Source organism: Lagenorhynchus albirostris, chromosome X (assembly GCF_949774975.1).
Source record: "Lagenorhynchus albirostris chromosome X, mLagAlb1.1, whole genome shotgun sequence".
NCBI lineage: Eukaryota > Metazoa > Chordata > Mammalia > Artiodactyla > Delphinidae > Lagenorhynchus > Lagenorhynchus albirostris.
This window is the reverse complement of record NC_083116.1, coordinates 111,834,797-111,978,975: the sequence shown is the minus strand read 5'-3', so window position 1 is coordinate 111,978,975 and position 144,179 is coordinate 111,834,797. Positions and strand designations below refer to the sequence as shown.

The window sequence follows — 144,179 nt, the reverse complement described above, 5'->3', positions numbered from 1 at the left end:
GCCACAATATAAGAAGTGTGGTATTGATGCAGAAGTAGATCAATCATTGGAACAAACTTTACAACCAGATATAAAATTTTAATAATACATGCTATAGGCAGCATTTTATGTCAGTGAGAAAAAGAATAGACTTTTTTAGTCAAAATCGTGAGCCATTTGGGGATAAAAGATCTTTTATTTAAAACCTTATTTAAGATATTTTATTGAGACAAAATTATGAACAAAGAAATCTTAGGGGATTATTTTAATAGTTTGGATGAGGAAGGCAAAACAAACCCAAAAGCCTAAAGGAAAAGTTGGTAGATCTGATGATACATAAAAAGTTCAAAACTTACAGCCATGGAGATTACAGATTTAAAAGATGATAGGTTGAGAGAAAATAATTAAAACTTACATGAAATGTGAAAGATTAATATTCCTAGTACAAATCAGTAAGATAGAATAGAAATGGGACAAAATACATATTGCATCAGTTTAGATGGGCTAAAGATTAGCAGGAAGAGGACTCATGTAGACTCGTGAGCACACTGAGTGCCACTGATTTGATTTGGGCAAAGATGGAAGTTAGTGGCAGTGAAGTCCCACAGGCAGGAGCAGACATGGCATCTCATCTCCATAGAGTTTTCTTTGTGCCTCAGGCTCCACAACAGGGAAGGGCTGTGCTGCTGCCAGTGACTCTTATAAGGTAGGGTCTTGCCAGAGCAGAGAAAATTAGTTCTGTGCTGAGCCATTGACTTTCATACTCAGGGATCATATCACTGTTCAGGAAGAACTTAGACAAATACTCCTCTTAATTCTTGCATTTAAGGGAATGTTTACAAACATTGAGCAGCAGGGTAATCACACTATTCTGGAGGATAAAGCACCATTACTGAACAATATGTCTGACTTCAGCTCTTTGGCAACAGGGAAAATCCAGCTCGCAAATATGTATAGACTGTTTATAAAAGAAATGCAAGTACCCAATACACATTTATGAAGTGTTCAGCCTGTCTAGTAATAAGAAACGTGAACAATGTGATTCACTCATTAAAATTGGCGAAAATTAAAAGGACTTATAGCAGCCAGTGTTGGTGAGGATATATTGTTGGTGAGAAGTATAAACTGGTACATTCTCTAAAGAGGACAATTTGATTACATCTATCGAGATTTAAAATATCTCACCCTTTGACCCAGAATTCCGCATCTGGGAATGTATCATAACGAAATATTTGCTCATGTTCACAAAGACCTATGTAGAAGGATGTTTATTCCAGCATTGTTTAGTATGGCAGCAATTGTAGGACACTGAAATGTTAGTTAAAAGGGGATCATGAAGTAGCTTTTGTGGTACATTTATTCTGTTACGAAATAAAACTCTAAGCCACCTTTGATTCAGCCCTGGTTAAAATGAAAGGTGAAAATATTGGCCCCAAAGGTATTTTATGAAAATCCTGAGAGGGAATAATCTCTTTGACTTAAAGTGCTTTGAGAATTCATAATACAGTATTGGTTGTTGCCCACCTTAGCAAAAAGAATCGAGAGGAGTGTCAAAGGAACACACTCCTTGTCGGTGTTAGCACTGAATCTGTTAGAATCACAAGTTTATTTTCTCAAACAAGTTTTTTTGGGGAAAGCCAAGACCAGCAAGTGAATTCATGCCACTTACATAATAGTGAAATTATACATTAAAGTTTATCACTATCAGGCTGGTATATCCGTTGTAATCTATATTCCTACAATAAATACATTCTATAAAATATAATTTGCTATTACAAGCATACAGTGACTAATATATTTCCTACAACAAACATATAAAAAGACTAAGCAGAAATCATAGTTTTAAGTAGTATACTCCAAAAGAGTTAAAAATCAGCCCTTTATAAATGATAGGTATGTCAAGAATATCGCAGTAGGAGCTTCAATTAACCAGGAATGCATTTAATGATGGCAAGATGCAGATTATAGCTCAAACTTAAAGAAAATCTTTATCCCTTTCAAATTCTCATAAGTCTTAGGGACTTTATGGTTTGTAAATCATCTTCAAACTTCTCCAAAGGGTTGTATAAAATACAACAAAACCCGGGCCTCCCTGGTGGCGCAGTGGTTGAGAGTCCGCCTGCCGATGCAGGGGACACGGGTTCGTGCCCCGGTCCGGGAAGATCCCACATGCCAAGAAGCCGCTGGGCCTGTGAGCCATGGCCGCTGAGCCTGCGCTCCGCAACGGGAGAAGCCACAACAGTGAGAGACCCGCATAACACAAATAATAATAATAATACTACAACAAAATCCATTAGTCCAGTGGTTTTTATTCTCAAAAGCACTATCCCAACAATCTTTTGTCTCAAAAGTTTCTCATCAACTACTATTATGCCTCATGGACTATTTTTTCAAAAATTGTATTGGCCTTTTCAAAGGACCAGTTTTTGGCTTTGTTGAGTCTCTTGTGCGTTTTTCTTTTTTTTTTTTTTGTGGTACGCAGGCCTCTCACTGTTGTGGCCTCTCCTGTCGCGGAGCACAGGCTCCGGACGTACAGGCTCAGCGGCCATGGCTCACGGGCCCAGCCGCTCCGCGGCATGTGGGATCCTCCCGGACCACGGCACGAACCCGTGTCACCTGCATCGACAGGTGGACTCTCAACCACTGCGCCACCAGGGAAGCCCTCCTGTGCTTTTTATTTCATTGATTTCTTACCTTTATTATTTCCTTTCTTCTACTTTCTTTGGATTTATTTCACTATTTAATTTTCTTTTAGCTTTTCTTCTTTCTAATATAAACACTGAAGGCCAAGCATTTTCCACTTGGGACTTTCATAGCAGAATCAAACAAATCTTTATTTATTTAGGTATAATCTACATTTAATAAAATGCACAAATCTCAAGTGCTCAGTTTGATGAATTTTGATTATTTTATACACCCATGTATCCATCAGCCCAAACAAAATATAAACCATTTCCATCACCTCAGAAAATTCTCTCATGCTCCTACAATACATAGTCTTTTGGCATCTGAATTCTAATTAGGATGTTTTTGAGATTCAGTAGTTTGTTTCTTTTTACTGCTGGATAGTATTACACTGTAAAGATAAAACCATGTTTTGTTTATCCATTCACCAGTTGATGTACATTTGGATTATTTCCACTTTTTGGCTGTTAAGAATAAACCTGCTATGAACATTAGCATTCAAGTCTGTGTAGATATATGTTTTCATTTCTCTATTTATTTGTTTGTTTTTATTTTTGGCTGTGTTGGGTCTTCATTGCTGTGTGCGGGTTTTCTCTAGTTGCAGTGAGTGGGGGCTACTCTTTGTTGCAGTGCGTGGACTTCTCATTGTCACGGCTTGTTGCAGAGCACAGGCTCTAGGCGCACGGGCTTCAGTAGTTGTGGCACATCGGCTCAGTAGTTGTGGCTCGTGGGCTCTAGAGCATAGGCTCAGTGGTTGTGGCACATGGGCTTAGTTGCTCCGCAGCATGTGGGATCTTCCCGGGCCAGGGCTCGAACCCGTGTCCCCTGCATTGGCAGGCGGATCCTTAACCACTGCGCCACCAGGGAAGCCCTGTTTTCATTTCTCTTGAGTAGATTCCGAGGAATAGAGTGTTAGGTTGTATGGTAAGTCTGTGTTCCACTTTTTAAGAAACTCCTAAACTGTTTTCCAAAGTGGCTGTACCATTTTATATTCCCCTCAACAATGTATGGGGGCTTCTGGTTTCTCCACATCTTTTCCAACAGTTGGTATTATCTGTTTTTTATTATAGCAATTTTAGTGGATATGCAGTGGTATCTCAATGTTTTAATTTGCATTTTCCTAATGACAATGTTGAGCATCTTTTCATGTGCTTACTAGCCATTCATATTTCTTTGGTGAAATGTGTATTCAAATCTTTTGCCTACTTTTTGATTGGATTGTTTTATTACGGAGCTGTAAGAGTTCTTTGTATATTCTCCATACAAATCTGGTATCACATATATGATTTGCAGATATTTTCTCTGTTTCTGTGGCTTGTCTTTTGATTTTATCATTGGTATCTTTTGAAGTGAAGTTTTTGATTTTGATGAAGTCCAATTTATTTCTTTTTTCTTTTATGGATTATGCTTTTGGCATCATATCTAAGAACTCTTTGCCTACCCCAAGCTCACAAAGATTTTTTTTCTCCTATGTTTTCTTCTAGAAGTTTTACAGTTTTAGCTCTTACGTTTAAATCTGATCTGTTTTGAGTTAATATTTTTATGGTATGAGGTAAAGATTTAAGTTCATTTTTTTCTATATGGGTATCCAGTTGTCCCAAGCCCTTTGTTGAAAAGACTATCCTTTCTCCAGTGGATTGTCTTGGTACCTTTACTGAAAAGCAGTTGACATAGGTGTAAAGGTTGATTTCTTGAATTCTTTTCTATTGATCTGTATGACACACTGTCTTGATTACTGTGACTTTACAGTTAAGTTTTTATATTGGGTAAGAGAAATCCTCCAACTTTGTTCTTTTTTTCAAAATGGATTTGACTATTCTAAGTTCTTTGAATTTCCATATAAATTAGCTTGTCAATTTCTCCCAAAAAGCCTGCTGGAATTTTGATAGGGGTCACATTAAATTTGTAGATCTCGTTTGGAGGGAATTACTATCCTGATAATATTGATTCTTCCATTTCATTAATATTGAATTCTCTCCATTTAAATTTTCTTTAATTTCTCTCAGTAATGTTTTGTTAGTTTTCACTGTACAAGTCATGCACTTCTTTTGTTAAATTTATATTTAGTTATTTTTGATGCTTGTGAATAGAATTATTTTCTTAATTTCAATTTTGGATTGTTTGTTGCTCATATGTAAAAATTTTTTTTTTCTTTTGCAGTTGATATGATCTTTTTTTTTTTTTTTTTTGGCTGCGCCATGCAGCATGTGGGAGGTTTCCCTGACCAGGGATCGAATCCAGGCCTCCGCAGTGAAAGCACCAAATCCTAACACTAGGCCACCAGGAAACTCCTGATTTTACTTTTTTTTTCAGTTTTATTGAGATATAATTGACATGTTTAAGGTGTACAGCATAATAATTTGACTTACATACATCTTGAAGTGATTACCACAATAAATTCATTGAATATCCATCATCTCCTATAGATACAAAATTAAAGAAATAGAAAAAAATATTTTTCCTTGTAATGAGAACTCTTAGGATTTGCTCTCTTAACAACTTTCATATATAATGTACAGTAATGTTAATTATATTTATCATGCTTTACATTACATCCCTAGTACTTATTCATCTTATAACTGGAAGTTTCTGCCTTTTGACTGCTTTCATCCAATTCCCCCTCCCCGCAACACCCACCTCTTGTAGCCACGAATCTGATTTCTTTTTTTTTTAAGAGTTTGTTTCTGAAGTATAATTGACCTATAGTGCTATGTTAGTTCTGGTTACACAACATAATTTGATTTGATGTTTCTATGCATTTCAAAATGATCACCACAATAAGTCTAGTTAGGCTACATCACTGTATGGAGATGTTACATGGTTATTGACTGTATTCCCCTCATTGTACATTCCATACCTGCGAGTCATTTTTTTTGCAACTGGAAGTTTGTACCTCTTAATCTCCATCACCTATTTGTCTCCTCCACCTACCCCTCTCCCCTCTGGCAACCACATATTTGTGCTCTGTATCTATAACTCTGTTTCTGTTTTATTATGTTTGTTTGTTTTGTTTTTTAGATTCCACATGTAAGGCATACAGTATTTGTCTTTCTCTGTCTGACTTATTTTACTTCATGTAATACCCTCTAGGTTCACCCATGTTTTCTCAAATGGCAAGATTTCATTCTTTTTTATGGCTGAGTAATATTCCATTTTAAAAATATACCACATTGTCTTTATCCATTATCTATTGATGGGCACTTAGGTCATTTCCGTATCTTGGCTATTGTAAATAATGCTGCAACGAACATAGGGATGCATGTTATCTTTTCTAATTAGTGTTTTCATTTTCCTCAGATAAATACTCAGGAGAAGAATTGCTGGATTGTCTGGTAGTTCATTTTTAGTTTTTTGAGGAATCTCCATACTGTTTTCCATAGTGGCTGTGCCAATTTACATTTGCACCAACAGTGCACAAAGGTTCCCTTTTCTCCACATCCTTGCCACCTCTTGTTATTTGTTGTCTTTTTGATAATAGCCATTCTGACAGTTGTGAGGTGATATCTCATTGTGGGTTTTTGTTTTTTTTTTTTTTTTTTGCAGTACACGGGCCTCTCACTGCTGTGGCCTCTCCCGCTGCGGAGCACAGGCTCCGGATGCGCAGGCTCAGCGGCCATGGCTCACGGGCCCAGCCGCTCCGCGGCATGTGGGATCTTCCCAGACTGGGGAACAAACCCGTGTCCCCTGCATCGGCAGGCAGACTTTCAACCACTGCGCCACCAGGGAAGCCCCCTCATTGTGGTTTTGATTTGTATTTCCCTGATGTTGCGTGATGTTGAGCATCTTTTCACGTGCCTGTTGGACATCGATGTGTCTTCTTTGGAAAAATGTCTATTCAGCTCCTCGGCCCATTTTTTTAATTGGGTTATTTGATTTTTGATTTTCATATTTTGACCTTATATCCTGTGACCTTGATAAACTCGTTTATCGTTTCTAATCTTTTTTGGGGAATTCCTTGGGATTTTCTACTAATAGGATCATATGATTTGCAAATAAAGACAGTTTTACATCTTCCTTTCCAGTTTGGTTACCTTTAACTTTTTTTCTTCTTCTTTATTATACTGGATAGAATGACCAGATCAATGTTGAATAGAAGTGGCAATAGCAGACATCTTTGTTTTGTTCCTGATCTTAAGAGAGAAAGCATTCAGTCTATCACCATTAAGTATGATGTTAGCTGTGGGTTTTTTAGGTTGAGGAAGCTCCTTTTGATTTCTTGTTTGTTGATAGTTTTTATCATGGATTGGTGATGGATTTTGTGAAATACTTTTTTCTGCATCTATTGAGATGAATATGTGTTGTCATTTATTCTTTTTAAACACAGTGTATTACATTAATTAATTTTTGGATGTTACATCAACCTTGTATTCCCAGGATAAATCCCATTTGGTCATAGTGTGTGATCCTTTTTATGTTGCTTAATTCACTTGGTTCATATTTTGTTAAGGATTCTTGGCATTTATGTTGTGAGGGATATTGATTTTTTTTTTTTTGGCTGCATCAAGGGGCTTGCAGGGTCTTAGTTCCCCGACCAGGGATTGAACCTGCCCCTCAGCAGTGAAAGTGCGGAGTCCTAACCACTGGACCACCAGGGAATTCCTGGGGTACTGATTTTTAGTTTTCTTTTCTTGTGATGGCTTTGTTTGGTCCATACCAGGCAATGATAATGTTAGGCTCATAGAGTTAATTGGTCAGTGTTCTAACCTCCTCTGTTTCCTGAAAGAGTTTGTGAAGGATTGGTAATATTTCTTCTTTAAATATTAGATAGAATATTGATTTGATATCTTTTTTCTCATATAGGCATTTGAAACTATAAATTTCCCTGTAAGCACTGTTTTCTCTGTATACCATCCTTTTTTTAATTATAAATTTATTTATTTTATTTTTGGCTGCGTTGGGTCTTCGTTGCTGCACGCAGGCTTTTCCCTAGTTGTGGTGCGCGAGCTTCTCATTGTGGCGGCGGCTTCTCTTGTTGCAGAGCATGGGCTCTAGGTGCGTGGTCTTCAGTAGTTGTGGCACGCAGGCTCAGTAGTTGTGGCTCGCAGGCTCTAGAGCGCAGGCTCAGTAATTGTGGCACACGGGCTTAGTTGCTCCGCGGCATGTGGAATCTTCCTGGCCCAGGGCTCGAACCCGTGTCCCTTGCATTGGTAGGTGGATTCTTAACCACTGCGCCACCAGGGAAGCCCCATAGCATCCTGTTTTTAAGGTTAAACTTTTTACTATGAGATAATTGTGAATTCACATGCTTTTCTAAGAAATCATACAGAGAGATAACCATATACTCTTTATGCAGTGTCCCCTGGTGGTAATATCTTACAAAACTATAATACCATTTCGCAACCAAGATATTGACATTGACATAGACAAGATACTGGGCTTTGCCATCACCAAAGGTCTCTTATGTTGCCCTCTTGCAGCCATACCTGCTTTCCTCCTGCTCTCCCTCCCCCTCAGTCCTTAAGCCCTGGTGACCACTAATATGTTCTCCGTTTTCATAATTTTGTCATTTCAAGTATGTTTATATAAATAGAATCATACCTTTGGGTATGGGCTTCTTTTTTTTTTTTTAACTCTGCATAGTTCTCTGGAGATTCATCTAAGTTGTTGTGTGTATCAGTAGTTCAGTAGGTCAGGCTTCTGGGAAGATGGCGGAAAAGTAAGACATGGAGATCACTTTCCTCCCCACAGATACACCAGAAATACATCTACACATAGAGCAACTCCTACAGAACACCTACTGAACGCTGGCAGAAGACCTCAGACCTCCCAAAAGGCAAGAAACCCCCCACGTACCTTGGTATGGAAAAAGAAAAAAGAATAAACAGAGACAAAAGGATAGGGACGGGACCTGCACCAGTGGGAGGGAGCTGTGAAGGAGGAAAGGTTTCCACATGCTAGAAGCCCCTTCGCGGGCGGACACTGCGGGTGGCGGAGGGGGAGAGCTTCGGTGCCACGAAGGAGAGCACAGGTGCGGAGGGCAAAGCGGCGAGATTCCCTCACAGAGGATCAGTGCGGACTGGCACTCACCAGCCCGAGAGGCTTGTCTGCTCCCCCGCCGTGGTGGGCGGGGCTGGGGGCTGAGGCTCGGGCTTCAGTCTGAGCGCAGGGAGAGGACTGGGGTTGGTGGAATGAACACAGCCTGAAGGGGCTAATGCGCCACGGCTAGCCGGGAGGGAGTCCGGGGAGAAGTCTGGACCTGCTGAAGAGACAAGAGACTTTTTCTTCCCTCTTTGTTTCCTGGTGCGCGAGGAGAGGGGATTAAGAGCGCTGCTTAAAGGAGCTCCAGGGACGGGTGTGAGCCGCGGCTAAAAGCACGGACCCCAGAGACGGGCATGAGACGCTAAGGCTGCTGTTGCTGCCACCAGGAAGCCTGTGTGCGAGCACAGGTCACTATCCACACCTCCCTTCCAGGGAGGCTGTGCAGCCCGCCACTGCCAGGGTCCCGTGATCCAGGGACAGTTCCCCCGGGAGAACGCACAGCATGCCTCAGGCTGGTGCCACGTCACACCGGCCTCTGCCGCCACAGGTTCGCCCCGCACTCTGTGCCCCTCCATCCGCCCGGCCTGAGTGAGCCAGAGCCCCCGAATCAGCGGCTCCTTTAACCCCGTCCTGTCTGAGCAAAGAACAGGCGCCCTCCCGCGACCTACACACAGAGGCGGGGCCAAATCCAAAGCTGAGCCACTGGGAGCTGTAAGAACAAAGAAGAGAAAGGGAAATCTCTCCCAGCAGCCTCAGAAGCAGCGGACTAAAGCTCCACGATCAACTTTACATACCCTGCATCTGTGGAATACATGAATAGACAACAAATCATCCCAAATTAAGGAGGTGGACTTTGAGAGCAAGATTTATGATTTTTTCCCCTTTTCCTCTTTTTCTGAGCGTGTATGTGTATGCTTCTGTGTGAGATTTTGTCTGTATAGCTTTGCTTCCACCATTTGTCCTAGGGTTCTATCCGTCCGTTTCTTTTTTCTCTTAATAATTATTTTTTTATTTTAATAACTTTATTATATTTTATCTTACTTTATTTTACTTTATCTTCTTTCTGTTTTTCCTTCCTTCCCTCCTTCCTTACTTCCTCCCTCCCTCCCTTCTTTCTTTCTTTCTTTCTTTCTACTTTTTCTCCCTTTTATTCTGAGCCGTGTGCATGAAAGGCTCTTGGTGCTGCAGCCAGGAGTCAGTGCTGTGCCTCTGAGGTGGGAGAGCCAACTTCAGGACACTGGTCCGCAAGAGACCTCCCAGCTCCACGTAATATCAAATGGAAAAAATCTCCCAGAGATCTCCATCTCAACACTAGCACCCAGCTTCACTCAACGACCAGCAAGCTACAGTGCTGGTCATCCTATGCCAAACAACTAGCAAGACAGGAACACAACCCCATCCATTAGCAGAGAGGCTGTCTAAAATCATAATAAGGCTACAGACACCCCAAAACACACCACCAGACGTGGACCTGCCCACTAGAGAGACAAGATCCAGCCTCATCCACCACAACACAGGCACTAGTCCCCTCCACCAGGAAGCCTACACAACCCACTGAACCAACTTTAGCCACTGGGGGCAGACACCGAAAACAACAGGAACTACGAACCTGCAGACTGCAAAAAGGAGACCCCAAACACAGTAAGATAAGCAAAATGAGAAGACAGAAAAACACACAGCAGATGAAGGAGCAAGATAAAAACCCACCAGACCTAACAAATGAAGAGGAAATAGGCAGTCTACCTATGGCTGCACCATTATGCCTTCCAATCAGCAATGAATCAAAGTTCCTGTTGATCCAAAATCTTGGAAATAGAATAGACAAAATGCAAGAAACATTTAACAAGGAGCTAGAAGAACTAAAGACGAAAGAAACAACGATGAACAACACAATAAATGAAATGAAAAATACTCTAGATGGGATCAATAGCAGAATAACTGAGGCAGAAGAACGGATAAGTGCCCTGGAAGATAAAATAGTGGAAATAACTACTGCAGAGCAGAATAAAAAAAAAAAGAATGAAAAGAACTGAGGACAGTCTCAGAGACCTCTGGGACAACATTAAATGCACCAACATTCGAATTATAGGGATACCAGAAGAAGAAGAGAAAAAGAAAGGGACTGAGAAAATATTTGAAGAGATTATAGTTGAAAACTTCCCTAATATGGGAAAGGAAATAGTTAATCAAGTCCAGGAAGCACAGAGAGTCCCATACAGGATAAATCCAAGGAGAAATATGCCAAGACATATTAATCAAACTGTCAAAAATGAAATACAAATAAAACATTAAAAGCAGCAACTGAAAAACAACAAATAACACACAAGGGAATCCCCATAAGGTTAACAGCTGATCTCTCAGCAGAAACTCTGCAAGCCGGAAGGGACTTGCAGGACATATTTAAAGTGATGAAGGAGAAAAACCTGCAACCAAGATTACTCTACCCAGCAAGGATCTCATTCAGATTTGATGGAGAAATTAAAACCTTCACAGACAAGCAAAAGCTGAGAGAGTTCAGCACCACCAAACCAGCTGTACAACAACTGCTAAAGGAACTTCTCTAGGCAAGAAACACAAGAGAAGGAAAAGACCTACAATAACGAACCCAAAACAATTAAGAAAATGGGAATAGGAACATACATATCGATAATTACCTTAAATGTAAATGGACTAAATGCTCCCGCCAAAAGACACAGATTGGCTGAATGGATACAAAAACAAGACCCATATATATGCTGTCTACAAGAGACCCACTTCAGACCTAGAGACACATACAGACTGAAAGTAAGGGGATGGAAAAAGATATTTCATGCAAATGGAAGCCAAAAGAAAGCTGGAGTAGCAATTCTCATATCAGACAAAATAGACCTTAAAATAAAGACTATTAGAAGAGACCAAGAAGGACACTACATAATGATCAAGGATCGATCCGAGAAGAAGATATAACAATTGTAAATATTTATGCACCCAACATAGGAGCACCTCAATACATAAGGCAAATACTAACAGCCGTAAAAGGGGAAATCGACAGTAACACATTCATAGTAGGGGACTTTAACACCCCCACTTTCACCAATGGACAGATCATCCAAAATGAAAATAAATAAGGAAACACAAGCTTTAAATGATACATTAAAAAAGATGCACTTAATTGATATTTATAGGACATTCCATCCAAAAACAACAGAATACACATTTTTCTCTAGTGCTCATGGAACATTCTCCAGGATAGATCATATCTTGGGTCACAAATCAAGCCTTGGTAAATTTAAGAAAATTGAAATCGTATCAAGTATCTTTTCTGACCACAACGCCATGAGACTAGATATCAATTACAGGAAAAGATCTGTAAAAAATATAAACACATGGAGGCTAAACGATACACTACTTAATAACGAAGTGATCACTGATGAAATAAAAAAATACCTAGAAACAAATGACAATGGAGACATGACAACCCAAAATCTATGAGATGCAGCAAAAGCAGTTCTAAGAGGGAATTTTATAGCAATACAATCCTACCTTAAGAAACAGGAAACATCTCGAATGAACAACCTAACCTTGCACCTAAAGCAATTAGAGAAAGAAGAACAAAAAACCCCAAAGTTAGCAGAATGAAAGAAATCATAAAAATCAGATCAGAAATAAATGAAAAAGAAATGAAGGAAATGATAGCAAAGATCAATAAAACTAAAAGCTGGTTCTTTGAGAAGATAAACAAAATTGATAAACCATTAGCCAAACTCATCAAGAAAATAAGGGAGAAGACTCAAATCAATAGAATTAGAAATGAAAAAGGAGAAGTAACAACTGACACTGCAGAAATACAAAAGATCATGAAAGATTACTACAAGCAACTCTATGCCAATAAAATGGACAACCTGGAAGAAATGCACAAATTCTTAGAAATGCACAACCTGCCAAGACTGAATCAGGAAGAAATAGAAAATATGAACAGACCAATCACAAGCACTGAAATTGAGACTGTGATTAAAAATCTTCCAACAAACAAAAGCCCAGGACCAGATGGCTTCACAGGCGAATTCTATCAAACATTTAGAGAAGAGCTAACACCTATCCTTCTCAAACTCTTCCAAAATATAGCAGAGGGAGGAACACTCCCAAACTCATTCTACGAGGCCACCATCACTCTGATACCAAAACCAGACAAGGATGTCACAAAGAAAGAAAACTACAGGCCAATGTCACTGATGAATATAGATGCAAAAATCCTCAACAAAATACTAGCAAACAGAATCCAACAGTGCATTAAATGGATCATACACCATGATCAAGTGGGGCTTATTCCAGGAATGCAAGGATTCTTCAATATATGCAAAGCAATCAACGTGATACACCATATTAACAAATTGAAGGAGAAAAACCATATGATCATCTCAATAGAGGCAGAGAAAGCTTTTGACAAAATTCAACACCCATTTATGATAAAAACTCTGCAGAAAGTAGGCATAGAGGGAACTTTTCTCAACATAATAAAAGCCATATATGACAAGCCCACAGCCAACATCATCCTCAATGGTGAAAAACTGAAAGCATTTCCACTAAGATCAGGAACAAGACAAGGTTGCACACTCTCACCACTCTTATTCAACATAGTTTTGGAAGTTTTAGCCACAGCAATCAGAGAAGAAAAGGAAATAAAAGGAATCCAAGTCGGAAAAGAAGAAGTAAAGCTGTCACTGTTTGCAGATGACATGATACTATACATAGAGGATCCTAAAGATGCTACCACAAAACTCCTAGAGCTAATCAATGAATTTGGTAAAGTAGCAGGTTACGAAATTAATGCACAGAAATCTCTGGCATTCCTATACACTAATGATGAAAAATCTGAAAGTGAAATCAGGAAAACACTCCCATTTGCGATTGCAACAAAAAGAATAAAATATCTAGGAATAAACCTACCCAAGGAGACAAAAGATCTGTATGCAGAAAATTATAAGACACTGATGAAAGAAATTAAAGATGATACAAATAGATGGAGAGATATACCATGTTCTTGGATTGGAAGAATCAACATTGTGAAAATGACTCTACTACCCAAAGCAATCTACAGATTCAATGCAATCCCTATCAAACTACCAATGGCATTTTTCACAGAACAAAAATTTCACAATTTGTATGGAAACACAAAAGACCCCGAATAGCCAAAGCAATCTTGAGAACGAAAAACGGAGCTGGAGGAATCAGGCTCCCTGACTTCAGGCTATACTACAAAGCTACAGTAATCAAGACAGTATGGTACTGGCACAAAAACAGAAAGATCAATAGAACAGGATAGAAAGCCCAGAGATAAACGCATGCACATATGGTCACCTTATCTTTGATAAAGGAGGCAGGAATGTACAATGGAGAAAGGACAGCCTCTTCAATAAGTGGTGCTGGAAAAACTGGACAGGTATATGTAAAAGTATGAGATTAGATCTCTCCCTAACACCATACACAAAAATAAGCTCAAAATGGATTAAAGACCTAAATGTAAGGCCAGAAACTATCAAACTCTTAGAGGAAAACATAGACAGGACACTCTATGACATAAATCACAGCAAGATCCTTTTTGACCCACCTCCTAGAGAATTGGAAATAAAAACAAAAATAAACAAATGGGACCTAATGAAACTTCAAAGCTGTTGCACAGCAAAGGACACCATAAACAAGACCAAAAGACAACCCTCAGAATGGGAGAAAATATTTGTAAATGAAGCAACTGACAAAGGATTAATCTCCAAAATTTACAAGCAGCTCATGCAGCTTAATAACAAAAGAACAAACAGCCCAATCCAAAAATGGGCAGAAGACCTAAATAGACATTTCTCCAAAGAAGATATACAGACTGCCAACAAACACATGAAAGAATGCTCAACATCACTATCATTAGAGAAATGCAAATCAAAACTACAATGAGATATCATCTCACACCAATCAGAATGGCCAACTTCAAAAAATCTAGAAACAATAAATGCTGGAGAGGGTGTGGAGAAAAGGGAACCGTCTTGCACTGTTTGTGGGAATGCAAATTGATACAGCCACTGTGGAGAACAGTATGGAGGTTCCTTAAAAAACTACAAATAGAACTACCATATGACCCAGTAATCCCACTACTGGGCATATACCCTGAGAAAACCATAATTCAAAAAGAGTCATGTACCAAAATGTTCATTGCAGCTCTATTTACAATAGCCAGGAGATGGAAGCAACCTAAGTGTCCATCATTGGATGAATGGATAAAGAAGATGTGGCAAATATATACAATGGAATATTACTCAGCCATAAAAGGAAACGAAATTGAGCTATTTGTAATGAGGTGGATAGACCTAGATTCTGTCATACAGAGTGAAGTAAGTCAGAAAGAGAGAGACAAATACCGTATGCTAACACATACATATGGAATTTAAGGAAAAAAATGTCATGAAGAACCTAGGGGTAAAACAGGAATAAAGACACAGACCTACTAGAGAATGGACTTGAGGATATGGGGAGGGGGAAGGGTAAGCTGTGATAAAGGGAGAGAGAGGCTTGGACATATATACACTACCAAACGTAAGGTAGATAGCTAGTGGGAAGCAGCCGCATAGCACAGGGAGGTCAGCTGGGTGCTTTGTGACTGCCTGGAGGGGTGGGATAGGGAGGGTGGGAGGGAGGGAGACGCAAGAGGGAAGAGATATGGGAACATATGTATATATATATATATATATATATATATATATATATAACTGATTCATTGTGTTGTAAAGCAGAAACTAACACACCATTGTAAAGCAATTATAAAAAAATAGTTTAGTAGTTCATTTCTTTTTATTACTGAATAATTCGTGGTATGGATATATCATAGTTTAACCATTCACCCATTGAAGGACATTGGTTTTTTCCAGTTATTGCCTATTCCAGTTAAAGCTGGTATAAACGTTCATGTACTGGTCTTTGTGTGAACTTAAATTTTTAGTTCTCCAGAATAAATGCTTAGGAGTGCAATTGCTGAGTTATGTGGTAGTTGCATGTTTAGTTTTTCAAGAAACTGCCAAACTGTTTTCTGGAATGGTTGTACTATTATACTTTCCCACCAGGAAGGTAGCCAGTCTTTCTATATCCTCACCAGCATTTGATGTTGTCACTTTTTTTTTTTTTTTTTTTTTTTTTACGGTATGCGGGCCTCTCGCTGTTGTGGCCTCTCCCGTCGCGGAGCACAGGCTCCGGACGCGCAGGCTCAGCGGCCATGGCTCACGGGCCCAGCCACTCCGCGGCATGTGGGATCTTCCCGGACCGGGGCACGAACCCGTGTCCCCTGCATCAGCAGGTGGACTCTCAACCGCTGCGCCACCAGGGAAACCCCTGTCACTGTTTTTTATTTTAGCCATTCTGGTAAGTGTGTAGTGATATCTCACTGTTGTCTTAATTTGCATCTCTTACGGTAATGATATTGAACATCTTTTTATGGCCTTATCTGCCATCTGTATATCCTCTTTGGTGAAATGTCTGTTCATGTTTTTTCCTCATTTTGTAATTGGATTATTTACTTTTCTACAGTTGAGTTTGAAATACTATCCTTTGTCAGATGTGTGCTTTGCAAATATTTTCTCCCAGTCTGTAGCTTGACTTTTCATCTTCTAGTTAAAGTTGTTCACAAAGGAAAATTTTACATTTTAATGAAATTCAGCTAATCCATTTTTCCTTATATGGTGCTTTTGGTGTTAAGTGTATGAACACTTTGTCTCAGGTCCTGAAGATTTTCTTCTATTTTTTTTCCTGAAAGTTTTATAGTTTTATGTTTTACATTTAAGTCCATGATCCATTTTGAGTTAATTTTTGTGTAAGGTATAAGGTTTAGGTTGAGGTTCATATTTTTGCCTATCAGTGTTCAGTTGATCGAGCACCATTTGATGAAAAGGTTCTCCTACCTCCACTGAATTACTTTTTGCACCTTTGTCAGAAATCATTTGAGCATATTTGTGTGGGTCTGTTTCTGGGTTCTCTATTTTGTCCATTGATCTATGTCTATCTGCAAATATCACACAATCTGGATTGCTGTAGCTATTTAATAAGACTGATTCATTCCACTGTATTCCTCTTTTCCAAAATTAATTTAGCTATTGTAGTTCCTTTTTCTTTCCGTATGAATTTTAGAATAAACTTATCTACATCTATAAAAAATATTGCTAGGATTTTGATGGGAATTATGTTAATCCTGTATCTGAATTTGGGGAGAATGGGCATCTTTTCTTTGTTAAGTCTTCCAATCCATGAACACAGAATGTCTCTCCATTTATTTGTCTTTTATTTCTTTCATCAGTGCTGTGTAGTTTCCGGCATACAAGTCCTATATATGTTTTGTTAGGTTTACACCTAAGCATTTCATTTTTTTGGACTGATTGTAAATGGTATTGTCTTTTAAGTTTTGGTATCCATGAGTTCATTGTTAATATGTAGAAATACAGTTGATTTTATACGTTTATTTTTTCTCTTACATCCTTGCTGGACTCACTTATAAGTTCTAGGAGTTCTTTTATAGATTGTTTTTACATAGACATGCATGTCATCTGCAAATAGGGACAGTTTTATTTTTCTGTGTACAAACAAGTTGCCTTTTTTTTTTTTTTGTCTTGTTGCACTGACTAGGACTTCTAGTACTATGTTGAGTAAGGTGATGAGAGCAGACGTCCTTGCCTTGTTCCTGTTCTTAGGGGGAAAGCAGTCAGTCTTTCACCAATAAGTATAATGTTAGCTATAAGTTTTTTTGTAGATTTTCTTTATCGAGTTGAAGAAGTTACCTCCTATCCCTAGTTTTCTGAGATTTTTTTAATGAGGAATGGGTGTTGACTTTTTTCAAATGCTTTTTCTGCATCAATTGATATGGTTATGTGATTTTTCATCTTTAGCTTGTTGATGTGATTTTTGAATATTAAACTAGATTTGCATCCAGAGAATAAACCTCTTGGTCATGGTGTATGATTCTTTTTTAAAAAATTATTATGGTAAAATATTCAATACACATAGCATACAATTTACCATTTTAGCCATTTAAAAGTGTACAATTAGTTGGGTTTTTTAATGTTTTTTCTTATGCATTTTTAAAAAAATGTATTTATTTTATTTATTTATTTTTGGCTGCATTGGGTCTTCGTTGCTGCACGTGGGCATTCTCTAGTTTCGGCGAGCGGGAGCTACTTTTCGTTGCGGTGCCCGCAGCCTTCTCATTGCGGTGGTTTCTCTTGTTGCAGAGCATGGGCTCTAGGCTCGCGGGCTTCAGTAGTTGTGGCTCGCGGGCTCTAGAGCACAGGCTCAGTAGTTGTGGTGCACGGGCTTAGCTGCTCCGCGGCATGTGGGATCTTCCCGGACCAGGGCTCGAACCTGTGTCCCCTGCACTGGCAGGCCGATTCTTAGCCACTGTGCCACCAGGGAAGCCCGATTAGTTGTTGCTAAGTACATTCCCAGTGTTGTGCAGCCATCACCACTGTCTAATTCCAGAACGTTTTCATCACTCAAAAGGAAACCTCATACTCATTAAACAATCTCTTCCCATTCCCATTTCCCCCAGCCCCTGGCAACCACTAATCTGCTTTTTGTTTCTATGGATTTGCCAGCTCTGCATATTTCATATAAATGGAATTATACAGTATGTGGCCTTTCGTGTCTGGTTTCTTTCACTTAGCATAATGTTTTCAAGGTTCATCCATGTCATAGCATGTCAGTACTTCATTCCTTTCTATGACTGAATAATATGCCATATTTTGTTTATCCATTCATCTGTTGATGGACATTTGGGTTGTTTCCATCTTTTGGCTATTGTGAATAGTGGTACTGTGAACTTTCACGTACAAGTTTTTGTTTGGACACCTGTTTTCAGTGCTTTTGGGTATATACCTAGATGTGGAATTACTGGGTCATATGGTAATTCAACGTTTTAACTTTTTGAGGGACTGCCAAACTCTTTTCCAAAGTGGCTACACCATTTTACATTCCCACCAGGAATCTATGAGGGAGGGTCCAAGTTTCTTCACATCCTCATCAATACCTGTTATTTTATGTTTTGCTATTGTTGTTGTTATGGCCACCCTAGTAGGTGTGAAGTGGTGTCTCATTGTGGTTTTGATTTGCATTTCCTAATCATTAATGATGTTGAGCATTTTGTCATATGCTTGTTAGCCATGTGTATATCTTTTTTAAATTACTTTATTTATTTTAATTTTGGCAGCGTTGGGTCTTCGTTGCTGCGCGCAGGCTTTCTCTAGTTGTGGCGAGCGGTGGCTACTCTTCGTTGTGGTGCACAGGCTTCTCATTGCGGTGGCTTCTCTTGTTGCAGAGCACAGGCTCTAGGCGTGGGGGCTTCAGTAGTTGTGACACGTGGGGTCAGTAGCTGTGGCTCACGGGCTTAAGAGCGCAGGCTCAGTAGTTGTGATGCACGGGCTTAGTTGCTCTGCGGCATGTGGGATCTTCCTGGACCAGGGCTCGAACCCACGTCTCCTGCATTGGCAGGCAGATTCCTAACCACTGCACCACCAGGGAAGTCCCCATGTGTATATCTTCTTTGGAGAAATGTCTATTCAAGTCCTTTGTTCATTTTTTAAGTGGGTCTTTTTGTTGTTGAGTTGTAGAAGGTTTTTAAATATACTCTGATACTAGAACCTATGTAATTCTTTTTATATATTGCTAAATATCATTAATGACTTTACATCTGTATTCATGAGAGATATTGGCAGTAGTTTTCATTTTTTGTAGTGTTTTAGTCAGGGAAATACTAGCTTCATAACATGAATTGGGAAGTGTTCCCTGTTCTGTTTTCTGGAAGAGATTGTATGTAGTTGATATTAAGTCTTCTTTAAAAAAGTTTGGTACAAGGGCTTCCCTGGTGGCGCAGTGGTTGAGAGTCTGCCTGCCAATGCAGGGGACACAGGTTCGTGCCCCGGTCCGGGAAGATCCCACATGCCGAGGAGCGGCTGGGCCCGTGAGCCATGGCCGCTGAGCCTGCGCGTCCAGAGCCTGTGCTCCGCGACGGGAGAGGCTACACCAGTGAGAGGCTCGCATACCGCAAAAAAAAAAAAAAAAAAAAAAGTTTGGTATAATTCTCTAATCAAGGCATCTGGTCCTCAAGATTTCTTTTGGGGGGATTTTTAAGATTAAAATTTCAATTTCTTTCAGAGTTACAGGACTATTAAAATTATATATTTCATATTAGGTGCATTATGGTAGGTTTTTTTTTTTTTTGAGGAATTGGTGCATTTCCTCTTAGTTGTCAAGTTTTTGTGTGTAGAATTGTTTGTAGTATCCCTTATCATCCTTTCTGTGTCTCCAAGGTCTGTAATCATATCCCATTTCATTCCTGATACTGGTAGTTTGTGTCCTCCCTCCCTTTCCCCTCTTCGGTCGATTTCTAGAACACTGAAATGGCTTTTGTCAATTTTATCCAACTTTATGGTTGCTTTTCTGGGAAAGGATTTGTCTTCCACCTTCCCTTCTCTACTGTAGTCTTTTTTTAAAACATAACTTTCTTTTCCTAGGTTAAAGAAGTTTCCTTTTAATTCTAATTCTCTTAAGGGTTTTTATTTTGTTTTATTTTATATTATTATTATTTTTCTGACTGCGCCACACAGCTTGCAGGATCTTAGTTCCCCGACTAGGGATTGAACCCGGGCCACGGCAGTGAAAGCACCGAATCCTAACCACTGGACTGCCAGGGAATTTCCTATTTTGTTTTATTTTAAGTAGGGAATAATTGTTCATCGTCTCTTCTCTATCTCATGAAATGACTATATTTTTGCCTTTAACCTATAAAATATCATATTACTAGATTTTCTGATGTTGAACTCTTCTTGATGCGTTCCTCAAAAACTTTTACTTGGTCAGAGCACATTACTTTTTTTAATGCGCTGCTGAAATTTGGTTTGTTACTATTTTATTCAGAAGATTTGCATGCATATTAATCAGCAAGATTGATCTAAAATGTTATTTTCTTTTACTATTTTGTTGGTTTGATATCAAGTTATGTTAGCTCATAAAATGGGCTGAGTAACTTTTCCACTTCTTCTGTTTTATGAAATATGTTGTTTAATATAGAAAGATTATTTTTCCTTTGAAGATTTGGTAAAACATTTTAGTGAAACTGTGGGCTTGGTATTTCTTATCATGGAAGACATTTGATTGTCAGTTCCAGTTTTGGTAATTTATATTTTTCTTGAAATCTCTCCATGTCTTCCTAGTTTTCAAATGTACTGGAATAAAGTTATTCATAGTATTCTCATATGTTATTTAAAATATCTGCCGTTACTGTTTGTTATACTTCCTTTTCTGTTCCTAATATTGTTTATTTTCTCACTCTCTCCTGTCTTTCTGATAAGGAGACTTCCCGGAGTTTTTTCTAGTTTAGTAGTTTTGTCAGAGAACAGGATTTTGGTTTTATTGATTACTGTTTTGTTTTCTGTTATTAATTTGTGCTCTTACATACATTTTTTCCTATTTTTTCTTTTCTTTCTTTTTTTTTTTTTCTAGTTCCCTGACCAGGGATCGAACCCGTGCCCTTGGCAGTGAAAGCACAGAGTCCTAACCACTGGACCGCCAGGGAACTCCCCTGCTCTTTTATTTTTATACTCATTTTTCGACTTCTTTTGGGTTTACTTTCTTCACCCCAGGGTCCTGAACTGAATATGGAACTCATTTATTCTCAGGCTTTCCTATCTTCGATTTTTCAACTTTTTTTTCTTAAATCAAGCCTCTTCCCCAGGAGCAGCCACTGGAACTGTCCTGTCCCTTGAGGCTCAGGGTGTTTATTTTATTTTTTATTGAAATATAATTCACATATTGTTAAACTCATCCACTTAAAGTGTGCGATTCAGTGGGTCTTAGTATATTCACGAAATTGTACAACCAGTATCACTATGTCATTCCCAAACCTGAAGCCCCCCCATACCGTATACCCAGTAGGCCGTCATTCCCAGCTCCAGCCCCTGGTAACCACAATCTCCTTTCTGTTTCTATGCATTTGCCTGTTCTAGACATTTAATATATATTGAATCATATAATATATGGCCTTTTACACTTGATTTCTTTTATTTAGCATAATGTTTTCAAGATTCACCCATGTTATAGCCTGTATCAGTACTTGTTAGTTTCCTAGGGCTGATATAACAAATTACCACAAAACGGATGACTTAAACAACAGAAATTTATTGTCTCACTGTTCTGGAGGCTAAAGGTCTGAGATTAGGGTGTTAGCGGGAATGGTTCCTCCAGAAGGCTGTGAGGGAGAATCTGTTCCAGGCCTCTTGCCTAGCTTCTGGTAGTTGGCTGGCAATCTTTGATGTTTCTTGGCTTGTAGGGGGAAAACATTTAATCTTTGTGCGTCAAGTATGTGTTTACCTAGGTGTTCTCAGTGTGATCTCTCCATTATAAAATTTCCCTTTCACCTCTCATCTAGCGGTTTTAGCCTCCACTGATAATTGTAACGTAAATCCATAACTTCATTAGGGGTGGCAAACTGTTGATTTTCTAATTCTCTTATTCTTTTTGGCCAGTGGGGCCCCTTCAACGTGACTCCTGTGCCATCCTGGTAGCATCCTTGCAAGTTGTCCCAGGTTTGCCTTGTACATTTCCTTCCCAGGTTTGGAATCAGCCATTTTGGAGCTTTCCTTTTTTTTTTTTATTAATCCATTTTAGGATCAAAAAGTTATCTCAAAATACTGATTTTGCCACACCCCATACATTTTAGTATGTAGTACTTAAATTCTAAATCAGCTATAAATATTTTGTAATTTTAAAATTTACTCTTATTTTTATTTATTTTATTTTATAAATTTATTTTATTTATTTACTTTTGGCTTCCTTGGGTCTTCGTTGCGGTGCGTGGGCTTCTCATTGCGGTGGCTTCTCTTCTTGCAGAGCAAGGGCTCTAGGCGTGCAGGCTTCAGTAGTTGTGACACGCGGGCTCAGTAGTTGTGGCTCATGGGCTGTAGAGCACAGGCTCAGTAGTTGTGGTGCACAGGCTTAGTTGTTCCGCGGCATGTGGGATCTTCCTGGACCAGGGCTCAAGCCTGTGTCCCCTGCATTGGCAGGTGGATTCTTAACTACTGCGCCATCAGGGAAGTCCCTATTTACTCTTGTAAAAAAAAAAAACAGCTATATGTGAGATATAGTTCACATACTCTACAATTCACCCATTTAAAATGTAATTCAGTGGTTTTTTAGTATATTCATAGAAATGTGCAACCATCATCATGGTAAATTTTAGAACGTTTAAATCATCTCAGAAAGAAGCCCCATACTCTTTAGCTATCACCCACCCACTCTCATTCCCTTGTTCTTCAACTCTCTAGCCCTAATAACTGCTAATCTACTTTCTGTTGCTATAGATTTTTCTATTCTGGACTCTCACGTGAATGGAGTTAGGTGTGGTCTTTTGTGTCTGGCTTCTTTCACTTAGCATAATGTTTTTGAGATTCATCCATGTTGTAGCATGTATCAGTACTTCATTACTCTTTTAAAAACTGCTTTATCGAGATGTAATTCACGTACCATACAATTCACCCATTTAGAGTGTACAATTCAGTGGTTTTTTAATATATTCATAGATATATGCAGTCATCACCACAGTAAATTTTAGAACCATTTCTTCACTTCGGAAAGAAACCCTGTACCCTCTAGCTATCATTCCCTCCCTCTGAAAGCCAGCCACCCCCCCACGGCACTAAACAACCACTAATCTACTTTCTGTTCTATAGATTTCCACAATCTAAACTTTCATATGACGAGAGTCATAATATGTGGACTTTTGTGACTGACTGCTTTCATTTAGCATGCTTTCAAGGTTCCTCCATGTTGTAGCATCCATCAGTAAGTACTTCATTACTCTTTATTGCTGAATAATATTCTGTCGTATGGATATACCACATTTTGTTTATTCATTCATCCGTTGATGGTCATTTGGTTTTCCATCTTTTGACTATCATGAATAATGTTGCTATAAACATTTGTATGCAAGTTTTTGTGTAGACATACGTTTTTGTTTCTCTTCAGTATATAGCTAGGTATGGAATTACCGAGTCAAATGATAACTATATTGAATCATTTGAAGAGCTGCCAGGCTTTATTCTAAAGTGGTTGCACCATTTTGTATTCCTATCAGCAATGTGTGAGGGTTCTTATTTCACCACATCTTACCAAACTTGTTATTATGACCTTTTTTCTCCTTTGGCTATATTCTTTTTATTTTACATTATTTACTCTGCAACAGTTTTTGTTTTAAACTAAAGTCCATGGTTTATGTTACGATTCATTCTTTGTGTTATACATTCTATGGGTTTTGACAATTGTAAAATTACATATATCTGCCATTACGCAATCATACAGAATAGTTTTACTGCCCTAAAAATCCCCTTGCTCCGCTACTCATATCCTTTCCGTCCCCTCCATCCCTTGGCAACCACTGATGTTTATACACTCTCCATAGTTTGCCTTTTCCAGAATGTCATAGTTGGAATTCTACAGTATGTAGCCTCTTCAGGTTAGCATCTTTCACTTCAGCAATCTGCATTGAAAGTTCCTCCACGTCATCTTGGCTTGATAGCTTATTTCTTTTTATCACTGAATAATGTTCCATTATGTGAATGAACCACTGTTTGTTTATCCATTCATCTACTGAAGGACATCTTGATTGCTTCCACATTTTGGCAATTGTGAATAAAGCTGCTATAAACATTCATGTGCAAATTTTTTGTGTGGACATAAGTTTTCAGTTCATTTGGGTAAATACCAAGGAGAGTGATTGCTGGATCACTGTTTAGTTTTGTATGAAACTGCCAAACTATCTTCCAAAGCGACTGTACGTTTTGCTTTCTCACCTGCAATGATGAGTTCCTTTTGCTTCTTGTGGCTTTTTGATTCTAGCCATCCTAGTGGGTATGAAGTGGTATCCCTTTATCATTTTGATTTGCATTCCCTGATGGCTAATGCTGTTGAACTTTTTTTTTCATTTTATTCTTTATTGAGGTAACATTGGTTTATAACATTGTATGAGTTTCATGTGTACATTATATTTTGACTTCTGTATACACTATGATGTGCTCATCACCAAAAATTTCGTTTCCTTTCATCACCATACAGTTGACCCCCTTTACCCATTTCGCCCTTACCCCCTTCCCCTCTGGTAACCACTCTTCTGTTCTCTGTATCTTTGTGTTTGTTTTTGTTTGGTTTATTCATTTTTTAGGGGTTTTTTTTGTTTTTTATATTCCACATATGAGTGAAATCATACAGTATTTGTCTTTCTCCATCTGACTTATTTCAGTTTACATAATACCCTCAAGGTCCATCCATGCTGTTGCACATAGCAAGATTTCATCTTTTTTTATGGCTCAGTAGTATTCCGTTGTATTTATATGGGTGTATACATGTATATATCACATCTTATTTATCCATTTGTCCATTGATGAGCACTTAGGTTGTTTCCATATCTTGGCTCTTGTAAATAATGCTGTGATGAACATAGGGGTTCATATATCTTTTCAAATTAGTGTTTTTGTATTCTTTGGATAAATACCCAGAAGTGGGACAGATAGATCATGTGATAGTTCTACTCTTAATTCTTTGAGCAATCTCCATACTGTTCTCCATAGTGGCGGCACCAATTTACATTCTTACCAACAGTATATGAGGGCTCCCTTTTCTCCACATCTTTGCCAACACTTGTTGTTTCTGGCCTTTTTGATAGTTGCCGTTCTGACAGGTGTGAGGTGATATCTCACTGTAGTTTTAATTTGCATTTGTCTAATAATTAGCGATGTTGAACATCTTTTCATGTGCCTGTTGGCCATCTGTATGTGTTCTTTGGAAAAATGTCTATTCAGCTCCTCCGCCCATTTTTTTTTTTTTTTTTTTTTGTGGTACGCGGGCCTCTCACTGTTGTGGCCTCTCCCGTTGCGGAGCACAGGCTCCGGACGCGCAGACTCAGAAGCCATGGCTCACGGGCCCAGCCGCTCCACGGCATGTGGGATCTTCCCGGACTGGGGCATGAACCCGTGTCCCCTGCATCAGCAGGCGGACTCTCAACCACTGCGCCACCAGCGAAGCCCTGCCCATTTTTTAATGGGGTCGTTTGTTGTTGAGTTGTATGTGTTCTTTCTATAGTTTGAATATTAACTCCTTATTGGATATATGAATTGAAACTATCTGCTCTCATTGGTAGGTTGTCTTTTCATTTTGCTGATGGTTTCCTTTGTTACTCAGAAGCTTTTGAGTTTCCTATAGTCCCATTTGTTTATTTTGAACATCCTTTCATTTGTTTATTGGTCATTTGTATATCTTCCTTGGAGAAATGTCTATTCAAATCCTTTGCTCATTTAAAAATTGGATTGTCTTTAGAACAACCGTATGGACACCAAGCGGGGAAACTGGCGGGGGTGGGGGTGGGGGTGTGATGAATTGGGAGATTGGGATTGACATGTATACACTAATATGTATAAAATAGATAACTAATAAGAACCTGCTGTATAAAAAATAAATAAATAAGATAAAAAAACAAATTGGATTGTCTTTATTGTGTTGTAATAGTTCTTTATGTAGTCTGGATACAAATCTCTTAACAGATTTATGATTTGCAGATATGTTCTCCAATTCTTTGGGTTTTCTTTGCATTTTCTTTTTCTTTTTTATTTATTTTTTCTTTTCTATTTATTTATTTCTGTGGGGGGCCACGCTGCGCAGCATGCAGGATCTTAGTTCCCCGACCAGGGATTGAACCCGTGCCCCCTGCAGTGGAAGCACGAAGTCTTAACCACTGGATTGCCAGGGAAGTCCCCTTTCTTTGCATTTTCTTGGTGGTGTCCTTTGAAACACAAAAGTTTTTCATTTTGATGAAGTCCAATTTATCTATATTTTCTTTTGTGGCTCATGGTTTTGGTGTCATATCTAAGAATCCTTTGCCAAACCATGATTTATTGTTAAACCCATGAGTTCTTTTCTTTTTTTTAATATTTATTTATTTAGGCTGTGCTGGGTCTTAGTTGCGGCACGCAGGATCTTCATTGTGGCATGCGGACTCTTACTTGTGGCATGCATGGGGGATCTAGTTCCCTGACCAGGGATCGAACCTGGGCCCCCTGCATTGGGAGCTCAGAGTCTTACCCACTGGACCACCAGGGAAGTCCCCCATGAGTTCTGTAGTAGCATTTTAGTGTTCTAAACAATTTTTTCAGCTTTATTGTGGTATAATTGGCTAAACGTTTTTTAAATTTCTTTTTATAGTTCTTCTCCACCAGAGAGTAAGGTCTGTTTAATTTTTTAAAATAAATTATTTATATTTTTTGCTGCGTTGGGCCTTCGTTGCTGCGCACAGGCTTTCTCTAGTTGGCAGCGAGTGGGGGCTACTCTTCGTTGCAGTGCATGGGCTTCTCACCATGGTGGCCTCTCGTTGCAGAGCATGGGCTCTAGGTGCATGGGCTTCAGTAGTTGTGGCATGCGGGCTCAGTAGTTGTGGCTCGCAAGCTCTAGAGCACAGGCTCAGTAGTTGTGGCGCACAGGCTTAGTTGTTCCGCAGCATGTGGGATCTTCCCGGATCAGGGCTTAAACCCATGTCCCCAGCATTGGCAGGCAGATTCTTAACCACTGCTCCACCAGGGAAGTCTGAGGTCTGTTTAATATTGATTCTTTGAAATTTGTTGAGACCTTAATTGTCACTTATATCTGGTCATTTTTTATAAATGCTCTATATGTAATAGAGAAGAATGAACAAAACTTTTTTGTTGGTGAGTTTATCTTGTGGGTTTGCTGATCTTTATATATTTGTCTTCAAATTTGGGGAATTTTCAGCCATTATTTCTTCAAATATTTTTCCTGTGCTAATCTCTTTCTGCTCTCCTGGGACTCCAGTGGTACAAATGGTAGACCTTTTGATATTTTTTTCACAGACCTGAAGTTCTGCTAAATTTCTTCCATTTTTTTCTTTCCATTTTTTAGATTGGATAATTTCTATTGATCTATCTTCAAGCTCACTAACTCCTCTGTCATCTGTAATGGTTAATTTTGTGTGTCAACTTGGCTAGGTTATGGTACCCAGTGTTTGGTCAAAAACTGGTTTAGATATTCCTGTGAAGATATTTTAAAATATGTGATTAACATTTAATAAGAAGACTTTGAATAAAGCAGATTTTCTCTATAATTGTGGGTGAGTCTTATCTAATCAGTTGAAGGCCTCAAGAGAAAAGACGGACCTTTCTTGAGGAAGAATTCTGCTTCCAGACTGCTTTTGGACTCAAGACTGCAACATCAATTTTTCCCTGGGTCTCCCCCCTGCTCTCCTGCCCTGAAGATTTTGGATTTGTCAGCCCCCACTATTGCCTTAAGCCAGTTCCTTAAAATCAGTCAATCAAACCCTCTCTCTGTCTCACTCTCCATATATATATTCTCTTTATCACTGATGTTTTGCAGTTTGACTCCAATGTATCAAAAAAATGTACCCACAAGCTTCCAAAATGATCCCTAGAGGGCAGTGTTGTCCCCGTTGAGCCCATAGCACTTTTGAGACAATTGTCTCTTTTGACTGAGGTTGCTTTTTGACCAGAGACTGGCTGGGTTGTAAGATCTGGGCTGTAGATCTCCAGTTTCTCATGGTCTCAAAGGCTAGACTAATCCCCTTTTTATAGACAAAATGACATGGATTCCAAAATTTTAAAGTAGGGGATGTACCTGCAATCCACATAATCCTCATTTTATATAAACATAATTCACTAGATGAGCTCAGTAGAAGTAGATATGTGATATATATATATATACATATATATAATGAGGATTTTATACATATATATTTTATATATATGTATTACACATTTACTTCTATTGAGCTCATCCAGTGAATTTTTAATTTTGTATATTGTATTTTTATCATCTAAAATTTCCATTTGGTTAGTTTTTATAGTTTCTTTTTACTCTGCTGAGAACTACCTTTTCATTTATTTGAACAGTGTGTTTACCTCACAGAGCATACTTATAACAGCTTTAAAGTCTTTGTTAATTTCAACATCTGCATCATTTTGGATTTGGCATCTGTTGAACGTGTTTTCCCTTGAGAATTAGTCACATTTTCTTAATTCTTTGTATGTCAAGTAATTTTGGATTGTATACTGGATATTTTGAACCTAAAATAAGAATCTGGGTCCTGTTAAAGTCCTCTGATGGATGAGATTTTTTTTTAAAGCAGGCAATCAACCTAGTTAGGTTCAGTCTACAAGTTCTTGCTTACCTTCTGTGTGTAGTGGTCCCTGTGTCAGTTCAGTTTTCAAAGCCATTGAGCTAATACTTGGGGCTTATCCTACATATGCGCTCCTCAAGGGTTAGTTTGAGTGGTGTTTCATGTAATAGCTCAGTTCTCAAAGTCTTTGCTATGTTGCTTTAGGTCTGCCCCATGCATGCTCAGCTCAGAGGTGAGCCTGGAATTTCTGCTGGTTCATACACAGAATTAATGGATTCCCTTCTCCAGCTGACTCTGTGATTCTTTCTACACTTTCCAGCTTTCGGGGGCACATTTTCTCAGACCTCTGGCCAGAAGTATGGGGTTCCTTGGAGTTTTTCTCCTTGTACTGCCTACAGCAGCTCTGCTAGAGACTCCTCTGATCAGTGCTGGGATAGAATGTAGATAAAAATTCGGTAAATCACCCCTGTATGAGTCACTTCTTCCAAGTTTTGACTTCCCTTCTCAATTCACCTCCTTTGCTTACTTTTCAGGATTCTCAAGTAGTTGCTTTTGGTGTTCTGTTTTTTTCCCAGAGATTTTAGTTGTTTGAAGTGGGAGAGATAGACTGTAGTGGGCTTACTCTATCTTGACTGCCAGCAGAAATCAGTACATCCACAGTATTTCTTTTAGTGAGAGTCTGTGAGTGGTAAATTACTTCTTTGTATGTCTGTAAATATCTCTATTTTGCCTTTACTCTACAATGGTAATTTACCTAGGTATAAAATCCTATGTTGCGGGCTTCCCTGGTGGCGCAGTGGTTGAGAGTCCGCCTGCCGATGCAGGGACACGGGTTCGTGCCTCGGTCCGGGAAAATCCCACATGCTGCCGAGTGGCTGGGCCCGTGAGCCATGGCCGCTGAGCCTGCGCGTCCGGAGCCTGTGCTCCGCAACGGGAGAGGCCACAGCAGTGAGAGGCCCGCGTACCGCAAAAAAAAAAAAAAAATCCTATGTTGCTAATAATTTCCATTTTCACTTTGAAAATATCATTCCACTGTCTTCTGGTATCAGTTGATGGTTGATGCAAAGTCTGCTGATATTCTGATTTTCATTTCTTAGTGGTAATGCCTTTTTTCTCTTGTGGCTTTCAAGATTCCCTTTATCAAAGAAAAAGTACCCACAAACTTCTAAAATTCTCCCTAGAGGGCAGTATTGTCCCTGTTGAGCCCATAGCACTTTTGAGAAAATTGTCTCTTGACTGAGGTTGTTTGACCATAGACTGGCTGGGTTGTGAGATCTGGGCTGTAGATCTCCAGTTTCTCATGATCTCAAAGGCTAGACTAATTCCCTTTTTATAGACAATATAACATGGATTCCAAAATTTCAAAGTAGGGGTTGTATCTGCAGACCACATAATCCTCATTTCTGTGTTTATAGCCTATTAATCCCTATTTCTTTCACTGATTCATGGAAATCTGCAGCTTTCACTTAAGATTTTGGCTAGCTTCCTTCAGTCCTTAATTGCTTTGTATTTCTTTATTCCATTTAAGGTATTTAAATATATTTCAGAGTAACTTAAAGCCACCTAAGGCCATCTCATTGTATCATTTGCCTCCCTTCCCCCAATTATCCATTCATTTATTTAACATTAATTGAGTTAATATGCCAGTTTCTATACTAGACCAAGGGACAGAGCTAAATAAAACCCAGACCCTTTTCTCAGGGTTCCCTGAGCCTCTTCAATGCATTATTAATCCAGAGAGAAATTTCATGACGTAGAGCAGTGTTTTAAGGATGTGAAGCTGTGCCAGAAAAGTTTTTGATTTAAATAACTTAGGGACTTCCCTGGTGGTGCCGTGGTTAAGAATCCTCCTGCCAAGGCAGGGAACACAGGTTCAAGCCCTGGTCCGGGAAGATGCCACATGCCGCAGAGCAACTGAGCCTGTGCGCCGCAACTACTAAGCTGGCGCTCTAGAGCTTGCGAGCCACAACTACTGAGCCCACATGCCACAGTTGCTGAAGTCTGTGCGCCTAGAGCCCGTGCTCCCCAACAAGAGAAGCCACTGCAGAGAGAAACCTGCGCACCGCAACTAGAGAAAACCCGCGTGCAGCAATGAAGACCCAACACAACCATAAATTAATTTTTAAAAATAAAAGTGTATTAAATAACTTAATCTCTCTCTCTCTTTTTTTTTTTTTTTTTTGGCGGTACGCGGGCTTCTCACTGTTGCAGCCTCTCCCGTTGCGGAGCACAGGCTCCGGACGCGCAGGCCCAGCGGCCATGGCTCACGGGCCCAGCTGCTCCACAGCATGTGGGATCTTCCCGGACCGGGGTACGAACCTGTGTCCCCTGCATCGGCAGGCGGACTCCCAACCACTGCACCACCAGGGAAGCCTAACTTAATCTCTTTCTTAGTGGGTGTGATAATTTTGGTCAGGAGAAACTTGTTCCTCAAGCTTCTATAAAGCCAGTCTTGCTACTTTGTATAAAATACATTACAGTAGGACTTCCCTGGTGGCGCAGTGGTTGAGAATCTGCCTGCCAATACAGGGGACACGAGTTCGAGCCCTGGTCTGGGAAGATCCCACACGCCGCGGAGCAACTAGGCCCATGAGCCACAACTACTGAGCCTGGGCGTCTGGAGCTTGTGCTCCACAAAAAGAGAGGCCGCGACAGTGAGAGGCCCACGCACCGCGATGAAGAGTGGCCCCCGCTCGCCGTGACTAGAGAAGGCCCTCGCACAGAAACTAAGACCCAACACAGCCAAAAATAAATAAATAAATAAATAAAAATACATTACAGTAATATTTATTGATCCATGTGCAGGGTGGTTGTGAGATATTTTACAATATTTACTGTCAAGTCTCATTCAGCAGAGAAATTGTTACTGGAAATAGTACTTGTTGGAAATGTTGTTTTGTCAGGCTGAATTATTTGTTCTATAACATCTTGTGTTGAACCTGAAAGTATTAATAGACAAGTATTCAAAATGAATCTGAGTTTTTTCTTTCATCAGTATTAATAATACCATTTCAAGTGGACATTTGACAACATTTAATTGTTGAGCAGAAATAATAGAAATATAAATGTACTTGTATAATTTTGAAAATTAAATATTTGTTACCAAATATTCAAAAAAAAGGTTGTGGGGACTGCTCTGGCCGTCCAGTGGTTAAGACTCCGTGCTTCCACTGCAGGGGGCACGGGTTCAATCCCTGGTGGGGTAACTAAGATTCCTGCATGCCACGCGGCACAGCCAAAAAAAAAAATCAAAAAACAAAACAAAACAAAAACAAAGAAGTTGATGGTTTAGGTTAGGGACATCTTTATTCATCATAAGTGGTTGTTCAGAGCTTGGACTTTGAATTTCTGTTTAATATGCTAATTAAAAATATGAAGAATGAAAGTGTATTTAACTGTTAAAAATTTTTTTTGAAGCATAGATGTGCCTTGTTTGGGGAAATAGATACTGTTAGTGAGAGGCAAATAATTTGTATGATAATTTTGCCTAAATCAAATTTCCGTTAATTGAATGCTATTCCAAAAATTTATTAGAGAAACTTATACATGAACAAATTTGTTTTAAACCATGAAGTACTATATTAACAGGAAATATTACAGTTTGTAATAACAATTTAAAGGAATCCTAGGGCTAAAAGTATTATGAAGTGATTTCATAGACTTAGTTTACTTAAATGAGCAAGGCCATAGAGAAAAAAATATGAATGAATAAATGTTCCCATTCAAAGAGAGGAAGAATGGAAAAATAGAAAGGAGAGGAGATCCCTCATTTTCAGTTTTTCATTCACAATTTGGTGTGCAGTCCTCCAGGGGATAGAACCAGTAGTTCCATTATTGGTAAAAATATTAGGATAAAATCCAAGAAATTGAAAACATTGTAATATTAAAATGGAACTGAAAATATTCATGTAAATCCATCATTAAATAGCATACTAGTTATCTATTGCTACATAGTAATATTTCCACACACTTAGAGGCTTAATACAAGACATTTATTATATCACACTTTCTGTGGGTCAGATGTCTGGGCATAGCTTAACTAGACGCTCTGCTTCAGGGACTAACAAAGCTTCAGTCGAGGTGTCAGTCGAGGTGTCAGCCGAGGCTGGTCACATCTGCTTCCAAGCTCACATGGTTGTTGGCAGGTTTATTCATTCCTTGCAGGCTGCTGAACTGAAGGCCTCAGTTTCTTGCTGGCTGTCAGCCAGAGGCTGCTCTTAGTTCCTTGCCAAGTGGCCTTCTCCATAGGCAGCTTACAACATGGAAGTTGTCTTCTTTAAAACCAGCAAGGGAGATAGTCTCCTTGTAAGGCTGGCATTAATCATACATACTATAATCATATATATTTGTGTGTGTGTGTGTGTGTGTGGAATCATATGCATCCTGTCACCTTTGGCATATACTACTGACTAGAAGAAAGTCATAGTTCTTCCCACTTTCAGGAGGAGGGGAACACACAAAAGTATGAACACCAGAAGACAGGGCTTATGGGGGCCACCCTAAAGTCTGTCTGCCACAATATGTGTGTTTTTTTTAGCTCTGTCCATTGAAGTGACCTAAAAGCAACGCCACCTCAGTAATAACGAACACCCCCTCGTGCTCAGGTTGTGGCCTCTGAAAAGCCATTCTGCCTTAAAGGGAAGCTGGGTGCTTTTGGAGAAATAGTTTATTCCAGGGCTGGGACATGGAAAGTACAAGGAAAGCTAGGGACATTTTGTTGTGCTAGAAATCCATAAAGTTCTTGAAGATCAATGGGGTTATGTTCCACTGGCCACAGCCATGACATTTAGAACATTATAAAGACTAATGGTGGCAATTAATTGAAATAAACAGATTCTATGAAAACCCGTGATTTGATAATGATGTTCAAAATAGAGAAAGTCTGAAAAATTTTATTTGTCACCATTTGAGGCAGCTATTAAATCAACTACTTACTATGAAAATTGGTAGTTAATAGTGAACAAGTAAGCATTTTATCCTGCCTTTTCAGTGGAATCTGTGTTTCAGGTAACCAAATATCCGCAGTTGGTGAGGGAAGGTCTACTTCACAGAAGAATGCCAATTAGTAAGTGTAGACAAGATGATAGATTTTGAAAAACATCACAAACTTTAAAGAAATTATCAGGATCACTATCATCATCATCATGGTTATCAGCTGGTGTTAAAATGAATGGATGGCACTGGATGTTTTTAAAATGCAAAAGGAAAATGGTCACTTCCTAGTTTCAGGGCAAAAATATAATTGTAAAATGGAGGGATTAAGCAGTCATCACTTTAACTGAGTAATCAATCTTAAGATTATTAATGGATTAACTATATATTATGTGTTTCCCCTAATGCAATTCAATATGAATACCCATCGCCTATAAAATATTCTAGCCAAAAATGTTTAATAAGACTGTTACAGAAAATAACAAATAGAAGAAGAAACTAAATAGCACCAAGAGGTAGCAACTAAACAAACCCAGAAGGTGGTATGTCCTCAGAACAACTGTAGGACCATCTCTCTAATAGTCAACACTATAACGAAAGGTACCTAATAATTATATGCTATGGGTGGTCCTTGAACAGATCATGATTGGAGCAAACAACTGATAAGGACATTTTTGTGTTATTTGGGAAATTTTTAATATAGTCTAGGTATTTGATGAAATGGAAAGACGGAGTTTGTTGACTTAAAAAAAGCAGGTTATAAAATAGCATGGACACTGTGATCCATTCTTGTAAAAAATACATACACACACACATAATAGTATAGGAAAAGATCTCGAAGTACAGGTACTAAGGTGTTAACAATGGTGGACCTCTGTTTTGGTTGGCGGGGGAGGGGGTTGTTTATGAACATCCTATTGTTGCTGAAACAAATTACCACAGATTAGTAGCTTAAAACAATACAAATTTATTCTCTCACAGGTTTGGAGGCCAGAAGTATAAAATGAGTCTTATGGGACTAAAATCAAGGTGTCTGCGAGGCTGGTTCCTTTTGGAGTCTCAAGGGGAGAATCCATTCCTTGCCTCTTCCAGCTTCTGGAGGCTCCTAGCATTCCTTGGCTCTGACTGCACATCACTCAGTATCTGTTTCGATCACCACATCACCTTCTCTGCCTTCTGATCCTCCTGCTTCCCTTTTATAAGAACCCCTGTGATTACATTGGGCCCACATGGATCATCCAGGATCATCTCTCCATCAAGATCCTTCACTTAGGGACTTCCCTGGTGGCACTCAGTGCAGGGGACCCGGGTTTGATCCCTGGTCAGGGAAATAGATCCCACATGCATGCTGCAACTAAGAGTTTGCATGCCACAACTAAGGAGCCCACGAGCCACAACTAAGGAGCCCATCTGCTGCAACTAAGATCTGGTGCAACCAAATAATAAATAAATACATAAATAATAATAAAAGATCGGGACTTCCCTGGTGGTGCAGTGGTTAAGAATCCGTCTGCCAATGCAGGGGACACAGGTTCAATCCCTGGACCGGGAAGATCCCACATGCCACGGAACAACTAAGCCCGTGTGCCACAACTACTGAACCTGTGCTCTAGAGCACGCAAGCCACAACTACTGAGCCTGCGTGCCACAACTACTGAAACCCGTGCACCCTAGAGCCCACGCACTGCAACTACTGAGCCAGCATGTTGCAACTACTGCAGCCTGCATGTCTAGAGCCCATGTTCTGCAACAAGAGAAGCCACCACAATGAGAAGCCCGCACACTGGGCTGCACACAACACAGCCAAAAAGAAATAAATAAAATAAATTTATTTTTAAAAATTTTATAAGAAGATCCTTCACTTAATCACATCTTTAAAGATTTATTGGAGGTATGAACCAAGATGGCAGAGTACAAGGACATGCTCTCACTCCCTCTTGTGAGAACACCAGAATCACAGCTAGCTGCTGGACAATCATCAACAGGAAGACACTGGAACTCACCAAAAATGTACCCCACATCCAAAGACAAAGGAGAAGCCACAATGAGACAGTAGGAGGGGCGCAATCACAGTAAAACCAAATCCCATAACTGCTGGGTGCGTGACTCACAGACTGGAGAACACTTATAGAAGTCCACCCACTGGAGTCCACCCACTGGAGTGGACACAATAGAAGTCCACCCACTGGAGTGAAGGTTCTGAGCCCCACATCAGGCTTCCCAACCTGGGGGTCCAGCAACGGGAGGAGGAATTCCTAGACAATCAGACTTTGAAGGCTAGTGGGATTTGATTGCAGGACTTGGACAGGACTGGGGAAAACAGAGACTCCACTCTCGGAGGGCACACACAAAGTAGTGTGCGCACTGGGACCCAGGGGAAGGAGGAGTGACCCCAGGGGAGACTGAACTAGACCTACCTGCTAGTGTTGAAGGGTCTCCTGCAGAGGTGGGGGGTGGCTGTGGCTCACCGTGGGGACAAGGACACTGGCAGCAGAAGTTCTGGGAAATACTCTGGGGCGTGAGCCCTCCCAGAGTCTGCCACTAGCCCCACCAAAGAGCGCGGGTAGGCTCCAGTGTTGGGTCGCCTCAGGCCAAACAACCAACAGGGAGGGAACCCAGCCTCACCCATCAGCAGACAAGCGGATTAAAGTTTTACTGAGCTCTGCCCACCAGAGAAACCATCAGCTCTACCCACCACCAGTCCCTCCCATCAGGAAATTTACACAAGCCTCTTAGATAGCCTCATCCACCAGAGGGCAGACAGCAGAAGCAAGAAGAACTACAGTCTTGCAGCCTGTGGAACAAAAACCACATTCACAGAAAGATAGACAAGATGAAAAGGCAGAGAGCTATGTACCAGATGAAGGAACAAGATAAAACCCCAGAAAAACTAAGTGAGGTGGAGATAGGCGATCTTCCAGAAAAAGAATTCAGAATAATGATAGTGAAGATGATCCAGGACCTCGGAGAAAGAATGGAGGCAAAGATCGAGAAGATGCAAGAAATGTTTAACAAAGACCTAGAAGGATTAAAGAACAAACAAACAGAGATGAACAATACAATAACTGATATGAAAACTACACTAGAAGGAAGCAATAGCAAAATAACTGAGGCAGAAGAACGGATAAGTGACCTGGAAGACAGAATGGTGGAATTCACTGCTGCAGAACAGAAAAAAGAAAAAAGAATGAAAATAAATGAAGACAGCCTAAGAGGCCTCTGGGACAACATTAAATAGAACAACATTCGCATTATAGGGGTCCCAGAAGGAGAAGAGAGAGAGAAAGGATCAGAGAAAATATTTGAGGAGATTATAGTCGAAAACTTCCCTAACATGGGAAAGGAAATAGCCACCCAAGTCCAGGAAGCTCAGCAAGTCCCATACAGGATAAACCCAAGGAGAAACACACCGAGACACGTAGTAATCAAATTGGCAAAAATTAAAGACAAAGAAAAATTATTGAAAGCAGCAAGGGAAAAACGACAAATAACATACAAGGGAACTCCCATAAGGTTAACAGCTGATTTCTCAGCAGAAACACTACAAGCCAGAAGGGAGTGGCATGATATACTTAAAGTGATGAAAGGGAAGAACCTACAACCAAGATTACTCTACCCAGCAAGGATCTCATTCAGATTCGATGGAGAAATCAAAAGCTTTAGAGACAAGCAAAAGCTAAGAGAATTCAGCACCACCAAACTAGCTCTACAACAAATGCTAAAGGAACTGCTCTAAGTGGTAAACACAAGAGAAGAAAAGGACCTACAAAAACAAACCCAAAACAATTAAGAAAATGGTCATAGGAACATACATTTCGATAATTACCTTAAACGTGAATGGATTAAATGCTCCGACCAAAAGACACAGGCTTGCTGAATGGATACAAAAGCAAGACCCATATATATGCTGTCTACAAGAGACCCACTTCAGACCTAGGAACACATACAGACTGAAAGTGAGGGGATGGAAAAAGATATTCCGTGCAAATGGAAATCAGAAGAAAGCTGGAGTAGCAATACTCATATCAGATAAAATAAACCTTAAAATAAAGAATGTTACAAGAACAAGGAAGGACACTACATAATGATCGAGGAATCAATCCAAGAAGAAGATATAACAATTATAAATATATATGCACCCAACATAGGAACACCTCAATACATAAGACAACTGCTAACAGCTATAAAAGAGAAAATTGACAGTAACACAATAATAGTGGGGGACTTTAACACCTCACACCAATGGACAGATCATACAAAATGAAAATAAATAAGGAAACAGAAGCTTTAAATGACACAGTAGACCAGATAGATTTAATTGATATTTATAGGACATTCCATCCAAATACAGCAGATTACACTTTCTTCTCAAATATGCACGGAACATTGTCCAGGACAGATCACATCTTGGGTCACAGATCAAGCCTCAGTAAATTTAAGAAAACTGAAATCATATCAAGCATCTTTTCTGACCACAGTGCTATGAGATTAGAAATGAATTACAGGGGAAAAAAACGTAAAAAACACAAGCACATGGAGGTTAAACAATATGTTACTAAATCACCAAGACATCACTGAGAAATCAAAGAGGAAACCAAAAAATACCAAGAGACCAATGACAATGAAAACACGATAATCCAAAACCTAGGAGATGCAGCAAAAGCAGTTCTAAGAAGGAAGTTTATAGCTTTACAAGCCTACCTCAAGAAACTAGAAAAATCTCAAATAAACAATCTAACCTTACACCTAAAGGAATTAGAGAAAGAAGAACAAACAAAACCCAAAGTTAGCAGAAGGAAAGAAATCATAACGATCAGAGCAGAAATAAATGAAATAGAAACAAAACAATACCAAAGATCAATAAAACTAAAAGCTGGTTCTTTAAGAAGATAAGCAAAATTGATAAACCATTAGCTAGACTCATCAAGAAAACGAGGGAGAGGACTCAAATCAATAAAATTAGAAATGAAAAAGGAGAAGTTACAACAGACACCGCAGAAATACAAAGCATCCTAAGAGACTACTACAAGCAACTCTATGCCAATAAAATGGACAACCTGGAGGAAATGGACAAATTCTTAGAAAGGTATAATCTTCTAAGACTGAACCAGGAAGAAATAGAAAATATGAACAGACCAATCACAAGTAATGAAATTGAAACCGTGATTAAAAATCTTCCAACAAACAAAAGTCCAGGACCAGATGGCTTCACAGGTGAATTCTATCAAACATTTAGAGAAGAGCTAACACTCATCCTTCTCAAACTCTTCCAAAAAATTGCAGAGGAAGGAACACTCCCAAACTCTTTCTATGAGGCCACCATCACCCTGACACCAAAACCAGACAAATATACAAAAAAAGAAAATTATAGACCAATATCATTGATGAATATAGATGCAAAAATCCTCAACAAAATAATAGCAAACAGAATCCAACAACACATTAAAAGGATCATACACCATGATCAAGTGGGATTTATCCCAGGGATGCAAGGATTCTTCAATATACGCAAATCAATCAATGTGATATACCATATTAACAAATTGAAAAGGAAAAACCATATGATCATCTCAATAGATGCAGAAAAAGCTTGTGACAAAATTCAACACCCATTTATGACAAAAACTCTCCAGAAAATGGGCATAGAGGGAACCTACTTCAACATAATAAAGGCCATATACGACAAACCCACAGCAAACATCATTCTCAATGGTGAAAAACTGAAAACATTTCCTCTAACATCAGGAGCAAGACAAGGATGTCCACTCTCACCACTATTATTCAACATAGTTTTGGAAGTCCTAGCCACGGCAATTACAGAAGAAAAAGAAATAAAAGGAATACAAGTTGGAAAAGAAGAAGTAAAACTGTCACTTTTTGCAGATGACATGATACTATACATAGAGAATCCTAAAGATGCCACCAGAAAACTACTAGAGCTAATCAGTGAATTTGGTAAAGTTGCAGGATACAAAATTAATGCCCAGAAATCTCTTGCATTCCTATACACTAATGATGAAAAATCTGAAAGAGAAATTAAGGAAATACTCCCTTTTACCATTGCAACAAAAAGAATAAAATACCTAGGAATAAACCTACCTAGGGAGACAAAAGACCTGTATGCAGAAAACTATAAGACGCTGATGAAAGAAATCAAAGATGACACAGATGGAGAGATATACCATGTCCTTGGATTGGAAGAATCAATATTGTGAAAATGACTATACTACCCAAAGCAATCTACAGATTCAATACAATCCCTATCAAATTACTAATGGCACTTTTTATGGAACTAGAACAAAGAATCGTAAAATTTGTATGGAGACAAAAAAGGCCCCGAATAGCCAAAGCAGTCTTGAGGGAAAAAAATGGAGCTGGAGGAGTCAGACTCGTGACTTCAGACTATACTACAAAGCTACAGTAATCAAGACAGTATGGTACAGGCACAAAAACGGAAATATAGATCAATGGAATAGGATAGAAAGCCCAGAGATAAACCCATGCACCTATGGTCAACTAATCTATGACAAAGGAGGCAAGGGTATACAATGGAGGAAAGACAGTCTCTTCAATAGGTGGTGCTGGGAAAACTGGACAGCTACGTGTAAAAGAATGAAATTAGAACATCTCCTAACACCATACACAAAAATAAGCTCAAAATGGATTCAAGACCTAAATGTAAGACCGGACACTATGAAACTCTTAGAGGAAAACATAGGAAGAACCCTCTATGACATAAATCACAGCAAGATCTTTTTTGATCCACCTCCTAGAGTAATGGAAATAAAAACAAAAATAAACAAATGGGACCTAATGAAACTTAAAATCTTTTGCAAAGCAAAGGAAACCATAAACAAGATGAAAAGACAACCCTCAGAATGGGAGAAAATATTTGCAAACGAATCAACAGACAAAGGATTAATCTCCAAAATATATAAACAGCTCATGCAGCTCAATATTAAATAAACAAACAACCCAATCCAAAAATGGGCAGAAAACCTAAATAGACATTTCTCCAAAGAAGACCTACAGATGGCTAAGAAGCACATGAAAAGCTGCTCAACATCACTAATTATTAGAGAAATGCAAATCAAAACTACAAATGAGGTATCACCTCACACCAGTTAGAATGGGCATCATCAGAAAATCTACAAACAATAAATGCTGGAGAGGGTGTGGAAAAAAGGGAACCCTCTTGCACTGTTGGTGGGAATCTAAATTGATACAGCCACTATGGAGAACAGTATGGAGGTTCCTTAAAAAACTGAAAATAGAATTACCATATGATCCAGCAATCCCACTACTGGCCATATACCCAGAGAAAACCATAATTCAAAAAGACACATGCACCCCAATGTTCAGTGCAGCACTATTTACAATAGCCAGGTCATGGAAGCAACCTAAATGCCCATCGACAGACGAATGGGTAAAGAAGATGTGGTACATTTATACAGTGGAATATTAATCAGCCATAAAAAGGAACGAAATTGGGTCATTTGTTGAGACGTGGATGGATCTAGGGACTGTCATATAGAGTGAAGTAAGTCAGAAAGAGAGAAACAAATATCGTATATTAATGCATGTATGTGGAACCTAGAAAAACGGTGCAGATGAACCGGTTTGCAGGGCAGAATTTGAGACACAGATGTAGAGAACAAACATATGGACACCAGTGGGGAAAGCCACAGGGGGGTGGGGATGGTGGTGTGATGAATTGGGAGGTTTGGATTGAGATGTATACACTGATGTGTATAAAATTGATGACTAATAAGAACCTGCTGTATGAAAAATAAAATAAAATAAAAAGATAATTAATTAATTAATTATTTTATTTCTTTTTGGCTGTGTTGGGTCTTTGTTGTGGCACCCGAGATCTTCGTTGAGGCACGTGAGATCTTTCACTGTGGCTCGTGGGCTGTTCATTGTGGTGTGCGGGCTTCTCTCTAGTTGTGGCGTGTGGGCTCTGTAGTTGTGGTGCGTGGGTTCCAGAGCACATGGGCTCTGTAGTTTGCAGCACGTATGCTCTAGATGAGGCACAAGAGCTCAGTAGTTGTGGCGCGCGGGCTTAGTTGCCCTGCTGCATGTGGGAACTTAGTTCCCTGACCAGGGATAGAGCACACGTCCCCTGCGTTGGGAGGTGGATTTTCTACCACTGGACCACCTGGGGATTCCCTAGTCACATCTTTAGAATCCCTTTTGCCATGTAAATGGTTCCAGGGATTAGGTCATGGACATCTTTGAGGGGGGCCATTATTCTGTCTACCACAGAATATTATGTTTTTACTTTTTATTTTTGTGTCTATTTTATAATTTTATATAATGTGTATGTGTTACCTAAAATGTGTAAGTTAAAACTAGAAAAATGTTATAGTTTAATTTCAAGTGACATGAAATGTGGTTATTTATAAACTTTACCTGGCTCCATGTGAAGCTTGAGCTTCGCGTCCAGTTATTTTCTTACTTTTTTTTTTTCTTTTCCGGTACGCGGGCCTCTCACTGTTGTGGCCTCTCCCATTGCGGAGCACAGGCTCCAGACGCGCAGGCCCAGCGGCCATGGTTCACGGGCCCAGCCGCTCCGCGGCATGTGGGATCTTCCCGGACCGGGGCACGAACCCGTGTCCCCTGCATCGGCAGGCGGACTCTCAACCACTGCGCCACCAGGGAAGCCCTTCTTACTTTTTATTTATATTAAATCATAAAATTCAAATTCACAGTATGTTGCTAGAAATGGCAGCAAGTGTTTGGTAGCTGGGTCAGAGACTTGTATATTGGATTGAACAAGGACCCATGAATTGAAAAGTCATTTCTTCCATTTATTGTCTCCCCCAGCCGCTAAGGGGATGAAGTGTCAGACTCAAATTCTGTAAGGATGAATGTTTCACCTTAGGAGAGGGTCTCACTGAGGGCAGTACCACCAAGGGTATGCTTTGAAAATACATGGGGCTATTTTGGTTGTTACAGTGATTGACAGGAATCCCCTGGCAGGAATCCCCTGGCAGGAATCTCCTGGCAGTTAGAGGGCAGGGGCCAAGAATATCATATGTCCTTCAATGCATGTGACATTCACAGGGATGAATTTTTCTACACCTTACATAATTTTTAAATGTTCCCCTAGCCAGTCGTGTGTATGAGAAACCTATCTGTGATTGTCTCAGCCTAAGCCTAACCTCATTCTACATATAAAGTCAAAGTACTTTTTTCTTTTTCTAAAATTTACTTTTAAAAATATGGGATGCTTCCACAAATGCGCATGTCATTCTGGTTCAGGGGCCATGCTAATCTTCTCTGTATAATTCCAATTTTAGTATATCGCTGCTGAAGCGAGCATAACTCAAAAGTATTTTCTGAACAGTTTTAGTATCCTGGAATTTTCCAGGAACGGAACTACTGTGTAAATTGAAAGCAGTGTGTGTTGTTTTGTTTGGAACGTTACCAAGAGTGGTTTAATGTTTTAGAAAATCACACCAATGACATCAATGCCATTTATGGGCTGTGCTGGATATCTTCCATTTGCCCTTCGAGATTCACTCCACCCCTCTCTACCTCCCCTGGCCCTGGGAAGGGACTGTATCAACAGATTTCCTAGCCCTCTAGCTTCTGGGTGGGTTCACTCATTGGAAAGCATGGGCAGGAGATCTGGAAGGTAAAAGGAGAGTGAGGTATGCTACTTGAAATGACCGTCAAGAACTAGGTGTTATCTGATCCATGGAAACATAAAGTTGGATGTGACAGTGGTATTCTGTTTGAAAATAATAACGTTATATATACGATTGAGTCCAAGCTAGTCAGAAGGCACAAGTAAACTGCCTGAAGAGGTGTTTTAAACTCCTCCAGTACTTGTTCCTACTGATTAACTTCTCACTTAATCCGCATTTATGGCTTCCTAGAGAGTTCTCTATGACTGGTTAACAGAGAAAAAGCACAGGCCTGGTTTTTGCACAGTTTGCTGGAACCAGATAAAGGCAGAATGTAGCTGCATTCTAGCCTCTATTTTACCACTGAAAAATAGTGGTAAAAGAAAATATTCTAGGGACAAAACTTTGGGCAGTACGTCTTATTGTTCACTTCATGTGGAAGGAGAGATGGCCTCTCTTCTCTCTGGGCATAATATTATTGGGAGATACAATCTGACACAGCCCAGAGTGGCCCTGCTTGTTCTTGTTTTATATGGCAAGAATGCAAGGCCCCGACCACTTTACCTGGCTCATTTCTCAGGGCTGTGTTTGCAGGGAGCTGTCTTGAGGGATGAGGTGATATTTCCCTCTGGGATAAAGAGCAGACTTGCTGTAAAAGATGTGAATTTCCCAAGGCCAATATCCTGCGGCTGTGATGCAGACATGCACTGTGTCCACCTGGCCCCTCTGCATGGCCCCCTGTTGGACCTGGGGATGTGGGGAACCCACAGAAATATGCTGACGGTGCTCATACTGCCTACTGTGCTGCTGACACCCAGGAAATAGTAACAGGCCAACTTGTTAGCTTGTAAGTAGGAGAAAATCCCATACCCTGAGAAATATTTGTTACCCACTTTGAGGTTGGTTTTACAAGCCTTTTGCTTATTACATGACTTGAACCTGATTTCACATTGAGGGGTGCAACTCAGAGTTCTTCCTCTGTAGTTTTGGTCCCTTAAGGAAAAATATTGCCACTTTTATGTTTGAATGCCTTATTTTTTTCTCTATTCAGGCAAAACTCCCCTGGCAGAAGTGTCACTGCATATCTGTTGGAAAAAACAGGTAAATTGTAATGGTTTCATGAAACTATTTGACGAAGTTTCATAGCAAACAATACTAAGGACTAGGGGTGGGTAACATTACACGCTCCTATTCCAATTGTCTGTAATTCTGTTTTGCCCCTTTCCTTTCCATAGTAAGTTTTAATCTTCTTAGAACTGTCCTTATTTCTCACACTTTTAAATAATGGAATTTCATCATTTAGTCTGAAAAACCACAGGCCCTTCCTAACTGCTGGTGTAAGAAATCCCAGCAACAGAATAAGAAGATGATATTCTGGTTTCTTAAAATGTCCTTGAAAATGTTATTTCTGACAAAGGGGACTTGTAAGCCATCTGGAACTGAGAACTTATGGCTTGTTCTGTGAATGTAACCTTGGCCTTAAAAAGCCTGTTAACTCTTTTTGTTTGTATTATTTAGTAATATGTTTCCCTGGTAATGATATTTAAATCGACATCTCCATGGCGTAAAAGCTATGAATCCCTATGATTTGTCTTTTTAATATTTATTTTGTTTATTTATTTTCCTTATGTTTTTGGCTGCGTCGGGTCTTAGTTGTTGCACACTGGATCTTTTTGTTACCGCACAGTCTCTTCGTTGCAGTGCGCGGTCCTCTCTCTAGTTGTGGCGTGCAGGTTTTCTCTCTCTAGTGGCGAACGGGCTCCAGGGCGCATGGGCTCTATAGTTTGCGACACGCGGGCTCTCCCATTGAGGCGTGCGACCTCAATAGTTGTGGCGTGCGGGCTTAGTTGCCCCGCGGCATGTGGGATCTTAGTTCTCCGGCCAGGGATCGAACCCACGTCCCTTGCGTTGGAAGGCGGATTCTTTACCACTGAACTACCAGGGAAGTCCCTTATGAGTTGTCTTTCATAGCCAAGTGAAATAAAAATTTATGTACACACAAAAACTTGTATGCAAATGTTTATAGCATCTTTATCAAAAACTGGAAACAACCAGATGTCCTTCAACAGGTGATTGGATAAACAAACTGGTACATGCATACGGTGGAACACTAGTCAGTCATAAGAAGGAAAGATCTATTGATTCACTCAATAACATGAATGAATCATTTTTGTAAGCAGTAAAATATGCATAACTTAAGCATGGACGAATCTTAAGTGCATTTTGCCAAGCGAAAGGAGCCAGACCCCAAAGACCCAGAAGTATTGTATGATTCTATTCATGTGGCATTTTGAAAAAGACAAGACTAAAGATATGTGTATTCATTTCCTATTGCTGCTATAAAAAATTACCACAAGTTTATCCTCTTACAATTCTGGAGGCCAGAAATCTGAAATCAGTTTAACTAGGCTAAATAAAGTCAAGGTTGGGCTGGTTTCTTCTTGAACCTCTAGGGGAGAATTTATTTTCCATGCCTTTTCTAGCTTCTGGAGGCCACCTGTATTCCTTAGCTTGTGACTCCTTCCTCACATCACTCCAACCTCTTGCTTCCATCCTCATGTCTCGTACTACCTCCTTTGACTTTCTTGCTGCCCTCTTTAAGGACCCTTGTGATTACATTTAGGACCCACCTGGATAATCACATCTGCAAAATCCCCTTTGCCATATGATATAATATTCAACCCTTGTGGGGATTAGGACATGGCTAGCTTTCCATATCACTATTTAGTTTACAACAGGACTAGGAAAGCAGGTCAGTGGTTGCCAGGGATTGGGGGAGAGGGAAGGATTGAGTATGTAATGGGCTGCACAAGGGGTAGTGGATACATGACTCTACAATTGTCAAAACCTGTAGAATGGTACACCACCAAGCATGAACTTTACTGTATGCAAAGTTTTAAAAGTCACTTTGGTCGTTAATGGTCTCAGAGTGTGACAAAATAATTTAATTGTGTTCAAAATGTATGACAACTTCACCAAAGAGGGTAGGGGGAAAAGTTGCTAAGAAACTGAAAAACAGTGTTTTCAAGCTCATAGGTACAGAGAACAGACTGGTGGCTCCCAGAGGCGAGGGGTGAGGAGTGGGTGAAATGGGTGAAGGGGGTCAAAAGGTATAAACTTCCAGTTACAAATAAACAAGTCACGGAGATATAATGTACAGCATGGTGACATTTTTTAAAATTTCAAATTCTAGTAGTGTATTTTCATCTTTGATTTCTCTTAATTTGCATTTGTTTTATATATTTCCACTTCATTTACATGAATCTTTTTGTTTCATTTTGTGCTTCATTTAATAATAGTTAATACTACTTTATTGCATATTTGAAAGTTGCTAAGAGAGTAGATCTTAAAAGTTCTCATAACAAGAAAAAAATCTGTAACTTTGTATGGTGATGGATGTTAACTAGACTTATTGTGGGAATCATCTTGTAATATATACATATATCGAGTCATTATGTTATAAACCTGAAACTAGTATAATGCTCTTTGTCTATTATACCCCAGTACATTAAAAAAAGAAAGAAAGAAAAGAAAGCCTGTGTTTTGGCTAGGTAATGTAAGGCTACCAACAAAAAGAACTGTACATAAATACTGTACTCTAGTTGGTAAATAGGTACAGAAATGTAGGTATGTCTGTATATGTAGGGTGGTATACTTAGATATAGTTCCTGGCTCTGACTGTTGAAATGGCCTAGAAACAGTGGCACCCCAGCAGCAGTAAGCACACCTAACATCCAAATCTTTGTTTCTAAGTACCTTTCTCCCATAAATGGAATCAGGGCTCCTTGAAGAAATGGCTAATTCTAGCACTGGGGCAGGAAGATACAAGATGAGTACAGAATATCTTGTGGGAAAAGAGGAAAAAAAAACAATAGGAGCCTACACTTGGGCTTTCTAGACCCCTGCTATGAATCATATGCTGTGATGTATATTCTGACTTTCATACTCTTGCTATAGTGTGTCCTTTCCCTGTAATAAACTGTACATTTGTAAGTTTTGTCATTTTGGGTCCTGTGAGTCTTCTTTAGTAATTGAACCCTGTTTAAGTGCCACTGTTGGTGCAGTTGTATCCATGTATTCAATTTTTGTAAAGGTTGCATGGGCACTGAGGGGGGAAAATGGTATATTGTCTAGTATACATGTTTCTTTCCAGGGAGCTATTAAATAGCAAGACTTATTAATGATATTATTTTTTACTGAAGTATAATTGATTTATAATATTGTGTTAGTTTTAGGTGTATAACAAAGTGATTCAGTTATTTTTTTTCTGATTGTATTCTGTTTTAAGTTATTGCAAGGTATGGAATATGATTCCCTGTGCTATACAGTAAATCCTTGTTGCTTAGCTATTTTATGTATAGTAGTTTGTATCTGTTAATCTCATACTCCTATTTTGTCCCTCCCTCCCTCCCTCCCCCCTTTGGTAACCATAAGTTTGTTTTCTATGTCTGTGAGTCTGTTTCTGTTTTGTATATAGATTCATTTGTATTATTTTTAGATTCCACATATAAGTGATATCATATAGTATTTGTCTTTTTCTGTCTGACTTACTTCACTGAATACAATATTCTCTAGGTACATCCATGTTGCTGCAAGTGACAATATTTCATTCTTTTTAAGGCTGAGTTATATTCCATTGTCTATAAATACCACATCTTCTTAAGCCAGTTGTCTGTTGGTGGGCACTTGTGTTGTTTCCATGTCTTGTATATTATAAATTGTGCTGCTGTGAACATTGGGGTGCATGTATCTTTTTGACTTAGAGTTTTCATTTTTTCCGGATATATACTCAGGAGTGGGATTGCTGGATCGTATGGTAGCTCTATTTTTAGTTTTTTAAGGAAACTCCATACTGTTTTCTGTAGTGACTGCACCAGTTTACATTCCCACCAACAGTGTAGGAGGGTTCCTTTCTCTCTACACCCTCTCCAGCATTTATTATTTGTAGACTTTTTGATGATGGCCATTCTGACCAGTGTGAGGTGGTACCTCATTGTAGTTTTGATTTGCATTCTCTAATGATTAGCGATGTTGAGCATCTTTTCATGTGCCCATTGGCCATCTCTATGTCTTTTTTGGAGAAACGTCTATTTAGGTCTTCTGCCCATTTTTTGATTGGGTTGTTTTCTTTTTTGATATTGAGATGTATGAGCTGTTTGTATATTTTAGATAGTTACCCCTTGTCAGATGCATCGTTTGCAAATATTTTCTCCCATTCCACAGGTTGCCTTTTCATTTTGTTGATGGTTTCCTTTGCTGTGCTAAAGCTTTTAAGTTTGATGAGGTCCCATTTGTTTATTTTTGCTTTTATTTCTTTTGCCTTGGGAGACAGATTTAAAAAAATACTGCTGTGATTTATGTCAGAGAATGTTTCGCCTATTTTCTCTTCTAGGAGTTTTATGGAGTCATGTCTTATAGGTAGGTCTTTTTTTAAAAAATAAATTTATTTTATTTATTTATTTTTGGCTGTGTTGGGTCTTTGTTGCTGCACGCGGGCTTTCTCTACTTGCAGCGAGTGGGGGCTACTCTTCGTTGTGGTGTGGTATCTTCATAGAATGAATTTGGGAGTGTTCCCTCCTCTGCAATTTTTTGGACTAGTTTAAGAAGGATAGGCATAAGTCATTCTTTGTATGTTTGGTAGAATTCTTCAATGAAGCTGTCTGGTCCTGGACTTTTATTTGCAGGGTATTAATCATATTGTTAAGCGTTCTTCTATCCTTCTACGTATAAATTTCTTTATAAATTTCCATGTCTTTTTTTAACGTCAAACTCTACTAATGTAAGTATTTTCATATCTGATTTCTCTTAATTTGTATTTGTTTTATATGTTTCCCCTCCCTTTACATTAATCTTTTTGTTTCATTTTGTGCTTCATTTAAATAATATAAAATTGAATTTTAATCCAATTTGTGAATCTTAATTTTTAATAAGGGAGTAGATTCCATTTTTATTTATCATGATCACTAATACATTTGTTTTATTATTCATGTCATATTTTTCTATGCTATTTTAATGTTTCCTTATTTTTTATTTGCTTTATGATTTTTAAATTTATTTTTCTCTTTTGAGTGTTTGATTTTATCTTTGTTTCTTTGGAAGGCCTACATATTCCTTTTGATGCTGGTAACTATGACTTTTTTTTTTAGCCGCACTGTGCAGCTGTGGGATCTTAGTTCCCCGACCAGGGAGTGAACCCCAGCCCTTGGCAGTGAGAGCATGGAGTTCTAACCACTGGACCACCAGGGAGTTCCCTGGTAACTATGACTTTTAAGTTTTTCAAAAGCATTTTGTGGGTCTGTGGAAGGTCATGTACATAGTATTTTATTTTATTTTTATTTATTTTTGGCTGTGTTGGGTCTTTGTGGCTGTGCATGGGGCTTTCTCTAGTTGCGGTGAGTGGGGGCTACTCTTTGTTGTGGTGCACGGGCTACTCATTGTGGTGGCTTCTCTTGTTGCAGAGCATGGGCTCTAGGTCTGCGGGCTTCAGTAGTTGTGGCTCGCGGGGTCTAGAGCGTAAGCTCAGTAGTTGTGACGCACGGGCTTAGATGCTCCGCGGCTTGTGGGATCTTCCCAGACCAGGGCTCGAACCCGTGTCCCCTGCATTGGCAGGTGGATTCTTAACCACTGAGCCACCAGGGAAGCCCCATGGTATTTTAGTAGCAAGAAAGTTGTCCGTTACTGTTAGGGTCACTTCAGAAGGACTCTGGAGGCAACTTAAAGAAGTTCCCACTAGCCACAGTTGGGATAATTTTAACATCAATAAAAATAACTGCATTGGGGAATTCCCTGGCGGTCCAGTGATTAGGACTGCACGCTTTCACTGCTGGGCCCAGGTTCAATCCCTGGTCAGGGAACTAAGATCCTGCAAGCCGCACAACGCAGCCCCCCCAAAAAAAAAAATTGCAGTGGGTCGAAACACATTGAATATGTTTCAATCATGAGGTTATAATATTACCAAACAAACTTATTTTTTGCCTAAAAAAAAAAAACCTGATTACGGTAGCAGACTTTCAAAATGGTGGGGCAAGGAGGTTGGGAGCTACTCTCCCCAGTGAAATAACCATTTAACTAGTGAAAATTATTCTAAAAACCCAATCATTTATAGTCTCTGGAATTTGTTCTAAGGACATACAGTGAATAGAGAAACATGTATTCAAGAAAATCTACTACAAACCTTATTAGGAACAATGGGAGTCTGTGGCATTTGAGCCAAGAACTGCTTTCCATCCCCAGCTCAGTGTGTTGGAAGCTCTATTCTTGGAAAATACAGTCAGAAAGGTGCGGCCCCGTTTCCTCACAGCTCCCGGTGTAGCGCTATGGTTTCACTCCAGGAAGGGCAGGCCATTACCATCTCTCATCACAGCCAGCTGTGTGTTGCAGAAGGTATATCCAGGCAGGTGCAGGGCAGAGGGGTGGAGCTCTCTCCCCCTGCCCAGCATCCGCTGTAGGACAGAAGTTCTACTACACGTGCGGGAGGCTGTGTAGTACTGGGCCGTGATCACTCCAGCTGGCTCACAGGGCAAAGGTTCCATAGCAGGAGAAGCAAGATGAGAAGAGCACGGGCTACTATCCCTGCCCACTTACCCTCTTATAGAGCAGATGTGTCACTCTGGGAGAAGTGGGCCACCATCCTCCCCTCCCCCCAGCTCAGGTATACTAGTGCACAGGTCCCCTTAGAACTTAGACCTGTGCCTGCCACACAGGGTGTGTTTAATATCTGTTCCGTATTATTGTGAAAGACAATTTGGCAGAGCACGCAAATCTTCAGTTACAATCTTTTTCTCCACAAAGTCTAGCTGTTGCTCCATTTTCTTCTGAAAGCTGAGGTTGCAGAGAAGCCTGAAACCAAACTGGTCTTGTTGCCTTATAGCAGAGTGGTTAAGAGCCCTGGTCAGACTGCCTCGGTTTGTGTCCTGGCTCTTCAACTCACCCTGGATGTGCGACCTTGGGCAAGTTACTCGACCTCTCTAATCCTTACTGTCGTCATCTGTAAAGTGGGGCAGCTCCTAGACCTCCCTGTCGTGGACCCTTTGCATTTGTTAGCCAAACCATCCTTCCTCTCTTTTATTTGTCTATTTTTTTTTCACTCTAATCTGTTAGTTCTGGGACTTCTAATCACAGTGTCCTCAGCCCCTGGCCAAGTATCTTCCTCCCTCCTCTTGGCCACCGCGGTGGATCCAAGGGCAAGCCCAGAACATAAAGACAACCGGTGTCCTTCCGTGGTGAAATCAGAAGAGGGACCCTGCCTTTCTTCCGGGGTAACTGAGCTGGGATAACGTGAGCCCGGAGCTGCGTGTGCCGCTCTGGGGGAAGCCTGCCTGCTCCCACGCGGAGTGAGAGAGCTGAGGCAGCTGGAGAGCACAGGGATCCTGACAAGATCGTCCGAGTTTCTGAATCCAGTCCACTTAAAGGCCAGCACCGCCACTTTACTGGAATGCTCTGAGGGTTAAGTGAGAGCGTTCACGGAAAGCACCAAGTGGCGTGTGGAACTCAAGGTAAGCCCTCAATTAATGATGACTTGTTTTCTCCTGCCGTAAGGATCACAGGGTGTCTTCCCCTTGTTAAAAGTTGTTGCCAAATGTGTCTGTGTGTAGGTAGTTCATCTTCCCTGAAGTGTGGCAAGTTCTTGCGGTCTGCAGATACAGGTCTTCCTCAAGCTTAGGAAGACCATTTCCTCGAAGATCTTTCATTGCGTGTCTTGGCTGGGAACAGCGAGTACCTGGGTGCTGGCGCTCCCTCTCTGTTCTCCGTATCGATCGATCTCTCTCTCGTCGTTCTCTCCTCCACCTCTGCCTGATGAGTTCCTGGGGGCGTGCACGTGGGTGACAGTGTTAATCCCAAGAGCGCTTGACTCCTTCCTTGTTCTACCCCCAACCCTCCTGGGCCACAGAAGGCCTGGGAGGACGAAGCCCCTGGCTGCCATGAGGCAGCCCCTTTATCCGGAGGGGTCCCCGGGGAGATGGGCTTCGGCCATTTCCCGGGCCAGGGCTTCTCTGTCTTTCTAGCAGCAGTGCTGGCAGGTACCTGCCATACACGACTTCTCAGTGACAGACTTCAGGCAGAGTCGGCGGAGGAGCGGCAGCTCTGCAGGATCCCACAGACCACTGCTGCACAGGCCTAGCCTGGGCGCTCAGAGGAAATGCAGAATCTCAGGCCCCATTCAGGACCCACTGCATCACAAGGAGCGTTTTTCACAACATCCCCAGGCGATTTGGTGCCCATTAACCTTTGAGAAGCTCTGCTCCAGAGCACAGGCCACTTTAACCCTTTTGTTCATGATCCTTTTGTTTTTGTTTTTTTGGTCTACTCACAAAGTCATTCTTTACAGCAAGAACCTTCCCGGACTTTATCACCAGACCAGATCACATCATGTTCTCTTTATTGCTTACTTCATCTTCATGTGAATTTTCCCTTAATGTAATGTTATTATCATAAAGTGGGGGCTCCAGTGCCAGGGACTAGGAGTCTTATATGCACGGTCCACACTTCACTGAAACTTTAACTTTACTAGGTCAGATTCCTGCTGTGTCCTTGGCTCGCCTCACCTTTTGGAGAATTACGAAACTTTCCACATTTCTGCCAGATGCTTCTTCCTGTTTTGTTCTCAATTTGGGCTGTTTGTTTCTATTTGCTTGATGTCTGTATGCAAAAACAATCAAAAAACATTTGTGGTTCATGTAAACACAGAGCACAATTCAAATTTGTTCCATATGAGATTCTCTGAAGAAGAATTCTTATGTCCGTAGTTGGTGAGAATATTTTTGCTTTAAACTTAAGGTTGAATGATCGTTTCTTTTAGCATATTTATTTAATGTATTTTGGGGTGAAAAGTAATTATGTCATTAAAAAGGAGTCTTTGTTCAAAATGTGGAAGGTTTTTCAAGAGCTGCTTTAACAAATGTTGCTAGCTGAAAGGTCATTCTGTAAGATAGTTATGTTCTTGGCAAAAATTTAAAAGCATGAGCACATCAACAGTTGGCGAAGGAATGGGGAACTGGGAATTCTCTTCTGCTGGAGGGAATGTATATTAGTACAGTCATTTTGGAAAGTAATATTGAAAATGTACCATATCCAGCAATTTTACTTCTTTATACTCCAAGAGAAACTCTTATAAATGTGGGCAAAGAGGCACTTACCAGGATATACTAGTATTTCTTAAAGTACTGTTGGTGTGTGGGCTTGGTTAAATTGCAGATTCCTCAGCCCTATACTGTACCTACTAAAACCCAGAATTTCTAGGAATTGAGGCCCAGGAATTTTCACCTTTAGCAAGGTGTTGTTCCCTTCCAAAATTGAAAAACATTGCTGTTTTCATAATGTTGTTCTAATTTTATTTATTTTATTGCTTAATTATGCTGTTTTGAAAATAAGTGGTGTTATATGGTCCACAGAAAAGTGAGAAAGGAAGCAACTAATATCTGTAATGCTTGCCTTACTCCAAAGATTCTTTGAAATTTGAAGATAATTTTTGCTTTATATGTTTATTTGTGTTTGTGTTTTAAACTTACTATGGAAAATTTCAAATATATACACAAAGAGAAGAATGCATCAAGCCCCCATGTGCCCATCCTACAGCGTCAACAACTGTCTGCTCAAGGGCAATCTTCTTTCATTCATATCCCCCACCCACTTAACCCTCAACCTCTTTCCCGCCCCCAGCCTCCCACATTAGCTTGAAGGCCATCTATCGTAGTGTATCATTTTATCTGTAAATATTTTGATAATATATCTCTAAAAGATAAGGGCTCAAAGATATAATCACACCATCTTCACACTTATACCAGATTAACAATAATTTGTTTATATCAGCGTTTATCCAGTTAGTGTTGATAGCAATCCAGTCAGTGTTCACATTTTTCTGATTGTCTCATTTTTTTTATACTTATTTGTTTGACTCAAGTTTAAAATAGAGTTCATATACTTCAATTGATTGATATATTTTTTATGTCTTTTCTCATCTGTTGGTTTTCCCTCCAATGTTTTTTTCCTTATAATTTATTTGTTGAAGAAAGAAGATCCCATAGTGTTTCCCACCATCTAGATTTTGTCGATTACATTTCCTGTTGTTTCATTGGTAAGTTTCTCTGTCCTTACATTTCCTGTAAATTGGCAAAAAGCTAGGGGGTTGATCAGGTTCAGGTTTGATTTTTTTGGCCAGTACATTGTGTACTTCAATTATGAGGCATATGTCTGGTTGTCACTCTGGTTAGCAGCTATTGATGATTGTTGCTTAGATCCGTTGATTTATTAGCGGTTGCAAAATGGTGATATTCTAATTCTATCAAACCTTCTTCATGTATTAGTAGGAATACTTCTATTAAAAGAATATTCCTTTCATCAACTATTTGTTTAACCTGAGGTATAGTTCATACAGGATAAGTACTACTTGATCTTTCCCTTTACTAGTTTTCAAAATAATGGTTGGTTCTCTAGTATTCTCCAAAGGTGATCATTTTTTAGATATCAAGATATAATGCAGGGAGGTAGGGAGGTGGGAGGGGGGACAAAAAAAAGATATAAGGCACATGCTATAAAAGTCACCCTTTTAAAGTATATGATTCACTAGTTTCTTATATACTCACAAAGCCGTGCAACCATCACCACTAGTTGATCATTTTTATTTACTTATTTTTAAATTTTTATTATAGTTTTAAAATATTTATTTATTTAGGCTGCTCCAGGTCTTAGTTGTGGCACGCGGGATCTTTGTTGCCGCAGGAAGGATCTTTAGTTGCAGCCTTGCATGCGGGATCTAGTTCCCCAACCAGGAATCAAACCTGGGCCCCCTGCACTGGGAGCGCAGAGTCTTATCCACTGCGCCAGCAGGGAAGTCCCTAGTTGATCATTTTTATTTGTTTTTTTCTTTGTTTGTTTGTTTTGTTGTTGTTTTTTTTGCGGTACGCGGGTCTCTCAGTGTTGTGGCCTCTCCCGTTGCGGAGCACAGGCTCCGGACGCGCAGGCTCCGGACGCGCAGGCTCAGCGGCCATGGCTCACGGGCCCAGCCGCTCCGCGGCATGTGGGATCTTCCTGGACCGGGGCATGAACCCATGTCCCCTGCATCGGCAGGCCGACTCTCAACCACTGCGCCACCAGGGAAGCCCCCTAGTTGATCATTTTTAAAAGCCTCATTATAAACTCAGGAGCAATTATTCTTATAACATTCAAATTTTTTCATCTTTAGCCAACTGGAGCCTCTTTAAACTGGCTCCTGAGACCTTTTGACACTTTTTATTTTCTTTCTGTTATGAGGAGATATTCCTGGTTCATCTTGTACTTTTCTGCTCCAGCCCAGGAATCACAGGAACCCTGATTCCTTTAGTGGAAAATTGTATATAGAGGTCCCAATCTGGGTGCCTGGGGTGCTCATTATTACTGGTTATTCTAGACCTCATATATTGATTTTCACCTCTTTAGTGGAGCTAATTTGTTTGCTGTGTCCTGTGATTTATAATCCATGAAGTAGAATTTAGCTATTGGTGATTTTCAGGAATTAAACAATGTCTTATTCAACTGATGATTCGTGTGAAAAGTACTGTTCAAAAACCACCTAATTGTCAGTCATTGTTTATTTTAAAATTATTTCCCTTGGGGAGTGTGTGTGTGGTTTAAAGACTCAGAGTAAAAATTCTTACTTGGCATTAATTATAGTCAGCTGAATTCCAACATGATGCAACTCGCTCATGTTAAGATAAGTATCAAGTACCAGATAAATGGTAAATTTTTATAGGGCATGCTTAGTTCAATAAAACTATGGTCTCTCTAGGGGAAAGTAAATATTTTTTTAACCTTTGGGATATAATGTAATGAATTACCACAACTTTATTCAAGAAGGTCTATATTTCTCATAAGCTAATAATTTATTGTTTCTTATTTGGATTTCCATCACTCAGTGATGAGGAATGAAAAGCAACAGCTTCTTTTATTCTTTTTTTAACAGCTTCTTTTCTGAATAATCTTTTTCTGGAAAAATGATTGAAAGGCCTTGTATTATTCCTGGCTCAAGGACCTATAAACATGTCAGGGATTTTTAGTTAAGTTATTAAAACACTGTCAAAACCTTGAGTAGTTGCTTTTAACTATCTAATATACATTAACAGCTCTGAAGGAACAAATAAATTTTAGCACATAACCAAAATCCCTTTCGCTGCTTTGAAACCATCTATTTTGTATTCACAGCATATGCCTTTGAAATGTTCTGCTCTCAATCTCCCTAAATAAAATTTCACTTTATTGTGTGTTTATTTAGGTGAGAAAATGAAAGCACTTAAGAATGTTTGTATTCAGCCATACACAGCCTCCTTATCCTGAGTTCCCCAAGGGCAAGCACCACATCTTTTTACTCCCTCTGCTCAGAATTCTCTAGGTCCCTAATACTAAAACAAGAGAAGTATCAATGCAAGAGAGGCTGCAGTAGGTCCTTTAAGTGCAAGGTGTCAGGGGCTTAATCACTTAGTGCTTGATTACCAAATGCTTTCAGTGATTTTAGGTCTCTTCAAGGTCCTACTGTGAATATTTTCACAACCTATATTGTGTTTTATTACATCGAACAATTCCTGATCTCTGCTGTTCACACTTCCTTTGAGCCTTCTATCACACAAGAATTTTATATTAAATGTAATTCCAGTAAAATGATTTTTATCATACACTGTTTTTTACAGCCTTCCATAAATGGATTTGAAGTACAAATTATTTTCCCTTTTATAAAACGCAAAAAAAAAGTATAGCTGACCTCATCTGTACAGTCATCTATAGAATAATCTTTGTTGGACTCCAGTAATGGTTTATTTAATATAATTAATAGAACTAGGCCATCCTTTCCTTTTTTCCCATCAAAGTTAAGTCTCTTTATGGATGAAAAGTAATGGCAAAAGGCTCTTCAAAAGTATCGATACCTAAACTACTTCTGGTTTTGTAAATTGAGCAAACATCTTTTTTGTTTATGTTCCTTGACACTTTTTTCTTAAGTGCTAGTGGACTTAGAAGTATTTGATGGTAATTATGGAAGAACTAACAAGAATGCAGAAGTATTTGATGGTAATTATGGAAGACCTAACAAGAATGCTGACATTAGGTTGTGTTCATGTTGCTTACAGTTACATGGTTGATGAGACCCCGTCCTTGACATGCCATAGCATTAAAAGGAAGCCCTTGGAAAGTACTTAAACGCTGGTTATCAATATTTTGAAATCACATTAGTGTAGGTATACAAGCTATTTCTTTTTTTTTACTTGAAAAAATATTAGTTTTATTTACCTTTCTGTGAATAGTCTATATCACAGCCCAGTGGAATTTTCTATAAATGATGAAGACATGTTATTTATCATTTAATTGCTTGAAAAAAATCAAGGTTAAAGCCTTGAGAGGAAATTTACCATCAAGTACTTTCTCAGAGATTACTTCTTTTTTACTACATTTAAAAATTTATTTATTTATTTATTTATGGCTGCATTGGGTCTTCGTTGTTGTGCGCGGGCTTCTTCTAGTTGCGGCGAGCGGGGGCTACTCTTCATTGCGGTGCGCGGGCTTCTCGTTGCGGAGCACGGGCTCTAGGCGCGCGGGCTTCAGTAGTTGTGCCTCGCGGGCTTTAGAGCGAAGGCTCAGTAGTGGTGGCGCACGGGCTTAGTTGCTTCGAGGCATGTGTGATCTTCCCGGACCAGTGTTCAAACCCGTGTCCCCTGCATTGGCAGGCGGATTCTTAACCACTGGACCACCAGGGAAGTCCCTCAGAGATAATTTCTTACTGTACCTTTGCTTTTCCTTTTTGAAAGCAATTTTATAATTGTAAGAGGTCTGAGGGAAAGGACAACTCGCATTCTGGGAGTTTTAAAAAAGTTATGACAGGAAACTAAAATACAAGGCCTCTGTATTTGAAGAGATTTCACACCAATATGCTATTTGCCTTATAACTTTTGTTTTATTTACTCTTTAGAAGTATACTTACCGGACTCCCCTGGTGGTCCAGTGGTTAAGACTCCGAGCTTCCAATGCAGGGGGTGTGGGTTTGATCCCTGATGGGGGAACTAAGATCCCACATGCCGCGCAGTGCGGCCAAAGAATTAAAAAAAAAAGAAATATCTTTATCTAACATTTAGTGAATTAAACGAAGAAATAAAGCATATCAGATTCGGATTAATGTAAAGGCTACATCATTTAACGTTTAACTAGTAAGTTTTAAACATAATTTGGGTTCCAAGTTCAGTATGGAAAGAGCATAAAAATTTCAGTAACGAAAATGCAAAATACACATTTTTGGGGTTGATAAATGTTTTATTTACTCAAATACATGTTTTTCTTTCTCTCCTAAGTCTTTTTAAACTTTGAAAGACTTAAGTAGTTTGTAAAAAACACCCAAATCCCAATTCTGCTCCTCCCTCTGTATTTATTAAAGAATGTAAAAATTTCATTATTTATGAAACAATCACACAAGACATATTTCATAGACTCTCCTACTTTGAAACACGGTTATAGAGAAAATATACACTAAAAATTCGTGTTCATTGCAATGTGCGAAACCAGTTTCAAAACGTAACCCTTATTTTTTCCGCCGTAAACTAATAAAATCAATTAGGTTCTCTGATTGAACGCTTATTTAGAAAAAAAATTAAACGGTTTGGTAGGTGCTCTAGGATAACCCTTCTCCCCCTCCTTTTGCCCACGCACCCATTTAGACTGGCAAGCCTATTTTCATTTTATTTCAAAGATTTTTTTTTTTTTAAGCGAAGGCAGGGGACGGCGGGGGTTGCTAAATTTATCTTCTTCTCCAGCCACGGGGATGAAGAAAACACATTTACTGCGGGCGGGGGTCTGAGGGCCTGCAAACAACTCGAGCAGGCGCCTCGGCCAGGACTGGCGCGGAGAGGCGGTAGGTCTCCGGGGAGGGCCCGGGGGGCGGCCGCGGCCCACGGGAGATGGTGGGGGGCGGCCGGGCCGGGTGCGGGCCGCCTGCCTCTCTGCGGGGTCGGCGGACCACGGCCCCGCGCGGGCTTTACGGCCGAGGCGGCGGCAGCGGCGCGTGTGTAGCGGCGGCGGCGGCGGCGGCGGGCGGGAGCGCGGAGGAGGTGGAAAGAAGGGGGGCGCTGTCACGGAAACTCCGGCCGCCGGAGACCCCGCCGCAGCGAGGCCACTGGGCTCCCCGGTTGTAGGGCGTGAGCACGCCGACCGGAGCACCAGGGAGACACACCGGGCGAAGGAGGGGGCCTGTGTACCCTTCCGCATTTTCCTGGGTCTCTCTCCCGGGCGGTGACGTGACGTGCTGACGGCGGGCCCGTGCCGGGGAGCTGGGCCGCTTTTTGTCAGCTCCGAGCTCGGCCCCTCCTCCCTCCCTCCGCCCGCCCCACCAGCCGGAGCCCGGCCCAGTGCTCCAGAGAAAGGCCGGCCTGCAGCACCCGCCACCGTCGCCGACCGCCCGCACGCCCGTCCGGTGAGTTCCGGGCGCCGCCGCGGCCGCGGGGCCTAGCGCGCGCGCAGGGGCCTGGTCCCGGCCTGGTCGGCGGCCCGCGTGGCGCCCTTCCGCGCTAGGCCGGGCGGTGTGGCGCGCGGCGCCGAGCAGGCCCCAAGGAGGCCGCAGTTAGGCCCGGGGAGGAGCCCGGCTGCCCCGAGCGGCGGCGAAGCCGCGCTCCGCAAACGGGCGGGGGTTGGGGGAGGGTCGGCCGGTGGCCCGGGACGCGGCCGAGGGGCCCCGGGTCGGCGCCGCGGCCGGCCCGGGGCACTGCGCGGGGACGAGGCCTGGCAAGGAGGCGAAGGCTGCAGGCGTGAGGTGAAGGCCGCAGGCCGGCCGGGCCGATTTTCGCTATGTAAATATCGGTGAGGGGGGGAGGGACGGGGGACAAGATGGCGGCGGCTCGGCGCCTGCTGCAGGGGACGATTGAGGGGGTTGCTGGGAGGGGGAGCCGCCATCTTGAAGGCGGCGTCTGAAGAGAAAATTCCGCTACAGCCCGTAAGGGGGGGTCGGAGAGCGGGCGGCGGCGGTGGCGGCGGCTCCGGTGACGGGTCCCGGAGGCCCGGCACGGCAGCGTGTGCGCGCGGAGGGGCGTGCTCGCTCCCCACAGCGGCCATTGCCCTCGCCGCCATGAAGTGCGCTCGGGCTGTAGGCGCTCGGCGGCAGCGCCACCTTCCTGCCCTGCCTACCGCAGCACCCGTGACTAGCTGCTGCTTCCGCTGCATTTTAGTCGAGCTGCCGCAGGCGGCCTTCGTCGGCTCTCAGGCGCTGGGGCAATCTCGTTACTCAGCGTCCCCGGCCCCGCGCCTTTCCCCCGTGCTTGTTACAGGTCACTTGAGGGTCCGCCGAGGCATGTGGACTCACCACGGCAAGTGGGACCCCAAGACATTTTATTTTTACCTCAGCAAAGTCACACGTGAATTAGAGTGCTTTAGATGCGGTTGTTTTGCAACAGCCACTGCCTTTTCGAGTAAAGAAAGAAAGAAAAATTTTTTAATGGATAGGAAAGAAGTTCTCTTTCACGTACTAAGGGGAAAAGTGCAAATTGCACAGCACGGAAACGGAGAAGTAAAAATTTTACGGAGTCGTTTGAATTTCATTAATTTGGAAACAACTTTCTAGAAAAGGTGCATTTAAGCTATTAGCGATCTGTTGGTAGTATTTACTTTTTTTCAGGAGTAAGAAAAGGGCAGAAGGTTTTATTTTCTTATTGAAGGACAACGTAATGTGATGCAGTATTTATTGTTCCTGTACCTGGTATGGTATTTAGTTTCTCTATTTGATTTGAAAAATTCTAAGGTGGAATTCCACTCCTTAAAGTAGTTTTGATTGCATACTACACTACTCTGAGCTCGGTGCTAGGTGCTACGAAAGATCAAAAGGTTCTTGTAATGCAGACGGTGGCTCCAAGAAGTTCGTTGTTCAGAGGCAGATGAGATGAGGTGAAATGCACTGAAGTGCTGCCGGGAAGGTACAGCCAATTATTGGGGTTTCAGAGGAAAACGAGGTTAGGTGACATTTCGAGAAGGTTACTGAAGGATGGGTAGGACTTCATTAGACTGAGGTGGAGGTGGGGAAAGGGCATTTCAAGGGTGAAGCTTCTTCAGAAAACAGCAAGTATGTGTACTTTGGCTGGAGTAGACGGTGTAGGTAGGGGAGTGGTGGCTAAATAAGGTGGACGGAGCTTGCTTTCCAGGTGGAGGGGCTTATACTCAATGGGGGAGGCCAGGGAGCCCTCAAGTAGTAGAGTGATGACACACCTGAGCCCGGCTTTATAGTCACTTAGCCCTTCCATTGGCCTAGGAAGTTTCAAAGTTGAGAGAGAGAGTAACAACCAGTGTTTCACTGCAGGAATGATTATCAAGAATGTGCAGAAGTTCAGACAATTTTGCTACTTTTTCAACAATCCATATCTAGTAGGCAGCTGCTCCTTTTTTCTGTCCTAATTTCTCACTCCAAGTAACTTTTTGCTCAAGAGTTATTATAATCTCTGTAGTCAACAAATGGGGAGGGGTTTCTAGCTTTTCATTTACCGTGGTTGAAAATTACAGGACGAGTGCTGTGGGTTACTTCACGAAAATGAGGAATGAGCCTGTAAGTATCTCCATGGTAATTTTTAAACAAGTCAGTTTTGAAAAGTAGAAGAGCGATGATTAAGAAGGCAGCAGCCTTCAGGTGGTCTTTTTGGAATCCCTGTTTTTCCATGTGGTAAGAGGAACCACCTTTTTGATTAAGAGGGTAATAACTAAGGCTGTTTACTAAGCTAAGCCTTCTCATGTTTTGATTAATATTTGAACTATTCTCGATGCACATTTTGGGAATGTGTTTCCTAGAATTTTATGATACGTAAGTTTATAGGTAGCATAAGTATTCACCAGAAAGTTGTTTCAGTTTTTCTATTTTTCCTAAACTGCAACAGGTCAGAGCAGTGATTGCTCCGTGAGGGGAAGGGAATGAACTGAATATTCTCATGTTTATCTTAAAGGGCTATGGTTTAGAAAAGTTTGAGACACAGTGCGTTCTAGGAGGCTGACTAGAAGCAAGTTGCTAAAGCACTCTGTGGTCCTTGAGATGGTAAAGGTAAACGTAAACTTGAAAGAACCAGTTGCTTTATGTCTTGACAGGTGGGAAAGACATAGAATTCTACAAGAGAATCGTATTGCTGCACACGCAGTGCAGCGGCAGTACATGTTCCAGTACAGCAAGAGTGGATGATTAAGATTAAGAGTTGGACTTCAGTCGTATAGTTAAGACAGGAGTGTATGGTTTGGAAGGATTTCTGTCGGAAACAGTTAAAGTGCTTTTTGCCTGAAAGGGTGGTCTGGAAAACTGGTGGAACAACAACTGTCTTGGATAAATGAGGTGTTGGTTTTTAACTTGTGTATCTTTCAGATAGATGCAAGTTTCCTTTTTTAAAAACATGCTCACAATGCATTGAAGAAAAACTTTTTTCCATATTACTTTTTGTAAATGCTTCCTCTCTCAACCTACCTGGACTTGTATCGCCACTTATGACCTTGTTTGTACTATTTGTGTTTATGCACACTGGCAATTCCAAACTTTTTCTTTTTTACTCTTAAACTCCTCAACCTGTCCTTGAAACCCCTCAGCCTCAGCAGAGATTACCTAATCTTTTACTTAGTCAGAAAGATAGACAGCCATCTGATCTAAGCAATTGAATTTCCTTCCTTCCACTTCATATTCTTCCTTTGTCTCTCCCTAGGCTGTCCTCCTGTTCTTCACTTGTGGGAAGAATTGGCCTCCTTCAGGCCCAGATGCTCTGCCTGTGGGATCCACTGGTCCCAAAGGATGGAGCTCTGTCAGTGTGATTCTGCCACTTGCATCATTGCCCTCTAACTCTGCTGATGCCTTTTCCTCTCCTTATAAACATTCCTAGGTTTGCTCATCTTACAAAAACCTCAGCTGTCTTATCTCTCCTTTCACCAGCGTTTTCATTTCTTTTCATTCCACTTTTCCTAGATCCGCTGTTTCCCAAATTGGGAGACTGCTACAGCATGTCAGCAGGTGTGTTATATAAAAGTGTTCTTTGTTTCAGAAACTCTATACTTTCTCTGCCTTCTGTTATGGGATTTTCCTCAAGGTCAGTTGTCTATCCTGTTCTCTTGAATCTTCTTGCATGGTTTTGGTGCCCTTTACCATGCCCATCCTCTCTAGTTTCTCTAGCATTGCCTACTGACCACCTCCTTTCAGGTGTCTTACTGTCTCAACATGGCTGAAACCAAATTTATCTGGAACATAGTAGATGCCCAGTACTATTTATTGGGAAAAAAACTTTTTTTTTAAACGCAGAGCCCCTAAAACAGCTCCTGCTTCTAGCTTTCTTTCTGTTTATGGCACCATCATTTTTCCAGGCTCATTCTTCTGTCTCATATAACAATGTAGGTATGTTTTAATATAGCATTTAACCTTTTATATTTTAGCTGTGTATTTGTATTTTTGTTATCTTTTCTAAACTCTGGATGTAGAGACAGGTTCTCATCCTTGTCCCAGAGCATTACCTGGTACATGGTAATGACAGTAATCTAAAAGCAATTCTCTCAATTTTGGGGTGCAGAGAATTTTGTGTAGTTGAATCGTTTTCAACTATTCAAGCATCTGTCTAGTCACTGTATCCTTTGAGCAAGGGGTGTGTGTAGTAAGGCATATGCCACATAAGCTGAGTAGACCCTGCCCCCAGCGCTTAAGCTTGGGGTTAATATGGCCAGTGTATACTTAGTCCTGTCAAATTAGTTTTCCAAAGCACTTTTTATAAAATCCAGGAATCTTGTAACTATATTTTACTCAAAGGGAGGTGACATTTTAAGGAAGCTACGTGGCCTTGAAGAATACAGCCATTAGGATTGAAAAAATATTTAAAATTATGAAATATTTCAGAATTACTGAAAAGCAGGTATCGCCCAGATTTAACAGATATTAATATTTTATTACATATTTGCTTCATAACTTTTTGTGTATTTAAAGAAAGAAAACCTCACAGATTGAAGAGTGCCTCCCTATCCCATTCCTGTCTTTTCTTTGCCAGAAATGACCACTGTCCTAATATGTATGTACCACAAACAATGTCAAGTACTGCTTTATGTGTTTTAACTTTACATAAATGGTATCATACTGTGTTTATCATTTTATATATATATTTTTTCACTTAGCAATGTGTTTTTGAGATTATGTTGTATGTAGATCTAGTTTAGCGGTTCTCAAGAGTGTGCTCCAGGAATTCCCAGGGATCCCTGATATTCTTCCAGCCTCATTCTTTTGTACACTGCACAAGTACTGTACAGAGCCTCCACGAAATGTGATGTCATGATAGATTGAACACAGACGCAGTTACAGGAATCCAGCTGTCCTCTATTAAGCCTGTCCTTGAAGAGATTTGCAGAAATGTAAAACAGTGCTACTCCTTTCACAATTTTTTGTTTTGAAAAATAGTTATTTTAAAATGTTCATGTTTATATACAGTGGGTTTATTTTTTATGAATACTTTTAAGGTGTCTCAGATTTAATTTCTAATATAAACATCTCTAGATAGAACCCACATAAACAAAAACTCTTTGAGGTCCTCAATTTTTGAGTGTAAAGAGGTCCTAAGTCCAAGAAGTTTGAAAACTACTGATCTGGTTCATTCATTTTACTTGTATTTTAATGTATAAATATACTGTGGTTTATTTATCTATTCTTAGGGAGGGGCCATTAGGTTGTTAGCAGTTTTCTGCAATTTCAGACAGTGTTGTTGTGAGCATCCTTATATGGGGTTCTTCTCTTGGGATTATAGAAGTAGAGTCGCTACATTCAAGAGTCTGTGCATTTGTCAACTTTACTGGGAATTGCCAAATGTCAAATTGTGTTCCATTCGACACGCCCATCAGCTGTGTATGAGCCTCTGTTTCTCCAGACCACTGCCAAAAGATTAGACTTTGCAGTTTTTTCCAATCTTTTAGGTATAAATGGTATCTCATTGCTGTTTTCCTTTTGCATTTCTTAGATTACTCGTGTTGTTGAGCCTTTTTTCCCACGTATTATTAGCCATTTGAGTTTTCTATGACTTGCTTGTGCCTATCCTTGGTCCATTTTTTATTGGACTGTTGCCTTTTTCTCATTGGTTTATGGTTATTTTTATATTCTGAATTCTAATGGCCTGTAGTTTTATACACTGAAAATACCATTTCCTAGTCTGTGGCTTATTCTTTAGCTTTGTTTATGGAATATTTTTTTGTGTAGGACTTTTTAATGTGAAAGTAGTCAGTTTCCTCAGTTCTTTTTCATTTATGGTTTATGGTTTCTTGTATCTGCAAGAAATTATTCTCCTGCCCCAAGGTCATAATGATACTGTGCTTTTTCATATTTAGGTCATTAATTCATCTGGAATTTTTTTCTCTATTGTGTGATATACAGATCTGATTTTATCTTTATTTATTTATTTATTTTTAAAAGAAGATGTTGGGAGCCTCCCTGGTGGCTCAGTGGTTGAGAGTCCGCCTGCGGATGCAGGGGATACGGGTTCGTGCCCCAGTCTGGGAAGATCCCACATGCCGTGGAGCGGCTGAGCCCATGAGCCATGGCCGCTGAGCCTGCGCGTCCGGAGCCTGTGCTCCGCAACGGGAGAGGCCACAACAGTGAGAGACTCGCGTACCACAAAAAAAATAAAAAATAAAAAAATAATGAAGATGTTGGGGGTAGTTTATTAATTTATTAATTTTTTTTTTTGCTGCGTTGGGTCTTCGTTTCTCTGCAAGGGCTTTCTCTAGTTGTGGCAAGCGGGGGCCACTCTTCATCGCAGTGCGCGGGCGTCTCACTGTCGTGGCCTCTCTTGTTGCAGAGCACAGGCTCCAGACGCGCAGGCTTAGTAGTTGTGGCTCATGGGCCTAGTTGCTCTGCGGCATGTGGGATCCTCAGAGACCAGGGCTCGAACCCGTGTCCCCTGCATTAGCAGAGAGATTCTCAACCACTGTGCCACCAGGAAAGCCCCCTGATTTTATCTTTTTAATATGAATTTGCCAAGTAGTTCAGCCTTTCTCCTCACTAATTTGTAATGCAACTTGTGAAGTTTATCGTATTCTCACATATATACATCTGTTTCTACTTTCTTCTGATTTCATGGGTCTGTTTGACTATATACCTATACCACTCTGATTTAACAGTGATAGCTTTATAGTTAAATCTTAATAAGTGTTTTGTTTCTTTGGAGTTTTAAAGCTATTTTCCTTCCTTTGTTTATTTTTGGGTCAGTTTGTTGGTTTCTATGAAAAACTGTTGGATTTTTATTGTATTTGCATCATATTTATAGAATAATATGTAGATACTTATAGATGTATGCTAAGTAGTGGAGCTGGGGTCTGAATCTGGGCATATTCTACTGCTTTTCATAAAGCTCTTGCACAACTTTTGTTAGATTTTTTGCTAGAAAAAAATTTGTATAATTTTTGTTATTGTGAATAGGATTTTCTTTTAGATACTGTTTCTGTATTCATCATGTAAGCTTGCTGAACTTCCGTATTACCATATTTCATAGATTCTGAAGTACATCCCGCCCCCATTTTAATATGACAGAGGTTCATACAGATCTTTGTTTGATGGTGTCCTATAATCAGTGTTGTCCAGGTAGCAGTCATGATGTAGTTATTGTTTTTACATGCACATACTTGGTCAAGACTCTTCATTTTGTCATCACTCAAATGAGTATGTGCATTGTTGTGTTTTAATTTCACACCCAACAATACAACTGGAGGCAGAAGGAATTGTGAGGTGGGTGTCTTACTGGAAAGAAAATCACATAGATAATTATGGAGCATTTTAAGAAATGTTGCATCAGCAGCACTCTTGTTGGTAGAGAACAATATTGTTAGGAAAGATTGAATAGCTTTGAGTAGAAAAGCATTCCATAGTAGGACCCTGAATGTGAAGTTTTAGGAATACTCTACCAATTTCTTTCTTTTTTTTTTGCATTTCATCATTTATTTAATGTTTAAGCTCTCACACTAGATTTTTACAAGCTGGTGAACAGTGACAAATTATTTCCCCCGCAGAACTATAACCACATGTTCGCAGACAGTATAAATGTATGGTTGAGCTAATGTTAATACACATCACCATTTTATCAATTACATAATAAAACAAATTGTCAATTATCCAAATATTAAGTTACACAGCTCAAAAGGCATATAAAATATTAAATGTCTGCTCAATTCATTAGCAGAAACCCTTTTTTTTTTTTCCAAGAGAGGTTGGGAATCACACTTCAAACAAAAATAAAATGGTAAACAACTTCAGATAAGTTTGAAAAAAATTACAAGAATTTCAGAAATTTTATGATTAAGAATTGTTCTAGCTACAATAACAAAGTATTTCCACCTTTTAAAAAATATTTACTAAGTTAAAGCACATATTCTACATGTTCTGCACAAGACAAAGGCAACATTTTACTAAAAATATTTAATAGCCCCCTCCCATTCTTTTTTCAGGCCCTCCCTGTAGATTGTACCCCAAAGTGCAAACACTGAAATTAACTGTAAGGCTTTTTTGTCTGGAGACATTAAAGACATGTGCTTCTTTTACAATGTAGATTTTCAAAATGGAGGTCTTCTATAACAGCACAAAATGAGATTTATAGAAAGACATTAAATAATCACTGTAAGACTTGGTTAATTACAAAAAACCAAAATGAGCAAATCTGATGTATACTGGTATGAATGTGGAAGACCTAAACATATTGTGAGCAAATAACATTATAGGCCCTACTTTCTATGTTTGAAATGATGGAAGGAATAAACCACATAAGGTCCAGAGTTTTCTTAGTTCCTGGGATTTTAGTTCTATGTGATACTAAAAATATATAAGTATTGTGCTGGGTATTTCGGCACCTAGTCTTTCTAAATTTCTTATATATTGATAAGATTCTGGCATGGAAACAGATTTAAAGACATGACTCAATACTGCATGATTTCAGAAAAGGTCAATTGGTACAAACGATAATAAGCACATTTTAAATGCTGAACAGCAAGAATCCTTTGCTGTGTGTCCAAGGAGGTTGATCATAACCCAGACACAGAAGTTGCAATTCTGCCAGGCTTGTGGCCTGGTAAAACTGCTTTTCGACACTCCTGTGGAAGCTTCATCAGACTTCATGAAGCCATGTGCTGGCTAACATGTACAACAAATTCCGTCCTGTCTAGGTTCCACTTCCAAGCAATGGCATCAGGCACCCCAGTTGTATTGAAAGCAACAGTTGTTCCTATGACCATTGGAGTTTTTGAAGCGCAGCCGCATTTTAGGACGATACTTCTCCAAATGCAAAAGTTACTTGCTGTTGAAAGCTCCACGCTGCTTTTGTCTTATCAACTGTACTGCATCTTCATATTTCATTCCACCTTCAATTAATGCTAGGGCGACAAGCACTGGACCTCTCCCAAGGCCTGCAACACAATGAACGGCAATACAACAACCAGGGTCTTCGTGGAAGTTAATTGTCACGAGACTTAACCAATCATCAACAGTCTGGTTAAATGGTGGTGCGCCATCATGAAAAGGCCAATCGAGAACATGGATGCCTTCTTTCTCCGCAAGAGTAGTGTCATAAGTTGCTTCACATATTCTTGCTGTTGTGGTAACTCCATACTTCTTAAGTTCCTCTATAAATTTGTTTAAGGTCGCATTGGTTGGATTAAGAAATCTCATGTTCTTATAAGTGACTTCCACAGGAGCTGGGTGGTTCATTCGAGCCATGTTAATTTAGTTAAAAAAAAACTCAATAGGTTTATGAAAGAATTTAAAAACTTGAATACAGGAATGATGCAAAGAAACTGAGTACTTCAATATACTCCACTTGAAATTCTCAGTGCTTTTGAGTATGAAGTTGAGAGTAATGGGAAATGAAATGAACCTCCTAACAAGAAGCAGCAATTCTTCAATTCAGTGATACTGAGGCAATAGAAAGGAAGTGCACTGAGCTTTACCCCATGCAGGTCAGAACTCTTGTAAAAAATGCTCTGTGGATTTCAGTTCAACACTTCTGTGTCCAGGTTAACCACTCTTATGGGGGCTTCTTGGTAGAGTAGTAATGAATTTCTACAGTTCATTTGTCTGCACGGAAGTTGTGCTGTGCCTGGCAGTAATCTCCACTGCCCTTCAGAAACTCCATAAATGTATGACCAAGAACACCACAGAACTGAGGAATATGTCTACTCATCGAAGATTGTGGCCTAATCATACAGCCGGTCCTGAGGTGGCGGTGGTGGCAGGGCCAGGGCGGCAGCTTCACGGGCAGCCGTGGGGTCACCGGACTCCCAATTTCTTTTGCTTCTATATTTTCTTCTATATATCCATAGGATATGATGAAAATATGTCTAAATAAGTCTAAAAGAATTGTCTTGATAAATCTAAAATGAAATTTCTAGATAATAAAGTATAGCATCGGTTTAACTGGCAGGATATTTTTCTTAGATGTAGGTAAAACAAGGATGCTTCTTAAAATTGGCAGTATTTTTAGATTCAATGAAATGTGGGAGTAATAGATTATTACAGTTTATAATTCTTGTATTTTCTAAATAGGTGTGTGTGAGTAAAGATGTTTTATTTCTTCTTTTCCATTCCTTTTTGCCTCCTTTTTCTTTTTTGTTTGTTTTCTTTTCTTCTACTTCATTGACTAATGCCTCTAGCACAGAGTTGCATGAAAGCATTGATAACAGGCATCACTGTCCACGTGCTTTAATGGAGTGCTTCTAATATTTTACCATTAAGGATGATATTTTCGTGTTTTTTTTTTTGAGGGAGGAGATATTTATTAGTTTATGTTCTCTTTTACTTAGCATTTTAGAGTTTTCGTTGATTTTTTTAATGTTTTTGCAGCATCTATTCGTGTGATGAATTGTATTCATAGATTTTGTATTTTAAACTGTCTTTGGAGTCCCTGGATATTTGCATCCTTTTGCTATTGCCATGTACTTTTTCTTTTTATGCTAACTTCTTAAGATGTGTTGCGGAATAATTCTTCTCCTTTGAAACAAGTTGTATTTCATAGATATGATCTGTTTCTGGAAATTTATAAGTCATCTGTGAAACTGTCTTTGGTGTCTTTTTTAGTGAGTTTGTTTTTTGATTAATAGTTTGTTTCATGGTGATAAGTATTTTTGGCTTTTCTCAAGTTGTTATTTATACAAAATGAACAGAAAAATATAAAAATTCAGATATATTGGTATAAAATATAGGCTTCTCTAATGACTTTAAAATGTCTAATTCCATTAATTTGTTCCTTTTTTTTCTGATGAGTACTGCCAATAACTTGCCTATATTAAGGCTTTTCAAATAGTTCTTTTTATTGACCATTTCTATTTCTGCTCCATATGGTTAATATTTCTTTCTATTTTATTTGCATTTTTTCTGACATTTAAAAAATTTAAGTTGGAAGTTTAGCTCATTAGTTTTAACATGTTTATTGGAGTATAATTGCTTTACAGTGGTGTGTTAGTTTCTGCTGTATAACAAAGTGAATCAGCTATACATATACATATATCCCCATATCTCTTCCCTCTTGCATCTCCCTCCCTCCCTATCCCACCCTCCCTATCCCACCCCTCTAGGTGGTCACAAAGCACCGAGCTGATCTCCCTGTGCTTTGTGGCTGCTTCCCACTAGCTATCGGTTTTACATTTGGTAGTGTATATATGTCCATGCCACTCTCACTTCGTCCCAGCTTACCCTTCCCCCTCCCTGTGTCCTCAAGTCCATTCTCTACGTCTGCGTCTTTATTCCTGTCCTGCCCCTAGGTTCTTCAGAACCAATTTTTTTCTTTTTAGATTCCATATATATGTGTTAGCATGCGGTATTTGTTTTTCTCTTTCTGACTTCACTCTGTATGACAGACTCTAGGTCCATCCACCTCACTACAAATAACTCAATTTCATTTCTTTTTATGGCTGGGTGATATTCCATTGTATATATGTGCCACATCTTCTTTATCCATTCATCTGTCAGTGGACACTTAGGTTGCTTCTGTGTCCTGGCTATTGTAAATAGTTTAGCTCATTAGTTTTTAATCTCTACTCTTACATGCTTTTAAAACTATAAAATTTCCTCTGAACTGTAACTGGTACTATGAATTTCATGTGAATTGATTTTTTATTGTTTAGTTCTAAATATATTGTGGTTTTTATAATTTTCCTATTGCCCATTGAATTATTGAGACTTTTCCAATTCAAGGAAATTTTTTGGGGGGGTGTTATTACCTCAGTGACATTTATTTCTAATTTTACTACATTATAGTTGGGGGACATTGATTAATAATTTGTATTTCTCTATATTAACAACAAACAACGTGAAAATAAAATTTAAAAGCCAGTACAGTTGATTGATTGTTTTATATTTTGTTTTAAAAGCTAGTAGTACAATTTATAGTAAGATCAGTGAACATCCAGTACCTTGAAATAAACCCAACAAAGCTTACTAAGACCTTTAGTGAAAGCATTACTGAGAGAAATGAAAGAACTCATAAATGGGGAGAGATACGATGTTCATGGATAAGAAGTATCAGTGTTATAAACATGTCAGTTTTCAACAAAGTCCCAATCAAAACCCCAACAGGCTTTGCTTTTTTTTTTTTTTTTTTAAAGAAGAGCACCTTTATTTATTGGATACTTATTCTGTGCCAGTCCTGATGCTATATTCTTGACATATCTAACTCGTTTCTTGCTCCTCACTGCCTTAAGTGGGAAGTACTATTCTTTTTTTTTTTTTAATAAACCAGTTCTCAGATTTATATGGAAATGCAAAGGGCCTGGAATAGCAAAGGCAGTCTTGAAAAAAAAAGTTGGAAAACTTACACTACCATATATTAAAGCTTATTATAAAGATGCAGTGATTAAAATAGTGGGTGCAAGGCCAGATTGATCAATGCAACAGAATAGTGTCTGAGAGTAGACCTACATATATAAGGTCAATTGATTTACAACAAAAGTGTGTTGGGATTTTGATTGAATGTAGAGGCTAATTAAGAGAGAATTAATACTACTGATCCAATATATTCAAGAGCAAGATTGATTTCTGTGTATATTTGTATTAAAAAAATCCCACTTAAGAGTTTTCAGTTACTCTTACTAATGGTATTTTACATTTTTAAGTGTTACATAAGAAAGCTTTTGTCTTTAAAATAAAAAGCTTTTGCCATCAAGTATATTAATTTTAAACCAGCACATTTTATGAATTCATTCTGATATTAAGATTTTAGTTGATTCTCTTGAATTTCCTGGATAAGTCATATATAAATAAATATAATTTCTTTCAAATAATAATTATATCTTGCATTTCATTATCTTATCTAATTGCATTGCCTATCAGTTCAGTTCCCATACAGTCTTAAATAATAATAGTGTTAGTGTGCATCCTTGTCTTAAGTTTGGCTTTAAAAGAAATACTTTCAGTGTTTCACCTTAGTTTTAATACATGTCTTTTTGTTATAAAGTGATACTGATATCATTCTCCTATCTAAAAATACATGTTGTAACATGAACTAGTTTAAGATTTGCATGTGTAGTTTTAAACCAGCTTTACTGAGAGGAAGTTGTTACAAAATTCACCCTTCAAAAGTGTACAATTCAGTGGGATTATTTTTGGTAGATTCAGAGTTGTGCTACCATCACCAGTAATTTTAGAACATTTTTATCCCCCCAGAAGGAAACCCTGTACCCAATTAGCAATCACCTCCCACCCCCAGCCCCTGACAGTCTACCTTCTGTCTGTATGGATTTGCCTATTCTTCATGTTTCATATTAATGGAATCCTGTAATATGTGGCTTTTTGCATCTGGCTTCTTAGCATAAGGTTTTCAAGGGTCATCTATGTGATAGCATGTACTAAGGTTTCATTCCTATTTATTGTACTTTTTCTAACTGTTAAAAAACATGTCTTTCTCTTCCAATTTGACTAGTTTAAGTAAAAAAAATAGATGTTGAATCTCAACTTTTCAGCATCTGTTGAGGCACATCAGGATTTTCCTTTTTTGACCTGTTAATTCGGGCCATTATTTGGTTCCATCCTTGAATTCTAGAATAACCATACTTTGTCAAGGTGTCTGTGTGTGTATGCACATGCACGTGTGCGCGCGCGTGTGTGTCTATATATATATTATATGATGGATCACATTTGCAAAAACTTCACTTTGGATTCATAATTAACCATGTTTGTAGTTTGGTTACATTATTTTTGTTAGGTTTTTTTAAAAACGGTAAATTAGTTTTTTTATTTTAAGTTTTGAATTTTATTTTGTTTTTCTACAGCACGTTCTTATTACTTATCTGTTTTATACATATTAGTGTATATATGTCAATCCCAATCTCCCAATTCATCCCACCAGTACTACCACCCCCCTGCCACTTTCCCCGCTCGGTGTCCATACGTTTGTTTTCTACATCTGTGTGTCTGTTTCTGCCCTGCAAACCGGTTCATCTGTACCATTTTTCTAGGTTCCACATATATGCGTTAATATACGATATTTATTTTTCTCTTTCTGACTTGCTTCACTCTGTATGACAGTCTCTAGATCCATCCACGTTTCTACAAATGACCCAATTTCGTTTCTTTTTATGGCTGGGTAATTTTCCATTGTATATATGTACCACATCTTTGTCCATTCGTCTGTCGATGGGCATTTAGGTTGCTTCCATGACCTGGCTATTGTAAATAGTGCTGCAGTGAACATTGGGCTGCATGTGTCTTTTTGAATTATGGTTTTCTCTGGGTATATGCCCAGTAGTGGGATTGCTGGGTCATATGGTAATTCTATTTTTAGTTTTTTAAGGAACCTCCATACTGTTCTCCATAGTGGCTGTATCAATTTACATTCCCACCAACAGTGCAAGAGGGTTCCCTTTTCTCCACACCCTCTCCAGCATTTGTTGTTTGTAGATTTTCTGATGATGCCCATTCTACTTGGTGTGAGATGATACCTCATTGTAATTTTGATTTGCATTTCTCTAATAATTAGTGATGTTGAGCAGCTTTTCATGTGCTTCTTGGCCACCTGTATGTCTTCTTTGAAGAAATGTCTACTTAGGTCGTCTGCCCATTTTTGGATTGGGTTGTTTTTTTTTTAATATTGAGCTGCATGAGCTGTTTATATATTTTGGAGATTAATCCTTTGTCCATTGATTCATTTGCAAATATTTTCTCCCATTCTGAGGGTTGTCTTTTTGTCTTGTTTGTAGTTTCCTTTGCTTTGCAGAAGCTTTAAAGTTTCATTAGGTCCCATTTGTTTATTTTTATTTCCATTACTCTAGGAGGTGGATCAAAAAAGATCTTGCTGTGATTTATGTCAAAGAGTGTTCTTCCTGTGTTTTCCTCTAAGAGTTTTACAGTGTCTGGTCTTACATTTAGGTCTCTAATCCATTTGGAGTTTTTGTGTATGGTGTTAGGGAGTGGTCTAATTTCATTCTTTTACACGTAGCTGTCCAGTTTTCCCAACTCCACTTATTGAAGAGACTGTCTTTTCTCCATTGTATATCTTTGCCTCCTTTGTCATAGATTAGTTAACCATAGGTGTGTGGGTTTATCTCTGGGCTTTCTATCCTGTTCCATTGATCTATATTTCTGTTTTTGTGCCAGTACCATATTGTCTTGATTACTGTAGCTTTGTAGTATAGTCTGAAGTCACAAGTCTGACTCCTGCAGCTCCGTTTTTTTCCCTCAAGACTGCTTTGGCTATTCGGGGTCTTTTGTGTCTCCATACAGATTTTAAGATTTTTTGTTCTAGTTCTGTTAAAAAAATGCCATTGGTAATTTGATAGGGATTGCATTGAATCTGTAGATTGCTTTGGGTAGTATAGTCATTTTCACAAGATTGATTCTTCCAATCCAAGAACATGGTATATCTCTCCATCTGTTTGTATCATCTTTAATTTCATTCATGAGTGTCTTATAGTTTTCTGCATACAGGTTTTTTGTCTACCTAGGTAGGTTTATTCCTAGGTATTTTATTCTTTTTGTTGCAATGGTGAATGGGATTGTTTTCTTAATTGCTCTTTCTGATCTTTCGTTGTTAGTGTATAGGAATGCAAGGGATTTCTGTGCATTAATTTTGTATCCTGCAACTTTACCATATTCATTGATTAGCTCTAGTAGTTTTCTGGTAGCATCTTTAGGATTCTCTATGTATAGTATCATGTCATCTGCAAACAGTGACAGTTTTACTTTTTCTTTCCCAATATGTATTCCTTTTTCTTCTCTGATTGCCGTGGCTAGGACTTCCAAAAATATGTTGAATAATAGTGGCGAGAGTGGACATCCTTGTCTTGTTCCTGATCTTAGAGGAAATGCCTTCAGTTTTTCACCATTGGGAATGATGTTTGCTGTGGGTTTGTCGTATATGCCTTTATTATGTTGAGGTAGGTTCCTTCTATGCCCACTTTCTGGAGAGTTTTTTTAATCATAAATGGGTGTTGAATTTTGTCACAAGCTTTTTCTGCATCTATTGAGATGATCATATGGTTTTTCCTTTTCAATTTGTTAGTATGGTATATCACATTGATTGATTTGCGTATATTGAAGAATCCTTGCATCCCTGGGATAAATCCCACTTGATCATGGTGTATGATCCTTCTAATGTGTTGTTGGATTCTGTTTGCTATTATTTTGTTGAGGATTTTTGCGTCTGTATTCATGAGTGATATTGGTCTGTAATTTTCTTTTTTTGTAGTACCTTTGGTTTTGGTATCAGGGTGATGGTGGCCTCATAGAATGAGTTTGGGAGTGTTCCTTCCTCTGCAATTTTTTGGAAGAGTTTGAGAAGGATGGGTGTTAGCTCTTCTCTAAATGTTTGATAGAATTCACCTGTGAAGCCATCTGGTCCTGGACTTTTGTTTGTTGGAAGATTTTTAATCACAGTTTCAATTTCATTACTTGTGATTGGTCTGTTCATATTTTCTATTTCTTCCTGGTTCAGTCTTAGAAGATTATACCTTTCTAAGAATTTGTCCATTTCCTCCAGGTTGTCCATTTTATTGGCATAGAGTTGCTTGTAGTAGTCTCTTAGGATGCTTTGTATTTCTGCAGCGTTGTAACTTCTCCTTTTTCATTTCTAATTTTATTGATTTGAGTCCTCTCCCTCTTTTTCTTGATGAGTCTGGCTAAAGGTTTATCAATGTTGTTTATCTTCTCCAAGAACAAACTTTTAATTTTATTGATATTTGCTATTGTTTTCTTTGTTTCTATTTCACTTATTTCTGTTCTGATCTTTATGGTTTCTTTCCTTCTACTAATTTTGGGTTTTGTTTTTTCTTCTTTGTCTAGTTCCGTTAGGTGTAAGGTTAGATTGTTTATTTGAGATTTTTCTAGTTTCTTGAGGTAGGCTTTTATTGCTATAAACTTCCCTCTTAGAACTGCTTTTGCTGCCTCCCATAGGTTTTGGATCATTGTGTTTTCAAAAAATGGTAAATTCGTTTTGTAAAAAGAATTGAGGAGGCTTTCCTCCTGTGTTCAGCTAGCTTTGGGAAAAGCCTAGAGCTTTTTGAAAGGGTAACAGACATCTCCCCCCCACCATTTTATGGTGATTGGGTTCTCTATCTCTTATTGAGTTAATGCTTGTAAATTAACATTTCTCTTCAATGTGCTAGCATAGAATTATAGACTGTTTTCTTACAAGTTTTTTTACTTTTCCTGTATCTATGTGTTTTTTTCTTTATTTCAAATTATGTATGTTTGTGCTTCCTCCCAGTTTCCTCCTCCCTTTTAGATTATTATCTAGTAGTAGTTTCCTATGTCCCCAAATCCCTGAAAAAAGCAGGCATGGATTTTGTTGGGGCGGGGTGGCGGGGAGTGCGATGTAAATTATCTGATTCCCTAGCTTTGCTCCAGAGAATGATCATGGGATTAATGCTGCTGATACTCTACCTGGCGCTGATACTCAGTGGAGCATGCCCATTGTTGGTCATGTGAGAAATAGGTGGGGAGGGGAGGGGGGATTAGATGAAGGTAGTCAAAAGGTACAAACTTCCTGTTATAAATAAATACTAGAGATGTAATATGCAGTATGATGAAGGTAATTAACACTGCTCTATGTTATATATGAAAGTTGTTAAGAGTAAATCTTGAGAGTTCTCATTACAAGGAGAAGAATTTTTTTTCTGTTTCTTTAATGTTGTATCTATATGAGATGATGGATATTCACTAAACCTATTATGGTAGTCATTTCATGGTGTATGTAAGTTAAATCATTATGTTATACATCTTACACTTATAGAATATGGAATGTCAGTTATATCTCAGTAAAACTGGAAAAAAAAGATGAGCAAACAGAGAAAGAAAAAAAGAAGCAGGTCTGCAGGTGTATTGCAAACCAGCCCTTTCATTGTCCAGCCTGTTCTTTTTTTGTTTGTTTTATGATTAAAGGATTTATTAACTTATAGGTACAAAACATACTGCTAATTGTATTAGCAGAGGATCAGTGTAAAAATGCTCCATAACTTTGCAAATGTCAGTTTAAAAATTTTGTTACAGTTGTTGAAAGGCCTGATATTATATTCTTGCCAGTATTTAAAATGTACAGAGAACATTGTTAGTGTCAGCATTGAGTTTACAGAGCCTAACAGACCCAAAGTGATGTATTTAGGAAGAGCAATAATAGGAAGCATGTGTGTTCATGTAGGTGAGGGAAAGCGTAGGGTATTAGGTTACTATTTTGGTGCATATATATAGAATCTAAAAAAAAAAAAAAAAGATTCTGACGAACCTAGGGGCAGGTCAGGAATAAAGACCCAGACGTAGAGAATGGACTTGAGGACACGGGGTGGGGGGAGGGTAAGCTGGGATGAAGTGAGAGAGTAGCATTGACATATATACATTACCAAATGTAAAATAGCTAGCTAGCTGGAAGCAGCTGCATCGCACAGGGAGATCAGCTCAGTGCTGTGTGACCACTTAGTTCTAGTTGTGGCAAGCAGGGCTTCTCATTGTGGTGTCTTCTCTTGTTGCAGAGCACGGGCTCTAGGCGCGCGGGCTTCAGTAGTTGTGACTTATGGGCTCTAGAGCGCAGGCTCAGTATTTGTGGTGGACGGGCTTAGTTGCTCCGCAGAATGTGGGATCTTCCCGGACCAGGGCTCGAACCCGTGTCCCCTGCACTGTCAAGTGGATTCCTAACCACTGCGCCACCAGGGAAGCCCAGAAATTAACCTTTTAAAAATTTCCCCTGACGGTTTTATTTAGTTTAACTCTTCTGTGTATTGTGTAGTTTAAATTAATCTCCATATTATGTCAAAACAGTCTCCATCCTTTGATCATATCAAGTGTTTCACAAAGTCCACTCCAGTATACCTCACCTAAAGGTGGTTATTAGAGGAAATCATGTGAGTAGGATTTCTGTTCAGAGTGTCAGCAAAAGCTGATAAACTAAACTATTTTTTTAAAACTTCAAAAAGAGTGATCCAAGAAGATTTGTTAGACATTATGATATACAGTAGAGTTTTATGTAATGAACATGGATAAATTATTGAGTACATTAAATAGCAGTATTTCATAAAGGAGGCCGTACTACTTTACATAACAAAAACTAGGTAGAAAGCGTATGCACCTCCTGGGACTTCCCTGGTGGCGCAGTGGTTAAGAATCCGCCTGCCAATGCAGGGGACACGGGGGTCGAGCCCTGGTCCGGGAAGATCCCACATGCCGCAGAGCAACTAAGCCCGTGAGCCACAGCTACTGAGCCTGCGTGCCACAACTACTGAAGCCCACGTGCCTAGAGCCCATGCTCTGCAACAAGAGAAGCCACTGCAATGAGAAGACCGCGCACCGCAACGAAGAGTAGCCCCCACTCGCCGCAACTAGAGAAAGCCCGCGCGCAGCAACGAAGACCCAATGCAACCAAAAATTAAAAAAAAAAAAGTATATATAAAGAAAAAAAGGGTATGTACTTCCTAACATCAAGCTATAGTCTTAAAGATAAAGGCATTTAAAAAATGTAGTGCTTAGTGTTTGTAGCACATCAATGCAACTAACTTCAGAGGGTGTTTTGGCAACTCTTTAAAAATTTTCTTTACATTTTTTATTTTTAAAGCACTTTGTTGAGGTATGATTGACATATAAAAGCTTTACACATTTAATGTATACATTTGATGAGTTTGGGGATAAGTATACACCTGAGAAATCATCACCACCAGCAAAGCCATAAACATTCATCACCTCACAAAGTTTACTCCCACCCATACTCATCATCGTTGTCTTCTTCTTCCTCTTCTTCCTCTTCCCCTCCTTCTCCCTCTCCTTCTCCATCTTAGTAAGAACACTTAACATAAGATGTACCCTTTTAGCAAAATTTAAGTGTGCAGTACAGTATTGTTAGCTATAGACACTATGCCATATAGAGGATCTCCAGAACTCTGTATCCTTTGAACATTATCTCTCCAACTTCTCTTCCTTTTTAACCCCTGGGAGCTACCATTCTTCTCTCTGCTTCTCTGAGTTTGTTTTAGAGTCCACATATAAGTGAGGTCACGCAGAATGGTTTTTTTTCCTGTATCTGGCTAATTTCACTTAGCATAATGTCCTCTTCCATCCATCTTGTCACAAACGATGGAATTTTAAGGCTGAATAATATCCCACTGTATGTATATATCACATTTTCTTTATCCATTCATCTGTCAATGGACGTTTAGGTATTTTGGCAACTCAATCTGAACGTGAATAGGGGCTTTGGAAAAATAAGACTTTAAGAAGGCTTGTCATTTTAGGTCCAAATATTTTATTTCCTATTTAAAAGCTCTTTAAAAAATTTTTTATAAAATTTGAAGTATAGTTAATTTGCAATGTTGTGTTAGTTTTAGGACCAAATTGTAATAGATTTTGGAAGTTCGAACTCTTAGACTTTAAACAAACAAAACCTTGAAATTACTGATTGGCTCAAATGGTTTTATGGAAAAAACTAATTTGTAACAAAAACTTGGCATTGAATTTTTGAGCAAAGTGTACAAAAGTTCCAAGTAGGACAGGGCAAGGAAGGACGGGGCTCTGACATTTACAACAGGAAGCATTTTCTCTTCCTCTTCTTGGCACAGAGGGTGGGCAAGGTTTTTTGAAAATAAAATACTGTATTAGGGAGTAGAATTTTAATTAAAGCTATTAACTTAATCTTATTAATTATATATATCTTTCCTTATTTTTTGAATGTTTGATCTGTCAGGTGTTGATAAGAGTTGTAACTTTTCACTACTATTGATTTTTTTTCAGTTTCTATCATAGTTTTTTTGCTTTTACATATTTCCATGCTGTTTTGACACATACAAATTCATAATGACTTCAAATTCAAGATAGACTAGAGAAGACACACATTTATTTTTACTTCCTTTTGAAATCACATTGAGGAAGAAGTATAAAAATTCAGAGAAAAAAGAAAATCTGAGAGGTATGCCACTTGTAGACCAGAATATGATGAATTTCTGGTTGAATAAAGCAATTGGGAATCAGTTAATGGCAAAGCCCTAGCGAGCTTAGTGAACCTGTGGCCCTATTTGGAAAGTTGGAAGGACCATCCCAAAATTGTCATTCTGTCTTTTCCCCAGTGTCAAAAGTGGGGACATCCTAGGATAAAGAGCAAGCCATGGGCACAGCCAGATTATTAAAGTTATGGAAAGCCAAGCCTTTTACTTATCAGTATAGATGTCTCTAGTGGTTTTCCTCCTGAGCTAATGCCAAAAATTTGGCTCTCTGAATTGCAAATTCATCTATAGGAAATTCCAAAGTGGGTACTGTGGGGAGAAAGTTAAGGGCAGTGCTTTAGGTAGCTTGTGGTATCCTGAGAGATATCGGACCTCCAGTACCTGCAAGATGGGCTACTCATCCACCATAAAGGAAAGCCTGGTTAGTTACATGGTTCCTTTGTCTCCCTTGACCGCATTCTAGACAGGACTCCTTTGGTCAGAACTTAGGTTCATTGCTAGGCAAACAGGGATTCTCACTTGGGCTGAGGAAATACAGCCCAGCTATCAGAATGTAACTCTAGACCTTCATCTACAAATATGAATGGACAACCTGTAAGAACCGTGCTTTTGAGGAAAACCATCAGTCTGAAAGAGAGGCACCAAATTCAACAAACTGAGTAGTGAAACAGCAGAGGAGACAGGTTAATATAGGGTACAGAATAAACTTTAAAATTCTCAGAGATATTTGAGAAGATACAGTATCCACTGAAAAAAAGATTGCTGTGAAAAAGAAACTAAGCTTATTTTGGAATTAAAACATGATCTTTTAAGTAAAAATTCAGTAGATGGAGTGAAGATCAAATTAGCTTAGAAGGAAGAGTTTAGGGATTCTGAGAATATAATAGAAAGACAAAGAAAATACAGGAGAAGAAGTTAAAGCAATATGGAGGCTAGATTTAGGAGTTCTTACATCCTATAATGGAAATCCTAGTAAGAATGAACAGAGAAAATGGAAGCAAGTATTGAAACAGAAGAAAATTTCTTGAGTTCAAGAAGGACTCAAATCTTTTGATTGGAAGATTCCCACTGGGTTCTGGATGTAAGACCACCAGAGCTTGTTAGAGTGGTAGCAGTGAAAATAAAGGGGACATGATGAATTTAAGAGTGGATGACTGTGAGACATTGAAGGGCAGAATTGGTAAGAGAAGTGAAATAGCATTCCAGATTTGAAAATTAGATATCTGAAGCAATGATAGCTGCATTTCCCACATTGAACAATGTGGGAAAAAATTCGTAGCTTAAGAGGGAAGATATTAATCAGGCTTTAAGTGTAAATTTTCACCAGTTCCAGTTTCCTTCTAAGAAAAATTCTGTTACAGGTGGATCTGCTTTTGTTTCTGTTTCCTGTAGCTTGAGCAATTCCATCTAATCTGTATGATACAGTTTGGTTTTCTGAGCATGGCTTAAGGAGAGAAACTAGAGTCAAGTCATAAAATTAAAAGGCATGGAGTTTTGGGAAGACCAAAAGCAGACAAATGATTCTTGTATGCTTATGACAAAAAGCAAAGTGAAAATATAAGCCACCTTCCCCGAGAGGGAGATCGTGAAAGTGTCTAGGCATCAAAAGATATATTATCAGCAAGGTGGTTTGTGACCACCTAGAGGGGTGGGATAGGGAGGGTGGGAGGGAGGGAGACGCAAGAGGGAAGAGATATGGGAACATACGTATATGTATAACTGATTCACTTTGTTATAAAGCAGAAACTAACACACCATTGTAAAGCAATTATACTCCAATAAAGATGTTAAAAAAATTATATTCATTATCCCAGATTTAAGACAGATAAAATGCCACTGCTGTAGCTATTAACTTGGCATGGTATTTTTATTGCTTTATTTTGAAGAATTGAAGACAATTATTGTGAATTTTCTGAGTTTCTCTCAAACCGATATTTCCCTTAAAATGGTACGTTTTTCTGTTGTGAATTCTTCCATAGCATTTTTAGGATCATGACTCCTGCATCTGGGAAGGGAATATATTACGGAGCTTAAGGTGAGAGTGACGTCCCAGAAGTATTTTGGGGGCATTTGATAATCAGACTGAACATTAGTATGTGTTCGCCCACAGCGTTAGGTTCTTGGTTCTCTGAATGGTTCTGCTTATTTGTCTTCAGATTCAACTGTTCTCTGGGCTTGGTTCTTGCAGCAGAGGTAGGGGCACTTTGCATTACATCATCAGCTTGCGCTCCCCACCCTTACTTTATGACAGTCCTGAGAACTTTCCTGAGTAGGTTCTATCCTAAGAACATTGGTTTCATTCTGGTTGTGAGAGAGATTTACTTCTAACCCCACAGGGATTACAAAGTTGAAGTATAGTCATCTCTGCTTAGAAGTTCAAAACATGTTTTTTTCTGATTTGAGTTTTTATAATGACAAAATAGAAGGAAAAATAACCAGTCAAAACTGTTTGTTGAACAACTATTGCTTACCTGAGTCAAAATAAGATGAGTGGACACTCCCCATTTGGGCCAGAATATCTGTTAGGAAATGGGTATGATGTGAAATGTTGGGAAATAAGTGTGTTATGGTAGCTTGGGTTAATATTTTAGAGCACCCTAAATTTTGGGGAACTGCTGAAGCTTTCTGAGCAGGGGAGTGCCATGATCAAAGCAGTACTTCCGAGGATTAGTCTGCCCACAGATTGCAGCAATGCCCTGGCATTTGGCACCAGCCCTTAGTTGTAGGTTCCTGGTCATTTGTTGTGGGAGTGGCAGAAAGCGAAAGGCCAGTTGAGAGGCTATTTTTGTTCTCTGGGGATCAGGAAATATGAAGCTGAGAGTGAATGGTGACAGTGGGAGTAAAAAGGGACAGATTCCTGGGAAGTTGTGGAGAAGGGAGGGACAGTCTGACAACCTGACGGAATATAAGCAGGGAAGAAGGAAAAGGCCTTAGTGGTCATGTCAGGAGAAAGCAAGGTTTTTTCCTGATGAAAATGTTCAGCATGGGACTTCTCTGGTTGTACAGTGGGTAAGAATCTGCCTGCCAATGCAGGGGACATGGGTTCGATCCCTGGTACGGAAAGATCCCGTATGCCGTGGAGCGACTAAGCACGTGCGCTACAACTGTTGAGCCTGCGCTCTACAGCCCTCGAACCACAACTACTGAGCCCACGGGCCACAGCGCTGAGCCCAGGCGCTGCAACTACTGAAGCCCCTGTGCTCTAGGGCCCGCGTGCAGCAGCTACTGAGCCCATGTGCTGCAACTGTTGAAGCCTGGGCGCCTAGAGACCGTGCTCCACAACAAGAGAAGCCACTGCAATGAGAAGCCCGCGCACCGCAATGAAGAGTAGCCCCCACTCGCCACAACTAGAGAAAGCCTGTGCACAGCAACGAAGACCCAACGCAGCACCCACCGCCAAAAAAAAAAAAAAAAAAGATGTTCAGCAGACAGTCTGATGGAAGTGCTAGGTCCTACCCTGAGTATGTGGATTTGGGGAATCATCTTTGTGTAAATGCTAGTTGAAACCCTGGAATAAAGAAAAAGAAGAGAAGAGGGCTGAGTGTCCCACCCTGGGCAGGGTTGCAGTAGTGGGAGAGGAGCAGCAGAGTAAACAGCAGTTGGGAAGATGGGAAGAGGAATAGGATGTCACTTAAACTGAGGTAGGAGAGAATTTCAAAATCGAGGGGATTATCCATCAAACTCTAGTAGAAAAGCTGAGAAAAGGAGTTATTGTACAGGTGGAGAATTCTTAGAGTTGATGGGTTTGGGTTTATGTAGGGAAATTGGGGAGAGGAGCCTTAAATACCTTAAGGAACCCCATTTATTGCCTTCTAAATTGGCTTGATTTCATGTATACTATGCCATTATGCTTAGAAAATTAGCTTATGTTTATCATTTTGTAATTACATTTTTAAAAGGGGAGAAAGAGTTATGGCTATAGGTGATTTTGATGGGGACAGAGCAGTGACAACTTATTCAGAGCATGTACATTTTCCATTTTTTATAGTTGAAATTTTTTTTGTTTTTTGGTCCTTTTGTTTGAAGCACTTTGAGTAAATAACGTCAAACATGCTCTTTCCTGAAAATGAATAGAATATGTCTCAGAGTTGACAAGCTGAAAATCTGTTTTTTATATTAACATTAATTAAATGAGTTTCTCATGGATATTTCATTAAGGAGTATATATATGTATATAAATGCAAGTTTGGCAGCTGAAAATAAGACATAAATAATCATAATTTACAGCCAACAAGTAGAGTCAGGGAAAAAAGATAAAGTGCTATAGAAATTCAGAGGGGGGAGAGATTATTTTCAGCTTTTTCTTCTTGTGTGTGGGGGGAAGGGGACTTGGGGGAAGATCCAAGCAGAGATGATAGGGGAAAGGTGTTCTGGGTAGAAGAAACCCTGAGGCAAATATAGAGTTTGGGTGTTATGTGGACATGGGGCATTTTTGACATGGGGCATTTTTGTTTGGTTGAAGTGTGTTCATATGGTGGTCGGGCGAGGTGCTTGAAGGAGAGTTAGGGAAGATAATGAGAGAAAGATAGTTTGCAGCTGGAACTTAGAAGATGGCAGGAGTTTCAATTTTATTTGCAGGCAGCAGGGAGCCATTAAACATTTTTTGAACAGAGGCCTGATATCACCTGGCTGATGCTTTAGAAAAATGATTCTTGTTGTTATTTGAAATTTTAGTAAGCAGCATGCGGCACTTATATCATCAGCAAAAAATGATAAAAGTAAAAGAAAGATGCATCTAATAGAACCATTTAGGTTGAATTAGAAAGTGAGAAAGTAGAGATAAGGAAACCAGTGAGGGAGGAGGTTTATGTAATATTTGCAACATGAGTAAGCCCTGATCCCTGATGTGTGCTCTTTGAAGCAATGATTAGTACTAAGTAGTATATTATTTGATTGGGTTTTTTTGTTGTAAGTTTTTGGCTTAAGTAGAAAAGGAATCAGTAAGGTCATTGGGGTGGCTTGCAAAAAACTCAAGGTAGACTGTAGCTGGACCTCAGAAAGGTCTAGAACCAGGAGCTAAAAAGTTATTATTGGTAAGCCTCCCTTCCCTGCTCCCTCTCCTCTATTTCTCAGGGCATTCACTGGATTCTTCTTCTTCTTCTTATTTTTTTTTGCGGTATGCGGGGCTCTCACTGTTGTGGCCTCTCCCGTTGCGGAGCACAGGCTCCGGACGCGCAGGCTCAGCGGCCATGGCTCACGGGCCCAGCCGCTCCGCGGCATGTGGGATCTTCCCGGACCGGGGCACGAACCCGTGTCCCCTGCATCGGCAGGCGGACTCTCAACCACTGCGCCACCAGGGAAGCCCTCTTTTTATTATTTACTTGTAAACTTTATCTCACTAGTCTAAGCTGAAGTTGGAAAATGGCCTTCCTCACCTCGTATGTTCCAGCCGCCAGGAGAGGAGAGGGGAGAGACAGAGACAGAGAAAGATAGACTGAGTGACCTTTGCTCATGGTTTCGATTCTCGGGGATAGGACTTTGATTTTATTGTGCTCAAAGATGAACTTATTTTTACCGTTTTATGCCAATCAACTATGGCCAGGAGAGTATAAATACACTGCAGGAATTTACTTCTCTAGATTGGGGGATTAGTTTTTTGTATTTTTTTGTGTGTGTGTGGCTTATTTATTTATTAAAAAAAAATTTTTTTTTTTTTGGCTGCACCGGGGCTTCGTTGCTGCGTACGGGCTTTCTCTAGTTGTGGCGAGTGGGGGCTACTCTTTGTTGCTGTGCGTGGACTTCTCATTGTAGTGGCCTCTCTTGTTGCGGAGCACGGGCTCTAGGTGCATGGGATTCAGTAGTTGTGGCATGCGGCCCCAGTAGTTGTGGCCCACGGGCTCTAGAGCGTAGGCTCAGTAGTTGTGGCACACGGGCTTAGTTGGTCTGCGGCATGTGGGATCTTCCCGGACCAGGACTTGAACCTGTGTCCCCTGCATTGGCAGGCAGATTCTTAACCACTGCGCCACCAGGGAAGCCCGATTGGGGGATTAGTTAAGAGGTCATTGTAAGTTAGGCAGAAATCCCAAAGGGTGTTTACTGTAATTATGCACTTCGAATCTTTAACCGTTGTTTAACGTATTGGTTGAAAAATAGCAAACTACATTAAATTCAGAGAAGTAATATGAAAATTGTGCAGGAATTTCCTCCCGATAAGCTACAGAGTATAAATTGAACCTTAATAAAGCCGGTTACCCTTGTGGGAGTGAGGAGTATACAGAGTGAGAGGAGACCAGAGTGCTGGGGTGCTGGAAATGTTCTCTGGCTTGATCTGGGTAGAGTAGTGATTACACAGATTTATGCATGTGTCAGAATGCATCAAGACGTTTGCAGTGTGTATGTATGTACGTATGTATGTATGATGTATGTAAGCAGTATCTCAAAAAGTCGAGGCAAAGCTGACTTATTTGATTTATCCACCTTTCCTTGTCATATAGATGCCCATGTATCATTATGTTTTTGGCAATTTAATTTTAACTTTTCCCTTTTATTTCAGATAGACACATTTTTGATAGATGTTCATCTGTCACATAATTTTTGGTGTTTCAGAAATGTAAATAGTATGATGACATTTTTTAATACATATATTAAAAAAAGTAATACTTGGTTTACTTTTTCGCCTAATTTAGGAGCTGTGACTGATGAGAATTAAAGGCCATGGATGAAGATGGACTTGAATTACAACCACAAGAGCCAAACTCATATTTTGATGCAACAGGTATAACTACTGGGGTTGTTCCACTTCCCACCTACCAGATTTGGAGTTGGTTGTCAAGTGGAAAAATTGCTAGACGCTGTCATTGATATTTACACTTAGGTATCTTGTTATCCTATCAAGCTTACAGATGTTAAAGTGAGTATATTATTATTCCCCTCCTTAAAATTTGGCTCCCTCATAACCAACACTCATATTCTTGTCAGTAACAGCAACATTATCAAAACCTTAGTGTTTACTTCAGTCCTGTTAAAGTTCTCCCTTCGAAAATATTCCTTGCTTACATCTCTTCATTCTACTTTCTTCCACATAGACCATTACCCGGCAGGTAAAGTATAAACCTAAGGCCCTCCATGTTCTGACCCCATCCTACTTTTAAAATCCTCTCTCTCGCAAGTTAGCAAAAGGAGTCTTACCTCACTCCCCAAACTGTACAAGGAGAATTAAATTTATGAAGTTCTAAAAATGGGAAAAAAGTATTCACAATTTTGGATTACTCATGGTTCCAGTTATATAACATAATGAAGTGATTATGCTAGGTTTTGTAATATAAAATGGTTTTGTATCACACTAATTAGCTACCCTTATAAATAAAACGTTAATGAGTTTTCCATTGGACTTGAAATGACTGTATTGCATACTAAAGAAATAGCAATTAACTTTATCAGGAAATTAAATATTAGCGATTTTTAATTTTAACTCTTCTTTAATCTCTAAGTCTATTGGGGGTTTATGTATTTTTCTTAACAATTTGGGATAGTCTTTTGACTCACATTTGGTAATTTCAGCTTGATAATGATAAATGCAAAGTTTTGATTCTTTCTTCTTTAGAACATGAAGTATAATTAATGTGCTTGAAAGAGAGACTAAACTCTTTGGAGAAAAAAGCACACCATTTACTAGCTTAATGTTGCCACAAGCAAGCCTGGATCCTGGGCTAAGGGGTAGATTGAAGGGCTGTTGCATTTTAGCCCTGATTGTTAACACTTATGGTGTTTGTTTATCTTTGAGCAAGTCACTTAATCTGCCAGGGCCTCCATTTTCATGTGTCCTAATAATTATGAAACCTTTCATTACAGTTTTTCAGAACACTTCCCATATATTCCCATTTGATCATCACAGCAGTCCTGTGAGGTATGCATGGCAGATACTACTGTCCTCATTTCACTGATGAGGAAACCGAAACTCAGAGGTTAAATGACTTGCCCAAGGTCACAAAACTAATAAGTGTCCAAATCCTGCTCTCTGATTTAGATTTTTCTAACCAGTACTCTTGCCACTGAATACTTTCATCTTCATGTCTGCAAAATGGAGATTACAGTGATCTATTGCTTGGTGTTAATATTGAGAATATTGAAAACAGTATAAAGCATTTTGTAGAAGTTCTGTGGGAATTAAAGCAAGCACTCTCTATTATTTCTAGGTGTAAATAAAATGGATATTAACTGGCTTTAAGATTTCTTACATTTTTAAAGGTTCTTTGGCCCTTGTTGATTATTTGTGTTTGTTTAAAAAAAAAAAAGCCATGTGTCTCTCTGAGGGCCTGGCCATTGACACAGAGTCATTGAGTTAGGCAGCTGCTTGGACTCAGCCTGGTCTGAGTCACATCCAGAAGCACTAATCGACTGAATAGCTTTTTAGGTAAGACTTTTATAAAATATTGTTTGCTTTTCTCTGGATCAGGAGCCAAGGTACCAGATTTGTTTTATTTTATCTTGCATTATGTTTTTGGCAAGGATATCTGATTTCGATTCTCATTTGTGGCATTTATTCAGAGTAGTATTTACTGAGCACCATAACCTGTGCAAACTGTGTGATCTTGGTGAAGTCATTTAATCTCACTGGGCTTCAATTGATTCATCCCTCTACCTTCACTTGTTAACTGCAGAGTGGACTAGAGTAGGGTTTCTTATGTTCTGAGGAAGTGCCAGGGGGATTGGCATATGGGGGGATGGGAGGAAGCTGAATGGAGGCGGACTACCCTGGTGAGGTTAGGGCAGGCCCCACTCCAACTAACCTCACCTTCCATTGCTCCAGAGCAACTGCACTTTTATTCATTTTATCTGTCTACAGAGGCTCCTTAACCAGTTGTCTTTCTCTTTAACTGTGGCCTTCTAGCCCTCTTTTTATTTATGGCCCGATTCTTTTTATATTCTAGATTTGGAGGATAGTTTCTGAATTTCCATAATCATAAATGGAGGATATTGGTGGGATATTGTTCTAGAACAAAGGAGGAGAAAGGGGAAATGAAGGGAAGTAAAAGAAAACATGGGAGAGATGGACAGGAGAAAAAAATATGAGTTGAAAGAGAGATGGAGCAAGAAGGGAAAGAAGTGAAAAACATATAATGAAGGAAAATGGTATATTTGCCACCTGAAGTTGCTTTACTTATTAATTTTTATAATCATCCCTTAAGTACCTATGCATATGGGTTTAGTTTTAGTCAGCCTAGAATATTACTTTCATGAATATATTTTTGTGTGTGTGACTGCCTCATTTACTTTGTTTTTCTTTTATTTCCTTACCTGTTAATTGATTTGGGATGAGTATAAAAGTTCTTGTATTAAGAATTTCTATTTCTGATATGATTCAAAAATAGATTATCTCTATTTCTTTAATCTATCTTAATGTTTGAGACAACTGAGGAGCTAGTTTGTTTTCCTGGTAGAAATTAAGTAACATTTATATTAATTGAGGTAGTCATGCATGTCTACCTGAAATTTTTGATTTTAATTTTTTTTTTTAAGGAGCTGATGCTACACACATGGATGGTGATCAAATTGTTGTGGAAGTACAAGAAACTGTTTTTGTTTCAGATGTTGTGGATTCAGACATAACTGTGCATAACTTTGTTCCTGATGACCCAGACTCAGTTGTAATCCAAGATGTTATCGAGGACGTTGTTATAGAAGATGTTCAATGTCCAGATATCATGGAAGAAGCAGATGTATCTGAAACAGTCATCATTCCTGAGCAAGTGCTGGACTCAGATGTAACCGAAGAAGTTTCTTTAGCACATTGCACAGTCCCAGATGATGTTTTAGCTTCTGATATTACTTCAGCCTCAATGTCTATGCCAGAACACGTCTTGACGAGTGAATCCATACATGTGTCTGATGTTGGACATGTTGAACACATTGTTCATGATAGTGTCGTAGAGGCAGAGATCGTCACTGATCCTCTGACAGCTGACGTGGTGTCAGAAGAAGTATTGGTAGCAGATTGTGCCTCTGAAGCAGTCATAGATGCCAATGGGATTCCTGTGGACCAGCAAGATGATGACAAAAGCAACTGTGAGGACTACCTTATGATTTCTTGTAAGTCTTGGGGTACAGTGGTTGTCAAAGGTGTTTTTGAAGGCTGTCTAACTTATATCAGGGGTGAAATTTTCTTGACTTCTATAAAATTAAATCTCATGGACCTTCCTTCATTGTTGTTTCAGTTTGGAGCCTGTAAGATAACTCAAAATTAAGAAAAGTGGAATGGTACAGAGTAGAATCATTTCTCTGTAAGGACACAGTAGAAAGATGAGATTTCTTCAGTCTAGAGATCAGAGATTGAAAGGACTAGAACTGAACTTTGTGAAATCATGAAGGATGTGATTAGGCTGTTACCAGCCTTCATTAGAATTAGGAACCCTCTTGAAACTTAAAAGGAGTTCAACTTAGAGAAAAATATATACCCAAACTACGTATATTCTTATATATGGATGTACAGTACTACTTATGTAATACTATGTACTATGTAAAATGCTCTTTATGTAACAGATAGCATGGAAAAGAGCTCTGGCATAGTATTTAAACAAATATTCCAAAACATGATTTCAAGTATGATGGACTCATACTAGGTTATTGAAGAAAAGTAAGGTGTTTTGGAACACACCTCTAACATCTGGGAGAACAGCTCTGTCTTCTTACAGTGTATTTCTTGGTACCACTTTCAGAGATCCTGAGGATCCTAACCCTCAGTTGGATAGACCACAGTTCTGACCCAGTATGGAAATTCTGATTATGCCTTTAGGAACTAAACTTCAGACAAATAAAGACTTACAGGCTATTTGCTTATATAAATGCACGAGACCATTTGCTTTGCTTAAATACCTGTTATAAAACAGGAATTTAATATAAAATATTGGAGTCCACCAGCATTTTAGGAAATACCTTTTTTTTTTTTTGCGGTACGCGAGCCTCTCACTGTTGTGGCCTCTCCTGTTGCGGAGCACAAGGCTCCGGACGCGCAGGCTCAGCGGCCATGGCTCACGGGCCCAGCCGCTCCGCGGCATGTGGGATCCTCCCGGACCGGGGCACGAATTCGTGTCCCGTGCATCGGCAGGCGGACCCTCAACCACTGCGCCACCAGGGCAGCCCAGGAAATACCTTTTAAAAGTTCTTAAGATTTTGGAAATCAGAGAGTTCTTCGTGTAAAGAGGAGGAAAATGCCTTCATTCAACACGTGTTTACTGTGTCCCTACTATGTGTCAGACATTTTTGTAGATAGTACAAATATGGATATGTGCTAAATAAAAATTACACAGGGCTTCCCTGGTGGCGCAGTGGTTGAGAGTCCACCTGCCGATGCAGGGGACACGGGTTCATGCCCCGGTCCGGGAGGATCCCGCGTGCCGCGGAGCGGCTGGGCCCGTGAGCCATGGCCGCTGAGCCTGCGCGTCCGGAGCCTGTGCTCCGCAATGGGAGAGGCCACAACAGTGAGAGGCCCGCGTAACGCAAAAAAAAATAAAATAAAAATAAAAAAAAACTTACACAAACCATTGTCCTTGGAGAGCTTACAGTCTACAGTGGGAGAGAAAGATAGGTTACACTGTGATGCAGAGGTGTGACTAAATTGCTGTAGAGATAGAATGGAGTTGCTGACCTTTGAACTCAAGGATGAGTTCCTAGTTTTGCAGGATGAAGAAGGACATGGATAGGAGGGAGCCATTCTAGGCAAATGGTATATAGTATGTCAAAAAGGTCTTGGCTTCTGTTGGGAATAATGGGAACTTTAGGATGTACTCATATCTTTGTGCACTTTGTTTATTTACTTAAAATAAATTTCTAGAAATAATATTGCTGGATCAGAGGGTATACATATTTATAAGTCTGGTTATATTTGCCTCGGTATTTTGCCTAATATAATTCCTTCCACCAAGTTTATGAGAACGTCCCTTTCCCTACACTCTGACCAACATAGGGTATTGTTTTCCATTTTAACTTTTGCCACTCTGACAAGGAAAAATGTAATATCCTGTTTCAAGTTTGAATTTATTTTAGGAAGGTAATCCTGGTAGTAGAAGTTGGAATGGTTCCTACATGAGAGAAGTTGGAATGGTTCCTACATGAGATAAAGAAGATCCTAAGTACCTTCATAGTAATGGGAGTAGAGCAGGGGAGCTGGGTTTAAGAGCGATTAGGAAGTAAAATGAATGCGATTTGGTGATAGATAGAATAGAGGTAAGGATTTGAGGGAGAAAGAATTCAAGGAGGACACTAAGGTTTCTGCCATGGGAGATTGGGTGCCTGGTTATGCCGTTACCTGGGAGGAGGAATAGATTTGGTGGAAAGAAAATGTTTCAGGACCTGTTAAAAGTTTAGGTTGCTTGCTGGGGACAATCTGGTGGATGTTTTCTGTAGGCAGTTGAAAATATGAATTTGGTGATTTTGAGAGAGTTTGTGACTAGAGGAAGAAATTTGGGACAACGGAATATAGGTAGTACCCTATGTGGAAATGGGTGGTGGTCCCCAGAGAGTGCTTGTCAAATAAGAGTGTCAAGTATGGATCCTTTGGGCATTTAAGAAGTAGGCAGAGAAGAGCCTATGAAAGTCAGGAGGTTTTAGGAAGAGGAAGAGGAGAAAAATCTTTAGAATGTTTTTAACACTGTCAAAGATAAGCAGAATTTCTAAGAGTGTTAGTTACTGAGGAGGGAGTGGGCTTTTTCGTTAGGCAGTTAGGAGGTCATTGATACCTTTTTTTTTTGAATTATCCTTTTTGTTTTATTTTTGTGGGAAGGCAACTTTATTTTTTTAATTTTTAAATTTTTTATTATTATAACTATTGGGTGTAATATAGGCTCAAGGATGTATTGTACAACATGGGGAATATAGCCAGTATTTTGTAATAACTATAAATGGAAAGTAACCTTAAAAATTGTATAAAAAGTTATTGGTATCTTAATTAGAATAGTTTCAATAAAGCATGGGCCAGTGGAGAAGAGACAGAGGAGATAAGCTGTAATGGATTGAGAAGTTGGTGGAAGTGGTGGAGTAGGTGAAGCAGTTTGTATAAATTGCCGTTTTGGTCAGTGAAGGGACAGAAGAAGCAAGAGTACAGCTTTTGATGGTTGGTTGGATGGTGGAAGTGTGTTGAGCATATATGTAGGTTTACAGGTGCAGGACACAAACAGTTGAACAGAGACTGAAGATATAAGAAGGGCTAACAGTTGGAGCAGGTTCCAGAGCAGAGGAACGGAGTAGGGTCCAGGGCAGTGGTGGAAGGCTGGTAGGTGAGTCCTAGAGAGAAAGAGTCCCCTTCTCTGAGACAGGAAGGCAGTTAAGGATCAGGAAAATTGGAGAGCCTGGGCCTGGGACAGTAAGTTTAAAAGGAGTGTTTGAATGTTGGGAGCTATTTTCTCTGTGTAGCAAATTCACCTGCTAATATAGAAGGACTTGCAGAGGTTGGGTGGGAGTTGAAGGGTAGTGGCAAAGGGTTGAAAAGCCTATGTCGTATGGGGATGGGCCAGGGCAGGAAGCTAAGAATTTACAGATTGCTGAACGAACTGCAGGGGCCAGCTGAGATTGGGAGACCTAAGTTTGTATGTAAGATGCACTATTTAAATGAAAATGCTATTTTTAAATATAACTACTGGATTTTCTATCCCACGACTAGGCAACCCGGGGGCAAGGCTGGAGAAAGGAGGGAATTGGGTTCATTGTGCTTTATGAGGGGAGGAGGATCTGGTGAAATACTTGAGAAAGCACTCTCTGTTCTTGACTTCTCTTTCTCTTTTCTGTCCTTTCTGTCTTAAACTTGTTAGCTAAGGAGTAAAGTTCATGGCATTAGTTCGACCGTCAGCTGCATACTGTCTTTTACCTTTATTACTCTTTTAGGAAGTCAACCCTCCAAGAAAGTCATCCAAAAAACCAGACGTTTCGTTAGTAATGGTTGACATAGTGTAGTAGATTCTTGTATTAGAGCTCAGACTTACAAAATTTTTATTAAAAATTTTATTTATAGTCATCTTTTTTTTTAGGCCCTGGATTTGTGCTAATTGATATAGATTTTAATGTTCCTGAAAAAGTAAATACAGATAGACACAAACTGCTCTTGTACTGTATTTTAGTATATTTTATATATGTACGTAAAATATGTATTTTAGGGCTTCCCTGGTGGCGCAGTGGTTGAGAGTCCGCCTGCCGATGCAGGGGGCACGGGTTCGTGCCCCGGTCTGGGAAGATCCCACATGCCACGGAGCGGCTGGGCCCGTGAGCCATGGCCGCTGAGCCTGCGCGTCCGGAGCCTGTGCTCCACAACGGGAGAGGCCACAACAGTGAGAGGCCCACGTACCGCAAAAAAAAAAAAAAAAAGATGATAAAGTAGCAAGTAGTAGTGTCATGGGTAGTGTACATTGGCAGAAACATTCTTTGTCACAGTATAGCTGCCTTTGAGGTCAGGATGACCTCTTCATCTAGTCTTTGCTCTCTAGATGTTGTGATCGCTTCTAAATTGATTGTATGTTTCTTGAGGACAGGAACTGTCTATTGCATCTTAGCTACTTGTGTATATTCCCCATCAAATCCTTTGGCATATTAGATGTGAAATATTTGTTGAATAAATGAATGCTATAGCTGAAAGTCTGTGGACATCACGCCTCATCCAAGGTATTAATGGCACATTTCTTCCCTACCAGTAGCTGTGGCTGTTACTTGGTTCTGGTTGGGCTAGATATGGTGGCACTGCTTTATGGTACTTAGGAGTTTTCTGGCTCTCTGAAAGGTGGGGTGTTTGAATCATCCACTTGTTACTCAAATTGTTTCTTAGTTCTCCATGAATCTGAGACAGCTGCCAGGCATCCCTAATTTCTTTGCAGTGGTCTTCACCCTCATACAGTTTCACTCTGCAGCTGCATAGTCAAGATGCTATTTTGTGAAACATCAGTTTGTACAATAGGGAAAGTTGGAGAAGATCTGGTGATGATGAGTCAGGCACTGCCTTATAACAGCTGCAGGAAACAAAATATTCTTCGGGTGCCTCTGATATTAATATGATCAAGGAAATGTCACTCTAGGTCTTGTTGACATCTCTCATGTCTTTTAATTAGGACAGTTAGGTAGGAGATGAATGGAAGTTAGGTGTTCCTTTCTAATCCTAGATTCAATTTTAAGTTTTGAAATAAACTTTTTTTTTTGGTAATAGCTTTTCATACACATACCATACTGTTCACCCGTTTAAAGTGTGCAATTCAGTGGTTTTTGGTATATTCATAAACTTGTGCAATCATCCTCACGATCAATTTTAGAAATTTTTTCATCTCCCCAAGGAGAAACCCCATATCCTTTAACTATCACTCATATTATCCCTCTCCATCCTCTCCAACTCTGAGCAAGCCCTAATCTACTTTCTGTATTTGCCCACTCTGGACATTTCATATCAGTGATATCCTATAATATGTGGTCCTTTGTGTCTGGCTTCTTTCATCTAGCATAATGTTTTCAACATTCGTCTATGTTGTAGCATGTATCAGTACTTCATTCCTTTTTATTACTGAATAATATTTCCATTGTATGGGTATACATTTTAGTCTGTTCATTAGTTAATAAACTTTTGGGTTGTTTCCACTTCTTGGCTGTTAGGACTTCAATCAACATTTGTGTACAAGTTAGGACTTCAGTCAACATTTGTGTACAAGTTTTTGTTGGATATATGTTTTCATCTCTTGAGTATATATGTGGGAGTGGAATTGCTGGGTCATATGGTAATTCTATGTTTAACCTTTTGAGGAACTGCCAGACTGTTTTCTAAAGCAGCTGCACCATTTTACATTCCCACTAGCAGTGAATGAAGATTCCATTTTCTCCACATCCTCTCCAGTACTTGTTAATGCTTTTTGGTGATAGCCATCCTAGTGGATATGAAGTGTGGTATCCTCTTGTGGTTTTGATATACATTTCCCTGATGGTTAATGATGTTGAGTGTCTTTTCACGTGCTTATTGGCCGTTTGTATGTATTCTTTGGAGAAATGTCTGTTCAGATCTTTTGCCTTTTTTTAAAAAAAAATAAATTTATTTATTTATTTGGCTTTGTTGGGTCTTCGTTGCTGTGCGCGGGCTTTCTCTAGTTGCGATGAGTGAGGGCTACTCTTCGTTGCGGTGTGCGGGCCTCTCCTTGCGGTGGCTTCTCTTGTTGCAGAGCACAGGCTCCAGGCACGCAGGCTCAGTAGTTGTGGTGCACGGGCTTAGTTGCTCCGCGGCATGTGGGATCTTCCCCGACCAGGGCTCGAACCCGTGTCCCCTGCATTGGCAGGTGGATTCTTAACCACTGTGCCACCAGGGACGCCCATTTTGCCCATTTTTAAATTGGGTTATTTGTCTTTTTTTACTGAGTTGAAAGAATTTTTGATATATTCTAGATGCAAATCCCTTATATGTGATTTGCAAATATTTTCTCCTGTTCTGTTGGTTGTCTTCACTTTTTTGATAGCGTCCTTTGATGTACAAGTTTTAAGTTTTGATGAAATCCAGTTTATCTAAACAGGCATACCTTGGAGATATTGCGGGTTTGATTCCAAACCACTATAGTAAAGCAAATATCGCACTAAAGTGAGTCACATGAATTTTTTGGTTTCCCAGTTATGTTAACACTATAGTGTAGTTTGTTACATGTGCTTTAGGTCTTAAAAAATGTACGTATCTTAATTAAAAATATTTTATTGCTAAAAAACGCTGATCAGCGGCCATGGCTCACAGGCCTAGCCGTTCCGCGGCATGTGGGATCTTCCCGGACCGGGGCATGAACCCGTGTCCCCTGCATCGGCAGGCGGACTCTCAACCACTGCGCCACCAGGGAAGCCCGAATTGCTGTACTCTTAATTCTATTCCGTTGATCTATATGTCTATCCTTATACTGTTTTCATGTTATCAGAAATGGGTAGTGAATTTGTAAAATTTACTACCCTGAATATTAAAGTCTGAATTTTAAAGGCCAGGCAAAAATCCATAAGTGAGTTTTTAAAGGTTTAGCAAAATTAACAAGTTATGGCAACATAGTGTGTACTTATGGAAAACCAGCATACTTGGGTATGTGTGCTTACTGTTGATAGTAACACCAAAGAAAACAACTAATATGCCTCTGGAGTATGGGGCTTCTCCTGCCAAAGCCCGATCACTTGGCAGAGAGTCTCTGCTCTAATGTAAACCTTTATGGTGCTTCATTTCTAATACACATTTTAATAAAATATGTGCTTTCAGTTATTTTAAGCAGTTTTAAAGAAGACAAACATTAACAAAAATTATAGCAAATAATTTAATCTTGGAACCTTTAAACTAGTTGGGTTAAGTGAAAGTTTATCAACATTTTTAACATGTTTATTGTAAACTTGGAAATTTTACTTGGTGCAGACCATAACTTTAATAAAACTTTTTGATGACAGTGAGTGTGGGGTAATAACATAGCTGTGTTCTCTCCATTTAGTTGTTTTTATATTCTAAGGTCAAAGACCTTTTCACTTAGATAAGATTGTATTCAAAACACCATGTTCTGCAGTATGCAACTGCTTTTATAAAAGCTGAATGTTGATATATCATTAGATTGGTTAGTTCTTAACTAATGCTTATTGAACTATTTTGGTGTAGTAGCATATGTATATATATATATGTATATAAATATGTGTGTATATATATATAAAATTTATATATATATATAAAATTTAAGTCCATTTGAATTAATATTTCAAGAAAGAGTTCAGGTACTAATGTGTGCAAAATGCTCTCAGACTCATCAGACCCATCTTCTAATGGCCCTTGAGTCAGTGGGCATTTCCATCAGAAGATATAATTAAGTTTGTTTGGTGAGGTTTGTTTTTAATAAAGTTCTCCTTTTGGGGAAAAATGTTTAGGATTGTGTTTATGGTTTGATTGTTATCAAGTCAATATGGACAGTTTTAAAAGAATTTTAAAACTTAAGCTTTTTTATCCCAAGAATTATTTAGCTGGAGATTTGTAACAAGTTGGTAACAATAAAAATAGGTAATAGTAAACCTTCAATAAATAATATCTTTGTGCCAGGACTTACTATATAATTTGTTAATTATAGCAACCTTATAACGTTGGTGTTACCACTGTTTTACAGATTGGGGAACTGAGGCTCTATTTAAGTAACTTGTCCAAAGTTACACATCCAGCTAGCATTAGGGTGAACATTTGAAATCAAGTGTGTTTTATTCCAAAATGTCTAGTCCCCACTCTCATATTGCCCTTCTTCATGTGTGTGTGTGTACAAAGTTAATACTACAGAGCAGTAGAGTTTGGGATAAATAGTGCTTATTGGTGGACAGAAGAGGCAAATAGAGTTCCAGTGATTTACTAAAATTTGCAGTATTACTGCATACCCAATTTCAAGGACGTTAGGAAATAATTTAGAGGGGGCGTAAACATTTTCTTATTTAACCCATCATAGCAGAATCTACTCAGGCAGCCTCCAAACCCTTTTCCAGTGTTTTTCTACCTCAGAAATGTTATTTTTTTCAAATTTATGTTTACATGAGAAAAAGGAATTGTGTATAAACTATTATTTTTATACTCTTGCCCATGTTTACTTTTTCTTTTATCTTTATTCACAAACATTTATTGATAAGCCACGATAAGCTAGGAACTGTGCTAGCCGTTAGAGATAAACAGTGAAAGTCTCTGACTTTAAAAGTTCACAGTTCTGGAGAGAAGACGGACAGAAGCAGATAATTACAGTTTAGTGTGAAAACATATATAACTGGATGTACAAAGCATTTTGGAAGCACTAAGGGAAAAGATGTTGGGAAATTTGGGGTACACTTGGGTGAGCTAAATGCTATGAAAGTGTTACAAGCCAAAGTTCTGTGGAAGCTTGGTTGAAGACATAACTGAATTTATTTCATCTCTACTCCTGTGCATTTCCTTCCCTCTTACATTGTTTTGAAGCAAATTCTGCACGTAATTTCATTCATAAGTATTTCAGTATATAGTTCTGAAAGATAACGATTTAAAAAAAAATAAACAGTAATACCATTATCACATCTTTAAAAAATAATGTGGGGTGAACTTAATTTGAAGGGGGAATGAAATGTTCAGTGGGCAGCCGAGGAGGGAGGAATGGCAGAGAGGAGAGCATGTTTATTTGGAGGGAGCTGGGAAAGATCTGTGAGTGTTCAGAGACTTCTTCTTTGGGGTGCAAATAATGTCTCTGATGAGGTGAATGGAGAAAATGATGAGAAGTGAGTGGCAAAATAGGGAAAGGCACAGTCATAAAGGCTCTTGAATATACTAAGAAGCCTGCTCTGCCTTTTTGATGTGGGGAGTTGTTAGAGGGTTGTAAGCAGATTAATAGTAACATGATTAGATTTACAGTTCAGAAAAGTAACCTTAACGGCGCTGTCGAGAGCAGACAAGGTAAGAGTAAAATCAGAAACCAAAAAGGCACGCTATGGGAGGAGGTTGTAGTAGTCCAGCTGAGGAACAGATGATGATGGTTTGAAATAAGGTTCTATCAGTAGAGTTTGACGGAAACTGCTTCATGACATACTTAGAAAGTAGGATTTGGATTAAATTTAGGGTTGAGGAAGAGGGAGGGTTTGAAGCTCCCTCTCAGGCTACTGGCTTGTGCAGCTGGGCAGATGGTAAAACCATCACTAGAAGCAGAGCACATTAGACAAGCTGAGGGTCTGTATACATGGTTGCTGCCTGCCGCTGTCTACTGTACAGCTACAGTGTCAGCAGCACCCCGCGGATGCAGTGTGTGGTGGCCCTGGCCTTCTAGTTTAGGTGTTTTGACCAGTTGATCTGATGTTAGCTCCTAACTAAGCACAACTTTTGTCATAGTGTAGACATCCAATAAAAAGTTGTTCGGGGAATGAATGATAAATAAATCCAAATCTCTATATGTTTAATGCATAAACTCTGAGGATTAGTACAATCTAATGACTTGTTTATTGATTCTAGGGGCTATTAGTATAGGAGACATGGTTAAATATTTGTTTATTCCTTTGTTCTGTGGGCTGATTGTTGCATGTGTATGTGTCTTACCATTTTTTTAATATATGCACTCTATCAGTTTTCATCCTTAAACCATTTGATAAACCACAATAAAATTTTAGAATTTAAAAAATACATATCCACATGGGAATATTTCTGAAATGTGAGAGAAGTCTTATTTATTGAACTAAGACTATTTTAGAGAAGATGTCTAGCTTGTTCTGGTAAAATTCAAAAAGGTTTGTGTTAATCCATCTAAAATTATTGTCTTTACTGTACGCATTCTGAAATTTATTTAGAAATCAACACTAAAATTAGTGAATTAAGCTCTCAACATCCAATCAGGATGTCAGATTTATACTAAGAATAAAGTGCTCAAATAAGGTAAAGATGTTGTAGTCCTTCCCTCTCCCCACAACAAGATTGTGTTAAAAAGTCTACATCTTGCAAGTCTTAGAAGCAGTTGGAGCTTCACATTGGCCTTGTGATTCATATTTACTGTTTATCTGCTTGAGGCCTAGATAAAAATTGTCTGATAGCTTTTGCCCTTGGAACAGATCTCTGATTACTTGGTGGGATAATGGAGTTGGTCAGTGGAGAGAGAGGAGGAGAGAGGAAAGAGGGAGAGAGAGAACATGGCTGTCCTTTCATAGGGATCCTAGAGAAGCAACTTGGTGTATGGAAATAGCACCTGTAGCTTAGAGTCAGCCAGCCTTCAACTTGGATGCCATTCCTGCTTCTCAGCAAGTTACTGACTTCACTTTGGCCTTAGTTTCCTTATTTGTGCAAAGGCAGTAATACTACCTGACCTACAGAGTGGTTGTGAGAATTAGAGGTCATGCGCACCAGGCATCCAGCACAAAGCATGCCTGTCAGTAACTACTGGCCATTGGTGTTATCCACACAGAGTATCTCTGTTGGTGGCATCCACTGGGCTAGCAAGACTAACTCTGGACTGGCTTCATTCAAGACCTTCCTGTTGTCCCATCAGGGGATTTTGGGGTAAAGGCAGGCAGAGGGTGGGATTGTAATAGTCATTCCTTTTCCCCCTGAATTGGTTAAGAAGTCAGTTCTTGCTTAACTAGTTCTTAATTAACTAGGGGTCTTAGACCAATTCAGTGCAATTTGGCAAATATTTTTCATTAATTATATCTCTGACACCATGCTGGAGATCACTGTAACTTAGGCACTTGAATGTCTCTGTTGCATTAATCCCTGTCTACAGAATAAGACTAATTTCATTAAGCCTTTGAACCCCTCTAGGAAAGTTTCAAGAATTAAAGGAGATTAGATTATAACCAATTCCTTCAAATCTTTTATAGGCTATATAATAAAATTAAGATGAAATTTTAACCTCAGAAGGAGGGTTCTTGAGGAGGAAGGTAAGAGTGGGAGGTCTAAAAGTGATCTTTTTTGCTGTACGCAGGCCTCCCACTGTTGTGGCCTTATCCGTTGCGGAGCACAGGCTCCGGACGCGCAGGCTCCGACGCGCAGGCTCAGTGGCCATGGCTCACGGGCCCAGCCGCTCCGAGCGCAGCATGTGGGATCTTCCCGGACCGGGGCACGAGCCCGCGTCCCCTGCATCGGCAGGCGGACTCCCAACCACTGCGCCACCAGGGAAGCCCTAAAAGTGATCTTTTAAATGTGTTTATCTACTAGAGCACTTGCTGCCTTGGCAGAATGCTTCTTGCATGTTAGTCTTTTAGGTGCTCCGGTTTCACATCTGTAAAATGGAGATAAAACACTTAAGTCCTGGGGTTGTTGTCATTGATTTCATGATAAAATATAGCGAAACTACCCACCACAGTGTCTGGGACATAACAGATGATCGTGAGCTTAGGTATCCTTTTAGGAGGAACTACCCATCCATGGTGTCTTCACTCTCCAATACCACCCGCCCACACCGGAACCCTAAGGATGTCGAATACCAAGTTTTTTGTTTGTTTGTTTGTTTTGTGGTACATGGGCCTCTCACTGGTGTGGCCTCTCCCGTTGCGGAGCACAGGCTCTGGACGCACAGCCTCAGCGGCCATGGCTCACGGGCCCAGCCGCTCCGCGGCATGTGGGATCTTCCTGGACCGGGGCATGAACCAGTGTGCCCTGCATTGGCAGGTGGACTCTCAACCACTGCACCACCAGGGAAGCCCGAATACCAAGTTTTTATTCCATAGTTTTTCTTTTGATTGGATTTTGGTTTAGAGGTTAAAAAAAAAATTGAAGTGATTAGGTAGTAAGATGACTGTTGGACTCATCAGAGTAAGTTAGAATAGGCTCTTGGTTCAGAGAACCAAATTCTCTCTTCAGCAGCAATACTGAGGTACGGTTTTATGAAAAGGCTTGGTTTCCCACCTAAACATCAATCCTAACATTTATAACCTGGCACTCCTGTTAAACCTTTAGAAAAGATACGTATATTCAGGCTGTCCCTTGAAGTAACTTATTTAGGAAGTAAAATCATCTTTATTTTTCTTTCAAATTAAGAAAATAATCTGTTTCAAGATCTATCAGGTAGCTTCCGGTTCTGAAATGCTGGGATTTACTGACTGATCCATGTCCTCCTTGTGGGTACTGGTCATATAAAGACTTCAAGCTTAATTAGACTTTGTCATTGAGGCTGATTATGCCCTTATAGCACGGGTTTTCTTTCTTAATTGTTTGTGCCTTCTAAGAAATACACTATCAAGTTTGACTTACTTTTCTGTCCAGTTTTTTTTCTTTGACTTCTCCTTTTTCCAGTGACTCCCCTCTTGAAGCTTTCTGTCTTTCTGATCCATTCTGGATTAGTTGCATTTTAGGCTTACTATAATGCAGACAGTTTTCTAAAATTTTCCTTTTATCATTTCCTGAGACTAGTCCAGTGTTTTCTGGATCCCTGTGCCATGTTCTTCCTTGATTTACTCCCTTATTTTACTGGGCCACATATTGAAATAACTTCCTAAGGAGTCTAGATTTGTATACTAAAAGTATTTTTTCTTTTCTACCCTTTAAGTTGATTGATAACTTGGTTAGGTACGGAAGTCTAGGTTGAAGTGAATTTTCCCTGAGAATTTGTGATGGCATGTTTCACGGTCATCCAGCAATTGGTTTAGAAGCCTGATGCCATTTTGATTCTCATTGCTTTGTAGATGTTTCTTTTTCTTCTGGAAGTTTTAAAGATCATCTCTTTATCCCTGTTGGTCTGAAATATCATAGGGTTTTGTTTAGTTAGGTGTGGGTCTTTTTTCTTTTCTTTTTTAAATATTTATTTATTTGGCTGCGCCGGGTCTTAGTTGCAGCACATGGGATCTTCGTTGCGGCATGTGGGATCTAGTTCCCAGACCAGGGATCAAACCCAGGCCCCCTGCATTGGGAGCACGGAGTCTTACTCACTGGACCACCAGGGAAGTCCTGTGGGTCTTTTTTCATGTGTTGTGTTATCATGCATAGTGAGCCCTTTGAAGATTCATGTTCTTCAGCTCTCTGAAATATTATTTTATTTAATATCAATATATTGCAAGATGAATTAAATATATAGTTTCTAAATTGCGCCAACCACACTTCAAGTGCTCAGTAGTCACATGTGGCTAGTGCAGATATATGGAACATTTCCATCATCGCAGAAAGTTCTCTTGGTTAGCACTGACCTGAAGGCTCAGTGAAATTGCAAACATGATCTCTTAAAACTCAGAGAAGAGGGCTTCCTTGGTGGCGCAGTGGTTGAGAGTCTGCCTGCCGATGCAGGGAATGCGGGTTCATGCCCTGGTCCGGGAAGATCCCACATGCCGCTGAGCGGCTGGGCCCGGGAGCCATGGCCACTGAGCCTGCGCGTCTGGAGCCCGTGCTCCGCAACGGGAGAGGCCACAACAGTGAGAGGCCCGTGTACCGCAAAAACAAACAAACAAACAAAAAAAAAACTCAGAGAAGAGATACAAAGGTTCAAAAAATGTATTACAAGACAATAGAGGCAGAAAACAAACTGACAGAATTCAGAAATAAATTGAAAAGTAAAAATATGATCAAGATAAAAGCTACCACAGAAACAACTATAAGCATAAATATGCCTCAGTATATATAACCGGGGGCAGAGGGACACCTGGCTTTAGAAAATCACAAAAATGAAATGGTTAAAAAAAGATATAAATGATTATGGAGAAGATGGATAGATATGGGAGACAGATAAAGGAGACAAATGCACATAAGTGAAATTCCAGAAGGGAATAACTGATGAATTAGAAAAATATTTATAATGGAAGAAATTTTTCTGAAATAAAGATTGGACTCTTCAAGGAACTTTCCTGAAATAAAGATTGAATATTTCTTTCAAGAAGTTAACAGAATGATAAAACCACTAAGTCATAATCACAGTGATGTTTAGTGAACTTTGGGGATAAAGTATTATAGGGACATCCACACAGAAATACTCAGTGCTAGAAGACAGTGGAACAATCTCTACAAAGTTCTGAGAAAATGTAACTTAAGATTATGGTACGCCTGTATTTTGCTATAGTTTTGCTATTGCTAATGAGATCGTTGATAAACCAAATTTTCTTCAGCTTTCAAGTTTAAAATACCAGATGAGATGTAAAGATGATTATTACATAAGGCTTGAGGAAACTGTGATGCCAATTTTCGTTTTTTAAATAGAAAAAACTGAGAAGAAAATTTACTACCTAATGATGCAATATCTGGTTAGTGAGGCTATTGGTGATTTTTTTAATACTAAATTTTATACAGTGAACATATATTTCTTCAAAAATCAAAAGATGAAAATAGAGGTCTGAGTTCTAAAGACAGGTACCTCTTCACTCTCTCTCCCACCCCTCACTTATTTACTGACTGGGCAAATCACGTATCATCTCAGAGCTTTCCTTTCTTTATCTGGAAAAGGTAAGAATCAAATGAAATAAAAGTACATAGAAATGCTAAGGAAATTGAAAAGTACATAGAAATGCTAAGGAAATTGAAAAGTACGTAGAAATGCTAAGGAAATTGCAAAATGCTATGCAAATGGTAGTTATTATTAGAGGTGGCCTTAATTTCTAGAAATTATGCTCTTCTATTTTGGAGAGGCCTTATTCTGAAGCTTTAGTTCTTCATTACAGCATTAGAAAAAGGCATTTATGCAGAAATCATAAGTATGATGACTCAGTTTTATCAAAGCCTTCTTTGTCTGTTTTTAGAAATTCATTTTTAATGGTAACTTTAAAATCACAGTGAAATTTTTAGTACTTAACAGGACCACCAAAATGTTTTTTTTTAAAAAAACAAATCACTTCTGTAATATTTCATATTCAGAATAATTTCATAGGTTGAGTTAGTGGGACACATTCTCAAGGTGAAAATCTGAAGGTGAATTCTACTTTTGTCTAATAATAGAATAGCTTTGCTAGGCTTTGGTAAGTCTGTATATTTCAGATGTGTTTCCCACACATGTATGAAAGCAAACAAATGTCTTACTCTAAGTTACAGGTAAATGCGTGACATTTTGCAAGCTCCACAATGATTGGATTTTGGTCATCAGAGGTTTTATCTTATGAGTACCAACAAACTCAACATATGCAAAAACAGCTAGCCTGACTTTGTTCTTTGTAAACACAAGGACATTTGATTTTCCAGTACATGTTAGAATCAGTTTTGACAAACCTTGCCAAAAGAGGCCAAGCTTCATCAACAATACCAAACTATTCAGAGATGAGTTCTCTGAAGACGTACAGATTTATTCAGGACTCTCCTGCTAGTTTGGTGAGATCTTCAGCCTTCTAATGGCATCTCAGTTTGAAGTTCCAAAGCCACCTTTAAGAAAATAACAGTGGCCCTGTCAGCTGGGTATGTCATAGAAATATTTAGCTTTGAAAAAGGGTAAGTACACATCAGGCCAGAAATAAGGACATAATGTCGATTCTTTCCCTGTACAAGTCATTTTTATAAAGCATAGTCAAGATACTTGAATTTAGGTAGTTATATTCAGTTCAGGGAACCTCTCTTAGTTCTTAAAAACCACAGAGAATTTAACCAGCTGGTCTCTTTGAACCTTCATATCGGTAAGCTTGTCCTGGATCAGCTCATTTTCTCTAGCTTCTCAAGCTCTTAACCCATCTGCCATTCTCTTACTGGTGACCAAGGCCCTTACCTCCTGTTTCATATCCACAGTTGAAGCCACCAGCCATGAATTCTTCCAACTTTGTGCATTACAGTCTTCCTTTCCCTTCTCTAAACACAACATAAGCTTCATTCTCATCCATGTTTAACTTCTCAGGTCCCAGAAGGATAGCGTATTTCTCCTCCTATTTAAGGAAAATTCCTTCATCTTTATGCCTTGTTTCATCTTCTCCCTGTTCTTCTGAGATCTTGATCCCAAAATTTCACCAGGTTCTCTGGCTTCAGCCTCTCACTTTTTATTGTATTTTCTCTCACAGACTGAGCATGCTTGAGTATTTTTAATCAATTAAACAGAAAAGTCCTTGATTCTGCAATGCATTCTAGTTTCTACCCTTTGTTCTCCATTTTTAAATTGGACTTTTTGAAGAAATTCACACCTTCCATTGAATCCTCAACCCCTCTAATCTGACCCTATATAGCCTTCACTACACTGCTCTTCAGCAGGAACACCAGTGACTTCCAGGTTACTGTTGTCAGTGCAGACATTCCCCTTTGACTTGGGTGCATGCTGCATTATTGCCATGGGCCTTACTAGGATTCTTGGAACTTCTAACTCCCTAGCTTCCTTTATGACCTTCCACCAACCTGTCCAGCTTTCCCTTCTCAGGTTCCTTTGTGAACTCTTCTTCTTGTCCCTCCCTTAAACCATGACATTCCCTAGGATATCCTTAGCCCACTCTTTCCTCACACTGCAGTTTCTCATTGTGATCCCAAGGCTTAGTTAACATGGAACCGATGGCTCCCAAATCTGTGGGTCAGCCTTCAGCTTTCAGATTTGAGTATCGAGCAACTGACTTCACATCTCAGTCATTCCTTGAATCATTGATTCATCAGTATTCTGAGTGTCTGCTATCACCAGACTCTGTCTTAAAAGACTGAATAATTAAAATACAGATTCTGCTCTATCAGTGGGAAAGATGGAGGCAACACACCCCTAGTGACAACACAGTGAATCGTATACTCTGCGAGAAACAAGCAAAAAGTTCTGTGATCACAGAGGGATAGGGACAGGTACTGGCTCTTAGAGCTTTTAGGGATGTTACCCTTGGACCTTAAGTTAATTAATTAAACATGCAGAAGAGAGATACTTTCTGTAATTTCCTTCCATTTCTTCCTCCAGTCATTCAGTCACCCATATCAGAAACCCCATGGTTATCCTTGGCTCCTTTTGTCATGTTCAGTTTTCAGTTGGGCACCAGGTTCTGCGATTTCAGTCCTAAGATACGACTCAAGTGTAGCCCTCTTCCCCATCCATACTACCTCTGTCCTAATTTTTGAGGCCTTGTCACCTGTTACCTGCATTATTGCAATAGACTCAAAACTGATATCTCTGCTTTATGTTTTGATCCCTTTGAATCCACCTTTCTCAAGGCCAGCATGGTGTAGCAGAAATGGTGATCTGACCTTGTCACTGCTCTGCCTAAGAGTCTCCCACCACCTACAGCAGAAGTTCTCAAACTGCTGATCAGAATCCCTGGGGCAGGGTTCCTTTAAATCTGTCTATCAGGCCCCACCCCTGCTAATTCTGATTCTGTAGAACTGCTTGGCGAGGGCCTGTGTTTTTAAGTTCCCTGAGAGGTTGTGACACCTGACCAGACTGAAAAACCTCCTGCCTACCAGGGTCAAGCATGAGCCCCTCTGCCTGGTTGTACAAAGCCCTCTGTGACCTGGCTTTAGCTTAGCAGTCAGCCACATTTCTCACCATGTGCTGCGTGTGTACTTGTTTAGGTAAAATCATCCAATTTTATGTGAATCAAGTTAGAGATTATATTTGTAAAAAGGGCTTTTGAAAATGGTAACTTTTATTTAAATGTCTGCTATTATTATTTGTCATGTATTTCCTGCCTTTTTAGTGGATGATGCTGGCAAAATAGAACACGATGGTTCCTCTGGGATGACCATGGATGCAGAGTCGGAAATCGATCCTTGTAAAGTGGATGGCACTTGCCCTGAAGTCATCAAGGTGTACATTTTTAAAGCTGACCCTGGAGAGGATGACTTAGGTAAGAGGAAACCTTCAGCATAGTATACCTCCTGATCAAACACTTCAACCTAATTATTTTTTGGTGGTTTAGACTGAGAATATTTGTAATCTTTTCTGAAGATAACATTTTAAGCAAGGGTTCCAATATAGCAGTAGAGAAGTATGTAAAATGTAGTAAGTGAAACAGGTGGAAATGAAGTCTTCACATAAATTCTTGGAGCCTTCATCTTGTCTGATAGGTGGCACTGTAGACATTGTGGAGAGTGAGCCTGAGAATGATCATGGAGTTGAACTACTTGATCAAAATAGCAGTATTCGTGTGCCAAGGGAAAAGATGGTTTATATGACTGTCAACGACTCTCAGCAAGAAGATGAAGATTTAAGTAAGTAGGTGGCCTTTTTGTGGGAGAGAATTTTATGTTCCTGTAGCTCTATTTTTTTTTCTTTTTTAAAAAAATATGGCCAGTATCTGAAGGAAACAAGTAGGATTATTGTAGAGATTATTATTCTGCTGTATTTCAAGGGAAACATCAATGACTTATTATGTGTGCTTAGAATGTTGCTTTAAAAACAAATTAAGGAACTATATTCAGTATCCTATAATAAACCATAATGGAAAAGAATATGGAAAATAAGATTATTAAAAAAGCACATTATGGGAAAAGCCAAGAAATGTAAGATTCATTCAGTAAATATTTATTGAGTGCTTACTACGTGAAAGCTATGTTCTAGGTATATAACATGTGAACCTTCTTTCTACTTGTCTATTAACTGAATTCAAGTGAAAATATCTTTTCCTGTGATCTCTGTAAACCTGGTCACACAAGTTTCTATAATTTTCTACTCAGATGTTGCAGAAATTGCAGACGAAGTTTATATGGAAGTGATTGTAGGAGAGGAGGATGCTGCTGCCGCAGCGGCAGCCGCTGCTGCACATGAACAGCAAATCGATGACAATGAAATCAAAACTTTCATGCCAATAGCATGGGCAGCAGCTTACGGTAAGTTGCATTGCAGCTCTTGGGATTGAATTGGTTCTTGAACATGAATTCATGATTGAAAACGGTTTCTGTGGTCTTAGGTTTCAGAAATCTGAAATACCAGTACCCTGTAAGGGTTATTTGATTTGCATAAGAGTAGAGGAAGATTATAAAGTCTACTTTTTGTCTTTATTTTTAACAGGAATTTCCTTCATGTGTATATTACGTAGAAGGAAGTACTGCAAGAAGTACACAGGCTTTCAAGCTGAAACTTTTCATCTTGATTATATGTGGCCCATGACTTTACAATTTTGGGAGACAACAAGGGAGTCCATGGCCATGGGGCAAAATGCTGACATGTGTTTTTTAGATTTGGAAGCTAGGCATTTCCTATGGTCTTGCCATAATAAATGTGGTCATAAAACCCATTACCTAGAATGGGGAATTTCTGTCATTCATGAGTATCATGGCTAACTTTCGTTGTTATAGTTAATAAAGAGTCCCTAATTCTTTATAATTTATAATACTGTATAATTTTGTTTTTTAATGCGCATTGTTAGGTAATAATTCTGATGGAATTGAAAACCGGAATGGCACTGCAAGTGCCCTCTTGCACATAGATGAGTCTGCTGGGCTTGGCAGACTGGCTAAACAAAAACCAAAGAAAAGGAGAAGACCTGATTCCAGGCAGTACCAAACAGGTGAGGGCACATGAGTTCCACAGCGCAGCGTGCTTTGCGAGCTCTCAGATGAAACTCTAGTGTGTATCCCCAAAGGTGTTGTGATGACATTTTAGCTGCTAGACCACATAGAGCTTTTGTGTATTGAATTTGAAAATATAATTTTAAGAATTCAGTGATATTCATGAATGATTTCCTTGGATTAAAAAAAGAAAAAAGGGGGAGCGGGTAAAACATGGATGAAAAAATTCAAAACTCGGGTGATTTTTATGTGGATATGAGAAGAAATCCCTCAAAGATGTTGGAAGCGTTAACTTTTTTTAAAAACCAAATATATTTAAAGAATCTGATTATGTCAGCATAAAGCAGGAATACTTTACAGAGCAGCAAGGCAAGTACTTCAGTTCTTGTGACATATTCTTGTCTATTCTTGTATGCTGATTTGCATATTAAAATTCTGTAGACATATTTAAATTGACATAAGTTATATTGTTAGAATAACCAAAGCAGAAACTGTGATTATGAAACTTTGTTTTTATCAATAATTTCCCACCAATTTCTCAGTTGATACAGCTGCAGTCACTAGTTGGTAGAAGTTACATATATATTCATTTATTTTTTTTTAAACTGGAGGGAGTGAGGTTGGTACAGTCATACTGAATGGAGTTTCCAGACCAGGTTCTCTTTTTGATGAGGCTGCTGTATCTCTTATGTTGAAAAATTGTAAAAGGAATGATGCTAAGTAGCAAATAGCCTAACATAGGAGTACTTGCCCAATAATGTTCAGAACACATGCTTTAAATTCTTGAAGAAACCAAAACAGAACTTGGTTTGATCACTCATGCTCCTTTCTTTTCCTTCCTTAGCAATAATTATTGGCCCTGATGGACATCCCTTGACTGTCTATCCTTGCATGATTTGTGGGAAAAAGTTTAAGTCGAGAGGTTTTTTGAAAAGGCACATGAAAAACCATCCTGAACACCTTACCAAGAAGAAGTACCGCTGTACTGACTGTGATTACACTACCAACAAGAAGATAAGTTTACACAACCACCTGGAGAGCCACAAGCTGACCAGCAAGGCAGAGAAGGCCATCGAATGCGACGAATGTGGGAAGCATTTCTCTCACGCTGGGGCTTTGTTTACTCACAAAATGGTGCATAAGGAAAAAGGAGCCAACAAAATGCACAAGTGTAAATTCTGTGAATATGAGACAGCTGAACAAGGGTTGTTGAATCGCCACCTTTTGGCGGTCCACAGCAAGAACTTTCCTCATATATGTGTGGAGTGCGGTAAAGGTTTTCGTCACCCATCAGAGCTCAAAAAGCACATGCGAATCCATACTGGGGAGAAGCCGTACCAATGCCAGTACTGCGAATATAGGTCTGCAGACTCTTCTAACTTGAAAACGCATGTAAAAACTAAGCATAGTAAAGAGATGCCATTCAAGTGTGACATTTGTCTTCTGACTTTCTCAGATACCAAAGAGGTGCAGCAACATGCTCTTATCCACCAAGAAAGCAAAACACACCAGTGTTTGCACTGCGACCACAAGAGTTCGAACTCAAGCGATTTGAAACGACACATAATTTCAGTTCACACAAAGGACTACCCCCATAAGTGTGATATGTGTGATAAAGGCTTTCACAGGCCTTCAGAACTGAAGAAACATGTGGCTGCCCACAAGGGTAAAAAAATGCACCAGTGTAGACATTGTGACTTTAAGATTGCAGATCCATTCGTTCTAAGTCGCCATATTCTCTCAGTTCACACAAAAGATCTTCCGTTTAGGTGTAAGAGATGTAGAAAGGGATTTAGGCAACAGAATGAGCTTAAAAAGCATATGAAGACGCACAGTGGTAGAAAAGTATATCAGTGTGAGTACTGTGAGTATAGCACTACAGATGCCTCAGGCTTTAAACGGCACGTTATCTCCATTCATACGAAAGACTATCCCCACCGTTGTGAGTACTGCAAGAAAGGGTTCCGAAGACCTTCAGAAAAGAACCAGCACATAATGCGACATCATAAAGAAGTTGGCCTGCCCTAACAATACTTCTACAGACTTTTGTAGAGATGTTGGCCTTGAAGCAGAAAATTCATTTTAAAGCCACAGTCTCGTTCACATACAATACTGTATATTGATTTATGCTGTGTACAAATAGAATTATTGCTTCTAGTTGACTTTTTTTTTTTTTTACCATTTGTTCAGTAGTGTGTTCTGAATTCTATTCAGTTTGTTTAATAAATGGGGAAAAGCAGCAGCAAGCAAGTTGCAGCAACAAGCAAGTTGCAGCAACAAGCAAGTTGCAGCAGCAAGCTTTTAATAAAGTAATCCCTGATTCTATACTGAGTTTTTCTATCTTAGAAGTTTTATATTTATTTAAATATTTACCTTGCTTACCTTGATGGTACTCTTCTAAGACCATTTAACTTAAGGTAATTTTAGATTGGTAACTCTGAAAGTACTCATGTTGACTTATTTTTTTTTCCCATAAATTTCTCACAATAAAATCGTCAGAGACATCTACTAATATAAATGGGAGATTTTATGGTCAGGTCTAATTATCCTAACATGGGAGTCATTTACTCATCTTGTTTTAATATTTTCAGACCACATGACAATGAAAGTTTCCATTTGAGCTTTTGTGTCCCTGGCATCGCTGAGTAAAGAGCAGTGGCTGGGTTTGTGTTTACCTTTCGTTTTGTTCAGACAAAATATACTTTTGGGGGTGCTTTCTTTGGAGTATTTACATCTTTTGTCAGCATAGCAAACTTTTAGAAAACTTTATTGAAAAATTTTGCTTGATCCTGTTGTATTTTGTCTTTGCTGCTTTGTGTTGGAATGGTTGTGTGCTACAGATGAGACTTAATGAGGACTGCATTTGGAATCTCCTAGAGGTAATTCGTGGCTTGTAGGATCTTTTGCAACTTTATATATGTAAATGTACCCTGACTTATGTATATGCACATATATATAACATGTATCTGTGTGTATTGCTTATTTTACATATTTATACACACAACCCCAAGTAGTAGTTGTTGAAAATCTATAATGAAAAGTATTAAATTTACAATAACATGAAAGATGCAGGGATGCATGAGAGAGCATTTGGTAAATCATGCTCTTTGGAGAGACTACTCAGGTGAAGAATTAGAAGGAAAATAAGGACACTAGTATTTTTAAAGAGTAAAGGTATTTTCTTTTAAATATCTTTGGTAACTGAAAAATAGAAGTTAAGATGTTTCTAGATAGAATGTTTTCATATAACTTCAGCTCCATGCCTTTATATTTTTCAGAAAAGCTAATGAGAATCCAGACATAACTCCCTCAGTTCTCTCTGAGAAGCCCATGAAGGGATTCTGTGTCCCCAAGTGAGGGGACTAAGGAAGTAGTTGCTCCATGTACCACAGAATGGGTGCTAATTACGACTTACACTGGGCAAGTTCAGCCTGCTCTGTTACTTCTTCGTTACAGCTGGCAACCTTTCAAAACCTTAACTCTCAAGCTGGCTTTGATTAGAAGATAAAGGTGTGTGTTTTAAGTGCATGAGGAAAATCTGAGGCCTTATTTGGAACGTCACCAAGTCTTTCACAGTTTCGTTTTTCTTTGAAAGTTAACACTTTTTAACAGAGAGTTCTGAATCAGAGTCATAAATTCATAAAGTGAACTTGGTTAGTTAGAATTTGGTTATGTTAAGATGAATCTTGGAGAACTGAAAACAGGTTTTGGGATCCCTTAAATTGGCTATCGGCACATGAGTATCTGGTACATCATGGGAGATTTTGGAGTTTTCTCCCCACTTGTGCTGCCTTGCCAGTTCATCATGGTGTTCCATCCGCTTTGTGCTATTAGGTTTTTAGCTTTCATCTTTCTCTTTGCTGTTGATATTTGTATGCAAGAGTTATATTTATAGGGTGAGAAATCTAATATTTGGTGTGTGGCAAGCCTCTGAAGTGCTAGGTTGATTTAGTCCAGTTCTGAATCAAGTGCTTTAGGCTGGTATAACTCCATCCTGAATGCCAGTCAAAGCCAAGGCATAGGGAATGCCTGTGCCCTCTTGGCCCCCATAATGTGCTTTTTTTTTTTGTAGAGTAACTTAACCATCGTGTGATTCATTGCCCTGCAGTACTATTGAAAGCTCTGTCTGTTTTTTTGTGAGAACCTTTAAAATCTCCCTTAATTTTTATTTTTCCCAGAAATAATGTAAAAGAAAACAATTAAACGAAATTGGAAATTTATTGATTTTAAAACATCCGTAAAAATTAATACAGAAAATATCAATTGGTCATGTATATTTTTTTAAATAAACTGAAAGATAAAGAACACAACAATTTACACACTTTATATTTCTCTTACATGGTCTGGAATCATACACAGTTCTTTTCTTTAAAGCACAATATTGAAACCTTTAAAAGGTATTTAAGGGTTTGGTCAAGTGAATATGGTAAGGTGTATTTGTCTGTATAAAGAGAAAAAAAACAGTAGTCATTGTTATGAACTGACATTAGTTACAACCTAGTTTTAATTCTTAAAACAATTTTGATTAGCAAAGCTAAAAAAAAATGGTTGTTTCAGTTAAATGTTTTAAAGAGGTACAGATTTTTACAAGGACATAATATAAGTTATTGTTCTGTAGAAATATCCTTAAATATTGTATGTCCCTCCCTCTGTACACTTTGTAAAAAAGGTAAAATACATAAAAAGAAAATCATATAGGGATGTGTGACATTATTGTAATTGTGTACTTGACAATAACGTGCAAAAATAAAAATCAGAATATTTTCCTGTTAATGTTTAGTCTATTTGATACCAGTACTAAGTTAATGCTTTTTCGTAAGAAAAAAATATGTACAGTTTTTGTAAACCTAATAAACATCAAAAGCAGTGGATTATTTTCATTTCCCCATTTCTTAATTCCTTATATGCAGCAGTGGAATGCGAAATGCTTGATCGCTTTGAATTTTGTGACTTGGATTTAAATACTAATAATATTTCAGTGCTGCGAATTTGCAAGTAACATTTCAGAGAAGTTAAGAGGTGATTGGTGAGTCCTTTGATGAGCATGTCCTTGAAATTCATTTTTTCTTTTATCTTCATAAAGGATTTGTTTTATTAGCATCTCTAATTCCCCTGAGATAAATTTTCCCATGCATAAAGTGGTTTTTGAGAGCACTTATTTCAGCATCAGTCCACAGCCCAGCCCCACAGCAGAAGCCCTGCCCTAGAGTTACCCCTTTGTGCCCAGTTTGGAGGGCTTTAGTAGACGCTAACATACTAGAGAATGATCATTGTTATAATAAAAATTGGAAGTTAGGTAAAAGTTATCAGGACTCAGAAGAAAATAAGGAAATAGATTTGAGTCATCTTTGATTTTTAAAGATGAGATCCTACAGTTATTTAACTGTTGGAACAAGTGTTTCCCTAATAGTTGAAACACTAAATAATCAAAATTTGAGGTAAACGATCAAGAAAACATGGTGAATGTCACTGTCCAGAGCCATAAAGAAGGCAAAACCACACCATGCTGAAAAACTTAATTGTAGTAAAACACCTGACAGATAACATCTTGCTGGTCTGTGATGCCAACCAGTCAGATAGTGTACTGCTCAGTACTCTGGGAATCTCAGTATTAACAATTTCCTTTATTTCTCACAAATTCTAGGATTCATGGAAGGAAAAGCTTGACCAGTTGAAATCTTGAAAGGGCGATAGTTCAGGGCAGTGGTTTTCAAAGCCTGGCAGCAGCGGCAGCATTATAATCACCTGGACTTTGTTAAAGATGCAAATTCTCAGCCCCACCTCAGACTCACTGAATCAGAAACTGGGTGTGGGACCCAGTGATCTGTGTCTTTACACCTCCTCCAAGTGACTCTGATGCATGCTCAAGTTTGGGAAGCGCTGTTTTAGAGCACTTGAGGAACTTAAAAAATTACTGGTGCATTCATTTTGTGTAGTAGACAAGACACACATACACACACACACACACGCACCCAAACCCCAGAAGGAAGCAGTGATGGTGAAATGGGACTCAGTTTATACCTTCACTTTCATATCACTTTAGTCCTTTTGAAATGTGAGCCTGTCAGCCAATACATATATCTTTTAGGACACATGTAAATAGCCTGTATGTATTTCATAAATCTTGTATGACCTCCCCAAAGTTACATTCCCCAAAGGTAAATAGAATTCGGAGGAAGATTCACCAAGTAAAAAAGGAGGACTGAAAAGTGTGTGTTGAATTGGCCCAACATTACTTAAGTAATTCATATCTGAAAAACTATTTTGCCACATTCTGCAGCTGTTTAGATAAGGTCAAAATTAAGTTTGCCCTTTTGGATTTTGTTTTATCTTTTGTGTATGTATTGTTTGCCTTTTTCATAAAACAGTTCTTGGATTTGTTATATATTGTTCCTGTTATTTTTGACATCTTTGCTATTGTAAATAAATTCCTATTTTGTTTTAAGTTACCCTAGTGGAGTGTTGGCTATAGACAAGGCATACACACACACACACATACATGGACATGAGGCTTAAATCACACAGTTAATAAATCCCCAACACGGTATAAGCTGGAAGTGATGTGACCACTTCAGTAGTTCAGCACTTCTAGCACCAATGAAAGTATCACTGTTGCACGTAGATATAGCATCTGCACCTGCTCGGACTTTAAAATCATTTTAATGGCCCCTGAGATGGAAATTCTTAGTCAACCAAGTTTGAAGTCAAAGTAAAAAATCAAGAATTATTTTCCTTTACTTGGTTTTTCCTATTCTCTTGGTCTCTTGTGTTACTTGTGTTGCTGATATTGGTGAACACAAGGGATTTGGCGTTGTAGTGACGTGCTGGTGTTGTAAAGCCACTAGGATAGTTGGCTACAGAAAACCTGCATAGGACTTTTAGATGGCGTTTATTCATTCATGATGTGAACTACCACAGAAATATCTAAACACATTGATGAAAACGGAATAGTTAACTAGACCTATATTATTTTACTTTTCAAGAGAGGCCAATTTCTGCTTTTCCTTCATGCTTGTGTTTGGCTTTAAATGCAGAGCCCATTTCCTTTTGCCTGAACTTTGAAATAAGGGGAGGTATTCCAAAGCCATCTGATGGGGTTTGGAAGGTTCTAATCACATCCGTCCTCCTCTCTGGTTTCTAACCACATTGAAAATAGACATAAGAAGAAACCACCCACTGGGTGTGTGACTTCATATAGTAAAGCTGGATTGAGAGACCCAGAGGCCGAATTTCCCTAGGAGGGAAATGGATTTCCAGTCTAGGCCCTGACTGATGCAGCCAGTCACAAAGGTGTGGGGCCCACCTTACCCTCTGTGAGCTATAGAGAGACTGCTTGGTCTCCTACCAGAGAAGTGGAGCAAACGGGATCGAAGGGTTGCAGCATCCTCCCCAGCCCTCCCGGGGGAGGCAGAGGAGAGGTCCCTTATGCCGTTCTCATTAAAAAAAAAAAAAAAAGGGTTAGTCCAATTCTGGGTTACCCTCTGGCATTGGTCCACTAGCAGAGGTCTTTACCTTTGGCCTTGCATATTCGTGTCTGTTTTCCTCCTCTCGAGGTGGTGGTTGTGACAGACTTTCAAAGGTGTAGTTCCTGTTTCTCCCAGGGTAGTATGCTTCAGTTTTTCTTCAGAAAAAGCAACTTCTAAAGGGCAAATTTATTTAACTATACAAAGATGGAAATCTTGCAAGTTATTTTTATTGCATATTTTCATAACAAAATTTGGAAAAATGATGATCTGCGATGCCACTTTGCTTTATTAAGGGGCTTGTTCATCTCTGTTCTCTCCCAATCTTAGTCCATACACATAAATCTTCTATGTGTCTTGTAACCACAGCATTGATTCTATTCTATGTTCAGCAATTTTCAGACATCAAGTATTTCTGAAACTGTTGTTTGACTTAAAACTTTTTTTAATTCACATTCTTTTTGGAGAGAATATGGAAAGTTCAGGATGATACAGAGAAGAAAGTAAAATGCCTTCCCCTCTTATCCCATTACCCAGAACATTATTATCCTTTAAAAAATATCTTGACTGAGTTTTATTAGATTTTTCAGTTGTAAAATACGTTATTGTAACATGCTGTACAATACAAAATAAGTATAAAGACAACTTAATGATCTCATCCCTACACTTCCTTCAAGCTGACTTCCTTGAGGTAATCATAGTTAACAGACTGTATGCCTTCCCTTCATGCTCATACAAAACTGTACAAAGATAGATACGTAAAGAGAGCAAGAGGACGTTTGGAGGAATGTAAATTTTTTTGACAAAAATGAGATTATGCATCTTTGCAAGTCACTTAATATATCGTATCCATCCCTTTGGGAAAGTAGACCAAGCTCTATCTCTTTAATAGGTGAAAAACTTGGCCAGAGATTGTACCCATCATAATATAGTCAACCTAGATACTGTTAGAGAAGAGAAAAATCTATTGATCTTTATATACTTTTCATGGACCCAGCTACTTTACCACGTAATCTTCCCAATTCTAATTCGCTTTAGTAGTCTTTTGAATTTCTGTGTGTGCAGTCATATTGCAAAAAGATGTCAATTATTTCCATTTTCTATTTTAGGTTAGCTAGAACTTCTAAAACAATGCTGAATAGTATATATTATAGCAGGCATTTCTGTTACTCCTGCTTTTTTTTCCCTTTTTAAAATTTTTAAATTAAGATAATTGACATATTACATTGTATTAGTTTTAACTCCTGCTTTTAATGGCAATATTTCAGCACTTAACCGCTTAGTATAATGTTGGTTTTGGAAAAGTAGTGTTTACCAAGGTTAGTTTCCTTCCACTATTATTTTACTTAGAGATTTTATTAGGAATGACTAATTAATGTTATCAAATGTCTTTTAGCGACCTATTGATATAATTACTTGATTTTGTTGATGTAATGAAGTATACTGAATTACATGGATGGGTTTTCTAAAGTTAAACCATATTTGCATTTCCAGGATAAAATCATGCTACTTAGGTAATTTTTATTGTTCTTTAAATATATATATATGTATGTGTGTGTGTGTGTATATATATATATATATATATATATATATATATAAATTTATTTATTTGGCTGTGCCAGGTCTTGGTTGTGGCATGTAGGATCTAGTTCCCTGACCAGAGATCGAACCTGGGCCCCCTGCACTGGGAGCACGGAGTCTTATCCACTGGACCACCAGGGAAATCCCAGTTCTTTAAATATATTGTTGCTTAAATAGACTCATATTTTATTTAGAATTTTTGTATCTATGTTCATAATTCTGGTGTTCTCTTGTTTTGTACAAGGTTTGACTATCAATGTAAAGCTAAGTCCATAAGATAAACTTGGAAACTTTTCCATAATCTGGAATGGTTTAAAAACCAGGGGCATTAAAAAAAAAAGAATTAAAAAAAAACCAGAGGCATTATCTGACTTTTGAGGATTAGATAGAACTCAGTTGTGAAAGCGTTCGGGTCTGATGCCTCTTTGTAAATGGTAAGTTTTTACTTTAACGACCTCTTCTACACTAATTGGTCCACCAGCTTTCCTTCTTAAATAAATTTTCGTATCTATATTTCCCTTGGAAATCATCCATTTCTTCTAGTCAAACATTAATGTGCATTCACGTCACCTAGGGGAGGTTGTGAAAATGCTAATTCTGATTCCGTGGGCTTGATGTGGGGTCCAAGATACTGCATTTCTTGCAAGCTCCCTGGAGATGGTGATGCTGGTTCATGGACCATATGGCCCAAGCCCTCTAAGAATTCAGTGGTTTTCAATTTTGATCGAACATCAGAATCACGTGAGGCAGCCTTTGACCTACCCAGTGCCCAGGCCACACCCCAGACCAACTAAATTAGAATCTCTGGGAGGGACTTAGGCATCAGTAATTTTCCAAGTTGCCCAAGTGATGACAATGTGTGGCCAAGGTTGAGAACCACTTTTCTAGATTTTCTATTTATTGCCATAAAGATGCACAAAATGTTCTCATAATTATTTTATTCTCTTGCATTTCTGGTGATACCTCCTTTCTCATCCTGAATGTTGTATATTTTTTCTCTCAGTTTTCTTTAAACAGGCTTCCATAGGTTTGGCTGTTTCATAGATAATATCAAAGAAACAGCTCTTAATTTTATTTATTCTTTATATTTTTTGGTTTTGTATTTAATCAATTTCCTCTTGCATTGTTATTAATTTTTTCCTATTTTCTTGTTTATTTTTTTTTTTTTAATTTTATTTATTTATTTATGGTTGTGTTGGCTCTTCGTTACTGTGCGAGGGCTTTCTCTAGTTGCGGCAAGCGGGGGCCACTCTTCATCGCGGTGCGCCGACCTCTCACTATCGCGGCCTCTCTCGTTGCGGAGCACAGGCTCCAGACGCGCAGGCTCAGTAATTGTGGCTCACGGGGCTAGTTGCTCCGTGGCATGTGGGATCCTCCCAGACCAGGGCTCGAACCCATGTCCCCTGCATTGTCAGGCAGATTCTCAACCACTGCACCACCAGGGAAGCCCCTATTTTGTTATCTAGTTAAAATGTCTTATGTTTCATACTTCATTTATTGTCATTTCTTTTCAAACGAACTCCTTGAAAGCTGCATTTCCTCTGGTGTACAATCTTAGCTATGTCCATTACATATGAATTTTTCTTTTTCATAGCTTTCTAGATAGTTCTATATATCACTTTTTATTTCTTCTTTACAATAGTGTTTAACTTCCGAGTAGTAAAAGTTTTTTTTATTAATCTCTTTAGTGTTGATCTCTAGTTTTATTGGTTTGGGTTCATAGTATAGCCTGTATATCCTCTACATTTTTGGGAATTTTATAGTTTTCTTTTTAGACAAGGCATAATAAGATTTTTTGGGGGGGGGAATAGAATACAGGCATATTAGTATAATGTATATTTTTCCATTACTGATATAAATTTATAGATAAAATTGAGCTTATAGATTATATTTTCAAATCTATATTCTTGCTACTTTTTGACTACCTGATTTTTATTATTTATTTTGAATTTTATTTTATTCATTTGTTTTTTATACAGCAGGTTCTTATTAGTTATCTATTTTATACATACTAGTGTATACATGTCAATCCCAATCTCCCAATTCATCCCACCACCACCCCTGCTGCTTCCCCCCCTTGGTGTCCATGCATTTGTTCTCTACATCTGTATCTCTGTTGCTGCCTTGCAAACCAGTTCAACTGTACCATTTTTCTAGATTCCACGTATATGCATTAATATACGATATTTGTTTTTCTCTTTCTGACTTCACTCTGTATGACAGTCACTAGGTCTATCCACGTCTCTACAAATGACCCAGTTTCATTCCTTTTTATGGCTGAGTAATATTCCATTGTATATATGCGCCACATCTTCTTTATCCATTCATCCGTCAGTGGGCATTTAGGTTGCTTCCATGACATGGCTACTGTAAATAGTGCTGCAGTGAACATTGGGGTGCATGTGTCTTTGTGAGTTATGGTTTTCTCTGGGTATATGCCCAGTAGTGGGATTGCTGGGTCATGTGGTAATTCTCTTTTTAGTTTTTTAAGGAACCTACATACTGTTCTCCATAGTGGCTGTATCAATCTACATTCCCACCAACAGTGCCAAGAGGGTTCCCTTTTCTCCACACCCTCTCCAGCATTTGTTGCTTGTAGATTTTCTGATGATGCCCATTCTAACTGGTGTGAGGTGATACCTCATTGTAGTTTTGATTTGCATTTCTCTAATAATTAGTGATGTTGAGCAGCTTTTCATGTGCCTCTTGGCCATCAGTATATCTTCTTTGGATTTTTCTTTCAGTGACCTGCTTATTTATATCCTTTTTAAATTTCTGAAAAAATATTAAAATCTCCCATCATATTGGTGTTTTATTCAGTTTCCTTGTATTTCAAGTTTTGCATTACGTATTTGGCATCTGTAGATTTTTGTTACATAGATACATGACATTTCTTCATGACTGTACAGAGCATCAATTTTTGTCCTCTCTAACGTTTGATCTTGAATTCTGTTTTGTCTGATACGTGTTTCCTATTTCAAAAATCCTTTTTTATCGCTTATATTACAAATCCTCAGTCACGCTATCATAATCTATTTATATGTAAGTGTACATTGCAGGATTCATTGCTACTGTTGTTTCTTATTCATCTTTCCCCATTTGACATCTCTGTGCTGAATAAATTGTCATTTGATTGACACATACCAAATGTTTGTTCCCTCATGTCTGGTATGTGGGTGTATTATATTCTTTCTGAGGCCTTGACTACCCCAAAATATCTACTTTTTCCTTCCCAACTAAGACAAATGCTATCTTAGTTGGGAGGTATAAACTTTTGGTCACAGTCCCTTAGTTGGGAGGTATAAACTTTTCACAGTTAGTAGATGTTGTTTCACTGGTTCTCTTTTGTGTATGTTGCCTCTTCCTTTGTTTCCTAAAGTTTATATGGTTTTTTAAAAATCTGTGGAATTCAGAAATGTCATTACAATATATATATCTATATCTATATATATATAGTTGTGTGTGTGTGTGTGTGTGTGTGTGTGTGTGGTGTTTTAATCATGTCTGGAAGTTATTTATTGAGCCTTTTCTTGCTGATGGGTCAAGTCTTTCTTTAGCTGAAGGAAATTTCCATATATTATGTGTATAATTATTACTTCTCTGACTGGCATTTTGCTTCTGTGAGTATTCGTATCTTTCACATATAAGATCTTCTGGATTTGTCTTATGGTCATAAAATGGCGCCTAGAAGAAAGAATCTCTTTAATTCCACATCCCACCATGTGATTATTATTGTACTGAAAACTTTAAATGTTTGAAACCTATGTCTCTTGAAGAAAGAAGCTAGAGAGTGGTAATGTTTGTAAATGTGTAGCTTGTCCTCATGGACTAACAGTGCTTCTGAGTCATTTTTATCTAGTAGGAGGAACTTCAGTCAGAAGTTTCCTGCCATAAAATAACAGCAGTCTGGGTACACCTTTTGCCTCAACTTTAAATAAAGAAGCATGTGAAAAGATCTTAATTAAATGCTTAGCACATAGTGCTGGATAAGAGTTCCCCATATCCTTTCTCAGTATGTTATAAATCTTGTTAAGCTAGCAAGAATGAGAGCATTTATTGTCTCAGACATTGCCATTATTTCTGAATATTTTTTCTCACATTATTCAAATTTAACCTGCAGTGCCAAGCTTTGTTTCAAAATGAACCCATTTACACTCTCACCAGTAAAATAAGAAAATATTAAGTTTTGGTGACAATGTGTATGAGAAGTCCCATTGCTACACTTTCTCACCAAAGCATATTTTCAGACTTTTAAGTCTTGCCAACTTTGTGTGTGTAAAAAAAATTACATTGAGGCTTTAACATATCCCTAAATATGAATAATGTTGAGCATCTTTTCACATGCTTATTGATCATTCATGTTACCTCTTCTGTGAAAGCCGGTATGGATTTTTTCTTGCCCATTTTTCTGTTGGATTGTTTGCCTTTTCCTTGTTGATCCATACACATTCTTTATATATTCTTGATATTAGTCCTTTGTCAGCTATGTGTCATTTAGCAATCCCTGCAAATATCTTCTCTTGCTCTGTGGCTTGCCATTTTACTCTTTCTATTGTTTTGTTTAATGAGCATAGGTCTTCATCTTAAAGAACTAAAACTGAAATATTTTCATTTTGTTTAGTGCTTCATGTGTCTTAGGAAAGCCTTCCCTTTCCTACAGTAATGAAGATACTCTCTGACGTTACTTTGAAAAGCTTTAAAGTTTGACTCATCACAACTAAGTCTTTAATCCACAGAATCAGTTTTAGGATATGTATGAATTAGGCATCCAATTTAAGTTTTTTCAATTTCGAATTGATACAAGTTCAGCTCTTTATTGAAAACCAATACTGTCTCCACTGATTTTCAGAGCCAACTCTGTAATATGGAAAATATTCCTACATATGTGGGTCTGCTTCTGGGTTCTCTGTTTTGTTCCATTTGTCATTTGTCTTTTTCTGCAACTCTACCACACTGTTTGAATTACTATAGTTTTAAAAAACATCTTAAGATATAATTCACGTACTATAAAATCCAGCCATTTAAAATATACAATTCCATGCTTTTAGTATAATCAAAGAGTTGTGCAACCATCACCATGATCTAAGTTTAGAATATTTCATCACCCCAAAAGGAGTCTTGTACCCACTAGCAGTTATTCTCTGGTCCCCCTCTCCTCCCAGCCTCTGGCAACCAGTGGTCCATTTTCAGTGTCTGTAGATTTGCTATTCTGGTCATTTCAAATAAATGGAATCATATGACATGTGCTCTTTTTGGCTGGCTTCTTTCATTTAGCATAATGTTTTCAAGGGTCATCCGTATTGTGGCATGTGTCAGTAATTCATTCTTTTTTTATGACAGAATAATATTCCATTGTATGGATATACAACATTCTGTTTATCCATTAATCAGTTAATGGACATTTGAGTTGTTCCACTTTGGGGCTATTATTTTTTTAATTTTATTGAAGTATAGTTGATTTACAATGTGTTAATTTCTGCTGTACAGCAAAGTGATTCAGTTATGCATATATATACATTCTTTTTCATATTCTTTTCCATTATAGTTTATCACAGGATACTGAATATAGTTCCCTGTGCTATACAGTAGGACCTTGTTGTTTATCCATTCTATATATAAGTTTGCATCTGTTAATCCCAAACTTGCAATCCATCCCCTCCACCCTCCCTCCCCCTTGGCAACCACAAGTCTGTTCTCTATGTCTGTGAGTCTGTTTTGTTCATTTATGTTATAGTTTAGATTCCACATATAAGTGATATCATATGGTATTTGTCTTTCTCTTTCTGACTTACTACATTTTGGCTATTATGAATAATGCTGTTATAAGCATTTGTGTACAAGTTTTTGCATGTATGTGTATTTTCATTTCTCTTGGGTATATATACTTAGGAGTGGAATTGCTGGGTCATATGATAATTCTATGTTTAACATTGTGAGCAACTGCCAGACTATTTTCCAAAGCAGCTGCAGGAGTTCACATTCCCATCAGTAGCATATGAGGGTGCCAATTTCTCTATATTCTTGCCAACACTTGTTATTGACTGTCTTTTTGATTATAGTCATCCTAATGGATGTGAAATTTTATCTCATTGTGGTTTTGATTTGCGTTTCCCTAATGACTAAGGATGTTGAACATTTTTTCATATGCTTGCTTTCCATTTGTATATCTTCTTTGGAGAAATGTCTATTAAATCCTTCACCCATTTTAAATTGGGTTATCTGTCTTTTTGTTATTGAGTTGAAAGAGTTCTTTATGTATTCTGGATACCAGTCCCATGACTTATATAGTTTAAGAATAATTCTTATATTTCTTAGGGCAAGTCTACCCATTTTATTCTTCTTCAAGTGTGTCTTGGCTTTCTTGGTTCTTTGCAATGCCCATATACTATAAAGTTTGGGGGCTTATTATGTGCTTACAAATGTATCATAACATTTTCCTTTTTAAAAAATATTTTTACTTATAAACTTATGGTGTCCTCATGTTTTAAAATTAATCTCTTGTAAGCAGTATATAAGCAAATTTTTAAAAATTCAATACAATTTTAGTCTTGTTAACTGTAATTGTTTTAATGTAATCAGTGATATATATTTGATACTTGTCTAACCTGCTGTATATTTTCTTTATTTTTATTATAAAAAATTTCAAGCGTAAACAAAAGCAGTCAGAATAGGATAATAGCCCCCCACTTACGCATTATCCAGATTCAATAATTATCACTATCTTGCCAGTCTCCTTTCATCTATACCTCCCATCCCATTTTATGCTGTATTGTTTTAAAGCAAATCCTAGATATCATGTAGTTTCACTGATAAATACCCAAGTATGCTTCTCAAACAGATGGCATTAAAATAATATAACTACTACACCATCATCAGATGTAGAAACATTTACAATAATTGCTTATCATATATTATCCAATCCATATCCAAATTTCCCTAATTGACTCTTATTCAAATAACAGAAGTTTGCTGAGTACTGCCGTATCTCCTAACTAGTTTGGGACATTAGCCAAGTTAAAATCAATAAGTGCTATAAACCACTTTATGTTGTTCTTGTCAGATTTCACCACCAGGGTCATAGATGATCTGTGTGTGGAATGTATACACAGCTTGTGTAGAAAGGTTTGAATTAGCTTACAGCTTAAACCAACCCAGGCAAGCCAAGTGGAGACTGAGTCCAGGTATGGACTCAGGAAGAGTGGATACCTTCATGCTTCGAGAGTCACAGATTACTATCTACAACTTGACCCTGAACTTGTGGTAAGCATTCCTGGCAGCAAATGCAAAAACAACAAATGTTGTATACAGCCATTAAAAAAAAAAAAGTTCTTCACCCACTCACCCACCCGATTTTATGGAATTAATTTTTCAGAGAAATCAGGTCGTTTGTTATATGGAATGTCTCACAGACTACATTTGGCTGGTTGCTTCCTCTGGATGTCATTTAACTTGTTCTTCTGTTGCTCTTATTTCTTGTAAATGGGTAGTTAGATCTGAAGCCTTGATTAGATTCATATTCATTTTTTTGGCAAGAATACTTAATAGGTGGTGCTGTGTGCTTCACATTGCATCACATTCTTGGGCACATAAGATCTGGTTTTCCCACTTTTAGTGATTATTGAGTAAATTTAGATGCATATTTACCTTTCATCTATTTAATTGCTTTAATTTGGATTTGTTGTGTTTTACTACTCCACTTTTCCCCTTCTGTTGGTCTGCCAATAAAAGAAATTTCTTTTACTGTTTTAATAATGGTTACCCTGGACATTACAATGTGGTTTCTTAACTTATCAAAGTCAAATGTTAATTGGTACTTTTATATTCTCTGAGAAAATGTAAGGACTATAGATTAGTCTCCCCAACTTAAATGCTACTGTTGTCATATATTTTAATTCTCTGCCTGTTTTAAACCCTAGATATAGACTACTAGGTTGGCAGTTATTTTCATTATATTGTTTTCTGGATTCCATTGTTCCCATTGAGAAGTCAGCTGTTGACCTAACTATTGCTCCTTGGAAGGTAATCAGTTTTCTTCCCTTCTGTGTGCTTTCCCCACCCCTGTAATTCTGCTGCGATATGTCTGGGTGTGAATTTCTTTTCATTTATACTGCTTAGGATTTGTTGGGCTTCTTGAAACCAGAGATGAATGACTTTTGTGATCTCTTCAAATGTTGCTTCTTCTCCATTCTCTCTCTCCTCTCTTTCTGGGAGTCCAATGAGATATATTTTAGGTCTCTATATTGTATCCCCTGTGTCTCATTCTTTCTAAAATATATCTTCCATCCTTTAAGTCTCTCCATACTTCATTCTGGATAGTTTCTTTGGACCTACCAGTAATTCTATCATTGGCTGCATGTAATCTGCTCTTAACCCTACTATTCTTTTTCATTTCTTTTCTGTCTTTCTTTTTCTTTTCTTTTCTTTTTTTTTGGTCATGTTTCTTTCACTCAGCATGATTGTTTTGAGTTTCATCCATATTGCAGCATATACCAATAGTTCATTCCTTTTAATTGCTGAGTGTTATTCCATTGTATGGATATACCACTATCTTTTTACACACTCACCTGTTGGTGGACATTTGGATTGTTTACAGTTTTAGGCTATTACAAATAAAACTGCCATGAACATTTATGTATTTGTGCAGACATATGTTTTCATTTCTTTTGGGTAAATGGAGTGATTGGTTTGTATGGTCTATGTTTAACATTTTAGACACAGCCAAACTTTTTTCCCAATGTAGTTGGACCATTTTCCAATTCCACTAGCCGTGTTGAGAGTTCTGGTTGGTCCACATCCTCACCAATGCTTGTTGTGGTCATTCTCTTAGAAATTGTAGCCATTTTAGTGGTTATGTATTGACATTAAATTCTTTTTTAATTTTACTTTATTTTATTTTTTATTTTATTTTTATTTATTTATTTTTTTGCAGTACACGGGCCTCTCACCATCACAGCCTCTCCCGTTGCGGAGCACAGTCTCTGGATGCGCAGGCTCAGTGGCCATGGCTCACGGGCCCAACCGCTCCGCCGCATGTGGGATCTTCCCGGACCGGGGCACGAACCTGTGTCCCCTGCATCGGCAGGCGGACTCTCAACCACTGCGCCACCAGGGAAGCCCCTATTTTACTTTATTTTAAAATAACACAGTACAATTGACTTTTTGGTGTAAAAGTCTAAGAGCTTTTTAGATATTAACGTATAATAAGAATGATTCTTTTTTGTTTTGGTGTACAGTTCCATGAGCTTTAACAAATGTATATATTTGTGTAACCCCTGCCACAAACTGGATGCAGAAAGATTCCATCATCCTAAAAATCTCTCTCAGCCTGCCCCTTTGTAATCCTACCCTCATCCCACCCCTAATCCCTGGCAGCCAATAATCTTCTCTATCACTATAGTTTTCCCTTTTACAGAATTTCATATAAATGGAAGCATGCAATATATAACCTTTGAAAGTGGCTTCTTTCACTCAGTGTAGTGCCTTTGGAACTCATCCATGTAATAGTTTGTTCCTTCTTATTGCTCAGTAGTATTCCATTGTAAGGCTGTACCACAATTGTTTATTCATTCACCCATTAAAGGCCATTTGGGTTGCAATTATGATTTGAGTTGCTGTAGACATTGATGTTTTTGTGAACATAAGTTTTCATTTATGTAAGGTAATTACCTAGGAGTGAGATTCCTGGGTAATGTGGTAAGTAAGTGTATGTTTATTTATAAGAAACTGTTAAAACATTTCCTGGAGTAGCTGTACCATTTTGTATTACCATCAATGTATGAGACTTCCAGTTGTTCTGCATGCTTGTCAGCACTTGGTATTGTAACTTTTATTTTTTTAGCCATTCTATTAGGTGTGTAATGCTATGTCATTGAGGTTTTAATGTGTATTTCCCTAATGACTAGTAACTTTGGCCATTTTTTAATATGCTCATTTACCATCCATGTATCCTCTTTGTTTCAGTGTCTGTTAATGCATTTTGTGCATTAAAATTTTTTTAACTTCTTTTCTAATTTTTAAAAATTGAAGTATACTTGATTTACAATATTGTGTTAGTTTCTGGTGTACAGTAAAGTGATTCAGTTATACATACATATATATATATATATATATATATCTTGTTTTTCAGATTCTTTTCCATTATAGTTTATTACAAGATATTGAATATGGTTCCATGTGCTATACAGTAGGACCTTGTTGTTTAGCTATTTTATATATAGTATTTTGTATCTGCTAATCCCAAACTCCTTATTATAAACTCCCTCTCCCCCTTTCCCCTTTGATAACCGTAAGTTTGATTTCTATGTCTGTGAGCCTGTTCCTGTTTTGTAAATAAGTTCATTTGTATCATATTTTAGATTCCACATATAAGTGATATATGATATTTGTCTTTGTCTGACTTACTTCACTTAGTATGATAATCTCTAGGTTTATCCATGTTGCTGCAAATGGCATTCCTTTTTTATGGCTGAGTAATATTCCATTGTATATATGTACCACATCTTCTTTATCCATTCCACTGTTGATGGACATTTAAGTTACTTCCACATCCTGGCTATTGTAAATAGTGCTGCTATGAACAAAGGGTTGCATGTATCTTTTTGAATTATAGTTTTCATCTTTTCCAGATATATGCCCAGGAGTGGGATTGCTGGACTATATGGTAGCTCTATTTTTAGTCACCATGCTGTACATTAGCTCTCCAGAGCTTATTCATCCTGCATAACTGAAACTTTGTATGCTTTGACTAACATCTCTCTATTTCCCCTACCCTTATCTCTTGGTAACCACCATCTACTTTCTGCTTTCATGAGTTTGACTTTTTTAGATTCTACGTATAAGTGAGATCATGCAGTATTTATTTTTGTGTGTCTGGCTTATTTCACTTAGCATAATGTCCTCCAGGTTCATCCATGTTGTTGCAAATGGCAGGATTTCCTTCTTTTTAAAGTCTGAATAATATTCCATTATATATACACATATCACATTTTCTTTATCCATTCATCCATTACGGACACTTAAATTGTTTCCATATCTTGGCTATTGTGAATAATGCTGCAATGAACATGGGAATGCCGATATCTCTTCGAGATACTTATTTTGTTTCCTCTAGATCTATACACAGAAGTGGGATTGCTGGGTTGTATGATAGTTCTATCTTTAATTTTTTGAGAAACCGCTATACTGTTTTCCATAATGGCTACACCAATTTACATTCCCACCACGAATGTACAAAGGTTCCCTTTTCTCTACATCCTTGCCAACACTTGTTATATTTTGTCTTTTTGGTGATAGCCATCCTAACGTGTGGGGTGATATTTCACTGTGGTTTTGGTTTGCATTTCCCCGATGATTTGTGATGTTGAGCACCTTTTCATGAACCCATTGTTCATTTGTATGTCTTCTTTGGAAAAATGTCTATTCAGATTTTTGTCCATTTTTAAATTGGGTTATTGGTTATTTTGCTATTGAGTTGTATGGGTTCCTTATATATACTGGATATTAACCCTTATCAGGTATATGGTTTGGAAATATTTTCTCCTCTTCCATAGGTAGCAACATTTTGTTGATGGTATTCTTTACTGTACAGAAGCTTTTTAGTTTGATGTAGTCTCACTTTTGTTCTTTCTGCCTGTGCTTGTGGTGTTGTATCCAAAAAATCATTGCCAAGACCAGTGAGAAACGGATTTTCCCCTATGTTTTCTTCTCAGAGTTTTATGGTTTCAGGCCTTACATTTAAATCTTTAATACATTTCAAGTTACTTTTTGTGTATGGTGTAAGATACAGGTCCAATTTCATTCTTTTGCATGTGGATATTCAGTTTTCCCAATACCATTTGTTGAAAAGACTATCCTTTCTGCATTGTGTGATGACTTCTTTCAGCTTTTGTAAGTCTGAAGAAGTCTTTATTTCCCTTCATTGAAACAAAAATATTTTATTTTTAAATTGTTTTATTGGAGTATAATTTCTTTACAATGTTGTATTAGTTTCTGCTCTACAATGAAGTGAATCAGCTATAAGTATACATTATGTCCCCTCCCTCGTAGATCTCCCTCCCATCCCACACTTATCCTGCCCATCTAGGTCATCACAGAGCACTGAGCTGAGTTCCCTGTGCTATACAGCAGGTTCCCCGTAGCTATCTATTTTACACACGGTAGTGTATTTATGTCAAACCTAATCTCCCAATTCATCCCACCCTCCTCTTCCTGCCCCACCACCCCTGCCCCTGTGTCCACACGTCCGTTCTCTATGTCTGCGTCTCTATTCCTGCCCTGGAAATAGGTTCATCTGTGCCATTTTTCTAGATTCCACATATATGCGTTAATATACGATATTTCTTTTTCTCTTTCTGACTTCACTCTGTATGACAGACTCTGGGTCCATCCATGTCTCTGCAAATGACCCAATTTCGTTCCTTTTTATGGCTGAGTAATATTCCATTTCATTCATTTTTGAAAGACGTTTTCACTTGGTATAGAATTCTAGGTTGACTTTTTTTCTTTTAATACTCTAAAGATGTTTCTTCACTGCTTGCATTGTTCCAAAGAGAAATATGATGTTCACCTGTTATGTAAACATGTTTTTGTTTTTTTACAATTGTCTGGCTGCTTTTAAGATTTTCTCTTTATCACTGATTTTGAGCAATATGATTTATGATGTGCCTTGGTACAGTTTTCTTCATGCTTCTTGTGCTTGGGATTCACTGAGCTTCTTGGATCTGTGAGTATATAGTTTTAATTATATTTGGAAAATTTTTGGCTATTACTGATCTGCTACTAATCCTATCCAGTGTAATTTCATCTCAGACATTGTAATTTTTATCTCTTGAATCTCGATTTGAGTCTTTTTTTTAAAAAAACAAGTCTTCCACGTCTTAACTTCTGAGGGCATGCAAGTACTTTTTAGTGTTCTTGTCTATGAATTCTAACACCTGTGTCATTTTGGGTTGGTTTCATTGATTGATTTCCCCCCTCCTCCTTTTGGGCTGTATTTTCCTGCTTCTTTGCATGCCTAGTAATTTTTTTAATTGGACACCAGGCATTGTGCATTTTACCTTGCTGAGCTTTATTCTGTGACACGGTTCCTTGGAAACAATTTGATCCTTTCAGGTCTTGTTTTTAAGATTTGTTAGACAGGATCAGAACAGTGTTTAGTCTAGGGTTAATTATCCCCTCAACTGACCTCAGATTCCTCAGAGTACGTTGCCAAATTCCTTGTGAATTCTGAGGTTGTCCAGTCCGGTTAGTGGGAACAGGCAGTATTCTTGGCCCCGTGTTAACTCTGAGTACTGTTCCCTCTAATCTCTTCATTTGATTCTTTCCCTGGCCTTGGGCAGTTTCCCGACGTGCCTGTGCTGATTAGCACTCTGCTGAATACTCAAGTGAGGCCCTGTGCAGAGAGCTGGAGTTCTCTCTCTTTTTGCAGTTCTCTCCTCTCTGGAATTCATTCCTGAAGATTCTAGCCATTTTGATCTCCCCAGATTTTCAGCTCTGTCTCTTCAACTCGGGGAGGTCACTGGGCTATCTCTGAGTTCCCCTTCCCTGCTCCATGACGTGGGCACCAAAGACAGTAATGTGGGGTGCTCCTAGGGCTCACCTTGTTTGTTTTCCAGCTCTCCCCATCACTGTCATTTGTTGCCTAATGTCCAGTGTCTTGTAACCCCGTGTTTCATATATTTTTTCATCTTTTGGTTGTTTCAGATGGGAGGGTAAATTCAATCTTCTTACTCCATTTGGCCAGAATCCTCCTAATAATTTTTGATGGAATGTTTGACATATATATGAAAAATTATAGAGATAATTTGAGTCTCTGTAAAGTGTTATTTTCTTATAGAATTGTTTTACTTTAGCTTTAGGCTGGCAGCTGAAAAAGAGGCAGTTCTCCTTAATATAATCAGGGATTAAACTGATTTGAAGCGGAGAGTAAGTCTTTTTGAGCGTTTATTCATTTCTGATTCATCCTTATTCCTAAGATATGGCCCTTCAGAGACTCCAGCTAAAAACACAGAGTATTTATCAGGGTCCCTGTTCCTTGGTGGACCCTAAACTCTTAATTTCCCCCCATCCCTTTGGGACTATTGGAAGCACTGCTCAGCTCCTCAGACCATGAGTCATTGCTTCTGCTAAGCTTCTCAGCTTTTCAGCTGCTGTTTTTAAAATCAGTAAATGCCTTGAAGGGAAAAGCAGCCAGCAATGAATGCTGGTCTCATCTTTGTGTGTTTCTCATCTTTTATCTTGCTCTCAAGACCTCATTGCATTCGCTCTGATACCTTCAAACAGATTTTTTAAAATATCTTACCTAGTTTTTCCGGTTGTACTTGGTTAGAGAGTTGGTATGCAACAAGTTAGTCCACTGTTGCCAGAAATAGAAAACCTACCTATCACTTTTTTGTTGGTTACTTTACTTCATCAAGGTGTTTGAAATTTGCATTGTATTGTATAATTACAATTCCCACTTGTTTCGTGTTAGTTCAAATTTACATACGTATGATGTTCATCACCAGTCGTTTCATCATTGCAGTGCCATTTTTGAGCTCTTTATTTTGATTCAGCATTAGGTTGTTTGGATTCTATTCCCAAAAGTTTTTCTCTGGAAGCCTCCTTTCCCTGTTTCAACTGGCTTGGTTTCTTTCCACGTCTGTTTGTACAGCTGCTATCCTCGAATTATTTCTACTTACTGTTTTCCTGGCTATATGTACTCTTTCTTTAATATTATGTCTTTCTCTTTCTAGGCTTAAAAATTACACAGTCACATGTTCTAAATTCCTGAAAAGGGTTTGGGAAGGTAAACTTTGAGTCCTTGCATGTCTGAATATGTCTTCATTCTGTTCTCAATTTTGATAGTTGAAGCTGTATTATTTCCTTTCATATAGCACTTAGAGGCAGTGATGAGAATTCTGAGAATAATATTATTCTAGTTGCTTTGAAGGCAATATATTTTTCCTCTTTGGGAATTTAAAGAATCTTTTTCTTTATTCTTGGTGTTCTGAGATTTCACTGCAATAAGTCCAGATAAATATTTAAAAATTTACTGTACTTAGCATTTGACTGGCTCTTTAAATATGAAAACTGTGTCTTTTTTTCACCTCTGGGGAATTTTCATCTCGCTTATTTTATTATAGTTTCCCCTCTGTTGTCTTCAGCTGTGCTGGAACTTTTATTTAATCATAGCTGATACTTCTGGATCTGTCCTTGTTCTTTTAACTTTTCTTTAACATTTTAATCTCTTTTGTTCCCCATTTGCACTGTGTTCTAAGAAAATCACTCAGAAAAACTTGTTCTTCAGCTAGAGAGTATTTTCCAGTCTTTAAATGGTTTGTTTTTTAACAGCCAGTTCTTGTTTTATGAATGTGATAGCCTCTCATCTTTCTCCAGATATTAATCATTAATTTAAAGTTATTTTGTGTATGCTGCATCTACTGTTAATAATTTTAATTTAAGTCAGGGCCTTATGTGATCCATTTATTGCAAGGCATCCATCCAAAGAAATCTAGGTCAGCAGCCAACATTCATGATGAGTAATTTACAGCTTTACTTGGTCTTTTGAGAAAAACCAAAGAGGAAATGCATTTTTAATGCCTACCTAACATCTTTTTTTAAAAAAAATTATTTTTTAATTTGTTTTTGGCTGTGTTGGGTCTTCGTTGCTGCTTGCGTGCTTTCTCTAGTTGCAGCGAGCTGGGGCTACTCTTCGTCGCGGTGCGTGGGCTTCTCATTGCGGTGGCTTCTCTTTTTGCGGAGCCTGGGCTCTGGGCGCACAGGCTTCAGTAGTTGTGGCATGTGGGCTCAGTAGTTGTGGCTCGCAGCCTCTAGAGTGCAGGCTCAGTAGTTATGGCACACGGACTTAGTTGCTCCACAGCATGTGAGATCATCCCGGACCAGTGCTTGAACCCATGTCCCCTGCATTGGCAGGCGGATTCTTAACCACTGCACCACCAGGGAAGTCCTTACCTAACATCTTAAATATGCCTTTTCCCCACTGCTGCTTCCCGAATACACTTTATAGACTGCTGGTAAGAGAGCTCTGAACATCACCTTCCAACCTTCTCAAATCCCCTCCAATATCTAGTCCATACAACTTCTTTTTTGTCCCCCCTCCTTGCTCTTCTTCTTCCAACTGGGAATCTCTATGTTCTCTACTTAAAAAAAAAAAATCTCCTTATGCATTACCTGTGGATTCTCCACAACAAATGAAAACCCAAGAGCTGCAACATGCAGAAGAATCTTTCTCCATTAGAAACTTAACATAGTGAGGTAAAATTGTGCATACTCATACTCTAAGGGAATTCCCCGGTGGTCCAGTGGTTAGGACTCTGTGCTTTCACTGCCGAGAGCACGGGTTCAATGCCTGATTGGGGAACTAAGATCCCACAAGCTGTGCGATGCGGCCAAAAAAAAGAAAGAAAAGAAGAAAATAAAATTGTTGTTCCTGCGACAGTTTTCCCGAGGAAGTATTTCAAAGTCTCTGTGAAGAGAATCCTGGTATTTAATAGTGGCACCCAGAGACTACTTCTCTTCCAGTTCAGTCTCCGTCCTTCTCTGGGTGGTGTTAGTTTAATTAGTTTTTTGGCTTCCGGGAGACCCTGCCAGGCTGAGCCTGATTGAGTACACCATGATTCCTTCTTACAAACCTTAGAGCCAGGGAATGGCACACTCCACGGTGTAATGTGAAAAGGAGGAGACGCTCACCAAGTAGATGATGTTCACGTTTGCAGGCTGTTGTTGGATGGCCATCCTCCTTAACAACTTGAAACAAACCCAAGCCATATAGTGATAGAATCTCCCCATGTTTAGAGGTAGCACTTTCAACTTCATTTCCATTTGTTTCCATTTCCAAAATGCCATGGTATGGATGGTCCAAAACTCACTGCCATCCCTCTTCTGACTCATCTTTTCAACCTAAAGCAAATTAGTGGGTGTAGTCTCCCAACTGAACTCTAGGGAGGGAGCCCTACTCGTGTTTCAGACTCTGCTTTATCCAAACCACTGGGATTTTGCTTATCTTGGGTACAATTTCTTTTGCTTTTAATCTTTATTGGGGTATAATTGATTTACAATATTGTGTCAGTTTTAGGCGTACAGCAAAGTGAATCAGTTACACATATACATATATACACTCTTTTTTAGATTCTTTTCCCACATAGGCCATTACAGAGTATTGAGTTCCCTGTGCTATACAGTAGGTCCTTATTAGTGATCTATTTTATATATCAGTTTCTTTTTTTTTTTTGGCCACACCACGCGTCTTGCGGGATCTTAGTTCCCTGACCAGGGATTGAACCCAGGCCCTCGGCAGTGAAAGCACGGAGGCCTGACCACTGGACCACCAGGGAATTCCCACAGTTTCATATTTTTGAATCCCTTCTCTCCCCTAGATCTACACTAGAATCTTTAGCCTGAGCTTTATTGTTAAATCTTGCTTTTGGTGAACATGGACGGTAACCTTTTTCTCTTCCTCAGATTGGCTTCACCAACAATGAGAATTCTGAAGTTTAATGAAATCTAAGATGGCTTAATAAATCTTGACTATAATTTAGGATTACAAGCCCTTAAATCGGGTCAGAGGTTCTCAACCCTAGTTGCATATTAGACTCACCTGGGATCGTTTAACGAGTTCCCCTGCACAGGACTCAGGCCAGGCCAATTGAGCGGTGTACCTCTGGGGGAGGGGCCAAGGCATCAGGATTTTTACAAAGCTCCCAGGTGACTCCACGTGCTGCTACGGTTGAGAACCTCTGCTCCTGGTGCTTCTGGCCCTTCTAGCCTTGCTGTCTGCCAGGAGACGCCTGCTGTAAGAGGTGTTCCAGTCTGAAGAAGTAAGTAGTGCCTTTCCCCCTTCTCACTAACGTGTGCTAATAGATTGGGCCTATGAATTGAGGCCGTTTTCCATTCTGCTGCTCTCTCTAGGGTTGTGACGCAGCTCTCAAACACAAACAAGCAGACAAACAAACGATTTGGTGACCTAGGGTCCATGAACAACCCTAACGTGAGAGTCATTTCACTGATGCTCTGTTCTTGCAGCCTCTGCCTGTGTTCCATTTCATCAGCATCTCTAGTCACAGATCAGTCTTTTGATCTGGTACCTTAAGAGGTACTTCTCACCAGCTGATGATGTTTCTGGTAGCAAGTACTCCATCCATATCAGTGATGTCAAAGCCTACATCATGACCAGCCTCAGAGTCTGCTAAGTCCCAGGGGCTGATGGTGTGGGTGGAACCTAGGAGGGCCCTGAGCGAATACACTGCAAACGTGTCAGTCACAAGGCCCCTGCCCCCATCCAGGAACAACTTCCATTTTGTAAGAAACTGGACATCTGTGGAGGTTATGTTTTAAATGACATGTCATTTACAACTTCAGACTTTCTCCATTTGGTAGACTTACATAATGCTGCATATGTTTGGGTTTTCGTTCCAGTATATACACTTCTAACAGCATATTCTCCCCCAGATTTGCCACTCTGACTTCAGACCTCACCCTGGCCCTCTTTTGGGCCATCTGGAGTCAATGTCAGGTCTATCATGGCCTTGGTCTGGGTGACTCTGTTCTTTACCATCCTTGATCTGATGGTCTAATGTTCATGGTGAAAATATTCTCTTGTTCAAGTTTAACACAAAAGTTTCAATCTGAAGTCCAGCTGGATATCACACCTTAAAACTCAAAGATGACTGATAGCACCCCAAATGTAGTTCAGTCCCTGTATCCCCTGCTATGCTGCGGAAGGGACAGGACGGTCAATAACTACCTCATGCATAACCCTTCCCTCTCTTTGTCTTCTCCTTGGGAGAAAGTGAAGTTTTGTAAGTGATCGGAGAGGTGAAAGATGTAGTATACACACACCCTCGGCCAAGCAAACACGTGGAATTGGTTCTTTACTTCATAATCCAAGACATCTGGAGTGTAAAGGAGAACTTGGCTCCTTGTCCTCATCCATTCAACTCATCTCGTGCACCTGTGTCCTGCTGCCGGTAGAGAGCAACCTCCTTGAACCATTTCCAACATCTTCGCCCCTTCCCCATATTCCTTGATCTTTTTAGTATCTCTGTCATGGGTTGTCACGCAGTTCCTCTTTTGAATGGGGGCGGGAAAGAAAACTTGAGGTCCTGAGGGTGGAAGTGGACAGCGGAAGAGTTCATTGTGCTGCTGTGATCTGTAGGAGAAATAGTTCCAAAGCAATCAGATGCTTCTGTGGAGGATAACTTCCTGTTGGTGTATGTTTTGAACCGAATTATGCTGAAAGAGTTCATGGCTCCTTCTCAGCTTTTAATTACTTTTTTTTTGCTGTGCCATGCGGCATGTGGGATCTTAGTTCCCTGACCAGGGATCGAACCGTGCCCCCTGTATTGGAAGCGCAGAGTCTTAACCACTGGGCCACCAGGGAAGTCCTTTAATTACATTTTTTAAAAGCCTCCTCCTATTACCTCAGCCTTGAGATATTTCAGGCTTCTCAAGGTGGAATGGAAATGAAAAAACACATACACACACACGCAACTATTCCTCCATGAATACCAGAGGCAACTCTGGTATTTCTTGTGTTGGTTGAGCTTGGTGCCTGTTTTTTATGGCCATGACTTTCCTCAGATGTTCTGTGATTTTTGCGCGCTCATGTTTTCGTCTGAGAGATCCTGTTTGTATGGCTGTGATGCTGGCTGTGATCATGGAGCTTGTTTCGAGTGTTATAGGGCCTCAGTGGAGTAGGGGATGTTTGGCTGTGTCTCTCTCTGTTGGGGATTGCCGGCTTCCCGGGGCAGTTTTAAGGAGAGACTACATGTTGCTGCTGTCCGCTGCTCAGCACAAGCCCTTGGAGAACACAGGATGAGAGAGAGAGAGACAGAGAGAGGAGAAAAACTCCATATGTGCACCTGTAGTTTTCAGATTAGCCACCCAGAAGATTGTTCAGCCCCATGGCAATGTCCCATCTGATCCACTAATAATTCACATACTATAGGCTGAAAAACACTGATAGATGACCCTTAATTTTTACAACAACCAGAGATTTTAATCTTCATGAAGAAAGGTTGAAAAGTCAAGTGATGCATCATGATTGGTGTGGCCATTTTTCTGGGAGTCTAATATCTTGTTAGGTACAAATGGTCACATGTTGTTGAATTTATCAGTTGTGATGCTCACTTGAGGTGCTCTTAGCTTAAAATGACTGCTCTCTTAGTAATACTCAGATCCTGGCTTACATGCAAAAACTTTACATGTCGTTATGATATAATTGGCCACCATATGTGTCAAAATCTGCAACAAAATTTTAAAAAGAAAATCACAGAAATCACTTAGAGTTGTCGAATTGTACTATTTTTGTTGAAAATTAATAATCAATATTGTATATGTGATAATTCCCTATTAACAATATTCAATTGACTTAAATCTCTTTATTCTCAGGACAGGTTGTGTCAGGTGCTGTTCTCAGGGGAATGGGTATCAGCTCACAGGGAAGTGTGCCATGTACTGGAGTTGCTAATATGCCCTCTAACACCACCAGGAATTCTTTTTCAGGACTCTTTGGGATACTAATATTTCCTCCATTTCTGGGCACTCCCTCCTTCCCCACCAGCAGCCCCATTTTTACACAGCATAAACAGAGCACGGAGTTCCCATGCGGCCGTGTAGCAGCTTCTGAACTGAGTCCTAATGATGCTTGTCTCTCTTTGAGTGTGTGCTGCACTAGTCACTTGCTTCTCATGAATAGAATATGACAAAGGGGTTGGGAAAGCCCTTCTCAAATTAAGTTACAAAAGAGTGTGACCTCTGTCTTGGTCACAAACTGTCTCTCTCTGGTGCCTCTTGCTTGTCATTCTGATGAAGACAGCTGCCACGTGTGAGCTACCTTATGGAGAGGTCCACATGGCAAGGAACCGAGGGCGGCCTCTGGCCAACAACCAGTGAGAAACTGAGGCCCTCAGTGGAACTGAGACCCTTAGTCCAACAGCTTGTGAGAAACACAATCCTGCCAACAATCATGTGAGTGAGCTCAGAAGCAGATCCTTCCTCCACGGAACCTTCAGATGAGGCTGCAGCCCCAGTCACCATCTTGATTGCAACACTGTGAGAGACCCTGGTTCCTGACCCACAGAAACTGTGGCAAAACAAATGTTTTGAACCATTAAGTTTGGGGATGATTTGTTATGCAGCAGTAGATAACTAATTCAAGGGCCGATACTGACTCAGTAATTTTGATGGATTTTCAAAAGCTTCAGAAAGTTCTTGTTAGAATTGGCTTAATAAGTCTCATAAAGACCCGCTCCTGTGCCTGGCTGGTTAGCCTGTTAGACCTTGCGTCTCCAGAGGAGTACTTCTGGAACTTCTGGGGTCACTCGGTCTGTAGTCCTACAAAGAGGATGTCACAAAAGACAGGTCTTTATCATACACCAGGTGAGTGAGCATTTTAAGGTAAGTATACTTTCCAGTGTAACATGTGTTGTTTTTATCATTAATCTTCAGTTGTGAGAATAAAACACGAACACATTCTCCTGGTGAAAATAAGTATGTTACAGATAAACTCCTCTTCGACAGTAATCTGATCTAGGTCCCTCTCCTCCCTACCTCTCCACTCTTTATTGTGAGTTTGGAGTAAATCTTTCTAGAACTTAAAAAAATTGTATAGACATGCATGTGCTTGCTTTTACAAAAAATAACACTCTCTTGCAATATCATTCACTTTTTTCACTCCTCCTTGCTTTTTTTTTCCACTCAGCCATCTCAACCAGTTTTGAAATCCCTGTTGATATATGTGGATCTAGTTCATTCTTAGCTATGAAATGGAAAACACCACATTTTACTTATCTATCTCGTACTGATGACCTTAAGTTGTTTCCAGATTTTCACTGTTATACATTTTTGCATTTCATTGCAAAAATGCAATGAAATGCAGTGAACATTTCCTACCTGTCTATGCCAGAGTGTGTTTTTCTGGACCAGACACCTATGAGGGGAAGAGCTGGGTCATATAATATGCACATCTTTAGTCTTAGCGACATTGCCAAATTGCCCAACAAAATGGCTGTGTTAATTTACACTTCCTGTAGTAATGAATGTGCCTGTTTGCTCTAAATCTTGCCAGAATGCCATATTTCCCAGTCTGGTGAGAGAAAAACAACTTCACGTTGTTTTAGTTCGCATTCCCCTAGTTATTAATGAGGTTGAAAATCTTTTCCTATACTTATTGGCAGGTTTTCTCCATTTTTATAGGGTTCCTATGAGAGCAGTTGTGTGTTTGTGTGTGTGTGTGTGTGTGTGTGTGTGTGTGTGTGTGTGTGTGTAGCAGGGGTTGGGGGAAGGGTGTGAATTTGAGCTTGGATGCCAACGACCCAGGGGAGTTTCATTCCTGTTCTGAGAACACCAGCTGCCCACTGCTGATAGCACTGGGAGAGCTTGTGAGAAATTGAGATCATGTGCAGCCTCCCCCTTTGGGGTGAGATAGAGCCACTGGTTTCAGCTAGGACGTTAATCTAGACAGCCCTGGGGGTTATCTGGTACTAAAACTGCTCGTCTCTTCCCAGCACTGCTGTGTGAATGCAAACACAAGGGGGTTATGATGTTGGCTTAATTAATTGCTTCTGATCAATGCAAAATAGTTTGCTGCCACACTATGGGGGCAAGGCAGAGGATGAATGGAACTCAGGAAGCTCCCCTCCGTAAAAGTTAAAGACTACCGGATGCCTAAACAGGCAAAACTGACAAGGGCAAAGATGCTCAGGAATTCAAGTTTGGGACGCCTCACACCTGCAAGGCAAGAGCAGTTAGGATTGTGTGATGGAGGAGGGATACCTCACAACTAGTGGCAAAAACAAAGCCTATTGCTGATCCTCAAGTTTGCCAAATATGTGTATTTATATATTTTAAAGAATTTCTCAAATCTTTGACTGACTTCTCTCTCAATATAAATGAAGATGGATAAACTTGTGCTATTTAGACCATAGGTTCCAGAATTGTGTTGGAATTAGAAGAGGAACAGATCTGATCCAAAGATCTTTATCTTGCAGCTGGATGCAGAAACTGAGGAGACCTTGGTTTCTCTTTGGGAAGTGTGAGTTCATTTTATGTTGTAAGGGGAAACAATCACGTTATTTTAAACAACAGAATTTTTGGAAGGGTATATATGGGAAGATGGGTTATGTGAATAATTAGTGACCAAAGGGATGGGGTGTTTCATGAGGAGGGGGTACCACCCAACATTCATTCAACCCTCCCAACAGCAATCATGATTATTTCTGGGCAATTCCCTAGGTGTGTACAATCTTGGTGGAATGATAAATCGAGGATCTGGCAGAACTCCTGCTACAGAGGCCCCTGAATGCTCCATCTGCCAGATTCTTCCTCTAATTTCTGCAATAGAGCCAAAGTGTCAGCATGTTGCCCAAAGTATGTGAGGGTGACTCAGTCTTCTGGAACTTTTAATCCTTTAATCCTCAACAGAGTGAAGCAAATCAATTCATTCATTCCAGTGACTGTGCTGGGAAAGGTTGTCAACCTACTCCAGTTACAGAGACTCTCTGGAACTCCCTGGTTCTGTTTTGCTCCGTTGCCTGAATATACTTCAATTTATATACCCTTTCTCTATCAACATCTGGAGGTGTCTCAAATATTGCCGCTGTGAGGATCCCTTTTTTGTCCCCCATTAATTTTACTTCAGTAGCTTCAATTTTCTATCCCTAGCTAATGAATGGATAGATTTTTGTCACAAGTGTTTTATTTATAATACATTTAAATACATATGTTTTAATTTCTTTTTATTGCTCTTACTAGATACATACATTTCTAGGAAGAGACAAAGTAAGCTTATACCCCCCAAAAGAGAAAATATATCTATAGTTTAAGTAAAATAGAAAAAATACCAAGCTGTAAAAAATGCAAAGTTGGGAAAAATTTCTAATAATCATATCCAACTCCCAAATTGTCTTTCATTGCCAAACACTGCACCTAACTAAAACATTTAAAATTTAGTAATAGCACGATTACTTGATTAGTTTTATTTTGTTTCTATAATTAATAATCTTAATATTACGAAAAAGACAAAATTTGTATAAAGACAAAAATTGCAATGAAAATACACAAAGCAGGACTTCCCTGGTGGCACAGTGGTTAAGAATCTGCCTGCCAATGCAGGGGACACAGGTTCGAGCCCTGGTCCAGGAAGATCCCACATGCCACGGAGCAACGAAGCCCGTGCACCGCAACTACTGAGCCTGCGCTCTAGAGCCCACGAGCCACAACTACTGAGCCCACAAGCCACAACTACTGAAGCCCACGTGCCTAGAGCCCGTGCTCCACAACAGGAGAGGCCACCGCAATGAGAAGCCCGTGAACCGCAATGAAGAGTAGCCCCCGCTCGCTGCAGCTAGAGAAAGCCCGCACGCAGCAACAAAGACCCAACGCAGCCAAAAATAATAAATAAATAATTTTTTTTTTAAAAAGGAAGAAAATACACAAAGCAATGTTGGAGTTAGTTTCATAGCTTGTGATAGCATCATAGACAAAAAAAAGAATCAATGTCCTTTGTTTTGTTTAGCGACTCAAAAACTGGGCCAAATGCATTGCCTTTGGAAATGTCTAAACTGTGTCTTTTCTATCTCTTTGCCTGTTAGTTCAGGGTAAACTTAATCAGTATGTTTCTGATTTATTGTCACATAGGTCACTGA

General features: G+C 39.1%; 2 protein-coding genes and 1 non-coding gene across 12 annotated transcripts; 1 reads left to right on the top strand and 2 right to left on the bottom strand.

Moving 5' to 3' along the window:
* Positions 1-42,984: 42,984 nt before the first annotated feature.
* Positions 42,985-43,090, bottom strand: LOC132514217 (U6 spliceosomal RNA). The gene has a single exon (XR_009538701.1). It is a non-coding gene; the product is annotated as a U6 spliceosomal RNA (small nuclear RNA).
* A 16,114-nt stretch (positions 43,091-59,204) lies between these two features.
* On the top strand, positions 59,205-116,940 carry ZFX (zinc finger protein X-linked). Of its 9 annotated transcripts, none has more exons than XM_060137481.1 (9): positions 59,642-59,818; positions 64,319-64,400; positions 87,387-87,475; positions 90,220-90,789; positions 108,679-108,828; positions 109,049-109,192; positions 109,658-109,810; positions 110,350-110,490; positions 111,336-116,940. In XM_060137481.1, exons 3-9 carry the CDS (start codon positions 87,415-87,417, stop codon positions 112,517-112,519), a joined length of 2,403 nt encoding a protein of 800 aa, XP_059993464.1. In that variant the 5' UTR covers positions 59,642-59,818; positions 64,319-64,400; positions 87,387-87,414; the 3' UTR covers positions 112,520-116,940. The 9 variants fall into 9 exon arrangements, with proteins under 9 accessions (XP_059993465.1, XP_059993464.1, XP_059993462.1 ...); XM_060137486.1 differs by lacking the exons at positions 59,642-59,818; positions 64,319-64,400 and adding exons at positions 60,044-60,191; positions 88,552-88,606; XM_060137484.1 differs by lacking the exons at positions 59,642-59,818; positions 64,319-64,400 and adding exons at positions 60,998-61,093; positions 61,888-61,930.
* On the bottom strand, positions 68,648-69,073 carry LOC132513600 (protein tyrosine phosphatase type IVA 1-like). 2 transcript variants are annotated; one of them, XM_060138083.1, is made up of 2 exons: positions 68,747-69,064; positions 68,648-68,671 (listed from the first exon to the last, which is right to left on the bottom strand). In XM_060138083.1, the coding sequence occupies exons 1-2, from the start codon at positions 69,062-69,064 to the stop codon at positions 68,648-68,650; spliced, it is 342 nt and encodes a 113-aa protein (XP_059994066.1). The 2 variants fall into 2 exon arrangements, with proteins under 2 accessions (XP_059994066.1, XP_059994065.1); XM_060138082.1 differs by having other exon boundaries at positions 68,648-69,073.
* Positions 116,941-144,179: the final 27,239 nt, after the last annotated feature.

What these genes read in the sequence shown, in the direction of transcription:
- LOC132513600 (XM_060138082.1), bottom strand. Translation starts at nt 69,073, where the DNA reads ATGGCTCGAATGAACCACCCAGCTCCTGTGGAAGTCACTTATAAGAAC.
- ZFX (XM_060137482.1), top strand. Translation starts at nt 87,415, where the DNA reads ATGGATGAAGATGGACTTGAATTACAACCACAAGAGCCAAACTCATAT. An exon ending in GCAAGAAGATGAAGATTTAA is followed by an intron (nt 109,193 to 109,657) that starts GTAAGTAGGTGG and finishes TTTTCTACTCAG; the next exon opens with ATGTTGCAGAAATTGCAGAC. An exon ending in TTCCAGGCAGTACCAAACAG is followed by an intron (nt 110,491 to 111,335) that starts GTGAGGGCACAT and finishes TTCCTTCCTTAG; the next exon opens with CAATAATTATTGGCCCTGAT.